The sequence below is a fragment of the Vipera ursinii genome (assembly GCF_947247035.1).
Source record: "Vipera ursinii genome assembly, chromosome: 13".
NCBI lineage: Eukaryota > Metazoa > Chordata > Lepidosauria > Squamata > Viperidae > Vipera > Vipera ursinii.
In genome coordinates, this window is record NC_139526.1 from 13703398 (window position 1) to 13826787 (window position 123390).

The 123390-nt window shown below is 44.7% G+C and overlaps 3 protein-coding genes across 3 annotated transcripts in view; 1 reads left to right on the forward strand and 2 right to left on the reverse strand.

Moving 5' to 3' along the window:
• LOC310646179 (multidrug resistance-associated protein 1-like) overlaps window positions 1-20883 on the reverse strand; it is a gene marked incomplete at both ends in the record, with an annotated part of 111134 nt that extends 90251 nt beyond the window's left edge. The window contains 1 exon segment of the mRNA XM_083372439.1: window positions 20564-20883. Coding sequence (XP_083228565.1) covers window positions 20564-20883 — 320 coding nt within the window.
• A 44858-nt stretch (window positions 20884-65741) lies between these two features.
• Window positions 65742-102955, reverse strand: LOC310646351 (BOS complex subunit NOMO3-like). The gene is made up of 31 exons (XM_083372743.1): window positions 102733-102955; window positions 100263-100352; window positions 99835-99880; window positions 97860-97960; window positions 97467-97573; window positions 96544-96616; window positions 95343-95495; window positions 94321-94458; window positions 92499-92588; window positions 91889-91994; window positions 90753-90903; window positions 87496-87673; window positions 86089-86230; window positions 84926-85057; window positions 83808-83944; window positions 82285-82372; window positions 81405-81468; window positions 80700-80795; window positions 79832-80041; window positions 78971-79053; window positions 76858-77017; window positions 75606-75732; window positions 74265-74378; window positions 73348-73475; window positions 71897-72038; window positions 71491-71574; window positions 70295-70405; window positions 68913-69014; window positions 67953-68072; window positions 67311-67403; window positions 65742-66166 (listed from the first exon to the last, which is right to left on the reverse strand). Exons 1-31 carry the CDS (start codon window positions 102880-102882, stop codon window positions 66035-66037), a joined length of 3648 nt encoding a protein of 1215 aa, XP_083228869.1. The 5' UTR covers window positions 102883-102955; the 3' UTR covers window positions 65742-66034.
• Window positions 102956-106157: 3202 nt separating this feature from the next.
• LOC310646377 (ATP-binding cassette sub-family C member 6-like) lies at window positions 106158-121445 on the forward strand (the record flags this gene model as incomplete). Its single annotated transcript, XM_083372794.1, has 15 exons — window positions 106158-106214; window positions 107239-107415; window positions 108014-108139; window positions 109560-109697; window positions 110451-110576; window positions 110916-110977; window positions 113020-113151; window positions 114390-114593; window positions 115710-115887; window positions 116736-116897; window positions 117343-117435; window positions 118231-118434; window positions 118517-118663; window positions 120107-120194; window positions 121372-121445. The coding sequence occupies 15 exons, from the start codon at window positions 106158-106160 to the stop codon at window positions 121443-121445; spliced, it is 1968 nt and encodes a 655-aa protein (XP_083228920.1).
• Window positions 121446-123390: the final 1945 nt, after the last annotated feature.

Sequence of the window (123390 nt, forward strand, 5' to 3'; positions counted from 1 at the left end):
GGTACCACTTTGCTGGGAAAGTAACAGTGCTCCATGATGTCACGCTGGCCACACGATTGCGGAAATGTCTTCGGACAATGCTGGCTCAATGGCCGTGAAACAGACCTGAGCAACGACCCCTAGAGTCAGCAATGACTAGCGGAATAAAATCTGCAGGGACCCCCTTCCCTTTTTTGCCTCGGTTGATTAGATTCTTGTGAACCGGCGTGGTCAATAAAGCATTTTAACTGCAACTCAGTTTGTGTGTGGTCCTGATTCCTCGAGCCCAACACCACTATGGTTCAGCATCAAAAGCAAAGAGAGAGAGAGAGAGAGAGAGCAGAGACCAAACAGATTCATTCCACTTTTGTTGGACATTTGCGCTTATTTGGGGAACGAGAGGAGCGATTCAAATTTTTCCGAGAGCAGATAAACGTGGATTAAGCACCTGATGATCAAACGGGATAAGGTTCGATTAGATTTGATTGGAGCTCTCTGAGCTCTGTTGACCTCAGCTGTAAAAACGTCCTGTTTTCTCATTTCTAAATCTAGAAATCAAACTAAATGAATAGTTACGTTGCAGTGATGCTCCTAGCTCGGCGGATTGTTCTAAATGATTGCCAGTTTTGCAAAAGGCAAGGAAAAGTGTCATAAATAATCCTGAGTGCCCAGAAGAGATTTATTTAAAAGCAAGAAGGAGTTACCAGACATTATGGAAAGTACTTGAGGAGGAGGGAAAAGCTCTTTATTGCTTTAGCAGATTTATGATTTGCTCTCTGTAGGTGGGGTAGCTCTGTGTGTAAGGAGGGTAAAGATCTGTGATTTTGATCTTTTTTAAACCATTTCGTTGCTCCCTCTCAAATTTACAACCAACCTTATTTCAAAATGTTAGACTAGGATGATCATAATCATAATAGTAAAGTTGGAAGGGACCTTGGAGGTCATCTAGCCCAACCCCCTGCTCAGGCAGGAAACCCTACACCATTTCAGACAAATGGCTGTCCAGTCTCTTCTTAAAAACTTCCAGTGTTGGAGCATTCACAGCTTCTGGAGGCAGGTTGTTCCACTGGTTAATTGTTCTCACTGTCAGGAAGTTTCTCCTTAGTTCTAGGTTGCTTCTCTCCTCGATAAGTTTCCATCCATTGCTTCTTCTCCTGCCTTCAGGGGCTTTGGAGAATAACTTGACTCCCTCTTCTTTGGGGCAGCCCCTGAGATATTGGAAGACTGCTATCATGTCACCCCTAGTCCTTCCCTTCATTAAACTAGACATACCCAATTCCAGCAGCCGTTCCTTATATGTTTTAGCCTCCAGTCCCCTAATCACCTTTGCTGCTCTTCTCTGCACTCTTTCCAGAGTCTCAACATCTTTTTTACATCGTGGTGACCAAAACTGGATGCAGTATTCCAAGTGTGGCCTTACCAAGGCATTGTAAAGTAGTATTTACACTTCACGGGATCTTGATTCTATCCCTCTGTTAATGCAGCCTAGCACTGTGTTGGCTTCTTTGGCAGCTGCAGCACACTGCTGGCTCATATTGAAGTGATTGTCCACTAGGACTCCGAGATCCCTCTCACAGTTGCTACTATTGAGCAAGGTACCCTCTATACTATACCTGTACATTTGCTTTTTCTTGCCTAAATGTAGAACCTTACTTTTTTCACCGTTGAATTTCATTTTGTTAGATAGCACCCAGTGTTCAAGTCTGTCCAGATCCTCCTGTATCTTAAGCCTGTAACTTCTGGAGTGTTGCCTATTCCTGCCAGCTTGGTGTCATCTGCAAATTTGATGAGTTCCCCATCTATCCTTTTGTGCAGGATGTTTCTGGAGAGAAGCGAAAGGACTATGTTTGTGTGACAACAAAGGCTTCGCTAATGATGATTTTGTTAATTAATCCAGTAGCCTGAGTTTGCACAATGCACCAAATCAGCAAACAACCACAGATCTAGGCCTGTGTAATCCTTTAGAACCGCAAACCAAACAGTCACAGTTCAGCCTCTTGAATAAACCCAGCCTTCATTCTCAATCAATCAGAAGAGAGCTGGAAGGGACCTTGGAGGTCATCAAGTCCAACCCCCTGCTCAAGCCGGAGAACCTCCACAATTTCAGACAAGTGGCTGTCCAGTCTCTTCTTAAAATCCTTCAATCCAGCCTATCCAATCATGTTATTGGGAAGGTAAAGTTAGATGACTATGCCACCGCGTACTTCTGGAAAAAGAAAGATGGCATCAAAGATCAGGCAGAGCCTGAGGGCGGAGTCAAATGAGTAATCAGCCTGGAATCGTTGTTCCCACAAGCTATCTAAATCCAACTCCACCCTCTTGAATTCTGCTGACTTGTATTTCACGCCAATTTAGAGCTGACCGTTAGTTGACTAGATTTTTGTGTATAGGCTGGAGCAGTAAATCAGCTTAACTGGAATTTGTGGGCCGATTCTTCACGCCCGATAGATGGGTGCAATTTTAACAAGTGTATTATTCTGTCATCAAATCCAGATGCTTTCAGAGAGGAAGAGAAAATCTTCATATACAAAAAAAAACAGATGAAAAACCCTTTTCTAGACTGATTCTGCTTTTGCTCTGTTGCTCTGCATTTAAAAAAATAAACAAAAGAGCTGCCAATCACAAACTGCCTTGTGTCTTTTGGATTTAGGCTGGGGGGGCCAAAGTAAGAACCGGTTTCCCCCCACCGCCCGATCCATAAACTTAAATTGACTGCATGCAGGAGAGCAATGGCTGCTGGGGAATTTTAAATGTCTCCCCCACATACAGCGATGGCTTAAAGAAGGATTAGATAAATGGAATAAGTGCCCTTGATCAAATATCATCTCTTTAAGCTTAGAGCTTTTGCTGCTACATAAATAAAAGCAGGGTAAATTAATGGAAGCAGAGATGCAGATGAGACTGCATCAGTAGGAGGACCCATTTCCTCCACTTAGTCTTTCAGGAAGATTTTTCTCCCCCTTCGTTTAAAGGAAGCAATAAAAATTTGGAGGAGGCAATCAGGATGAAATCACGAGTACCTGCAATTTTCACCCTTGGTGTTGCTGAAGGAGCTGCACTTTATACTCCTAAAATAAGTTTAACAAGGCACCATTAAATCCAGCAGAGGAACACCGATAGATCTGCTGTTAACCATCCTGAGAAACTGACATTTACCGTCTTAACTACTGAAAAATAATCCTTTGGGGGCAACCTCCAAACTTTGCCTTGAGTTACTCCCAATGATGGACCAGTAATTAAGTTAATCAACTGACTGGCTTAATAGGCTAGGTCCGTGTTCCTCAACCTTGGCAACTTTAAGAGGTAGGGACTTCAACTCCCAGAAGTCTAGGAGCTGATGTCCACACATCTCTTAAAGCTGTCAAGGTTGAGAAGCACCAGATTAAATAAGGTGAGAAAGAGGATTAGGTTGAAGATCAAAGTCCTACCCTTATGTCACCTTACCTGATCTTCCAATGAACTCTGAGATGGGGTGGGGGTGGGGGTCTTCAAACATGGCAACTTGAAGACTTGTGGACTTCATTTCCCAGAATTCCTCCGCCAACCATGCTGGCTGGAGAATTCTGGGAGTTGAAGTCCACAAGTCTTCAAGTTGCGAAGTTTGGAGGCCCTTGGCCATTTAGGCTAGTTTGATACTTAGGCTGAATCCGTCAAAGTGCGTCTTGACGTAGATAAAATTGGCAAAGCTCATCCGCTTAACTAAATTTTAAAAAAAAATCCCTCAAGATATTACAAGTTCTTCATTCCAACCATGCATTTCCTCACACAAGTCTCTCACCCATGAGAAAGTGAAATTTTGAAAGAGGTGCACGAGTGTCACTTCATTACTGAAAATGACAGAACCCGAGCAGAACATAAAACAGATCAGCATCTTGTGGAAGGACTATCTAGAACAGGGGTCTTCAAACTTGGCCCTTTCATGACTTGTAGACTTCAACTCCCAGAATTCCTCAGCCAGGCACGCTGGCTGAGGAATTCTGGGAGTTGAAGTCCACAAGTCATAAAAGGGCCAAGTTTGAAGACCCCTGATCTAGAAGGTACTTTCCAAAACAAAATCTTCAGAGAACAAGAATCAACTGGTTTTCGGTGGTGGGAAATATGTCATAAATGAAAATAGATCCTAACTAACAAAGGACTTCCTCTCTTGAGTTGATTATTTATTTGTTTTTAGAGCTGAAGACCAAACCATAAAAAAAACAACCCCAATTGATATATTTTGCTTATATTCTCACCTGCCAAAATAGGTAATAACATAAAAAAGTAGTATTTAAGAAGAGCCTGGTTAATTACATCCTTGAACCCATCTCTTCAAGGCATAATTCTTCTTTGTTTCTTAACTGCCTACCAGGATTGAGTTGAACAATTTGGCAAGTCTTCCCTGCAACTTGGATGCAGAAGCACAAAACACTTGGTTTCTATGGCGATTAAGCTGGGCTCTTTCATCTTCCAAAGACAACATGGCAGTTGTGCAATTTATTCCTTATCTCAAAATCTGCATGCCTTGGCCAAAAGACCCTCATTTTTAAGGTCATTTATTCATCTGAAATGACTCAGAAGTTAATTTTAAAAATGTCTGACATTATAAACAGACCATGTTCGGAAAATGAGATGGGAAAAGAACAAACTTTTACAGATTAGACTGAGTCTATTTTTGAAAAGAGAATTAAGAAATGACTAGCCCTGAGAATGTAGGAAATGCTACAATGGATGAAACAAGTTGATGTTGTAGTAAAACAAAAGAGTGACCTGGATAACTTTCTTGTACCCTGTTATAAGTTATCCTGTGGTAAGATGGGCAGCCAATAAATTTTACAAATAAATAAATATACTGGATTTACCTATTTACCTATTACCTATTACTATTTATCTTTTAAAGTTGTGAAAAAATTTTATGAGAAGGGCCAAAGAAAAAAATGAAAAGAATTCGATTTCCAGGATTTTACTTGAAAGGACCAAAAGAATTGAGATTAAAAGTGAAGGAAGGAATATAAAATTGGTTTATTTGATCATGACTAAAATAGATATGTTGTTGTCTCTGGTAACCCTTAATGAATGTTTGCTGACTGGAACTGAAGGATGAGGCATTAAATATCCATTTATATTTAAGAGATGAAATATATATAAAATTTATAGGCTGCCCATCTTACCACAAGATAACTCTGGCAGAGGAATTCTGGGAGTTGAAGTCCACAAGTTTTAAAGCTGCTAGGTTTGGAGACACCCCCCCTTCTCTAACAGTACTGTTAGGCATATGGTGATAGCCTACATAGTTGGGTTGAAAATATATAAACTATGATGTTGTGACTTTAAGATGTTAATTGGCCAATGGGTGTGTAAGTGTTCTCATGGCCATAAGAGAGAGCTAGGAACGTAGCTTCTTTCTCTCTCTGAATTCACTGCTCTCTCTACTATTACTGTTTTGCTGTACTGTTGGTTTACTACTGTGATAAACCTGAACAACTGTGTATTGACCTCTGGACCGGTAAGAAGACTTCGCATTTGGAATACTCCTTGGACTGTTGCTATTGTGTATGACTTGGACTGTTTATTTTTGACCATGCATTTTTGTTTTTACACCACCTCAAAAGTAAAATACTTTTTGTTTTCACAACTCAGTGTACTCTTGTGGTTACTGTGTGACTCTTACTGCTCTCAGTACCCTTCCTTGTCTGTGCAACTCCTTGCTAGCACAAGGAGACCTCTGCACAACAATTCCTAACAGGTACGATTAAAACTGAGTAAAAAATTTGCAATTTCTCAAATGTTGTCTTCCCCTGAGGGAAAGGCTCACATCCATATATATGGTATATATATATATATATTCTATACCTCCTCAAGGAGTTTGAAAATTCCTTTCTAATTTCTCTTTTACTGGAAGTGGCAAGGGAACGAAGGCTACGGCGGAGGGAGGGGGACGGCAAGACTGCTTTGCCACACAACCCTCTCCTGATCCTTCAACTCCATTATTAAAATCTCACTCAGAGGGTTTTTCTTTTAATGCCCAGCCTGTCTTGCTCTCTTCGACAGCCTTAATTTTTCACCTGTGACATTTACACAGTCTCCTCTGACAGCTTCCTTCAGCAGTGGGAGAAACCACACGGTGGCATTTTGTGTGTGTGTGTGTGTGTGTGTGTGTGGAGGAATCGTCGGCATTTTGTTTCCTTTGTATTCCTGGAAATAAAATTGCAGTGAGATTGTGTGTGTGTGTGTGTGTTGTGCATGTGTGTGTGTATGGCAAGATAAATGCACCCACCACGCCTGCTTTATACTTCCCAGGCAGGTGTGCTATTCTCAAACTGCAGAAAGCCTGTCTCTCCATTTGCTCACCAACTCTGATCAGTTCTTTCCAAATGACATTTGAGTATTCATATCCGCCTCCAAACAGATTAGGCGTAGGCTGTAAATCAGAGGAGATTAACTTGGCAAAACATTGTGCCATATGCAGCTGTTCCCATTTCCCGAGCGAGGGAGATTATTAAATTATAGTTCAAGGTATGGCGGCGGCAGTGTGAACGCAGGGACCCACCTGGGGCTAAAGAGGATAGCCATGGGAGGCGGGTTTTATGCTCGGGATCAAAACGGGCAAAAGAATTCCTAACATCCGTCCAATCTCATTGCCACACCTTTAAGGTATAATCATAATCATAATAGTAAAGTTGGAAGGAACCTTGGAGGTCATCTAGACCAGCCCCCTGCTCAGGCAGGAAACCCGATACCCTTTCGGACAAATGGCTGTCCTGTTTCTTCTTAAAAACTTCCGGTGTTGGAGCATTCACCGCTTCTGGAGGCAGGTTGTTCCACTGGTTAGTTGTTCTAACTGTCAGGAAGTTTCTCCTTAGTTCCAGGTTGCTTCTCTCCTTGGTTAGTTTCCATCCGTTGCTTCTTCTCCTGCCTTCAGGCGCTTTGGAGAATAGCTTGACTGCCTCTGATCTGCTGAAGGGCAGTCATCAGGAGCAAAGAATCAGGACCGTCTGTTAAGTTGCAGCGTGGAAGATTTATTCACACCTGTACAGGTAACTCCACAACGTACAACCACCGCTGAGGCCAAAATTTCTACGGCTAAGTGAGACATTTGTTCAGTGAACTTTGCCCCCTTTGACAAACTTCCTGGCGACCGTCGTTAAGTGAATCACGGCAGCTGTTAAATGGGTAACACGGTTGTTAAGTGAATCCAGCTTTCCCTGTTGGCTTTGCTGGTCAGAAGGTGGCAAAAGGTGTGTGTGTGTGTGACGTGACCCTGGGACACTGCGACTGTCATAAATAGGAGTCAGTTGCCAAGCGTCTGACTTTGGATTGCGTGAAAAATGCCACGAAGCTCGTGTAAAAAATCCGTCGTAAGTCACCTTTTTCAGTGCCGTTGGAAACTCCGGTCACTAAATGAAGTGTTGTAAGTCGAGGACTCGCCTATAAAGGGTCGTAAGTTGAGGACAACTCTGTTTTCCCTTCTATTTTTCATTCATTAGTTCTGGGTGGTCTTCTGGACTGGAGCATCCAGCAAAGGGGCCTTTCCTATCATCTGCAGGACATTTGAAGTTTCCTCCCCAAAAACCATCCCATTATTTCTCTCCTCTCCGGGGGGAATACAAAACCAAAACCAGCTCCTTCTGGGGTTCCCCCCCCCCAGCATATGGTTCTTCACATGCTTCCCACCTTCCTCCATACTTTCTATATTTAGCAACTCCGGATGGGGAAATAACAAAGACGGTGAAGAAACCGGAATTCTCGGGCAGAAGCTGCGGGCCTGTTCCAAGTATTCTTTTCCTTGACGGTTTCCATGACGACAGTCCAAAGGAGTCTATCTTCTTAAGTGGCAAGTGGCTGCTTTGGGGAGTTAAGATGAGGAAGGAATTTATACCTTGCCGTAACGCTAACGAGAAACAATCCCAAGTTACCCCCTGTTGATAGGGCCCGCAACTTGGGTGTCCTCCTGGATTCACGGCTCAGTTTGGAAGATCATATAGGAGCCGTGGCCAGGGGGGCTTTTGCCCAGGTTCGCCTGGTGCGCCAGTTACGGTCCTATCTGGACCGAGATGCGCTACGCACAGTCACCCATGCGCTCGTGACCTCCCGGCTAGACTACTGCAATGCTCTCTACATGGGGCTGCCCTCGAGGACCACTCGGAGGCCTCAGCTGGTGCAGAATGCAGCCGCGCGAGTTGTGATGGGAGTCTCCCGATACTCCCATGTAACTCCTCTTCTCCGCGAGCTGCATTGGCTTCCGGTTGCCCTCCGGGTGAGATTCAAGGTGCTGGTGATGACCTATAAAGCCCTAAATGGCATGGGCCCGGATTATCTGAGGGAGCACCTGCTGCCGGCATCAACTTCCCATCGTCCTGTGCGCTCCCACAGGGAGGGCCTCCTCAGGGTACCGACGGTCAAGGATTGCCGACGGGCGATCCACAGGGGGAGGGCGTTCTCTGTGGGCGCGCCTGCCCTATGGAACCAACTGCCAACGGAACTCCGGACTGCCCCCGACCTTCGTTCATTTCGCCGGGACCTAAAAACCTGGCTCTTTGAGCTATCTGGTCTGGACTGAGGGGTTTAATGTTTTTAAATTGTGATTTAATTTTTGCAGCTAGACTTAATTTAATTTAATTTTAATTTTATATTGGATTGTTTTTAAATTTTGCCTTGTAAACCGCCCTGAGTCCTTTGGGAATAGGGCGGTATATAAACCGAATAAATAAATAAATAAATAAATAAATAAATAAATAAATAAATAAATAAATAAATTCTCGTTACAGGCAGTCCTCAACTTATAACCACTCGTTTAGCGACCGAAGTTACAACGGCAATGAAACCAGTGACTTAGGACCGTTTTTCACACCGACCACCATCGCGGCATCCCCGTGGTCACACGATCAGAATTCAAACGCTTGGCAACGGACGCATATTTAGGACGGTCGCTGCCTCCCGAAATCATGTGATCCCCTTTTGCAGCCTTCTGACGAGCAAAGTCAGATTCGCTTCACAACCGTAACAACTGAGCCACTGCAGTGATCCGCTGCACGACTGGTGGCAAGAAAGGCCATAAAAGGAGGCAAATGGTCTCGCTTACCGACAGAAATGTGCGGCTCATTGGTGGTCGTACGTCAAGGACTATCTGTGTTAGTGTTGACCAGTGTGTCTCAACCATGGATGCTTGAAGACTTCAACTCCCAGAATTCCTTGAGTACCAACTGGAAAGCTACTAAAATGTACGCCCCATTTATGGATGTTTCAAAAGAACCAGGGAACTACCCAGAGCCCCTTCGAATATTGTGGCACTGAGGAGAGCTACTTGACACATAAACTATTTTCAGCTATTTTCAGCGATAACATAGGCTGGTAAGTCATTTTAACGAATCCATCGCTGTACAGATGGCCTACGCAAATAAATGTCCCCAGCACCAAACCCTGAAGACTGATGAATAGCATGTAGGGGCTTTTATAACTTATATTTAGGAGAGATAATTTAACTTCCACCACCCCATGCCCTCTTAATTAAAGGAAGTTGGTGGGTAGTTTAGTTGCTTGACAGCGTCCTTTTCAATTAAAACCAAACAATAAACTTCGGAAATGAAGATATTCTTTGCCTAAGCGAGTGGCTGAAATATTATCTTGAGCATTGTCCACACAGATGGGATCAAGACATGGGTTGGGTTTTTTTAAGGAGGAGGCCAACCAGGGCCTCCTTAAAAGGTCCCAGAAATATCCCCCTCCTGAAGTGAAGAATTTTGATCACTTCCTTGAAACCAGCCAATTGTCATGATACTGGAGGCTTTTCACTAACCAGGAGGGACAGGGATCTGATTAAGTAGTCTCCAAGCTTGTCAACTTTAAGACTTGTGGACTTCAATTCTGGAATTGAGGAATTCTGGAGAGTTGAAGTCCACAAGACTCAAAGTTGACGAGTTTGGAGAGCCCTGATTTAATTGATAGGTAGTTGCGCTGAGAACCCACTGAGGTATTCGCCACTATTGGAAACTGAGAATCTTGTCCACTTCGTCAGGTCCAACAGGACTGAACGGTTTCTATATAACTGGATAAGACCTTTTTCCCCGGGCACCTCACATGGACCTGCGTAACGCATGGGTGCCAACTGGGAATAAATCTGGGTGATTTTGTCATCAAGAGTTCCACACAATCCTTTCCACGGCCTTGGAGATGGTCACTCAAGCCTTCCTGTACCAGATCAAACCAGGTGATCCCAAACAAGACCATTGCCGACACACTGGGACACAGTAAGGGCAGGAATTCCTCAAGAGCAGGGGTCTTCAAACTTGGCCCTTTGATGACTTGTGGACTTCAACTCCCAGATCTTTTATGACTTATGGACTTCAGCTCCCAGAATTCCTCAGCCAGCATGCCTGGCTGAGGAATTCTGGGAGTTGAAGTCCACAAGTCATAAAAGAGCCAAGTTTGAAGACCTCAACAGGAATGTTAAATTGTTGTTATAGTTGAGCAAAGAACTTCTGAGATTCATTGATGGCTTTGGTCGGCTGCATATATTTATGGGTGTCCATTTGCAGATAAGCCAACCCCCTTTCGCCCCTCCCAATATATTCTGAAGGCCTTCATTTGTTTTCCTATTTGGTATCAATAAATGTTATTTTCCAGAGCAGATTCCATTTTACAGTAGGTTTTCACAGTTCTCTATCCACGGGTGGCCCATTTTTCACAGTGATTTGGTTCAGCTTATCCGCAAGCACATATGGATACTTTTAAAAGATATTACCATATATAGATTCTGGTATAAGCCAAACCCAATTTGGGGGAAGGGGTGGTGGTGTATTTTAAAGCCTAACATTCTCGGCTTACTCTCTAGTTGAGTTTCACAATCCTGCTAAGCTTTATTAGAGCTAATCCGGTTAGTTATTGTGACTGTGAGCATAGGGCAAAAACTAGTCTGTTGAGCAATTTACGGCCGAAGCGATTTTGCGAAGCAAAAAAAAAAAAAGGTTGTATCAGGCTTAAAATGTGATGTGTAAACCTGGCTTTTCTCAATTAAATTGTCAGCCAAGGTCTGTTGTGAAACAAGTCTGGAGTGGAAGTGGGTTAGTCCTAAAAAAAAAACAATTCTCTCCAACCGCTTAGTAAGAACGACTAAGGAAATACTTAAAGAAGCAACGCCACGATCCCATCCAGGACCTGATTTTCAAATGTGAAACCTTTACTGTATGTAGGTAAATTAGTATAAACAAGATCTGGCCCCTCTTTTTTTTTTTACACCCTTCCGACATCAAGGGGAAAACTCGCACGATGCTCCTTTGAGTTTCCACGATAGGATGTTTGCTTGATATACCAATAGACCGCTCAAGAGTATTTATCTGGGCATGTCACAACGCTCTTGTGAAGAATGATGGCCTGATATTTGAAATTAAAATTTGCGACTTCTCGCTGCTTGCCGGCTGAGGCAGATGGGAATCCAATCCTACCACAAACAGGTGGTTATTTTTGGGGTGTGTGTGTGTGTGTGTGTGTGTGTGCGCAGTGTGTGATCCTGCTTTCTGTAAAGCACAATGAAGCAGTGTATAAGTACAATTGCTAGTGTGATCTCATCAGTTCACGCACACAGGATCTGACTTCTTAGGCTAGTACTGATTGGAGGTGGGTTTGAAGGGCAAGTATACTTGTGAGACGGTTAGATATGAAAGAAGTCTACGCCTGGCTTAACTTTAGAAGGCAACTGGTAGGTTTTTTGGGGGGGTTCCTCTTTCTCTCTCTCTCTCTCCTCTCTTTTCCTTTTAAATTAAACCCTTGCGACAGCTTGTATCAGCACAACATTTCTCTTGAGGCTTCGGGCTGGCTGTACTTTCCGACATACTCTGGGGAGCGATAGAATGTAATATAGCAAGAGTGTCTGGAACTCTACTGCGTTACAAGTGGCGGCGAGCCTTTTTTTTCTTTTCTTCCAAAAACACCTTGAAGGAAGGAAGGAAAGGAGGGGGGTGGAATTCAACCAGCTCATAAAATTAAGAAAGGAGCATGAGCAACTGAAATTGCAACAGCTTCCCGCCTTCCTCTCTTGCAAAGACTTGACTTTGTGCAATGTTTTTTTAAAAAAAATAGTGTAGTTTTGGTCAGGTTTAGTGCGAGGCCTGTGAACTTGTATGCTGAGGCTGAAAATTGGGGGCTATAAAACAAGACGTTGCTGTTTTTGCCAAGTGTCAGGGCAGGCAATTGGTTCTTTTGGATCAAGAGATCCCAAAGATCTCTATATAATGCAAACACACATAGCAAGGACTTCTTTCAGTCTTTCCAACGGCTTTTCACACACTAGCTTGGTTCTCATGCTGTGCTCAGCCACAATTTAACCAAAGTTTATTGAATAAGTCACAATGCCTTGTTTTACCCATGCAGGAAAAGAAAAAGAAAGAAAGAATGAAAGAAAGAGAGAGAGAGAGAGAGAGAGAGAGAGAGAAAGAGAGAAAGAGAGAAAGAAAGAAAGAAAGAGAAAGAAAGAAAGAAAGAAAGAAAGAAAGAAAGAAGGAAGGAATCAGAAGATACTCCTCTGTATCTTTTTTCTTTCTTTGCTATTTTTTCTTTTTCTTTCTTCTTTTTTTGCCCTTACAGATTTCTGTTCAATTTATTTTTCTTTCCATTTTCTCACTTTATATTAGTTTATATCTTTTCAAAAAATCTTTAATAAAATTGTATTTAAAAAAAACCAGAACTCTGTGAACTAGAGAACTTCGCTCTCTTGATAAATATCGTATAATTTGCTCAGCCTAATCTTAGACATCAAGCACTCAGCAGGTAAAATTTGATTTGTCGGGCCATCGTGTCCAATGTGATGAAGCACATCTGGTAATGGAACACAATACAGAAGGTCTTGATGGAATGGTTGCAATCACAGTTTTATGCCAGCAAGTAAGTGATAGGAAGGTGTGGACTTATATCAAGATGTAAACAGAACTCAGAAGGGACTCTGAGAAGGGACTCCAGAGGCCTTCTAGTCCAACCCCCTGTTTAAGGCAGGAGAACTTACACCATCCCGGTCAAATGGTTGTCCAGTCTATTTTTTAAAAGCTCCAATGATGGAGCACCCATAACTCAGGAAAGTAACCTATTCCATTTATTAATTGTTCTCTCTGTCATAAAAATTCTCTTTAATTCCACTGGGAACTCTCTTTAATAAGCTTCCACTCATTGCTTCTTGTCCTACTCTGAGGTGCTATGCAAAATGAGTCAAAACCCTCTTCTCTGTGTGATCAGGTATAAAGAACGTTTGCTGGAATTGGCTATGTCTAGTTTAATGAAGAGAAGGACTAGGGGTGACCTGATAGCAGTCTTCCAATATCTCGGGGGGCACCACAAAGAAGAGGGAGTCAACTTATTCTCCAAAGCACCCGAAGGCAGGACAAGAAGCAACGGATGGAAACTAATCAAGGAGAGAAGCAATGTAGAATTAACGAGAAATTTCCTGAGAGTTAGAACAATTAACCCAGAGGAACAATGTGCCTCTAGAAGTTGTGAATGCTCCAACACTGTAAGTTTTTAAGAAGAGACTGGACAGCCATTTGTCTGAAATGGTATAGGGTTTCCTGCCTGAGCAGGGGACTGGACTAGATGACCTCCAAAGTCCCTTTCAACTCTGTTATTCTGTTCTGTTCTGTTCTGTTCTGTTCTATTCTGTTCTGTTCTACTCTAGTCTAGTCTAGTCTAGTCTACTCTACTCTACTATATTCATTCCATTCCATTCCATTCCATTCCATTCCATATTCTATTCTATTCTATTCTATTCTATTCTATTCTATTCTATTCTATTCTTCCATCCCATTCCCTATATTCTATTCTATTCTATTCTATTCTGTATTTCTATTCTATTCTATTCTATTCTATTCTATTCTATTCTATTCTATTCTATTCTATTCTATTTTTCTATTCTATTCTATTCTATTCTATTCTATTCTATTCTATTCTATTCTATTCTATTCTATTCTATTCTATTCTATTCTATTCTATTCTATTCTATTCTATTCTATTCTATTCTATGACTGCCTCTCAAGTACTGGAAGACAATTATTCTAATCTCCCGGGATGCTTCTCTTTGAGAGGCTAGATATATCTAGTTCTCTCAACTCTTCCTCATATAATTTAGCCTCCAGACTCCTTATTATCTTTGTTGCTCTTCTCTGTATACTTTCTAGAATCTCCGCATCTTTTTTGTATGACAGTGACCAGAACGGGACCCGGCATTCCAACTGTGGCCTCACTCGGGCAGTATAAAGACGTAAACTCAAGATGAAAATCCGTAACTAGTGAACATTTTTATGGGAAAGAGTGTAGGGGACACCTCCTGTCACCGAAATCAAATGTTATTCTTGTCGTCTAACTCCATCAGAGTTTTTGACGTTAAGTCCTTCCAAAAATTGGTCTTCATATTTTAAAATTATGAGAGGGCAAAAAGAGTAAAGGGTTCCTCTTTAGGTGTTCAAAAAAAAAAAGTATTTAGGAGCACAGGGACCAATTTAGAAGATTTACTGCTCAAACCTATACAAAAGAATATATAATCAACTAAGGTTAAGTCCTAAATTCATGCCAGATAAGGGTCAAGGGAATTCAGGAGGAGCTGGATTTAAGACCATTTGTGGCAATGTAACGATTCCAAACTGATGACATGTTTAACTTCACCCCCCAGTTGTGCCTTCTCTTTTCCTACAATGCCTGGGAAATTGCAACCAAAGCTTTCCCAGCCCACAGAAGGAAAAGAGAGATGCTAACTCTCTATGCTGCCTGTGGGCTAGACAATGAGACCACTGTGTAACTGCAGTTTATTTTACTCTGACACGAATTTACAAAAAGGGAGAGAAAAGCAGAGCCGAAAATGAGTGATCCCTGCAACTCATTTAACAAACAGACGATTCAACCTTGAAGAAGGCACGTAATGCAAAAGGGGGGGGGGAGAGAAAAAAAAAGATTGCAGCAATTCGCTGGGCAAAAATTGCTAAAACAGAATGAAAACCTGCCTGCCTGTTTGGCTTTTTAATTCCAAAACATTCATGTTGATTTTTCAAGCCCCGGGTATTGGACACACGAATCTGCCAGGGGAGTTGGAAGAGACAGGACAAAAATAAATGCATTATTTTGGCATGACTAAAATTACGCTTCGGAATTGACACAGAAGCCATTGCTTTCCTTAGGACAATTTGTGTTGGCTTGATGCTTAGACAAGCTTCTGAATTCTGCTGAATTCATCACAGGACCAGCCTCAAAGCTTGGTTGGATTTACTCGTGAAAGACGTTTTATACCCCACATTCATCGCTGCTTTCCCAAGTCTCTTTCCCAAGTAAATCCAACACAGGAAACAAAGATTTAAAATCTCAAACAAAGTTGAGAGTGCTCTTTGAGAAGACCCAATGGCACTAAGGATTTGCTCATCCTTGGCAACAGTTGTCAAAGAGAGGCTGGACCGCATTGACCTTCTCTTCTTTAAACAAGATCCCTATTGAAACGAAATCAAATCAGACAATCACGGTGAATTAAATACTCTGGGAAAGTAGAGTTCTTCAACAACTAGGTCATTTCCAAGGGGAAACAAAAAACAATAAGCAGCTCTTGAGATAGAAAAAAAGGCTCTTGAGATAGAAAAACAAAAATGAGGCTTAGAAAGGCACATTCATCTTCATTTGTTGAAATGCCCATTTTGTAAACATAAAACATAGAATAACAGTGTTGGAAGGGACCTTGGAGGTCTTCTAGTCCAACCCCCTGCTCAGACAGGAAGCTCTGGCCTGTACCATTTCAGACAAATGGCTGTCCAGTCTCTTCTTAAAAACTTCCAGTGTTGGAGCATTCAAAACTTTGGGTTAATTGTTCTGTCAGGAAATTTCTCCTTAGTTCTAGATTGCTTCTCTCCTTGGTTAGTTTCCATCCGTTGCTTCTTGTCCTGCCTTCAGGGGCTTTGGAGAATAGATTGACTCCCTCTTCTTTGGGGCAGCCCCTGAGATATTGGAACACCGTTATCATGTCCCCCCTTGTCCTTCTCTTCATTAAACTAAGGTAAAGGTAACGTTTCCCCCGCACATGCGTGCTAGTTGTTTCCAACTCTAGGGGCCACTGCTCATCTCCGTTTCAAAGCCGAAGAGCCAGCGCTTGTCCGAGGACGTCTCCGTGATCATGTGGCCGGCATGACTAGACGCCAAAGGCGCACGGAACGCTGTTACCTTCCCACCGTAGTGGTCCCTATTGTTCTACTTGAGTTTTTACGTGCTTTCGAACTGCTAGGTTGGCAGAAGCTGGGACGAGTAACAGGCGCTCACTCATTAAACTAGACATACCCAATTTCAGCAGCCGTTCCTTATATGTTTTAGCCTCCAGTCCCCTAATCATCTTGGTTGCTCTTCTCTGCAAATCAAGTCTTGTTGCCAGGCAAGGTGGCTTATTCTCCTGGAGGAAGATTGCAACGTTTCCTTAAATCTTCTCCTTCCTTTCTCCCGGAGGGGTTTCCAGAGAGACCAAAGCAAACAGAACAGACAGAGCTGTCAGTCGAAAAGGTGAGATCTAATGTACTGAAGCAAGTTCTCCCAAGCCCTCGGCTTCCTTTGATTGACAGCTAGTGGGGGAAAAAAGCAAACCACCAGCAGATATGCCTCTAAATCAAAATTGTCCGCTTGAGCAGAAATGATGTTGGTTTTGATCACGAGGCGAATCTGTCAGTGTCTGTTTTCTGCTCTTGCTATTTTCCATGGTGGAGTTCAACTCTGTCTTCCTGACATCCCATTACTGGAAAAGCCTGCTCCAGCTGTACAATAACCCTGCGGGATGCAGACGGGCATTTTATAGGGTGCGTGCTGGGCTGGAAAGCTTCAGCTAGAGCTGAATGTTCATTAAGAGAGGGCTAGATCTCAGCTGCTTTGCTTTGCCTTGGGGGTGTAACATGCAGAGCAATCCCCTGCACCTGAAACGTAAAAACACTCTCTAAATGTAAAAAATAGGGACACGGTGGCTCAGTAGGTTAGGACACTGAGCTTGTCAATCAGAAGATCGGCAGTTTGGTGGGTCGAATCCCGAGTGCCGCGTAGCAGAGTGAGCGCCTGTTACTCGTCCCAGCTTCTGCCAACCTAGCAGTTCGAAAGCACGTCAAAATGCAAGTAGAAAAATAGGGACCACTACCATGGGAAGATAACAGTGTTCCGTGCGCCTTTGGTGTCTAGTCATGCCGGCCACATGACCACGGAGACGTCCTCGGACAAGCGCTGGCTCTTCGGCTTTGAAACGGAGATGAGCATCGTTTCCCTAGAGTTGGAAACGACTAGCACGCATGTGCAGGGGAACCTTTACCTTTACCTTTTTAAATGTAAAAAAAGAAAAAAGAAAAAAGAAGGGAGCAGGGTGATCTTCCTCCCTTACAAGAGGGATTTTTAAGCTTGGTTGCTCCTCTGTAAATAAAGGAATTCAATTTCCATATTAGATCCCACATTCTGTCTGAAGCGGTACGGTGCTCAATGCTGCCGGAACACCTGGCTGACCTTATCAAGCTGCGGAAGCTCATTAGAATCAGACAGACTGTCAGGTGCGAAGGATGGGGACCGTATGTTAGGTTGCAGCACAGAAGATTTTGTACACAAAATTCTAGTCAACTGATGGTCAGCACTAAATTGGCACTAGATAAAAGGTCAACAGAATTCGAGGGGAGCTGATGAGGCATTTGTGACAATGTCAGGACTCTAAGCTGATGACACATTTAACTCCGCCGCCCCTCCCAGCTCTGCCTGCTCTTCTCCTTCATAGACGTAGGAAGCCCCTCAAAGGTCATTAGCCACCTTCCATTTTTTGCTGGGAAAACTAAATTTAGTTAGTTTATTTATTTAAAATGTTTATATAGCTGACCGTCTTCCAACCAACTCTGGGCAGGCAGCTCCCAATCAGATTGTCCTATAAAATCATACCAAAGCTATAAAAACTAAGCCCATTAAAACGCTAAAGACAAAACAAAACAAAAATCTGGCGTCCAATCAAACCTCTGATGTGTGACTATCTAGTCTCCTCTGAAAGCTTGGAGAAAACGCCAGGTCTTCAAAGCTTTATTGGAAGGCTAGGAGGGTTGAGGCCTGCCATGCTTCAGAGAGAAGAGTGCACCAGGCTAGAGATTGGGAGTTATTTATTTATTTATTTATTTAATTAATTAATTAAATTTCTATACCGCCCTATTCCCGAAGGACTCAGAGCGGTTTACAGGGTAGCATAAAATACAATATAAAAATAATATAGAATTAAAATACATTAAATTAATTAACCCAATTAAAACAACATTTAAAAAGCTAAAACCCCTTCAGTCCAGGCCTGATAGATCGAAAAACCAGGTTTTCAGGTCCCGGCGAAACGAACGCAGATCGGGGGCAGTCCTAAGTTCCATGGGTAAATCCTTCCAGAGGGCAGGCGCGCCCACAGAGAACGCTCTTCCCCACCTGAGAAATGAAGCTAACTGGATGACTTTGGCCCAGTCCCTGTCCCTCAGCCTGGAGAAGAAAGTGGCAAGAGCCAACCATTTCCCACATCTTGCCAAGAAAAATGCCAGGAATAAACCAAAAAGCCACAGTAGAGGACCAGTTTTGATAGAGGTTAAGGCACCAAGAGACAAGAACGTTGGTGATCCTGGGTACCTAGTTAGGGAGGAATTGGGGGATCTAGATAGGGCGACTGTGAGTTCTAGTCCCACCGTAGACATGAAGCAAGCAGGGGGAACCTGGGGCCAGTCACTCTCTGCCAGTCCTCAGAAGCAGACAATGGCAAATCGCTTTTGAAAAACCTTGTCAAGAAAAGTGCAGAGCTTAGTCCAAGCATTTGCCCCAAGTTGAGTTGACTCAAAGGCACGCAAACACACACACACACACACCCAAAAATGAGGAAGACCACAATTACATTGTCCGTTGCATTCTTCAACTGAAGCCGTGTACAATTTCCAATGAGTTTCCCTCATCACCTTTGGCAGAGCTGACGGATGACGCGCACAGAGACATTCAGTAAGACGACACGGCACCCACACAAAGCACGAAGGGTAATTTTTGCCGAAATGCGAGGAGCCGAAAATGACTTATACACATCTTCGCTTCACAGTTTGTGGAGCACAATTTCACTTAAAGCCTAAAATTATCCATCATTGTGGAGGGGTAGCTTTTTGTTTTTTGATCAGAAGGCATCCGATATCCAGCCATAAAGCTGATGAAGACTGTTGAGTCAAAGGGAGACATGCAAGTAAACAGAACAAAAACAAAACTCACAATTGCAGAGACACTCAAGATATGGGGGGAGAAAAAGGAAAATTGAGCTCCCCACTCCTGCCATATAAGGAGCATAAAAATACTTCAGCAGAACAACAACAACAACAAAAAAACATCCATAGGAGAAGCGTTTTACTCATTGCAAAACTAATATGCTGGTTAGCCTGTCAAAACTCATATTCATTTCATGGTTGGGTGATTACGAAAAAATCAAACAAACAGAATCATATTTAACTTGAGATGCAAAGCAAAGAATGATTTTTTTTCTTCCCCTTCAAATGCAATGCCTCAGTGGGAACAAATGTTGATTGTTGTTGTGCTTAAAACTCCAGTAGAACTTATAAAAATCATCTCTTGTGCTCTTTTTCACCCACGAGGCAGAAAGGAGAGAAAAAAGGGAATTACTTATGGCTTGGTTTGAAATTATTCCAGCAACGCAGCCCTACTATGCCTGTAGTTAAACCCTAACACATCTAAGACAACAGCAAGAGATAGTTAAACTTAATTTACAATATCTGACTCCAAGGATGATGCATAATATAGAGAGAACACTTCACAAGGTCATAATGTCCCAGATCTAGCAGCTGGATTCACAGAGATGGGAACATAGTTTAATCTGAATAACCACAGCTTATAAGATGCCAAAATTGCTTTCAGAAACGGCTCTTTTTGAGGAATATAATGCAGTCCGCTTCCTTTTCCTTCTACAGCTGTTTGGTTATGTGCTATTACTCTAGTCTCCACTTTCCCCACCTAAAAAAACGGTATTCGTGGCAAGTAACAAAAGCACCTGTACCTTTGATTTGTAATGTAACACTTCCACCTGAGAAGTTCACACAGATCAAACATCTTCCTGAATCAGACCAGGATAAGTGGTTTGGGGCAATGCAGGCTGAAATGGACAGTCTAAAAAAGCTCCAAGTGTTTACACCTGCAAGCCCTCCAGCAAACAAGAACGTTATTGGTACTCGATGGGTCTACAGGATCAAAAAGAAGCCGAATGGTGAGTCGTTGTACAAGGCCAGGCTCGTAGCCCAGGGTTTCGCTCAACGTTATCCTGAGGACTATACAAATACATACTCACCCACAGTGCGGACTGAAAGTGTGGAAATTGCTTTAGCCACTGCAACTATCCTAGGAACTGCATATTGATGCTAGTCAGGATGGTTCAAAATGGCGGACGTGCGGGCGGATCTGTTTGAGTGAGCTCTGCAAGTCTCGGAAAAATAGGTGTCCTAGGAGCCCCCCAGGGGTGTTTACACCCTCTGGGTTGGGGGGATAGTGAGCGCAATAGTTTAGGCAGCTGAAGGATGAGGTTTTGGACTCCGTTAGCTGCCAGCCCTGCCGTTTTTTTCAGCTGGATGTTGGGGGCGTTTACCTGCTCCCTCGGGCGTTTTTCGGGCCGTTTTCGCGAGCCTGGTGGTTGCGGCGGCCAGCGGCTTCGGCGGCTTCGGCGGCGGCGACGTCCTCGGCGATGGCGGACCCGGCGTTCACGGGAGGTCCCTGGCTGCTGGCGGCCTTGGTGGCCTTGGCGGAGGCGTTTCGGGCCGTTCCGGGCCGTTTTTGTGGCCGGATTGGTCTTCTGCGGCTCTCCCTCGGCGGTGGCGGCGGCGGCGTTGCTGGTTCGTTCCGGGGACGACGGGGACGGCGTCGGCGGCGGCGGCGTTCTCCGGGGCCGTTCTGGGCCCGCCTTTCCATCGGCCGTTTGCTGGGTGTCCTCGGCGGTTGCGGAGCCGGCCTTCGGATGGTCCCTCGCTTCTGGCGGTTTCGGTGGAGGCGTTTTAGGCCGTTCGGGCCGCTTCTGTGGTCGGCCTGGTCTCCCTCGGCTGTGGCGGCGGCGGCGTTCCTGGCTCGCTCGGATGGCGACGGGGATGGCGGCGGCGGCGGCGTTGTGCCGGGGCTGCTTTAGGCCTCCCTTTCCATCAAATGTTTATCACTCTCGGCTCCATCAGCGTCCTGGCGGCGGCAGCAATGGCGGTGGCGTCTGCAGCAATACTTCGGTGGTGGCGGTCGCCCTGGTGGCTCAGTGGCGACTCTGTAATCAACTTATTGTTTCCTCTGCTTGCTTTGTTCTTTCTGGATGGCCTGGTACTCTTACTGCTGTTGGCGGCCTCGAGGGTTCCTGGGCTAGCCGGTTAACGCCGGTGGATCCCAGTGGAGCCCAGTGGTCCCTTGAAAGATCTATGTTTCCTGTGACACCAGTTGTGACTCTGGTTGGTGCCATCGGATTTGTGGACCTAAAAGAATTAGATAACTTGGAAGACCCCAATGACTGCAGGATTGGCCATGATAAACTTTTTCGAAGGACAGAGCAGCGGAGGATTTGGCCACCTAGTAGTGCAGACTTTGAAGATGTATTATATTATCTTATCCCTGCCTTCGGACTGTTCTTTATTGCCATTCACATATCGGCCCCAAAGGATTCAGAGTTCCCTGGGTATTGGCCACAGTGAGAGGGTGGCCTGAACTTACATCTGCTGCCCCTAGAGGTGAGAGCTCTAGGGGTCATGCTGTACCCAGGATGGATGTTTCGGACTATTCCCCCCTGGTATAGGCTTTCCAACTGTCGTGAGAGGGCGGTGGTTGGCCTGTCTTGGGGTGACACCCAGCTGAGTGGCAGTGGCTGGGTGGAGGCTCGGGACATCTACTTGCTCTCTGTTTGGTCCCTCCTTAAATCAATTGATTATGGACTGCCTATATCTGGACTGCTTTATGCCTTGTTTGAGGTACTCCTCTACGGACTTGCTCGCCCTCAGGGGTGCTCCCCCCTCCTGGAGGCGGCCCGCCTTTCCAGCCGAGTATAATCTCGAGGAAGGTCCCATCTATTGGGATCCTGAGAGATGGCCGGGCACGGTTACGGACCTCCGACGCAGACCTAATAGGAGGTCTTTGATTTGTTTTCTGTCAAAATTTTTTTGGGGGTTAGGGAGGAGGGAGGGTTCTTTTCTTGGTTGTTTGGACGAGGGGGGCAGTCCATCTACCGATGTTCAGGCTAGTGCTGAGGCTGATCGCGATGGGGAGGAGCGGGGGTCGGCTGCTTCTGGGGCTCCAGGGCCAGTCGTGGGATTGCCTATTCCCACGACGACAGGGAATGGCAGCAGGTGTAGGAACAGAGGGCCGTATCGGTCTCAGGGAAGGCCTCTCCGCTGCTTACAAGCGGTGAGGCACTCCGACCCTCTGGTTCCGCCCCGAGGTCCCGGGAGTGAGGATGTGCAGCCTCCTGAGCTCCGGCTGGTGTATTTGAATGCCAGGTCGGTCGTTAATAAGGCTCCTCTCGTTCGAGACTTGGTCGAGGGTGAGCAGGCTGACCTGGCTTGCATCTCGGAGACCTGGTTGGGCCCAGAGGGCGGTGTTCCTCTGGTTGATCTTTGCCCACCAGGTTTCCGGGTGCTGCACCGGCCTCGGGCTCAGGGTAGGGGTGGGGGAGTGGCTGTTGTTGTGAGGGAGACCTTGTGTCCGCGGGAGGCCACCGTTCCCCAGACAGTCGGGTGTGAGTCTCTCTTTTTGAGATGCGGCCCTGGTGCGCAGTTGGGCTTGCTGCTGGTGTACCTTTCGCCTAGTCACGCAGCAGCAGCCCTGCCTGAGCTGCTTGATGTCCTCTCGGGGCTGGTGGTTGAGTTCCCGAAACTTATAGTTTTGGGGGACTTTAACCTACCATCGCTGGGAGGATCATCTGAGTTAGCTCGGGAATTCATGGCCTCCATGACGGCCATGGACCTGACGCAAGTAATTACGGGACCGACTCATGAAGGAGGCCACACCCTTGACCTTGTTTTCTTGTCTGGACGGTGGTTAGATGATCTTGGTGGGGGCTCTCCAATTATTATGCCCCTGTCATGGACCGATCATCATCTCCTGCGGCTGGTCTTCCGTTTTGCCACCCCCCGCCGTGGGTGTTTGGAACCACTCAAATGGTACCGCCCCAGACGCTTAATGGATCCCCAAAGGTTCCAGGCGGCGCTGGGGTCCCCACCTGCCTCCCTCACTCACAGCTCGGCCGAGGCCCTAGTGGAGGCCTGGGAAAGGACGGCCACTGAGGCCCTTGACCGAGTTGTACCCTTGCGGCCCCTGACCCGGCGCAGATCCCGTCGGGCTCCATGGTTCTCTGCGGAGCTCCGGGAGATGAAGCGTCGGAGACGGGGCCTAGAGAGCGGTTGGAGGTCCAGCCGATCCGAACCCGACCGATTGCGACTAAGAGCCTATATTAGGTCTTATCTCGCTGCAATTAGGGAGGCGAGGTCTAACCACTTCGCCACCCTTATTGCATCCGCAGATAATCGCCCGGCCGCCCTGTTTAGGGTGACTCGCTCCCTCCTAAATCAGGAGGTGAGGGAGGATCCCTTGCAGGGACGTGCCGAGGAGTTTAACCAACATCTGTCGGACAAAATCGCTCGGATTCGGACCGGTTTGGACTCTGACTGGGCAGAGTCTGACGATCAGGACACGGGTGGTCTTGTCGATATCATCTGGGAGGAGTTTGATTCTGTAACTCCGGAGGAAGTGGACAGGATCATGGGGAGGCTGAGCACCACCACATGTTTACTGGACCCGTGCCCTTCCTGGCTGGTTTATGCAGCCCGGGAGAGGACACGCAGCTGGTTCCAGGCAGTTATATCGGCCTCTTTGAGTGAGGGTATCTTCCCCGCCGTCTTGAAGGAGGCGGTGGTGAGGCCTCTCCTCAAGAAGCCTGCCCTGGACCCGGCTGTATTGAACAACTTTCGTCCTGTCTCCAACCTTCGCTTTCTTGCGAAGGTTGTTGAGAGTGTGGTGGCGCATCAGCTCCCTTTGGTCCTGGATGAAGCGGATTATCTAGACCCGTACCAATCGGGTTTCAGGCCCGGGTACAGCACGGAGACGGCATTGGTCGCGCTGGTGAATGATCTCTGGAGGGCTCGGGACAGGGGGCATTCCTCTGTCCTAGTCCTATTAGACCTCTCGGCGGCTTTCGATACCATCGACCATGGTATCTTGCTGCGGCGTCTCAGGGGATTGGGAGTGGGAGGCACAGTTTTACAGTGGTTCTCCTCCTATCTCTTGGGACGTTCGCAGTCGGTGTTGGCAGGGGGGCAGAGGTCGACCGCGAGGTCTCTCATTTGTGGAGTTCCTCAGGGGTCGGTCCTCTCGCCTCTCCTGTTCAACATCTACATGAAGCCGCTGGGTGAGATCATTCGTGGCTTTGGAGTTGGGTACCATCAGTATGCTGATGATACCCAACTTTTCTTTTCGACCCCAAACCACCCCAGTGATGCCCTCAACGTGATGTCCCGTTGCCTGGAGGCGGTTCGGGTCTGGATGGGGAGGAACAGACTCCAGCTCAACCCCGACAAGACTGAGTGGCTTTGCATACCTTCGTCCCGGGTTTATTCGGACATTCCACCTCTAGTTATGGGGGGTGAACTATTACCCCCCGTAGATAGGGCTCGCAACTTGGGGGTCCTCCTAGATTCACGGCTCACTTTGGAAGACCATATAGGAGCCGTGACTAGGGGGGCCTTCGCACAGGTTCGCCTGGTGCGTCAGTTGCGGCCCTATCTTAGCCGGGACGATTTATGCACGGTCACTCATGCGCTCGTGTCCTCTCGTCTGGACTACTGCAACGCTCTCTACATGGGGCTGCCCTTGAGGACTACTCGGAAGCTCCAACTGGTACAGAATGCAGCCGCGAGAGTGGTGTTGGGAGTCTCCCGATACTCCCACGTTACGCCTCTGCTCCGTGAGCTGCATTGGTTGCCAGTTGTCTTCCGGGTGAGATTCAAGGTACTGGTAACGGTATTTAAAGCACTCCATGGCATGGGGCCGGAGTACCTCAGGGAACATCTGCTGCCGGCATCAAGCTCCCTGCGCCCTGTGCGTTCCCACAGAGAGGGCCTCCTCAGGGTGCCACCGATCAGAGAATGTCGATTGGTGGCCCCCAGGGGGAGATCCTTCTCTGTGGGCGCTCCGGAGCTGTGGAATCAGCTACCGGTTGAGCTCCGGATGGCGCCCGATCTTCGCTCCTTTCGTCGCGATCTTAAGACATTTCTGTTTGTACAAGCCGGCCTAGCCTGAGGGGGAGTGTTGGGGTTATTTTATTTTTGTTTTTTAACTTTTCTGGGGGTTTAGTGTTGTATTTATACTGTTTTAATTAGGGCAATTTGTTTAATCTTTTTTAATGTTTGTATTCACTATTTTATTCTGCCCTGTGAACCGCCCTGAGTCCTCAGGGAGAAGGGCGGTATATAAATGTTATTAAATTAAAATTAAAATTAAATTTTGTGGTTTAGTGCAAGGGTCTCCAAACCTGGCAACTTTAAGACTTGTGGACCAACTCGTAGAATTCCTGAGTCCGCCATCTAGTCAACTAACAGCGTTAAACTGGCTGGTTGAGGAATTCTGGGAGTTGAAGTCCACAAGTCTTAAAGTTGCCAAGTTTGGAGTGCCCTGTTTTTAGTGTGTTGTGTAATCACAATACAAAAAGCACTGGGGGGAAAAATCACAGCACAATATAAACAAGCCTGTGTCAATGTTGCAATCCTTATTTAACAGTGCCATTATAATGTATCACTGTTGAACTTTACACAATGGCCATTGAACAACGTCAAGAACATTCTTCCTTAGCACACAAAGAGGATTCATTCATCCCATTTCTAACACCACCCATCTCCTCCTCCAGGGGATTCTGGGTTGTTTATCATCAAAAGGACATCATAATACCAAAGCGTGAATACGAAGAAAGTTGAAAACAGAATTTAAAAGGTTAGGGTTCAAAATTAGACGTTAGAAAGGTGGAGAGTGCATCTTCAGGATGGCAGCCATCGCCCAGGTTTCATATCACTCTTTCACACACACTCTTTCACACACACATACACAAACACCTGCGCCAATTGGCAGAGCCAAGTCCAAACACTCTTTTTGAAGGCCAGAAGATGGGGCCCACCCTACCTCTAGGGGCAAGGTGTTCCAAAGGGTGGGGTGATGGCAGAGTTGGTTCTCTTCCTGGATCTTCCCATCAAAATTCTTTAATTGAGGGGATCTGCAATGTGCCCTCCCTGCCTGACAAGGTGGGATGGGACGATGTCTGGTTGAGTTCCCGTCTCTCATAGGGTAGCAACCCTCCATATTCATTCCTTTTAAGGTTCAGATAGGACAAGGCTGAACACGGGTGGAACTGATGCTCCTCTAGGTACCTGGGAGCTGGGCCAAGTAGATAAACACCTATTCTTTGAATTGAATCCAGAAACGGCTAAATGCTAAGGGCAAACAAGGCCCTCTATTTTGAACTGTTTGAAGCTCCTAAGCAGTAAAGGTAAAGGTAAAGGTTCCCCCGCACATGAGTGCTAGTCGTTTCCAACTCTAGGCGCTGATGCTCATCTGCATTTCAAAGCCGAAGAGCCAGCGCTTGTCCAAGGACGTCTCCGTGGTCATGTGGCCGGCATGACTAGATGCCAAAGGCGCACGGAACGCTGTTACCTTCCCACCGTAGTGGTCCCTATTTTTCTACTTGTATTTTTACGTGCTTTCGAACTGCTAGGTTGGCAGAAGCTGGGACGAGTAACAAGCGCTCACTCTGTTACGCGGCACTCGGGATTCGACCCGCCAAACTGCCAACCTTCCGATTGACCAGCTCAGCGTCCTAACCCACTGAGCCACCGCGTCCCTTTCCTAAGCAGTGGTGGGATTTAAATAGGTGAACAGCTGGTTCTCTGTGTGGATGCCGCTTCCGGAAGTCCATTCTGGGCCTGGGCAACAAAAAATTATCTACCGGTTCTGCAGAAGTGGTGTGAACCGGCTGAATTCCATCACTGCTCCTAAGTCATCTTCAAAAGCAACCCTGCAGAGAAGTCATTGCTGTCGTCTAACCACAATGAGACAAAGCCCAGTTTGAGAACCCACACAATTTGTGTTTCCTTCTGTGAACCATAAGCAAACAACACCCATTCTCCCAAGTGGGGGCTTTGTAGAGGCTTTAACAGCAGCTGAATTTATCTAGCTTCAAGAAGCAAGCAAATACATCAGGATTAAGTTGTAAAACCCAACCAAACATCATAAATGCAGACAGGAAGACTCACCAGGAGTTCCAAGCAAACTTGTCAACTTTGGGTTAAACAACAAAGTCTTCACACAAGAGGGTGATTTCAGCAACCATAATCAAGCCGTGCTTGGTCTCTATCTCAAGTGGCCTCTTGGCCCCATCGAAATACAGCTGGTCCTCATCAGGTGACACTGAAATATAATAAATGGGATGTTCATTAGTTAATCATACCTGAATTGGCTTCCCTGGAGATTTTGCTATCCCATTAAACAATGATTTGTAAGGTAGGACACAACAGTAAGCCACTCTCATTCTCAGGCAAGGGCAAACAGTGGTCAGCGAACAGCAGATGGGTTATGTGAAAGTTGTTTAGTTGTAGAACCAGTGGTGGGATTCAGCCGGTTCGCACCAGTTCCGCAGAACCAGTACCTAATTTTTTTCTTGCCCAGGCCCAGAATGGACTTCCGGAAGCAACAACCACGCAGAGAACTGGTTCTTCACATATTTGAATCCCACCACTGTGTAGAACTAATATCGTAGTAATGTCTTAATCAGTATTCAACTACAGGTAGTCCTTGACTTAGCCCCACAACTGAGCCCCAACATTTCTCTTGCTAAGGAAAATATTTGTGAAGTGAGTTTTGCTCATTTTACAACTTTTCTGTTCTGTCCCAGCCCCCATGAGTCCTTGTTAGACTCACAAGGAGAAACCCCTCTTCCAATCAAGCAGGCAGGAACCGCAAGAAAAACCCAAACCCCTTGTATTATTCACGGACCTGAGTCAATGTCCAAGGCAAACAAACACAGTCCACAGAAACTCCATCCTCAACATGAACGGCTGCCTTCAGCAACCAGCACCTCCCACACTGTCCCTTTTATTATTCAGCCCAGGCGTGGCTTCCTAGTGCCTTCTCCTTTGCCTTTGGAGCCGCCCCATTGCGTTCCTCTGTCCTACTCGCTTCTCTTGCCGGCGCTTTTGTGCATCCTGAATATTTCCCAGCTGTGCTTCATCACTGTCCAACTCAGACTCCCAGCACAGCTGTGTCTCAGCGTGAGCGCGAGTAGAGGGGCCAGGCTCCTCATCAGACTGTAAGTCTTGGAGCTTCTCAGAGCCTCCCTCTGACTCTGATGTCACTTCAGGCCCCTCCTCCTCCTCTGAGTCCTCAGACGTAGCTGCCAGATGCACAGGCTGGCGAGGAATCCCAACACTTTCTTGCCAAAGTTGTTAAGTGAATCACTGCCGTTGTTACGTTAGTAACACGGTTGTTAAGTGAGTCTGGCTTCCCCTCATTGACTTCGCTTGTGAAAAGGTCGCCAAAGGGGATCACAAGACCCCGGAACACTGCAACCATCATAAATACATGCCAGTTGCTAAGCATCTGATCACGTGACCAGAGGGATGCTACAATGGATGTAAGTGCAAAAACTCGTCATAAGTCACTTTTTTCAGTGCCACTTTAACTTCAGTCACTAAACAAATGATTGTAAGTCAGGGGTATCAAACTGCCGGCCCACGGGCCAGGTGCATCATACCAAAACCGCACCCACCCCAACTCTGGCAATGGGGGAAAATTCGTGATACGTCGCAGCACATCACATGACGTTGTGAGTTTGACACCCCTGTTGTGAGTCAAGAACTACCTGTATTATATTGGCCATACTTTTTAAAAAAAAAATCTGGAAAGAGATTTTAAGCTCTCCGTTTTAGTCCTGGTTCCACGTTCGTTCTCCTGCATGCCTCCTTCTGCTCTGCAGTCATAATAATAAACTTATTAATAAACTTGATCCAGGCCAATTAATTTGGAAACTCTTCTCCCTGCAGGGTGACTTTTGCCCTGGGGCAACACAACTGGCTTCAGAAGTGGGGACTGTCACACGCCAAAAAAAGAGCTGTCCATCATTGCAGAAAAGTCAGCTTCTAAGAGGCGGATGTAAAACTCAAAAGCCGGTTCCTCAAATCACTGGAACGGGGAACGACATACATTGGAGCTGTTTCCAAGGCCGAGCTCTGAATTATTCAGTTCTCCTCCTTGCTACCCCCGCCTCTCCACCCACCCACCCCCACCCCCATTTTAATTCACCTGCCTTTCAGTTCCTCATCAAAACCAACAGCAGTTTGCACAAATTTTTAAATTGTCTTGATAACCCTCCGGGAAATGTACCAGCCGCGTGGCAGCAGAATACAAATGGGAAATGGGTTTGCATGAAGCAGCTTCCATAGATCATCCTGACACCTGTTTTGGAGCTTTGGGAAGGATGAGTTGTGGGGCAAGGGAGGTGGGTCAAGGGCTAGGAAAACAAAGTGGCCACCCCATCCAATGGTCAAAGGGGACATGTGCTCCTCTTGATCGTCAAGACTCCTTTGGGCTCTCCATGAATACAGAAGAAGAGATGGATTCTGTCCAAGGAGTCTTCTCCAGATTCGAGACATTCTTGGTTGGCATCATATGAATGGCTTGCCAATCTCAGGATTATGTGCTCGGCGGGCCAACAGAGAAGCTTGCCCACCCTTTGAGTAAAAAGATGGGGTGGGGGGCTGCTTATACAGGGGCCAGAAGAGATGGGAAGTCTTTACTCAAGGAGGATGAAAGATTGCACAGCTCTTCCTCCTAACACTATGGACAAGGTTACCAGGGTCTTCTTTCACAATGCTCTTTGGGCTTCCCAGCCTGACCTAGTTTAGCCTCTGCTAAAATGTTCCCCCTGCTGCAAGTTCAGGAAAGGTCTCTTTCAGAACCATGTTTTGGACTGCATTTGAATCGGAGACGCTTTTGTTCCCACGGTCCTTTTCTGACAGTCATATAGGAAAGGACACTGGTGTAAATTTCCCCCTTAGAGAAGGCCCTACTAAGGACCATTTAGTTTTGCAGGGAAAGGTTGAGGACCACAAGCTGGAGGCACAAAATCATTCAGAGACGGCGTGGGCGGAAACATGGCAAGAAGTGCGCTGATGATGGTGTTACTTAGTTGAGTTATGAAACATCCGCAAGAAAACCACCAAGCTCAGAGAGCCACCAAGGACCCCACAGTTCAACCCTGAGCTACAAATGTTCTCTTCTATCCATGGAGAGAAAATTTAGCTGAGCGCCATTCCTCCTCAGAAACCTCCACTCTACCATGCTATGTCCATCTTCTTCTCTATGGTAACGTTGTCTTCTTCAAGTTGACCTGTTTCTCCTGCTGAGTGTGTCTTCTTCACAGCAGTATGGACAGGGTTGACCGCAGTCTCCTTCCACAATGTTGTTTGGACTTTCCAGCCTGACCTGTGGGCCTGGGGTTCCCAAACAAGTCTCCCATCCGCGTACTAGCCAAACTTGACCCTGCTTAGCTTCTCAGCCTAAACAAAGTCAGTGAAGTACTCCCATCTGCTGGGACATCAGTCAGCAAAGACGATGGCTGATTCCATCTGATAAAAAGCAGGCAGACTTAGTAGCAAGGTCAAACACACCTGAAATTCCGATGAGGAGAAGCAAAGTGTGAGCTGCAGGGCCCGGAGAGACTTTTAAAATGTCAAGGTGTAAGGAAGATAAATGAAAGCTCTCAAAATTGAAGGCAAAACACATCAGCAGTTGTCTACAAGTCAATACTTGCTCATGAATAATATATTCATTTTTGTTAGGGTAGGCCTTTTGCAATCACTGCCGTTTTCAATCAACATGTGCATAAAGAATGGATCTAACCAGCAGCTTTTGCAGGCAGAACATGGTGCTGATGAGAGAGAGAGGGGGAGAGAGAGAGAGAGAGAGAGAGAGAGAGAGAGAGAGAGAGAGAGAGAATGCAAGGATCTCTGCATATCCAAGATTGCAGATTTATCCTTTATGCATGTGCACAAAAATGTGGTAGAGCTTGGTTCACAACACTACCCTTAACGTCTTGCAGATTTGGACACAACCGAAAGTCACCAATAGCCAAACAGCTATTTTTTTTTGCCCCACATTGTGATTGAATTTACCCTTATTCAGGACTCACGCAACCAAGTGGACAAATTTAGAAGGCTGAGCTTGTGCTAAACCACAAACCAATGAATCATGTTAAGACTGAGCAATGAGAGGCATTTCATCTTTAAACTGACCCGGTGAAGTGTTTTGTGCAGTGGTGGGATTCAGCCGGTTTGCACCATGTCGGCAGAACCCGTAGCTAATTTTTTTGTTGCCCGGGCCCAGAATGGACTTCCGGAAGCGGCATCCACACAGAGAACGGGTGGTTCACGTACTGGAATCCCACCACTGGTTTTGTGTGAAGGTGAACAATGACCTGGTCCGCGTACGGTACACTAAACCTATGGTGCCACATTCACTGAAGCTCCTACAGTGGTAAATATCACACATCATACAGCGGCAGGCCAGAATTACAATCCAAAATTATAGGGTTAGTGCAATAGTGCGGTATATATCGTATTCATTTTCTAACAAGAAAAGAAGCTGAATGGTAGAACGAAGGGTGCAAGGAGGTGGTGACTTTGCCTACATGAGCCTTGGTGGAGCAGTGGGCTAATGCCTCCTTAAGTAACACCAGCTGCCTGCAATTAGTGCAGGTTCGAGTCCCACCAGGCTCAAGGTTGACTCAGCCTTCCATCCTTCCGAGGTAGGTATAATGAGGACCCAGATTGTTGGGGGCAATAAGCTGACTTTGTAATAATGCCGCTTGGGGGGTGTGTGAAAGCCCTAATAAGCAGGCATATACATAGAATGAAGGCTACTGCTAAGCTTGTAAGCCGCCCTGAGTCTTCGGAGAAGGGCGGGATATAAATGGAATTAAACTAAACTAAACTAATGAATTTCTCTGAGCGAAGTCTAGACAGCCATCTGCTAAGGATGTTTTCATTTGGAGGCTTCATCTGGGCAGGAGACAGAAATCTATCCAATGTTAGGAGTCTAGTTCTATACAGAACTATAAGTATTTTTAAAATATGAGATTCATTTCAACAGCTGAATTGAGGGCCACCTCTGTGGTGCCAGCTGTTAAAGCATGTCAACTCTCCACAAGAACGGGCGCTCAAGTTGGTTTAAATAAACCTTCTTTGGACATGGGGATGTATTAGCCTCAAATGAAGACATAGTCAAGGTGGCTATGGAATGGTTCAGATCTAACGGTCAGAAGCATGTGGGAGAAAACTTCTGGTGCCTCTCTGCAATTCTTAGGGGAAGTAGCTGCTATAATGAGCTGCAAATAGGGGTTATGGTTGAGGTCCTACATGCCCTGAAAGAGCTTTTCAGAATTATTTTTTTAAGTGCTGCATGGTTGTAATACAAACATGGATTTCTAAAAAATACATTTTTATTAAAAAGGGGGGGGGGTTTCCTGCCTGAGCAGGAGGTTGGACTAAATAAATAAATAAACCTTTATTGTCAAAGTACAACATGTGTACATTGAGATTAACTGAGCCTCCCCCCGTGCTCTCTCCCCCCAACACACAGTGACAACAAACCCTCCATCCTACCACACCATGTGAACCAGCTACACCACACACCGGTCTCCCAAGTCAATTCTGCATAAGATTATGTCCCATTTAAAAGCCTAACAGCCCACGGATAAAAGCTATTTTTCAGCCTGTTGGTACGGCTGGCTATATTCCTGTATCTCCTACCGGATGACCTCCAAGGTCCCTTCCAACTTTATTATTATTATATAATTTTTATTCATTAAACATGAAACTCAGTCAGCTGAGAACACTCAAATTGACTGGCACTAATGGTTGACACGGGTTGCTGCCAGCATCCTAGGTATCAACCAGGTATCTCCTTAAAATGTTTTTTTAATTTTTATATTATTATTATTATTATTATTATTATTATTATTATTATTATTATTATTATTATTATTATTATTATTATTATTATTATTATTATTTCCCCAGGGGTAGGCAACCTTGGCTCTTTTATGACTTGTGGACTTCAACTCCACAAGTCATAAAAGAGCCAAGGTTGCCTACCCCTGTTCTACCCACTCACTTGCACCCATTTACTGTCTGGGGAATTCTGGGAGTTAAAGTCCATAAGTCTTAAAAGTTGCCACGTTTGGAGACCCCTGGTCTAGAATCCTTATAGTCAGGGATCCCAAACTCCATCAACTTAATAGAGTCTGATCCAGATTTTCAAGATGTTTCCACAAATCTGGGAAAAGTTGATTTTAGTTGATTTTAGAGTTGATCAAAGGAAAGTCAACTGAATTTATCCAACCGGTCCATGGGAGGATCAGGTAGCCAGCTCCATCTGAATGAACAAACCAATCATAAAACTTTCCAGCACATACCCAACTTTCCACGTAGGGAATATAAATTACTTCCTTTAATTGCTTTATGCGGATGTATCACTGAACTGTTTTGACTTGCCCAGAACTAATCATCTGTCAAAAAGATATTTTGCAGCCAAGCAGATAGCTTAATTGGATATTTAATTTAACTGTGAAGCTTTGTTCTTTCCTATTTCACATTTTGTTCCTTAATTTCTTAGGTTTTTTTTATTTTTCCCCTCTTTCCTGAACCCATCATTTCTCTCTTTGCTTTTCTGCAAATGATTCACGGCTTGGATGAACGATAGCTTGCGTTTCTAACGTCCGCTCTATTCATTTCGGAGCCCATAATTTTCTCCTGCCTTTCTCCAGTATACAAGACACAAATGAGAAATATCCAATTAATTAGCTTTGTTTTCATTAATCAGACTCTCAAATGAACCCTTAGGTGATATGATGGGCCTGTTAAAATAATGTTGGAAGGGCGAGTCTCTTGAGGCCAATCGCTCAGCTGAACGTGCAAGGTGACTAACAATATTTTAGCAAACACCTTGTAAAACGAAAGATATAAACAAGACACTTAAAAAACATGCTAATAATAAAATTATTAACATTTAAAAGCCCAGCTAAATCTCATAGCTGTTCTTGTAAAAAAACAAAACAATAACGTATAGTCAATAAAAAGGCTATAGTGATGAAAAAGAGCCAACAGGATCCACAGTCAGAAAAAGCTGTAATAAAAAAAATCTGTGCAGAAAATACCCTGGATGGGGTATCATAGTTTAATATCTTGATTTGGCTTCCCTAGACTGGATCCGTTGGGTTTCTAGGTTTAGTGACTATGGTTTAATGGCAACAGATTTCCTTACATTTCATGGGCAACTGTGGTTGATTATCTTCAGAGGTAAGATCACAGACTGCAGACAATTGAGCAAGGATTGACCGGCTATCTGCTTTTGTAGCCATGGTCAATAAGCCCTGAAGCCCAACAGTAGTATAGATCAGTCAGCCTTCCCTAATCTAGTCTGAGTCTAGTCTTCCAATCTCTAAGGGGCTGCCCCAAAGAAGAGGGAGTCAAGCTATTCTCCAAAGCGCCCAAAGGCAGGACAAGAAGCAACGGATGGAGACTAACCAAGGAGAGAAACAACCTAGAACTAAGGAGAAACTTCCTGACAGTTAGAACAATTAACCAGTGAAATGGCTTGCCTTCAGGAGTTGTGGATGTTCCCACACTGGAGGTTTTTAAGAAAAGATTGGACAAGCATTTGTCTGAAATGGTATAGGGTTTTCCTGCTAGAGCAGGGGGTTGGACTAGAAGATCTCCAAGGTCCCTTCCAACTCCGATATTCTGTTATTCTATTATTCTGGGTCAACCTATTTTCCAAAGCACCCGAAGGCAGGACAAGAAGCAATGGATGGAAACTAATCAAAGAGAGAAGCAGCCTAGAACTAAGGAGAAACTTCCTGACAGTCAGAACAATTAACCAGTGGAACGACTTGCCTTCAGACGCTCTGGGTACTCCATCACTTGAGGTTTTTAAGAAGAGATTGGACAAGCTTTTGTCTGAAATGGTATATAAGTTTTCCTGCTTCAGCAGGGGGTTGGACTAGAAGACCTCCAAGGTCCCTTCCAACTTGGTTATCATATTATTCTGTTGTAGGTTGAAGCTGCCATACTTAAAGATGAAGCAGGTGTGTAAACAGGGTGGACAAAACTTGCTTGAAAGATCCCTTTGGGGAAGCCATTAAGAAGGAACCACGTTGTTAAGGAAACCAAGGAAAAAATGTCACTTGAAGAAGGCAAAAGAAGTCGGGTCTGAGCGCATGGGAAACCCCTCCCCAAATCCTACCGCCACAAGAAACTAAACCAACAAGGCAAAAGTTGCAGGGCCAGTTTTGCCAATCAACAAATCAAGGACTTTGAAGGATAATAGGAGTCCTGAAACTTAATCCATTCTTTGAAGCATCTTTGGATCCAGATTTGGCAGCCCTCTGACTACTGCCTGCCAGCAGTAGGACATGAGTAAGCGCCAAAGAATTGAGGCCTTTGAACTACGGTGCTGGAGAAGACTCCTGTGAGTCCCTTGGACTGCAAGGCGATCAAACCGGTCAGTCCTAGAGGAGATCAACCCTGACTGCTCTTTAGAAGGCCAGATCCTGAAGTGGAAACTCAAATACTTTGGCCACCTAATGAGAAGGAAGGACTCACTGGAGAAGAGCCTAATGCTGGGAAAGGTTGAGGGCAAGAGAAGAAGGAGACGACAGAGAAGGAGGTGGCTGGATGGACTCAAACCGGTCAGTCCTAGAGGAGATCAACCCTGACTGCTCTTTAGAAGGCCAGATCCTGAAGTTGAAACTCCAATACTTTGGCCACCTAATGAGAAGGAAGGACTCACTGGAGAAGAGCCTAATGCTGGGAAAGGTTGAGGGCAAGAGAAGAAGGGGACGACAGAGAAGGAGGTGGCTGGATGGAATCACTGGAGGCGTGAGCTTAGATGGACTCCAGAAGATGGTAGAGGACAGGAAGGCCTGGAGGAATGTTGTCCATAGGGTCGCGATGGGTCGGACACGACTTCGCAGTTAACAACAACAAAGTGTAGGTGTGTGTGTGTGTGTGTGCGTGTGCAGAAATGAGAAAGAGCAAATGTAGATTGTCACCGCTAAGCAGTTGCTATTATTTTAAATGTGAGGGAGTGACCATCAGCCGCACCCGAGACCACGTGTAATATTAGGAGAATTAGACAGACCGTTGTCTTGAGATGCTGCTTTGATGGTTCCTGCTTTCGGTATGGGGTGGAGCAGAAGTCTTTCAAGGCCCCTCCCGATCCAATGATTTTAAAATGGCCGCTAATGGGGAATTGTATTTCCATGCTGGTGTTCCAGGCACGGGGTTGTTCTCGGAAAGCAAAATTCTCTCATCTCAGCAATGTTGGGCTTCAAACTTACACGTTCAGAGACGCACAGCCATTTGTGAGACAGACACTGTGATGAGTGCGGCAAAGAGGCAAAGTGTTTAAGAGTATATCAGTCGTGGGCGGGGATACAATTTTCTGCTTGTTGGCTTCCAGGGAGTTTGAAGTTGTTATTTATGTTCTTTTAAACTGTTCGGCCTGTTTGGGGGCAAACACATTCTGTGTGTGTGTGTGTGTGTGTGTGTGTGTGTGTGTGTGTGTGCTGACTCAAACACGATGGGAAACCGCAAAACTGATTTCCAAGCCAGGAGAATTGAGAAGAAATACTGGAGCCACTAAAAAAAAAAAAAGAGCTTCAAGGTTGACTAGCTTCGTTATAAATATCCCCATCAACGTTGGAACTTGATTTTTAATTTATTTTATAGCATGTATGTGAGCTCAGCACATTGTCAACTAAGGAAAACACACGGAATGTACACAGGACATTTATATCCCATGGCATATGGCAAATGGGATAAAGAGCCTATGAAATTGAATAAATTACATCAAATGGGATGCTTGTGGTTTTATTGTCAACCTTCTCATCAAGCAGCTGCTCCTCTTTGAAGTCACATGACCGCCCACAACATCCCCATTTGCCATCTGATCTGCACGCAAGCCTGGGCTTTCCATTGTGTAGCCGATAGAAACACTTGCCTACTCGTATTCTCTGACATTGTGTTCTTTGAGCTTGGTTGTTTTCTTGCAGAGGTTTTATCACCCCAACTACTGTAGGTAACTTCATCAGTGCTAGAAGGGAGAGGAGGAGGAGGAGGAGAGGAAGAAGAAGAAGAAGAAGAAGAAGAAGAAGAAGAAGAAGAAGAAGAAGAAGAAGAAGAAGAAGAAGAAGAGGAGGAGGAGGAGGAGGAGGAGGGGGGGAGGAGGAGGAGGAGGAGGAGGAGGAGGAGGAGGAGAAGAGGAGGAGAAGGAGTCCAGTCCCCTGATCATCAGCCTTGGTGGAGCAGTGGGCTAATGCCTCCTTAAGTAACACCAGCTGCCTGCAATTAGTGCAGGTTCGAGTCCCACCAGGCTCAAGGTTGACTCAGCCTTCCATCCTTCCGAGGTAGGTAAAAATGAGGACCCAGATTGTTGGGGGCAATAAGCTGACTTTGTAATAATGCCGCTTGGGGTGTGCGTGTGAAAGCCCTAATAAGCAGGCATATACATAGAATGAAGGCTACTGCTAAGCTTGTAAGCCGCCCTGAGTCTTCAGAGAAGGGCGGGATATAAATGGAATTAAAATAAAAATAAAATAAATCTTTGTTGCTCCTCTCTGCACTCTTGCCAGAGTCTCAACATCTTTTTCGTATCAGGGTGACCAAAACTGGATGCAATATTCCAAGTGTGATCTTACCAAGGCATTAGAAAGAGTCACTAGCAAGTGGAACTATGTTCCATATTAAGCAGATATCAAGCATCACATTTGGCTGGGTGGAGAAACTCACCAACCCCTCAGTTGTAAAAAAAAAAAAAAAAGGAAAACCAAGCAGTGCCGTTCTGTTAGATTCTTTGCATTCAGTGGCACTTTATTTATTTTTTTTAAAAAAAAAATAGCTCAAGGACTTCATTTCAAGCAGTTTCTGGATTATTAAAAGGCAGTTGAGGAAAAGGATTTGTTTATTTTCACCCTTTCACCAAGGTGCCGCAGCCCTCTGACCCACCGCTACAATTCTATATTTATAGCAATCGTCTCTCTTTATTAATATTCATGGCTGTCCATTTTCTTGAAGCCTTTCACAATTCAGCACACCACCAGCACGTGTCGCTTTGCATCTCATCTATATTTTAGCATGAACAAATAGCATCACATCTGAATTTTAAGCCTCGATCCAAACATTAAAAAAAAAGAAAAAGAAGTGGTGGTTTTGGATGGATGCTCAAACGTTGTTCCGGTTTGTTGGCATGGACTTTATGGATTTCAAAGTTGGTGATAAAGCCAACCTTTTTGTTGTTGTTGTTGTTGGGTGTCTGTTTGTTTCGTTTAAGCCTTGAGAGATGGAGACCTGCTTTTAGCAGATGGCAGTTTGAAAATGTATGTTTATCCAAAGAAGGAATCCAGAAGAGATTTTGCCCAGGGAAACCATACGTGGGGATAGATAATTCAGTTCACAATGCATCCAAGCCAATTTGAGAAGAAATAAAAGGAACAAAGAAAAGATGATGATGACGATGACGACGACGACGATAAACTAGAATGTTCCAATTTCATCAGCATTGTGAGACTCAATTTCTAATGTCAGCCATTTTGTGAGAATACCCACATTCCAAATAGAAGCGAGCGTAATAAAGCTGCTTTTCCCCATTAGCCAGAGGACGAAAAAAAATTATTTTCATGTGGACTTCCTGCTTTAAAAAAATATAGTATTTATAATGCCTTGTATATTGGAGGAGACTCTTGAGAGTCCCTTGGAGTGGAAGGAGATCCAATCAGTCCGTCCTAAAGAAGAATAGAATAGAATAGAATAGAATAGAATAGAATAGAATAGAATAGAATAGAATAGAATAGAATAGAATAGAATAGAATAGAATAGAATTAGAGCAGAGTGGAGTGGAGTGGAAGGGAAGGGAAGGGTTGGAAGAGACTTGGAGGTCATCTAGTCCAACCCCCTGCTCAGGCAGGAAACCCTATACCATTTCAGACAAATGGCTGTCCAGTCTCTTCTTAAAAACTTCCAGTGATGGAGCAGTCTGGAGGCAAGTTGTTCCACTGCTTAATAGTTCCAACAATCAGGAAATTCCTCCTTGGTTCTAGGTTGCTTCTCTCTTTTGATTAGTTTCCATCTGTTGTTTCTTGTCCTGCCCTCAGGCGCTTTGGAAAAGAGGTTGACCCCCCACCACCCCCTTAGATATTGCAACACTGCTATCATTTCTCCCTCCCTCCAATTTCCCAGGAATCCCCAAATGTCAATACTAATTGATTCCCTAAATGATGTCAGAATTAAGATGCCATTTTAAGCATGGCCAATTTACAGCTGAATGCAAAAATTAAATCACAGTGGTGAGATGGCAATTACGCTTTATCAGAAGCGCGAAGAAAGAAGGTAAAAGATGGGAAGAGCTGATGAAACTCAAAGTGGATAAAATCATTTAACGTGCCCCGGCTTTCTTCATTTCGTACCCATCAATTGATATTGTCATCGATTTCAACTCCCAGGGTCGGGAGCTGCAAAAAAATAAATAAATCTACATTATTCAATCTTGGCACGGATTCAAGTCCCTCCGACGATTACTTAAGAATAAGTCTCACCCCAAATAAAAGCAATCTCAGAAACAGGGTGTATTTGCCTTTTGTGTGTCTTTTTTGTTGTTGTTTTGTTTCAGACTTGCAAATGTTCCAAACCCGCAGTTTCTTGCACCGCTAAAGACATTAATTTGTTTACAAATAGGATAAATCATAACAAGAAAAGCAGAGGAATCAGAGTCTGTTCTGCTGGAAGATAATTAACAGGGATTTCATTCAGACAAGCTTTAGAGAAACAATAAAATCTGGACTAAATGCAATCACGAGGCAAATTGGTTTTGCTGGTGATCTAGCTAATTAATCCACACCCTTAACTCAGATTGGTTGACTTTTTAATTACCAGATAATCTCACCCATAAGGCAAGTGTTCCTTATTCATTCTGGTCTTTGATAGGCATGTCCATTTAGAGAATAATAAGAGGCCTGATGCCCTCCAGATGTTTAGACTAGAGCTCCCACCAGCCTTTGATCATTGGCTTTGATGTGAACTGCAGCCCAAAATATCTAGCAGGCTGTTTAGGTTTTGTGCAAGGGGTCTGTTGTAATTCTGTGTCATGGCTAAGGCACTGGAAAAATGTTGTGCAGGCAACACCAGCTGCCTGCAATTAAGTGCAGGTTCGAGTCCCACCAGGCTCAAGGTTGACTCAGCCTTCCATCCTTCCGAGGTAGGTAAAATGAGGACCCAGATTGTTGGGGGCAATTAAGCTGACTTTGTAATAATGCCGCTTGGGGGGGGCGAAAGCCCTAATAAGCAGGCATATACATAGAATGAAGGCTATTGCTAAGCACATTGATATGTATATATATATCCCAGAGAAACTCCGTGCTACTTAGAACCATGGAGTCAAAGCATTCCCAAAGACCTTGGAGGTCTTCTAATCTACCTGTGTTTGTTCAGCAATCTTCAGACCATCCCACTCAAATGTTACCCAACCTTTGCTCGAAAGTCTCCAATGATGGAGCGCTCATAATTCTAGGAGGTAAGCTGTTCCATCGCTTCATTCCTCCCCTGGCCAGAAAATTCCGAGTTTGGATCGGTGTCTGTAAACCTTCCACCCAATGGTTCTTATCCTACCCTTGGGAGCTTCAAAAAAAATGACAAGGTTTCATGATTTAAGAGCTAAAACGGCTTATGTAAAGAGGTAATGTAATGAGGGTGATGCAATAATAGGAATGACTCAGTAGGTGTGTGTATCCCTTTAAGAGTCTGAGTATAAAAGGGAAGTTTTTTGCTGGACTTTCTCATCTGTTTGACAAATCAAGAAGCTGAAGAGCAGGCCAACATTCACCATCAAACTGCCGGTCCACGGGCTGGATGCGTCACGTGGAAGCTGCACCCACCCCAGCTCCAGCAAGGGGAAAAAAAGTCATGATATGTCGTGACATGTCACATGACACGGCGAGTTTGACACCCCTGCTCTAGTGTAAGCAAGACTGGAAGTCAAATGCAACTTTGGATACAAAAGGTGAGGCAACCAGCCAAGTGACCTTCCAAGAACAATCCAGAGATCAAGAGGATAGAGTGGATCAGCACTGAAGAGCTCCAGAAGTTCCATTCAAGATCAATGTTAGGATTCAGCTGCTTCTTAAGAACTGTTAATAACAGCACACACTGAATTGTAAATCACTAACTATTATCTCTGGATTCCTGCAGTACTCTAATATATCATGAGAAATCAGCTACTGCTTTTTTTAATTATCATCTTCAGCTGATCCTGGGTTACAGTTTCCATTACTTCTCAACAGTACAACACCTAAAGATGGCATGTAACCAATTCCTCATTTCTTCTCCTTCCAAGATGCAGTCCTGTAAGGTTCAATATTTAACACGTACACCTTAAATTACGAATCTCTCAACACTGATCCCCTTCCAGAGAGCAGAGTTGTGTCATCATCTCCATGACCAGCAGAGATCATAAATCAACGTAATGTTTTTTCCTCCTCCAGCAGACAGCTGAGATCCTAAGCCAATACGCACATTGAACGGAGCGATTTTTGCAACACAACAACGGCATAAATTGATCTGATTCAGCCAAATCCCCAGAAGCGTCAAAGCCAAGCCAGGATTAATAGCCAAAGATTTGGGGACAGCAACCAACTTAGCTGGAGGAATTTGTCTCTGTTGAAGTTCTTCCATTTATAAGACAAATGCTCTGCTTTCAAAATTGGATGGCCTCACTTCTCGACAGCCAACTTAAAGCTTTTAATATTTCCCCAGTGTGATGTTTTGTTGAATTGCCAGTACAGTTGGCTGGCAGCATCTACCCGTTTCCATAGCCAATAAAAAAAGATATACAGCAGGGTTAATAATTCATTGCTCTGTTCCCTGAAAATAATAATAATAATAATAATAATAATAATAATAATAATAATAATAATAATAATAGTAATAATAATGATGATGATGATGATAACAAAATCATCATCATCATCATCATCTCACTTTGCCAAGATACAATCTGGAATGGAGTGGTACCCGGTGCAAGCCGGAGATGGAAGAAGCTCACCAAAGGGAAAACAGACTCTTTATGGATCAGGATTCCTTGTGCTCAAGTCGTTCAGTCCCTGGTCATCACACAGTTGGACTGCTGTAATGCGTTCCACATGGGGCTACCCTTGAAGAGCATCTGGAAACAATAGCTGGTGCAGCGTGTGGCAGCGCAGGCAATTTTTTTTGGGGGGGGGGTCAAGAACGGCCCCTGTAATACCACTGCTTTGCCAACTGGTCTGCTTCCAGGTGGAATTCAAGGTCTTGGCCATCGCCTTTAAAGCCCTTCATGGCAGGGGTCCACCATCTTACCCCAGTGGGATTGCCCAGAGCGAAGCATGCTGCAGGTCCAATTATTCTGGCTGGTGGGATCCCACCTCCCGCTACTCCACCCCCACCCTCCCCACGTCCTTAGTATTTGTTATATATATATATATATATATATATATATATATATATATATATATATATATATATATATATATATATATAAATATTCATTTTTTGTGACTGCAAGCAGCCCAGAGTTAGCCTGTAGTAAGATGGGCAGACAATAAATCCTTAGATAGATGGATGGTTGGATAGATGGATGGATAGACAGACAGAGAGACGGAGAGATGGGGAGAGAGAAAGAAGATAGAAGAGAGAGAGATGGAGATATATATATATATATATATATATATATATATATATATATATATATATATATATATATATATATATGTTTAAGTATTTGTCAAGGCTTTTTGAATGGACCTTGCTAATTAACTCTTTCATTCCTGTTCGGGTTCGAATCTCAGATAAAGGGTATGACTAACTGATGAGAACATAAAGAGTTCGAAATGATCATCTTAGCCTCCCAAATTCTTTATTAGCAATTTGAATAATTTGCATATATATATATATATATAAGAGAGAGAGAGAGAGATATGGAGAGAGAAGATAGAAAAGATAGAAAAGATAGATAGATATAGATAGATAGATAGATAGATAGATAGATAGATAGATAGATAGATATAGACAGAGAGAGAGAGAGAGATGGGGAGATGGGGAGAGAGAAAGAAGATAGAAAAGAGAGAGAGATGGAGATATAGATAGAGAGACAGAGATGGAGAGAGAAAGAAGATAGATAGAAAAGAGAGAGAGATGGAGAGATAGATAGATATAGAGAGAGTCAGAGAGAGAGAGAGATGGAGAGAGAGAAGATAGAAGAGTGATGGAGAGGTGGAGATATAAAAAAAAGAAAGAAAGAAAGGAAGGAAGGAAGGAAGGAAGGAAGGAAGGAAGGACCTCCTTATTCCCTGCCTTTTTAGCAAGCCCTCTAATTCAGGTGTAGCTGTTATTTCAGCTTTCAGCCTTATGGCTGCCACCAACCCGCCTCTCCACACTGACTGATGGGGTCGCCCATATATGTTTATTTTAGACTTTGGATGAATCATTTATTAACGCTCTGCCCAACCAACTTGCATTTTTAGAATCACCCAGAGAGTCCCTGTAACTAAATGAAGAAATGATAGAATCCGAAATGGCAAGCTTAACTAAAATTAGCACCCTAATTGTATTTTGTCTAGGCATACATCCAATCCAAGTCAATAGCAAGTGGCACATTTACGGTTTGGACATTAATGCGAGATACTAATCTCTCCCTTTTGCAACTAATAACTTTTATTTATTTCTTACCTCCAGGAGGTATTAATGAGGGGGCCATGAGACCCCCATTCTGAACAGTTTTGCTCTTTTGCTTCTCATGCACGAGGGAACAAGTTCTATAAGCGACTGGTAGACCAGCCAAAGACAAGATGGAGATTGGGTTCCTCCTGGCACCCAGACTGTACAACATCACACATTCAATTGTCAAATGTACTATTGGGGGGAGGAATCTCTAGGGGGTCCAAAAAACATGGCCTGTGTAAAAAAGGGGGGGCTAGGATGGTGCACCTATAGCAGGGGTCTTCAAACTTGGCCCTTTTTATGACTTGTGGACTTCAACTCCCAGAATTCCTCAGCCAGCATCTCATCCTTCCAAATGAGATCATGGCTGACTCAGGAATTCTGGGAGTTGAAGTCCACAAGTCATAAAAGAGCCAAGGTTGCCTACCCCTGGTATAGTCCATTTCCAACCCTAATATTCTATGTTCCCTGTTCTAATTAGGAACACTGTATTTTCTATTGGAGCCAAAGCTTTGAATGGCTATTATTATTATTATTATTATTATTATTATTATTATTATTATTATTATTATTATTATTATTATTATTATTAATTTACCACCACCGATACAGTGATTTGCAAGCTGGACAGGAACCAGAACACTTCATTAGCAAGCAGAACTGACAGACTCGTGAAGATCCATTTATCATGGCTAATCACGTTTTGGACCTTTTAACAGTTGCACCGCTCTGAGGACCATCACCAACGGCGATCGTTAAAAATCGGTCCAGAGAGACAGAATCAGTGACCGGATCCCTCTCCAGATCTGAAATAAGAAGCAGGAAGAGCCGAGAGACTGCACGTCATCGGCTGCCCTCCACTTTTTAAACGTCCTTTCTGCAATCCTCTGGTGAGCCAGCCATCCCCGTCAAACCACTGTGCTTTAATTTGTATTCAGTTGTCCATTGGCCGTCTGCACAACGGCAAGTTAATTCTGACATAATTGGATGAGTCAATTAGTACTTGACATCTGGGAATCTCGGTTTGGGGGAAGAGGGGAAATTGTTTTGACAGGGAAAACAAACTCGAGTCGTCCCCGACTTACGACAGTCTGTTTAGTGGCCGTTCAAGGTTACAAACGGCACCGGGGGGGGGGAAGGGACTTGTGACCATTTTTCCACACTTAACGACCATTGCAGCATGCCCACGGTCACGTGATCGAAACTCAGGTGCTTGTCAACTGACTCGTACTTATGACAGTTGCCGTGCCCCCGGGGTCACGTGCATTCCCCTTTTGCGACCTTCTGACAAGGAAAGTCAAGGGGGAAGCCAGATCCGCTTCACAACCTACTGATTTAACAACTGCAGTGATTCGAACGTCACTTAGCAACAGAAATTCCGTAAGCTCGTAAGTCAAGGGCTACCTGTTATTTATGTCTTTGGGGTTTACCAGTTCTTCAGGGTTTTATTTTTCATCGTTCCGTTTTTATTGTAAGTTGCTCAGAGTCGCATTATGGAGGTAGGCGGCTATATAAATATGATAAATAAGCAAATCAAGCTGGCAAGCTTGCTGCCGTGCTGAGGAAGGAAACAGCAATAGCTCTGGCCTAGACTGTAAAATAGGCTTAGCTTCATTTTTGGGGGGTGGGGGGGGAGAACAAGTCCATAGCAGAGATCAAGAATGACTTTTGATCCCCAGAGGTTTTACAAGAGCATCAAAAAATAGGATTTCTTTCCCTTCCCTTCATTAAGCTAGTGCAATCCCTGGACTGAAGCAGTCAGTTATAAATTTGTCCATTCGCAGACTGGTTATCCTGGTGTTCGGAGCGGAGACGTGCGAGAGATCATCTGCTTACACTCACACGCACACATGTACACCCACCTACAAATCGAACCCAATCTTTTTTACAGTCCTAGACCAGCATGGGATGTCATGATCTCAGGAGGAACCTCATTCCAGAGGGCGAGTGCTGCAACAGAGAAGGAACGTTCCCTAGATCCCAAAAGATGGCACTCTTTGATCAAGGGCTGTAGGAGAGAGACTGGCTAAGCCAGGGGGAGGAGTCAAGCAAGGAATCGGTTTAGAGTCTCTACGTAGTCACAAACAGGAGTGGAGTGGAGTGGAGTGGAATGGAGTGGAGTAGCATAGAATAGAATAGAATAGAATAGAATAGAATAGAATAGAATAGAATAGAATAGAATAGAATAGAATAGAATAGAATAGAATAGAATATAGGAATGAAGAATAGAATAGAGTAGAGTAGAGTAGAAATAGAATAGAATAGAATAGAATAGAATAGAATAGAATAGAATAGAATAGAATAGAATAGAATAGAATAGAATAGAATAGAATAGAATAGAATAAAGAGGTAATGGAATGGATGGGATGGGATGTGATGGGATGGATTGGATTAGAAATAGAAATAGAAATAGAAATAGAAATAATGGAATGGAATGGAATGGAATGGAATGGAATAGAATAGAATAGAATAGAATAGAATAGAATAGAATAGAATAGAATAGAATAGAATAGAATAGAATAGAATAGAATAGAATAGAATAGAATAGAATACTTTCTTGACCAAATGTGTTTGATACATAAGGAATTTGCCCCCATGCATAAACTCTCAGTGTACATGCAAAAAACAAAGTAATACTAATCATAATTACAAAGGATAATAATCATAATAATGATACCAAGAGGGTGAAGTACAACCTCCACTGAATTCCCTTGAACCTTATCTAGGCTCACCCACGTACAAACCATCAGTCTGAGAAGATTACTGTATACAGGCTTAAGAAATAAAGCAGTTAATGGAAATATTCAAGCGTGGGGCTAGTTATCTGCGCCTGACAAGGGTGGGGGGGAACCTGGCATTGGTCCACTCTGTTGACTCTTACTGCATGGAGAGAAGCAGCAGGAGGTAGGAGGCCCTTCAGATAACAAGGACTCTGTTGGAGATGACTAGGCTGAGCCTGAAGGAGGAGTCAAATGGGTCATGAGTTTTGAGTCCCTTTGCACCCACAAGAGATCTAAGTCCAGCCCCCCTTGGCTCTTATCTACCACGAATTTGCTTTGACCGTTAGTAGTTCAGATTCTTGTGGAGAGCTTAAGCTTCCAATAAATCCTTACATTCATCTGAACGGCTTGGATTTCCTGATTTCCATGCTTGACAGTCTCAGGCTGCAGTTTTACCCTATGTATGATCTATTAGAAAAATATTTTGAGTAGGAAAGTGCATTTTGGCTCTTTTTTTTTTTTTGACCATAAGAGCGTTTTATCTTGGTTTGGAAACAATTCAAAACCTCTCCCAAATCATCATCGTCCAAAGATGGACCTTTGTAAATATTCTGGGTAGCCTTGAAGAACACAAGGGTCAAAGAAGGAAGTAACTGTTCACCGATAGACCTAATTTTTTTTCCTTTTCTGATCCGGACATTAATTTGGCGGTAATGGATGACGAGAAGAAGGATGGAGATGCCTCTGCTTTGTGCTATTGCCTTCATAAAGCAAGCCACGTCCCCCCCCCTTTTTTTATCGCTGAAAGTTTGCTAAAGAGATAGGGTGCCTGTGCCTCATCCTTAACATAAATTTCACTCCACATTACTTATGAATTACAGGCAGCTTAATGTCAATTCATCATGGCCTTTAGCGGTAGTAAATTCACCTTGTCTCTGTAATTGGGAAAGCTGTAAATAATAATAATAATAATCACAAGAAAAAGAATGAACTCTGGGAGAGTAAAAAGTGCAGGCTTAAGGAGGAAGGCGCCAACCACACATCAGGTTATTTGTGCTGTTGTCTACTAGAAGGTGCTGTCTCCCCGAGTGTGTGCTGGGAGTCACAGTGAAGTATTAATACCACTTTACAAGGCCACTGGGCACTATCTAACAAAATGAAATTCAATGGCGAAAAAAGTAAGGTTCTACATTTAGGCAGGAAAAATCAAATGCACAGGTATAGTATAGGTGGTACCTTGCTCAATAGTAGTAACTGTGAGAGGGATCTTGGAGTCCTAGTAGACAATCACTTCAATATGAGCCAGCAGTGTGCTGCAGCTGCCAAAAAAGCCAACACAGTGCTAGGCTGCATTAACAGAGGGATAGAATCAAGATCAAGTGAAGTACTAATACCACTTTACAATGCTTTGTTAAGGCCACACCTGGAATACTGCATCCAGTTTTGGTCACCACGATGTAAAAAAGATGTCGAGACTCTAGAAAGGGTACAGAGAAGAGCAACAACGATGATTAGGGGGCTGGAGGCTAAAACATATAGGGAACGGTTGCTGGAATTGGGAATGTCTAGTTTAATGAAGAGAAAGACCAGGGGGGACATGATAGCAGTCTTCCAATATCTCAGGGGCTGCCACAAAGAAGAGGGGGATCCACCTATTCTCCAAAGCGCCCGAAGGCAGGACAAAAGCAACCCAGAACTAATAAGAAGCTTCCTAACAGTGAGAACAATTAACCAGTGGAACAACCTGCCTCCAGAAGCAGTGAATGCTCCAACACTGGATGTTTTTAAGAAGAGACTGGACAGCCATTTGTCCGAAATGGTACAGGATTTCCTGCCTGATCAGGGGGTTGGACTAAATGACCTCCAAGGTCCCTTCCAACATTATTATTATTATTATTATTATTATTATTATTATTATTATTATTATTATTATTGTTGTTGTTGTTGTTGTTGTTGTTGTTGTTGTTGTTGTTGTTGTTGTTGTTGTTGTTTTAATAGCTTTCTTTTGTAGCAATTCATTAAAAAAACACTATTACGGAATAACAGAGTTGGACGGGACCTTGGAGGTCATCTATTCCAACCCCCTGCTCAGGCAGGAAACCCTCTACCATTTCAAACCAACGGCTGTCCAATCTCTAACACTCCTTATCCACTTGTGAAAGAGGCTTCTGCTGTTGTTGTTTTTTTCTTACAGGCAGTCCTCAACATACGGCCGCAACTGAGCCCCAAATGTCTCTTGCTAAGTCAGAGAGTTGTTAAGTGAGTTTTGCCCCATTGTACGACCTTTCTCGCCACAGTTGTTAAGGGGATCCCTGCTCACAGGACTATGGGGACGCTGTGACATTTTTAAGTGTGAGAACCAATCCTAAGCTGCTTTTTTTTTTCAATAACAGCCGCCAAATAAATGCTTGTAAGTCAAGGACTATCTGTACCCACAGGAGAACCAGTCTTCCCACCAGGCCCCTGAAACACAAGAACTTCTATTAATCTGGACCCCGATTTCATTCACCAGCTTAAAATACACAAACAACACACTTGGCAGCATTAAAGTTTGGAAGGGTGGGCCGGACTGGCTAGTTTAAATTTAAATACAGCCCCCATCTCAGAGAATACGAGCCGAAGTGGACAAGCCACCCAGCCTTGCAAAACGGTTTTGCAAGAACCGCTTTCCAAATTTATTTCGGGGCTGGCATTTCATGCGTAGCCCACTCTGCTCCTTTATTAACTCACTATAAATAAAACATTTTAAAAAGAAAAAAAAAGCACTCCTCTTGCTTTGACAATGCGTGGCTGGTCTGGCCATCGATCAAAATTTGCTTGCGGAGTTATTAAAATCCACCGCGGAACCCAATATACATAGAAACCACCTGTTGGTCCACCAACACGCCCACCTCACAAGAACATCTTCTATAATTAGTGGGTCTTAAGCGGCTTTTCCCCCCCCCCCCCGATCTCTCTTCCTACCTTCGTGGGTTTTATTTTCGGGCACCGTTAAAACTTTCCTTGGGTTAACCACTCCATGGTAATTCCAGAAAAAGATGGGATGGGATCCAGTGGTGGGATCCAGCTGGTTCGCACCAGTAATTTTTATTGCCCGGGCCCAGAACGGACTTCCAGAAGCGGCAATCCACGCACAGAACCGGTTGTTGATCTATTTGAATCCCACCACTGGATGGGATGGGATGTTCTGCGCGCCTGGGCATATGGTCATGCTGGCCCATTGATAACAGAAGTATCTTCGGACAACGCAGGCTCCCTCAGCTAAGAAACAGAGATGAGGACCACCACCACCCCCTCCTCCAGAATTGGACCCAACCAGGCAGGGAATATCTTTACCTTTACAACATTTCTTAGTGGTGATTTTCCGTGGATTCTAAGAGAGGATTTTTCAGTTTCACTTGGAGGATACTTCAGGTTGGACTCAAGATCATCTGTGTTCAAGGCATGGGCTTTGCCGCCAGCTGACGTTACAGATGTTTTTTGAGAACATGGGAAATTGTTATTGGATCCAGCTCTTTATCCATTGGTGACGAAATGTCTGCAAAAAAAACAAACCACACACCAAACTCATAGACTCCAAGGATCCATAGTCCTCCTCCCATTCCCTTCTAAGACTGATGATGTTACCTATTTAGGTCATCTAACATCCGCAAGAAAGCTACCAAGCTCAGAGAGCATCAAGGACGCCATAGTTTCACCCTGAACTGCAAGTATTCTCTTCTATCGGGACCACTTATGGGTGTCGTGTGCTTCATAAAGCATGCAAATGGGAGAAATCTGCATGTAGGCAAAGCTTTTAGCAGCGTTGATGCTGTTACCTAGAGACATCTGCAAGAAAGGTACCAAGCTCAGAGAGCATCAAGGACCCCATAGTTTAACCCTGAACTGCAGGTATTCTCTTCTATCGGGACCACCTATGGGTGTCGTGTGCTTCATAAAGCATGCAAATGGGAGAAATCTGCATGTAGGCAAAGCTCCTTTTAGCAGCGCTGATGCTGTTACCTAGTTGGCTCATGAGACATCTGCAAGAAAGGTACCAAGCTCAGAGAGCATCAAGGATGCCATAGTTTAACCCTGAACTGCAAGTATTCTCTTCTATCGGGACCACTTATGGGTGTCGTGTGCTTCATAAAGCATGCAAATGGGAGAAATCTGCATGTAGGCAAAGCTTTTAGCAGCGTTGATGCTGTTACCTAGAGACATCTGCAAGAAAGGTACCAAGCTCAGAGAGCATCAAGGACGCCATAGTTTAACCCTGAACTGCAAGTATTCTCTTCTATCGGGACCACCTATGGGTGTCGTGTGCTTCATAAAGCATGCAAATGGGAGAAATCTGCATGTAGGCAAAGCTCCTTTTAGCAGCGCTGATGCTGTTACCTAGTTGGCCTCTAGAATTATTATTATTATTAATTTTATTTATATACCGCCCTTCTCCCGAAGGACTCAGGGCGGTTAACAGGGCCTTTGGTATACCTTTAAAAAAACAACAGCATTGTCCAAAATCATGAATTACCACCCAATCCTCTGAAGCTTCATTTGATTGATATTCCTCTCCCCCTGCTTATCTGGATTTTAGCTATTGGTCCCATCCGAAATAGGGCACAAAAAGAGAAATCTTTGATGCGGAGGCCCCACGGCCCTTCACCAAAGCAGCTGAGAGAGACCGGCACAAAACCTATTTGTGTACGGTCCACAGTTAATGCCTTCAACCAAGCTCTTCCCGCCCCCCCCCGCCCCCCCAATTCAACTTTCTCTCTGCTTTGGCTCCAACCTTGAAAGGGGAGTGGGAAGGAGAGAGAGAAAAAAAAGAAAAAGTTGCTTTCCAGACATCCACCAATGCTGCTGCAAGAAACATCTACTAACCATCAGAAGGTATTGATCCAGCATCAATAAGTCCTCAGAGCCATTGGCGAGCCATCAAATTAGGGAGGAAGGAGCTTTGACACAATGCTAAATCTATTTACCATAGGATCAAGACGTGCCTGAAGGGGCAGGGGGGGAAAACAAATTATTGTTAACGGTTGCGGAAAATGTCCAACCACATTTTTGACTTAAGCAAAAAAAACGGGCTCCCCGAGTAAAGAAGTGTTGATGATTTATTGCTCTCCGAAGGTCGTTAGGCTAATTTTGTTTAAATGACAACCCCCTGTCAAACCCCAATCAAGTGGTTTATGGATATTTCTATTAGTTTAGTTTAGTTTAGTTTATTAGACAATAAATGGAATTAAAATAAATAAATAAAAATAAAATATATACTGCCCTTCTCCCGTAGGACTCAGGGCAGTTCACAAGGTTGCGTTTCCTTTTCACCCCACAGTCAGAGTGGCAGAAGTAACATATGGGATTCCTACCTGTAGCTGGGAGTTTGTTATTTTTTATTATTATTATTATTTTAGTTTTAGGGATTGCTAGGGCTTTACAGTTGTTGGAGGACTGTGGCCTCTTTAATAACATTAGATTGACACTAAGAACATAAAGAAAGGCTGAGCGCCAAAGAATTGAGGCCTCTGAACTACGGTGCTGGAGAAGACTCCTGCGAGTCCCTTGGACTTCAAGGCGATCAAACCGGTCAGTCCTAGAGGAGATCAACCCTGACTGCTCTTTAGAAGGCCAGATCCTGAAGCTGAAACTCAAATCCTTTGGCCACCTAATGAGAAGGAAGGACTCACTGGAGAAGAGCCTAATGCTGGGAAAGATTGAGGGCAAGAGAAGAAGGGGACGACAGAGAATGAGGTGGCTGGATGGAGTCACTGAAGCAGGAGGCGTGAGCTTAAATGGACTCCAGAAGATGGTAGAGGACAGGAAGGCCTGGAGGAACGTTGTCCATAGGGTCGCGATGGGTCGGACACAACTTTGCAACTAACAACAACAACAAAGAACATAAAATGGATAACGTTAATAACATTCAGCAATGCAAATGGTTTTTTTCTTTAAAGAAAATTAGGTGGTTGACTTAGGAGAGCTCTGTCCAAAAACAAATAAATCTATAAAAGCCACAAAAGCATACAAGCTGTCCTCAACTTATGACGGTCATTGACGCCTTTGACAGTCATAAAGCAGATCAACACACAACCTTAATGACCTTTTTTTTAATGGCAACGGTCGTTTAGCTACTGCAGTAGTCATTAAGCTAATCCATTGTTCACTAAGTTGTGCAAAGGCCTGGAGACCAAAACATACGAAGAAGGGCTGCGGGACTTGGGTTTGGCTAGTCTAAAGAAAAGAAGAAATAGGGGAGACATGATAGCAGTGCTCCAGTATCTGCCACAAAGAAGAGGGGGAGTCATGTTATTCTCCAAAGCACCAGAGGGAAGGATGAGAAACAATGGTTGGAAACTGAACAAAGAGAGAAGCAACCTGGAACTAAGAAGAAACTTCCTGACAGTGAGGACAATCAACCAGTGGAACAGCTTGCCACCAGAAATTGTGGGTGTTCCACCGCTGGAAGTTTTCAAGAAGAGACTGGACAATCACCTGTCTGAGATGGTATAGGTTCTCCTGCTTGAGCAGGGGGTGGACTAGAAGACCTCCAAGGTCTATTCTATTCTATTCTATTCTATTCTATTCTATTCTATTCTATTCTATTCTATTCTATTCTATTCTATTCTATTCTATTCTATTCTATTCTATTCTACTTCTATTCTATTCCATTCCATTCCATTCTATTCTATTTCCATTCCATCTATTCTATTCTATTCTATTCTATTCTATTCTATTCTATTCTATTCTATTCTATTCTATTCTATTCTATTCTATTCCATTCCATTCCATTCCATTCCATTCCATTCCATTCCATTCCATTCCATTCCATTTTCTATTCCATATTCTATTCCATATTCTATTCCAGGGGTGTCAAACTCAATTTCATTGAGGGCCGCATCAGCATTGCAGTTGCCCTCAAGGGGCTGGGTGGGTGTGGCCTGGGTGGGTGTGGCCTAATGGGTGGGTGTGGCTGGAGTGGGTATGGCCTACTGGGTGGGCGTGGCCAGCTCTACATCATTCGCATTAAGGGTGCCTATGGGGGCCTGGGCAGGAGTGGGACAGATCTGAGGGTCTCTGGCAGGAGGAGGGTCTCTGGGCCAGGGCCAAGGCAGTGGGGGCCGTTCCCTCACTGTTTCCAGGATGGCTTCGCGGGCCACATGAAACCACTTCGAGGGCCGGATCCAGCCCCCGGGCCTTGTGTTTGACATGTCTGTTCTATTCTATTCTATTCTATTCTATTCTATTCTATTCTATTCTATTCTATTCTATTCTATTCAGCATTTTTGCTAGAAACTGGAAGTAAATATTAGTTTTGGTAAAAAAAAGTCATAAATTGGGGTCTTATGACTTTGGGATGTTAGAAATGACTGCGAATGCAGGCAAATTGCCATGCACCCAAAATGCGGTCACATGACCCATGGGGAGAAGATGGCTGTCAGAACTTCGGAACTGGGTCATAAGTACTTTTCGGAGGATCCATCAGAACTTCCGTCACTAAGCAACTGGTCGTAAGTCAAGGACTGCCAATACATTTAGCCGCCTAAAGAAGACCCAGGGCGAGATGGGCAGCAAATAAACTTAACAAAAAAATCAATACACCATTGCACAAAAGCCTAACTTCTCTGTCTCTTGATCAAGTAAACGGAATTTAGCACCCACACCGGGGGGGGGGGCTTACAGGTCCGTGGGCCGATAGCATCCAGCCTTTGTGCATGAAATTGTAATGCCCGGCTGAATTTAGCTGCTATTTTAATTGCCTGCTGCATCCCAGAAGCAGCATAACACCATTATCGACGGAAATCAAAACAAGCACCGATCTCTTGGTCTCCTCTGATCCCCCGGTCAGGAACGGAAGAAGTTGGTTTTTTTTTTGTTTTTTAATGCAGCAGCGCCGGTGCCCAACGGAAGGAGGAATAAAAACCGTGCCAACTTTTAAGTACACGGTTCCCCATCTATGCCTCTTTATCAGATAACTTGCGCTTCCGAATGTTGCTTTTTTTTTTTTTTTAGCTCTCTGGCAGTTTCCACTGTTCGCTCAGCAGTTCCCAGGCTTTGCACGTCTGTCAAAAGCCGCCAATGCCGGCTGCTGCCTTCGAAAATCAGAGCCGGCCTTATTATGATTTTTATCTGCAGCTCAACTCAATATTCTGTAGCTCCTGGAGCGCTCAATATCATCTACACCGAATTCCTTCCTCGGGTGTACATAAGATGTATTTACATCCTCCGGTGTTCTAAGAGGCCATTGCATTGTAAGAAAGAAAGGAAAAAAGAGAGAGAGAGAGAGAGAGACTGTACATCCAACTTTGTAGACTGAAGCAGCATTTGGTGTTCTTTCTGTGTCCTGAAGACTGTTAAGGAGTTGATGGCTCTAGAGTCTAGACCAGGGGTGTCAAACTCAATTTCATGGAGGGCCGCATCAGCATTGCGGTTGCCCTCAAGGGGCTGGGTGGGTGTGGCCTGGGTGGGCGTGGCCTACTGCGTGGGTGTGGCTAGAGTGCGTATGGCCTACTGGGTGGGCGTGGCCAGCTCTACATCGTTCGCATCAAGGGTGTCTATGGGGGCCTGGGCAGGAGTGGGACAGATCTGAGGGTCTCTGGAAGGAGGAGGGTCTCTGGGCCAAGGCCAAGGCAGTGGGGGCCATTCCCTCACTGTTTCCAGGATGGCTTCGCGGGCCGGATCCGGCCCCTGGGCCTTGTGTTTGACATGTCTGGTCTAGACCAGTGGTGGGCACCAAAGACGCCTTTTGAACCCCACTGTAACCCCCTCAGCGTTCTTGGGGTAGAAGAAGCTAAAGAAGCTGGATCCAATTTTTCTTTTAGCTTTGGGGCAATTTAGCAGTGAAGCTTAGGTCTAGGAGGTTTTGGAAAGTAGATCTACGAGGCCTGCATAATCAAAATGACCACTAAAGGACAGCAGAGAGGTAGAGATTTCTGCATTATTTTGCTGCCATCTGGTGGCCATAGAGAGGTTTGCAAGCCAGATTTGGTAACTCAGAAGAAGGGAAGATATCTTAAGCAACCATTTGCCCATTCAAAAAAATCCACAAAATAAGAAAGATTCCAGATGATTGACTTTGCCCGCTCAGATAATTTAAACACATTCCCCACCTCATGGGGATGAAACAGGACATGAATTCTCCAAGCCTCCTTTTGCATCAACTGCCAACACAGAAGATGGCACTATTTGAAAACAGATAAGATGGCGTCAATTGCAAACAGAGAAGAGGGTGTCAACTGCAATCAGAGAAGAGGGTGTCAATTGCAGAGACAAGGATGTCAATTGCAAACAGAGAAGAGGGTGTCAATTGCAAACTCAGAAGATGGCGTTAACTGCAAACACAGAAGATGGTGCCAATTGAACCAGAGTTTGTGGTGTGGACCACAAACTCTGACGAGTAAAACTGAGCTCCGTGGGCGCCCCGGAGCTATGGAATCGTTTGCCAGTTGAGCTCCGGATGGCGCCCGACCTTCGCTCCTTCCGTCGCGATCTGAAGACACATTTATTTGAACAAGCCGGCTTGGCCTGATGGGGGATGGGTTGGGTTTTTATTGTCATTTTTAATATATGTATTTACTGTTTTTAGCTTGGGCATATGTTTAATTCTTTTTAACTTTTGTATTTTTGTATTTTTATATGTCTGCCCTGTTCACCGCCCTGAGTCCTTCGGGAGAAGGGCGGTATATAAATAAAATTATAAATAAAATAAAATAAATAAATTATACTCTGGCATCCTCAAAACAGAAGGGATTAATCTTGGTGCGTTTTGTTTCCATTACCAAGTAATTCAGGCACATCGTTATAAGTGCAGCCCGGCACTATGCGCGCAGGGCCCGAGCAGTGCATTTCAGCTGAGATATGCTAATGATCCACTTGAGAAACCAAATGCTGCTTTTCCACCCTTATCATTTTTTTCCCCAGCTCTCATAACTTGAATGACTCTGTGTACAAAATATTTGCAAACAGGAGGGCGAGAACTGGGAAATCATCGTGCTGGCATTCAATGCATTGTTTTCTCCTAGTTGCTGTAGTTTTTGCTTGCTTGCTTGCCTGATAAAAGGTTGAATCGGGGCTGCTAAATTAGCCATTTTGCAAATAACTGATAAAGGCAAGATAGGGATTAGCGTCTCCCTGCTAATTCTGCATTTCAAAGATAAACAAGACAATGCAAATATTACCAATTAGACAGTGTTCAAAAGTAAACACTCCCAAGTATTGAGGAATATGGAAATGAGCTCAAAGCTGGAAGGAGGTTGGGGGGTGGGGGGAAGAGTCTTTAATCCTTTGGGATTAAAACAAAGTGTATCATGCAATATTTGACATACTTAGAAAACTCAGAAAGATTTAGACTGGGGATAACTGAGACAGGAAAATATTCCATATGTGCTAGGAACGATCAATCTTGAGCAATAGTTCAGATATTGGTGGGATCCTTCCAAAAACCCAAGAGTAAAGTTCACTAAATCTTTTTTTTGTAAACCACCCAGAGTCACTGAAAGTGAGTGGATGGCCATATAAATTCTCCAAATCAAATCAAATCAAAAATAGTGATTGTCAAAAATTTAGCAGAGTGAGATCGCCTTAATCCCTACTTAAAGGAGTTCCTGGAGGCATCTAGTCAGCCTTTACATGACACAGAATGCTGAAATTGTTGAAGTATAGGTAGTCCTCGACTTACAAGCATTTGTTTAGTGACTATTCGTAGTTAGAAAGGTAGTGGGAAAAAATGGCTTCTGACCAGTTTCCACATAACTGATGCAGCATCTCTATAATCATGTGGTCAAAATTCAGATGCTTGGCAACTGACATGCATTTATGGCAGTTGCAATGCCTAATAAATGAAGACTGTGAGTGCCCTCCTAACCATACCCAAGCACTCCGAGTTTGTTGGCGATGTCCATTTTGCTCTACGAGTTCATGGTGACCTAACCCTAACCCTAAGTGGAATTTTCCTCCAATGGGATTTTCCCATGTATGTTACCAGGAAACATAGATAGGGCAGCCTAGAAAAGTAAGTGTCCTCCTAACCATACCCAAGCACTCCGAGTTTGTTGGCGATGTCCATTTGGGTTCTCTATGGGTTCATGGTGACCTAACCCTAAGTGGAATTTTCCTCCAATGGAAAGCACTCTGAATTTGCTTGTGATGTTGTCGGAATGCTGCTTTAGCTTGCCGAGCAGATTCCACAGCTGCCAAGAACGTTCTCTTTTCTATTTCCTATGAATTTAAAACACAATTGCTCCTCGCTCAGAAATTCATTTCACCTCCATCCTGCCGCTGGAGTGGCTTAAGCCTGCACGCGATTTGAATGCAAGCATCGGGACATGATAAAGGAGCTAGAGTGTCTTGTGATAATATTCCTGGCACCCGTACACACCCACAAACCCCCCACACACACCCACACACAGACACACACACACAGAAAGAGGACCGTCACTTTATCTCTCCTCTGATTTGTATATTGCATGTTTCCTCCTACAAGGTCATCATGTCATTATCAAAACTCCATTCCAAGATAAAACAATTGGCAAGGGACTTCATTCATCCGTCTCCCGGCTTTGCAAAGGGAGCCGGTGTCATTTGAAAACATAATTTAATACCAAGAAGGGCATTATCTTCGGGCGCCACTTTTGGCTATGAATCACTGTCTTTAGCAGAGACTACCTCATGTTCACACAAAGGCCATCAATGAAATCACTTTCTAATACAATGAAGCTGGCTAGGATTATTCGGAGCAGAAAAAACACTGCAGTCCACGGATACCCAAAATTAACAATTAACCAGCCGAGCAACCTGCCTCCAGAAGTGGTGAATGCTCCAACACTGGAAATTTTGAAGAAGAGACTGGATGGCCATTTGTCTGAAAGGGTATAGGGTTTCCTGCCTGAGCAGGGGGGCTGGACTAGAAGACCTCCAAGGTCCCTTTCAGCTCTATTCTGATTCTGATTCTAAGCTGGTTAAGACGTAGGTGACCGTGAAGCTGTTCCCACTGCATTCTCCACGTGGTGAAGCACAATCTCTACCTTGTTCATAGTTGTCTCAGCTGGATGGGAACATTAGATTCCACTGCATTGTAGCTGCTTTGCCTTCCTAGGTGCATACCCAACATCATAGTCCAGCTACAGAGGTGTTCCATTCTTTGCAAAACTCCCAGATTTAAATGTTCCGGCTCAGAGTTACACACATTTTGAAGCTTTGCATAATACACAGCAGCTGCTTCATCAGGCTAGCTGATCAGGACATCTTAAGATGGGTTTGGCGCTTTTACAAGGTTTGTGTGCCTCTATATGGCACATATAGATGGTAGAGGACAGGAAAGCCTGGAGGAACGTTGTCCATAGGGTCGCGATGGGTCGGACACGACTTCGCAACTAACAACAACAAATATGGCTTAGGACAGGGGTCTTCAAACTTGGCCCTTTTACGAGTCGTGGATTTCAACTCCCAGAATTCCTCAGCCAGGCCCTTGCAAAGTCATGTCTGACCCCTCGCGACCCCATGGACAGCGTTCTTCCAGGCCTTCCTGTCCTCTACCATCTTCTGGAGTCCATTTAAGCTCATGCCTACTGCTTCAGTGACTCCATCCAGCCACCTCCTTCTCTGTCGTCCCCTTCTTCTCTTGCCCTCAACCTTTCCCAGCATTAGGCTCTTCTCCAGTGAGTCCTTCCTTCTCATTAGGTGGCCAAAGTATCTTGAGTTTTAGCTTCAGGATCTGGCCTTCTAAAGAGCAGTCAGGGTTGATCTCCTCTAAGACTGACCGGTTTGATCGCCTTGCAGTCCAAGGGACTTGCAGGAGTCTTCTCCAGCACCATAGTTCAAAGGCCTCAACTCTTTGGCACGCAGCCTTTCTTATGGTCCAACTTTCGCAGCCATACATTGCAACTGGGAAAAACCATAGCACTGACTATACGCACTTTTGTTGGCAATTAATAGCCACAGTAAAAAAAAAAAAGTTGTAAAATGAGGTGCAACTCAACATCACATCATTTAGCAACGGAAGTTCCAGTCCCCACTGTGGTCGTAAATCAAAGACTATGTGTACACAAATAAACTAACCAAGTTGAACGTTTTATGCTACGGCTCAACTCCTAGCAGTGCAATCTTGGGGGTCCGGGGTGCTGGGACCTCCACTTTATCTGTCTTCGCCGTTCCTCCTCCCAGATGCTCTCGAGAAATTAAATCAGCAATTATCGCCGTTGTAGTTATCAAACCTCGGTGCAAGTACAAACCATGGAGAGCTCCTTCTCCAAATCCATCTTCTCTCTTACTTCTAATCCTTTTATCCCTAATATTTTGCATATTGCTGCCTTCCCAGGAGCAACCCTGATTTGTTTGTTTGGAACGAGCCCTCGCACAGAGAGGTGATACGATTACCGCTGCCTAAATCCACATGAGGCTGTGAACTAAAATGGATCTGTGAATTCATTTGTTTTCATTAAGCCCAGACAGCAGGAAAATTATGTCAGAGGAGAAAGATTAATTTGCAAACTGAATAAATGGGGAAATGGGGAGTGGGGGGGAGGGAGAGGGAGAGAAGAGCTGGAGAGATGAGTGTTCTGATTTGGCAAAGTAGCTTTGAAAGAAGAGTTAACTCGCTCAGATGTAGGACCAAGAAGATGCCTTCTCAAGCTGCTCTGCTCAGACAGGACCGCTGAAATACGAGGGCAATTCGGAAATAAACCATTGGCTTATCAGTGATAGACACTTGCAGATACAGAATTTTTATTATACACATTAGAAAACTACAACCTGACAGGACTTTTCGACATAATCGCCGTTCAAATTGAGGCACTTGTCACAACGTCTTACAAGGTTTGAAACTCCTTAGTAGTAGTCACTTGGCACCAAATCTGGGCTATTGGGGGAGGGGGGTTGTGATCAAAAACATCCTAATGGAACTGCTTCAAAAGTTCTTGTGTGTAGTGGTGTACGGGTGAGCATTGTCGTGAACCAACGCCACACTGAAAGTCAGCATGGCCCTGACGCTCGTTACGGATGCCTCGTCTGAGTTTTCGTAACGTTTCGCAAGCAGACGTCTGAACTGACGGTCGAACCAAGCTCCATGAACTTCACGAGCAGTTACGTCCTTCGGCATCTTCACATTTGGTGGGTTTTCTAGGGCACCACTTCCAGTGTGGTGTTTGTTGTTAGTTGCGAAGTCGTGTCCGACCCATCGCGACCCTATGGACAATGTTCCTCCAGGCCTTCCTGTCCTCTACCATCTTCTGGAGTCCATTTAAGCTCACGCCTACTGCTTCAGTGACTCCATCCAGCCACATTCTCTGTCGTCCCCTTCTTCTCTTGCCCTCAACCTTTCCCAGCATTAGGCTCTTCTCCAGTGAGTCCTTCCTTCTCATTAGGTGGCCAAAGTATTTGAGTTTTAGCTTCAGGATCTGGCCTTCTAAAGAGCAGTCAGGGTTGATCTCCTCTAGGACTGACCGGTTTGATCGCCTTGCAGTCCAAGGAACTCGCAGGAGTCTTCTGTGGTGTTGGTTCACGATAATGCTCGCCCGCACAACCGTTAGGCGCACCCAAGAACTTTTGAAGCAGTTCCATTGGGATGTTTTTGATCACCCACACCCAGACATTCTTTTCAGCTGTTCCAAGAAGACTCCAGACCCATTTGCACTACTCAGGTGACCCTGAGGACACGGACAAACCTCCAAGTGGCCTCAACGACTCTCCAAAAGGATGCAAATGACCAGCTGTCTGCAAGGAGTATAAATCCTTCCAGTCCCCGCCATCCAGTCAGAGCCGAAGAATCTTCTTGCATGAGAAGCGAAACTTCTTCAAAGGAAAACAAGAAAGCCCAGTTGCCTCTTGAAAAAAAGGATCTTTGGGATAAACTGCTACATGTACATGTATGGGTGTGGGTGCATATATAGGCATGTATACAGCATGTGTACATATGTGTCACGTATGTGTATGGATAGATATATACTTCCCTTTGAGAGCAGGCAACAGTATTTCATTTTTAACGGGTGCTAGAAAAAAAAATGACAGCAAAGGTTATCTTATCTTGTCCTGTCTTTGGCAGCACTTTTGAGCTCATTGTGTCCCGTCATTCCTGCCCACCCCCCTAAAAAAAAATCGCTCCAGCCAACCTGAACTGTCCTGAAGATTAAAACTCGTAATGGATTTTTTTTTTTAAAAAAAAAAAGGCTGTGTTTTGAACCTGCAAGCGAGCTGTCACATTTCGGTTCGTCTGAACGTTGCAAATCGGTGTCAAGCCGGTAAAGGATCACTCTGCCCGTTATAGTTGCGACAAAAGAGCGACATGCCTCCTTCCAGTTTGCCGAGTCCGTTGTTTGAACAATCTCCACTCGTCGTCCAGGTTTTCCAACCGCACACAGGACGAGGGAATCATGCATTTTTTTAAAAAATAAAAATAAAATAAAAATAGGCTTCTTCTCTGGATTGGCGTTTTTGTTTTGACAGGCCCAAGGCCGACATCACCCCCAAGAGATGGCAAAATAATTGGCACCATTCTCAAAAGCAATTTAATAAAACACTTTCCAACCTGTTCCATTACGGATGTTAAAAAAAAAACCTCCCCCCCAGCTCTGCCTACCCTCGACTGGAGTATGAATTCTGGCCATTTTTTTTTTTATTTTCTCTTTTTAACCCCGCAAACGGCATCTTAAGAGGAACATGACGGATGCATTTTCACTGGAAATATGCAGTAACGAGACTTGGGAGTCTCTCTGCTGACGGTGTTTTGAGGACAGAATATTTGACCTTTTTCCTTGCTTCTTAGATGAAGTTATTTCCAGAAGGAGAATTCAAGAGGAAGGGTCAAAGTATTTTGTGTAGATCAGGAAATGGAAAGACACAGAGTGCAGGTGCTTTGCATATAACCTCGTTTTTTTTGTTGTTGTTGTTAATTGGAATGTGTCGGCAAAAGATATTTTATCATCTTGCCTTTATTGTTTTTAGAAATAGCTCAAGGTGGCAAACATATGTAATACTACGTCTTTCCTCCTATTTTCTCCGCAACAACCCTTTGAGGTGGGTTGGACTGAGAGACAGGGACTGGCCCCAAATCACCCAGCCGGCTTTCATGCCTAAAGCAGGATTAGAACTCACCATTGGTCTTAATTTTTGTATTAATGTTTTAAAAATTATACCCTGTAAACCGCCCTGAGTCCTTCGGGAAAGGGCGGTATATAAATTCAATAAATTAAATTAAATTAAATTAATCTCCTGGTGATTGGCCCAAAGTCTCCCAGCCACCTTTCATACCTAAAATGGGACTAGAATTCACCATCTCCCGGTGATTGGCCCAAAGTCTCCAACTACCTTTCATGCTTAAAGCAGAACTAGAACTCACTATCTCCCAGTGATTGGCCCACAGTCATCCAGTCAGCTTTCATGCCTAAGGTGGGACTAGAACTCACCCTCTCCTGGTGATTGGCCTAAAGTCACCCAGCTGCCTTTCATGGCTAATGCAGGACTAGAACTCACCATCTCCTGGTTTGCAAGCCTGGTGCCTTAGCCATTAGATCAAACTGGGTTCATTACTTTTCTTCATTAAATATTGAGGTCTCTTGACATGCAGAAATGTCTTGACAAAAGGGAACGATGGGAAATTAGCAAATTTCTACTTGTTGCTAGGTGCCAACCCTTAGCAGAGTAAAAGAAAGATGAATGTGTCCATGTTCAGTATGGCCCGTTTGTGCACCAGGTCTAAATCTGAATCCAAACCAGAAAAATTGGCTTTGCATGGCGCATCTTTTCTGACCTAGCACTGACTCGATGGATTTGACTACAGTTCCCAGAATTCCTAGCTATTGTCAATGACAGATGATTCTCTGCACGATGGGCTAGGCTGCTCTGCCCTTTAGCATCGGTGTCCTGGAGGTATGCTTGGCCAACTCTTCACAGACCTTTGAGATAAAGAACTACACTCAAATCCCAAGGCTGATTCTTACCAAAATAAGCCACACGTCACTAATGCAAATTTAAGCAAACGTAAAAAAAAAAAAAGGAACTAGCAGAAATAGGCATTTGGAAATAAAATCATAATAGGTCTTTTGCTTTTTGTGTCAATTATTTTCCTCCCCCTCCCTATTGAGATGCAAAATACAGCTTTCCTCCACTTCTCTGGGTCTGCTCAACCCTGAAGTGATTTGGCTAAGGAGATGTCAATTAACCTTTCCATTTAATGGTAGAAGATGACTCACACAGGTTGTCTCTTCCCCGTTCCATTCACATGAGCCCACTTTTCTACCAAATAAGAAACATCTCCGCAATTGGCCTATTCCTGCTAGGGCACTCGCTTAAAGAGGGGATATGAACTAAAATGACTACATAAAAACTAGGAGTGAAGACATGCTGATCTATCAAGCTCCCTTCGTCCAGTGCGCTCCCACAGGGTCTTCTCAGGGTGCCGCCGGTTAAAGATTGCCGGCGGCTGACACCCAGGGGTAGGGCCTTCTCTGTAGGGGCACCTGCCCTTTGGAACCAGCTGCCCACGGAGCTTAGGACTGCCCCCGACCTCCGTTCATTCTGCCGGGACCTGAAGACCTGGCTCTTCGAGCTCTCTGGCCCAGGCTGAGAATTTTTTTAAATTTTTAATTTTAACTGGGTTTTTATTTTTTTCTCAGGGTTTCATTTAATCTTTTTTAAATTTGTTTTAACTTTTGTATTAATTTTCTTTTAAATATCCTGTAAACCGCCCTGAGTCCTTCGGGAAAGGGCGGTATATAAATCTAAATAAATAAATAAATAAATAAATAAATAAATAAATAAATAAATAAATAAATAAATAAATAAATAAATAAATAAATAAATAAATTCTTCTCCATCAGGACTCATTTTCTACCCAAGCCTCACCTTGTGCTTGATACATGGAACTCTTTTTTGGAATCCTGCCAATTCTGGTGGTTCAAAATTCTCCCGGTCCACCCCAAATTCTCTTAAAACCAGACTGGTTAAAAAATGGTGCTCTCGTGTGAATCCCGAGAAGGTTGTTCAGCTGAGCACAAATGCCATGCTTTATTCGAGCTCTCTCTCCACTAAGAAATTCTCCACTTCGTCCACTCTATTCATTGAGACAACCAGGTCTAATGCCGCCTAGTGGCTACATTCTAATATTGCATTATCCACCAAGTTGAAACTTGTACGGGTAGCTCTCACATCCCAACCATTCATTTAGTGACGGCTCGAAGTTCTTCAGTTCAGTTCTTGGATGAGAAGCGTCTTCCAAGGGAAAATAAAGGAAGTCCAGCTGCTTCTTGAAAAAGCACCTTCGGGATAACCACGACTGGATGACTAAGAATCTCCATAGATATTAACTCCATGTTTCTATGGGTTCCTTCATTCTTATCCCAAAAGCAAGGTCTAGGCCAGAGGTCCCCAACCTTCTGGACACCAGGGACCGGTCACGTGGAAAGAGGTTTTTCCACGGGCCGGAGGGGGCATGGTTGCGTTTGCTTCCTGCATCCTGTGGATGGGGCTTTCCTTGTTTGTGCGGACTGGTTGCGGGCATGCCACGGCCCGGTACAAGTCCACGGAGCAGGGATTGGGAATCCCTGGTCTAGGCTATCTTTTGGTATCATCCAAACCATCTACATCTCAAGAACCTGCTACTGGCCAAGACATAGAGCAGCCTTTGTGTGTTCTAAATCTAGATTTGTTAGACCAGGGCTAGGCAACCTTGGCTCTTTGATGACTCGTGGACTTCAACTCCCAGAATTCCTGAGCCAGCCATGCTGAGGGGAAAGGGGGAGGTTTCCAAGCTGAGCCATGCCGGCTCAGGAATTCTGGGAGTTGAAGTCCACGAGTCATAAAAGAGCCAAGGTTGCCTACCCCTGTGTTAGACAAACAATATCAAGGGAGTCATTGGACATTACTGTTAGTTGAACCAATGGGAGGTGAAGCCAGCCCCCATGAACTTCATTAAGCTGTAGAAAAAGGTGGGTTAGAGCACCTAGAAGTGAATCTACGTGGTGTGCGGGATTCCAACTTTCAGAATCTTCAGTAAAAACCATACTAGCTGGAGAATTATGGGAGAGAGAATCCACACATCTGGATGGTGGCCAGCTTGAAGAAGGTTGGAATGAAATGGTCACAGGGGGCTAAAATTCTGAGCATAGAATTTCGACCAGAGGATTGCCAAGTTCCCTTCCTCTTAATATTTTCCAGGATGCTACTTGAAAGAGATCAGAGCTTGGAGAGGAAAAAGATAAAATAGGAAATGAAACGAATCAGAAACAAGAAGCAACAAGGATGTCTGAAAAGTCAAGACTCAAATCGGATGGAGTTGGGAGGTGAAAACGAATTTAATTGGGTCAGCGTTCTTCCAAACCTGACCATAATTTACGACCCCAACACTGCCTTTTAGGACAGAGGCTTTCTGTTAAAAGGACTTCTGTGATACTCAAGATACTCCGTGTAAAAAAAAAAATCATACCCGTGACAAACCAACTCTGGGTCAAGGTGTCCAGTGCAAGGAATCTCTTTGCTGTAGCCCAGAGAGTCTCACTTTAGCAGCCAGGCGAAAAGAGGAGGAAGAGGAGACAGTAAAACCAACGCATCTGAATGGGACACCCATTCTCACGTCCGTCTCGTCTTCTGTTTCTTGGCTTGCCTCTTGACGTCCTCAAGGCCTCCTGTATCGGCCCCCGCCTGACCAAGAGCATAGACCCCTTGGAGGCGACTGGTTAACTGAAGCAGCAAGGGAATCAACTGGAAGAACAAAAAACAGGCTACCGTTTTGGCCCCGGGAAAGGGAAATTCTACCCAAGAGATCAGCGTGACGCTATTTACACAAGTCATCAAACCACATTACAAAGCAGTGAGAAGCTTCTCCTGGTCCATCGAGCGTGCATTAGAACGTGCGTCCGTGGTGCTCTCTGAGCTTGGTTGTTTTCTCACAGACGTTTCTTGACCCAGCTAGGTAACATCCTCAGTGCGAGAAGAGGTAAGAAACAGAGAGCAAACTCCATTCCCTTCTAGCACTGAGGATGTCCCCTAGCTGGGTCAAGAAACGTCTGTGAGAAAAACCACCAAGCTCGGAGAGCACCAAGGAGCCCACAGTTCAACCCCAAGCTACAAATATTCTCTTCTATAGGTGCACTAACATGTAGTTGATGATTCAATCCATCTGGCCCCCTAGCTCAATAATCCCACTACACTTAAATAGACAAATCGTATATTCCTGGGGAGGCCACCCCAGCCAACCAGCAGGCCCACCATTAGGAAGGTCTCCACAAGGTCACCAATCTTCTCCATCCCAACTCTTGGGTGCGTGGTAAGCCACGAATGAAATCAAGGTTATTTTCCTACCATTGGCGCCCTCTATTAGGCGTTGGGTCCAGCCAGCCCCCACCACACTTTTTTTTTCCTCACCCCCTTATAAAGCTACCCAAGCTAGAGGCCATGATGGTTTAGTCCAGTGTTTCTTAGCCTCAGCAACGTCAAGAAGTGTGGACTTCAGCTCCACCCTTGCTGGCTGAGGAATTCTAGGACTTGGAAGTCCACACATTTTGGCGTTGCTGAGGTCGAGAAACACAAGACTTCGGCAACTTTCAAACAGCCCGTCTTCTGGATGGAAGTTTGGCAAAATAAATACATGCATTTAGAAGCACCGGGAAAGAAGTAGTATCGCACTCTTGAGAATTAGCTGGTGCCTCTGATTGGTCAAAGCAATGAAAGACAGTGATCCCAACCACAGTCCATCTATCCAAACCTCATTCCCAGCATCAACGCCTTTGTAGCTTGCTACAAAACGAAGGGAGGCCATTCATTGGGTCAACAAAAAATGGAAACAACTCAACCCAAAGCATAACCACAACTACACTGGCATCATTATAAAGAAATTCTCAATTACCTTATCGTGATTGTAGCCAGCTAACAAAAGTAGCAGTGTCAACGGGAGGGCGATGTAGGATCCTTGGGCAATATCCTGCTCTGGCAGTTTTCTCTGAAAAAGAAGATGCCTGTAGTTTTAGAATACTTTTGGTCATTAAGGGGCCCAGAGAAATCCACACCTTGCCAAGGGCAGTGGTGTTACGTTGTCCCGTAGAAATCAACGAAGACATTGTATTTGTCAGGTGCAAAGAATCAGGACCATCCGTTAAGGTACAGTTCAGAAGATGTATTGCTCAAGCCTACATACAAGAATCTACTCAACTGAAGTTCAATACTACATTAGCACCAGATAAGGGTCAACAGAATTCAAAAGAGGGTTAGTCTTTGTGGGAACGTAATGACTCTAGGCTGATGACAACCTTAATTCCACTCCCCCAGCTCTGCCTATCCTTCTCCTACAATACTGTTATCGACTTTCTTTGTCTGGATTCGCCATGGTTTGCTGTGAATAAATCTCCATTGGCTAGGTTCCTCTACCCCGGCGGCAAGGCACAGATCGTGGCTGCCAGCCCACCAGTGTATGCGACAAAGCGAGCCCACCCTGGTTTTATGCTGGGGGTGATTTCCACTTTGCTTTTTCTCTCTCTTTGCAGAACCTTACCATAGGATTAAATACCAAGGTGATGTGCTTGTGGTATCCGATGGTGGTGAATGAAACTTGAGGTAGGGTGTAGTCATACTGGGACTTGGACAGCGTGGAATCTAAAAGCACCATGTAATTCTAGCAGGAAAAGAACGAGAGATGGGATGGAGAAAGGAAAAAACAACAACAAAATAAAATCCTCTTTAACGGAAAAAAAGGACAACGAATGCTGAACCTTATTCTCCTTCTTTTTGCTTGGGTTCTTTTAAATCCTGAAAGCAGGCAGGCATCACTGCTGCAGCAGATTTTTAACATCATATCTACAGGTCACTAACATTTCCTCTATTTCTTTCCAAAATCCAGGATTACGATGGACAGCAATGGAAAAACTCTTTTAACTTTTCTGCAGCCGAAGGGGAAAAATACGTCCCGTATTGAGAAACCCTCATCCCAGGACTCCTAAGGACTCATCTCCCTTCAAGATGTTTTAAAAGACGGACCAAGTGAAAACAGAAGGAAACAATTCCTGTTCAGCAAGGTAAAGGTAAAGGTTCCCCCGCACATGCGTGCTAGTCTTTTCCGACTCTAGGGGCCGGTGCTCATCTCCGTTTCAAAGCCGAAGAGCCAGCGCTTGTCCGAGGACGTCTCCGTGGTCATGTGGCCGGCATGACTAGACGCCAAAAGCGCACGGAACGCTGTTACCTTCCCACCGTAGTGGTCCCTATTTTTCTACTTGCATTTTTTACGTGCTTTCGAACTGCTAGGTTGGCAGAAGCTGGGACGCGTAACAGGCGCTCACTCTGTTACGCGGCACTCGGGATTCGACCCGCCAAACTGCCGACCTTCTGATGACAAGCTCAGCGTCCTAACCCACTGAGCCACCGCGTCCCTGTTCAGCAAAGACAGCCCTATTTACCCAGTAACATTTCTTATAGATTTGTCTTTTTCTTTTAAAAAAAAATATACAAAAGAGATTACCTCTCCATCCCGCAGCAGAGGGGGGAAATGAAAGAATAAGGATTGGCCTAGTGAGACCGTGTGAACTGGATTGTCCAAGTTTTCACTCTTGTAAAGTTTCACCTGGGGGGGAGAAAAGAAAACACACAGGCACACAAATGATGGTTGTCGGTACACTTGAGAGGTGGGGGGGGTAGTCAAAAGCTAACCCTCACCTCAGCTGAACTGAGCATCAATATTAATTATTTCTGGTTGCAGATGGGCAAACTACGGGTAGTTCTCGACTTATGACTATAATGGAGCCCAACATTTCCGCTGCTAAGTAAGAGCTTTGCCCCATTCTACAACTTTTCACGCCACAATGATTTAAGTAGAATCACCGCAGTCGTCAAGCGAGCAACACGGTGGTGAAGTAAATCTGACTTCCCCATTGCCTTCGCTTCTCGAAAGGCTACAATGTGACCCCGGGACATTGCAGCCGTCGTAAATTCGTGCCAGTTGCCCAGCCTCTGAATTTTGATCACGAGACCGTGGGGATGCTGCAATGGTCATAAATGTGAAAAACAGTCGTAGGTCACTTTTTTTCATTGATATTGTCACTTTGAACAGTCACTAAATGAATGTTCTGTCCCAGCCCATGTGGGTCCTTGTTATGCTCACAAGGAGAAACCCCTCTTCCAATCAAGCAGGCAGGAACCACAGGAAAAACCCAAACCCCTTGTATTATTCACAAACCTGAGTCAATGTGCCAAGGCAAACAAACACAGTTCACAGAAACTTGATCCTCAACACGAACGGTTGCCTTCGGCAACCAACACCTCCCACACCCACCCTTTTATAATTCAGCCAAGGCATGGCTTCCTAATGCCTTCTCCTTTGCCTTTGAAGCCGCCCCATTGCATTCCTCTGTCCTACTCGCTTCTCTTGCCGGCGCTTTTGTGCATCCTGGATTTGTCCCAGCTGTGCTTCATCACTGTCCAACTCAGGCTCCCAGCACAGCTGTGTCTCAGCCTGAGCACAAGTAGAGGGGCCAGGCTCCTTGTCAGACTGTTAGTCTTAGAGCTCCTCAGAGCCTTCCTCTTTACACTGATGAGACTCCAGGCCCCTCCTCCTCCTCCTCTGATTCCCCAGACTCAGCTGCTGGGTCCACTGGCTGGCGAGGAACCACAACAATGAACTGTATTTGGATCTGGCATGGCTGTGCCAGCTGTAGCTATCAGCAGCTCCTTAAGAAACTTTTTTTTCCCCTCCAAGGCCCAGTAGCAATGAGCAGGTTTCGTGATCGGTCTCATGCTGCATCAGAAGCAGCAAATAGATAGATAATTTCTTTTATTCCCAGTTTAGTTCACTTTTTTCCTTCTGCACCCTGAGAAAACAAGACAAACCCACCCCTACTTACTCACCCACAAGGTAGGGAGGTACTCGGAAGGGGCGATCACGTTTCCGCTCAGATCGAATTGGTTAATTTGGCGAAAAGCAATGATGTTCACGTTGTCAATGTCATCGCTGCCGACCTACAATTTGGGAGGAGAAGCATGATGGGCGGAGAAGGGAAGACTCACGAGAAAAGGAATGCCATTCAGGTCAACCGCCGCATCAAATTTGCAGCTAAAAAAAAGGGATACTTAAAGCTCCTTGGTGTGCCGTGGGGGAAGAAGGTGAAGCGTGCAATTCTCTCAAGGAAGGAGCTTCAGAGCTCAAGGAGTCCCAAAGGGTTAAACGTCAAAACTGAAACATGGGAGTGCACACTCGGCTAAAGATAATCACCTCATTTAAAACGAAACTGGGTTAACGTCTCAATAAGTTCTCTCTCCTACCTCCCCGGGGAGAATTCTTATTTTGGAACTGGGTCATTTTACCAAACTAGGAAGGATGGAAGGCTGAGTCAACCTTGAGCTGGTCAGGATCAAACTCTTGGCAGTGGGCAGAGTTAGCCTGCAATACTGCATTCTAACCACTAGGCCACCATGGCTCTTGCAATAAAGCCATATACCTCTATTGGGAGGGGAGGATTGACAGCTGAGAAAAACCAGTGTGTTTTGGAATCTGGTCCGTGCTGGCATCTTCAAGGCCATTTTCCCTGAGAGTGGAATTCCACCAGCCCAAACACCTCAGCATTTCCCAAAACACCTTGGCGGTGCCGGATTGGCTGCACACACAATCAGGACAATGGGGAGGGAGAGGAAGGGCTGAGAGGACCAAGGGGGTTAGTTCTGGATTGATGTGCGGGAAACGTCAGATTCCGCCTGACTCTACTGCAATCGGCATCTCTTAGTAAAAGTGCCTTTTCACTTCAACCAAACGGAGTGGAGAGTTTGACTTTCTGAGGAGATCAGACCGGGGCAGGTCTGACAAACCCATCGTTCACTGTGAGGCGTTTTTGCCCCCCCCCCAAAATGGAAGTAAATGTAAATCTGTTTTTGGAGGGGTCTGTGGTAATTTGAGTGGTTGCTAAGAGACCGGTTGTAAGTTGAGGATGACCTGTAATTGTTCTGTGCCGTGCTTCTGGAACATTCGTTTGAACAATGATCATGATTTCATTCATTCATTCATTCATTCATTCATTCATTCATTCATTCTATAAAAAGGACAGAATTACCTGGATAGCAGAATACTGGGGCAGAGCTCTTTCGATGTGATCGTTGCCTTCGGCTTTCAGTTGGATGTGATACAGACAGGATGGCTTTTTATGCATAAAATTAAGAAAAACAAGGCAACTTAACATCCCAAGTGTGGTTAGGACACACGCAACTGCTTTCGCATCAACCCTGAGTTAACTGAATCACAAGGTGTGGAAGAAGACGTTAAGTAGCTGAATTCACCTGACACTAATCCATAAATCCACATTTTCTAATTAAAAGAGCTGAGTTTGCCCAACATATTATGGCTTATTATGCCATGAGTAAATTTAGGCTTTTGAGTTACAGCCCCGCTCAAAACCGCCAGTGGTTTAACTCAAACCCAACAGGAGATTGCACCAATTCTGCCATTTTTAAGAGACTCACCAGCAGACCTCGTAGCCGGAATCTCCCCTCTTCATCTGTGACCGTGTCTTCTCCATAGGTGTCACACTCCCCCTGCCCTACTGCTTCCACCGCAATCCCTTGCTCAGGTTCCCCGTTCAGAGAAGAAACGGTTCCGTAGCAACTGGAGAAAAAGGAGGAAGGTAAGGTTCAAGTAACACCCTTGAATTAAGACTTGGTGCGGTGGTGCAAGTGCTGGCCTAGAACTGGGAGACGGTGAGTTCCAGTCCAGCCTTAGGCATGAAAAACCAGCAGGGCAACCTTGAGCCAATCACCAGGACATGGCGAGTTCTAGTCCCGCCTTAGGCACGAAAGCCAGCTGACTTTGAACCAATCACCAGGACATGGCAAGTTCTAGTCCCGCCTTAGATGCAAAGCCAGGTGGGTGAGCTTGGGCCAAAGACCAGGAGACAGTGAGTTCTACTCCCGCCTTAGAAGCAAAGCCAGGTGGGTGTCCTTGGGCCAATCATCAGGAGATGGTGAGTTCTAGTCCTGTCTTAAGCATGAAAAACCGGCAGCGTGACCTTGGGCCAATCACCAGGAGACGGTGAGTTCTAGTCCCGCCTTACATGCAAAGCCAACTGGGTGACCTTGGGCCAATCACCAGGAGACGGTGAGTTCTAGTCCCACCTTAGGCATGAAAGCCAGGTGACTTTGAACCAATAACCAGAAGACGGTGAGTTCTACTCCCGCCTTAGATGCAAAGCCAACTGGGTGACCTTGGGCCAATCACCAGGAGATGGTGAGTTCTAGTCCCACCCTAGGCATGAAAGCCAGGTGACTTTGAACCAATAACCAGAAGACGGTGAGTTCTACTCCCGCCTTAGATGCAAAGCCAACTGGGTGACCTTGGGCCAATCACCAGGAGATGGTGAGTTCTAGTCCTGTCTTAAGCATTGACAGCCAAGTGGGAGACCTTGGCCAGTCACTCTCTCTGAACCCAACCCACCATACACAGTTGCTGTTGTGGGAAAAGAGTAGGAGGAAGAGTAGTAGGTATGTCTGCTGCTTTGAGTTACTTGAGCTTTATTGAAGTAATTAAGGATAAAAACTATAGTAACTAAAAACTGTCTAATGGAGACAGAAGTCTTCAAGGAGGGAATGGTGTCAAGCTCCCAGATATAAAGACAAACCAGGCCATTTGTGTCCCTTTATTTTGGAGGAAAAGCAGATGGGGAAGAAAGTCGAGTTTCAAAGAAAAAGTAAGGATGGTATTCAGAATTTACATTCAGGCGGATCTCAGCAACTTCGCCTCTCTTTTGACACTGCCTCTCGGAAGAGAAGACCTGGACCTCTTATCTCTACCATCCTCATATCCCTTGAAGAAAACCTCTTTACATTCTCAACTTCCTTGCTGTCTGGATCAGGGAATTCCACCAGACCCGACCCTGATTTTCCAGCCCTCACTAGCCCTGAAGCTCACATTTACTGACCTGTAAGCTGTACGGTGCCCAACAATGGCGATTTTAAGATTCTGGCCTTCCTGCACTTCGATCATCTGAGACGAGGGCTCAAAGCGAAATTCTTTCATCATGGGTTTGAAGTAGTACTGCCCAGGGCTCTGTGAAAGGAGACCCACTTGTTTACTATTATTCCCCCCACCCACCCCCTAACCTATTTACACCCAGAAAGGTGCTACAATTCAGTGAAAACCCCGATCCCAATGGTGCTTGTAAATCAAGGACCACCTTGATTGTAACCTCAAGAGTCACTAATGCTCTACTCCAGCCCACCTCAACTTGGGGCCGCCCAAACTGGACCACAGTTTCTCGCCATCCCCTGCCCCCCAAAATGTCTGACCGGCTGGAGGTGAGGACAGCGATGGGGCAATTTTTCTGCAGGAGAGGCAACTGGGTGCTTTTCCCCTTGGATGTTGTTGTTGTTGTTAGCTGCGAAGTCGTGTCCGACCCATCGCGACCCCATGGACAACGTTCCTCCAGGCCTTCCTGTCCTCTACCATCTTCTGGAGTCCATTTAAGCTCACGCCTACTGCTTCAGGGACTCCATCCAGCCACCTCATTCTTTGTCGTCCCCTTCTTCTCTTGCCCTCAATCTTTCCCAGCATTAGGCTCTTCTCCAGTGAGTCCTTCCTTCTCATTAAGTGGCCAAAGTATTTGAGCTTCAGCTTCAGGATCTGGCCTTCTAAAGAGCAGTCATGTTTGATCTCCTCTAGGACTGACCGGTTTGATCGCCTTGCAGTCCAAGGGACTGGCAGGTTCTCCAGCACCATAGTTCAAAGGCCTCCATTCTTTGGCGCTCGGCCTTTCTTATGATCCAACTTTCACTGCCATACATTGCAACTGGGAATTGGGTGACCTGGCCCCAAAGCTGTAAATTATAAAAGCCGTACCAGATTGGCGAACGTCAGCATGCCGTTGTCCTGAGTCAGGAGGTTAGAGCGAAATGTACCACCACTGAGCGAAAGGAGAACTCCTGCAAGGGGATGACCATCTTCAGATCTAATCTGTCCAAACGAAAAATGCAAGCAACATGCTATCAAGCTGGCTCAGTGCAACCTCAAGGGTCCAGATGAAAGGACTGATTTGACTTCTTGCAGGGGAGAGGGAAGAGAAGAAATGTAAGCGACCACATGTCTTCAAGCTGAACAATGGTCCACCCAACAGATCTCCTTCCACTCTAGGCGGTCCTAAAGTGACTCTAACAAGTCCTTGGAATGGTGAGCTCTTGTCTGGAGATCTTCAAATAGGACCCAACTTCTTTTCTGGCAAGGAAAAGCCAAGCTGAGACATGGCCTTCAGAATATTTGTAGGCCAGGGTTGAACTGCGGTGTCTTTGGTGCTCTCTGAGCTTGGTTGCTTTCTTGCGGATGTTTCGTGACCCAACGAGGTAGCATCATCGGTGCTAGCAACGGAGTGAGGCTTGTTCTCAAACTCCACTCCCTTCTCGGGTAGCACTAATGGTATTACTTAGTTTGGCAATGAAATGTCTGCAAGAAAACCACCAAGCTCAAGAGAGCACCAAAGACCCCTCAAAAAATGGCCTTCAATCGGGGCGCTCAATCTTCCCCAGGTCAACCAAAATCCAAACTAGGCAGGTTGAGGAAGAAAGCTAAACGTAAAATTGCTGTAGATTTAGATTTAAGAGAAAACTGTACTTCCTAGGTCAGGGGTGGGGGAACCTTGGCTCTTTCAAGACTTGTGGACTTCAACTCCCAGAATTCCTGAGCCAGCATCTCATCCTTCCAGATGAGATCATGGCTGGCTCAGGAATTCTGGGAGTTGAAGTCCACAAGTCATAAAAAGAGCCAAGGTGTCCCCCACCCCATGAGCCATGCTGGCTCAGGAATTCTGGGAGTTGAAGTCCTCAAGTCATAAAAGAGCCAAGGTGTCCCCCACCCCTGACCTAGATGAAGAAGTTTGCAAAGGAACCTGTCTGGCCCCAGACATCTGCTTGACACTAAAATTGTGGTCTGATCCCAATTGTGGTCGTAAATCAAGGACTACCTCTCAGACAGCATAGAATTCTTTACTGGTCAAGTGTGGTTGAACACACAAGGAATCTGTCTCTGGTGCATAGGCTCTCACTGTACATAAAAGCAGCAAGTGATAAATCATCACTTGTCCATTATTCCACCCCACCCCCCCTGCCCTGAAGACAGAACCCAAATTGTCAAGAAGCGGGGAGGGGGAGGGAGAAGAAAGGTTTTCCAGAACACCTGAAAAAGGTTTACCTCAAAAGTGACCCCAGCAAGAGCAAAAGCTTTGAAATTTCCAAGGGTCTCGTCCACCGCACTCAAAATGAAACCTTCTTTCTGAGCAGTTACGGTGTATTCCAGATCACTGTGAAGCGGTCCCACACTTTATTTGGGGAGGAGGGTTGGGGAGGAAGAAAGACGAAGCGGAGAATCTCAATTGACAAGTGAGGAACTGGCTATCCAACAACCCATCATAAGACAAGACAATTTCCCCCAAAGAAATGATGATGATAATAACAACAGCAACAATAATAATAATAATAAAGTTATGTATAGGCACGTTACTGTACCCTCAAATACCCACAACTCCTGTAAAGTTCAGTAAAATCTCAAATCAAGAACATGGAATAACAGAATTGGAAGGGACCTTGGAGGTCATCTAATCCAACCCCTTGCTCAGGCAGGAAACCCTACACCATTTCAGACAAATGGCTGTCCAGTCTCTTCTTAAAGACTTCCAGGGTTGGAGCGTTCACCGCTTCTGGAGGCAGGTTGTTCCACTGGTTAATTGTTCTCACTGTCAGGAAGTTTCTCCTTAGTTCCAGGTTGCTTCTCTCCTTGACTAGTTTCCATCCGTTGCTTCTAGTCCTGCCTTCAGGCGCTTTGGAGAATAGCTTGACTCCCTCTTCTTTGGGGCAGCTCCTGAGAGATCTGAGTCTTCCAGATGAGATCAGGCCTCATGATCTATACAAGCCAACTCATCTAAAGCAGCCTCCCCCAACCTTTTTGGGCACCAGGGACCGGTTCAGCGGAGAGAGGTTTTTCCTTGGCCCGGAGGAGGTGTGGTTGTGTGTGCTGCCTACATCCCACAGATGGGGCTCCACTGGTTTCCGAAAAACTGGTTTCTGGCATGCCATGGACCGCTGCCGGTCCATGGACCAGGGATTGGGGACTCCTGATCTAAAGGACACAGCTGGTAACGGTTGAAGGGAAGGAAGACCAACTAGTACCATCTATGAACATAGAATAATTGGCTTGGAAAGGACCTTAGAGGTCTTCTAGTCCAGAGGCCCCCAACCTTTTGGGCACCAGGGACTGGTTACATAGAGAGAGGGGTTTTTTTTGTGGACCGGAGGGTGCGTGGTTTTGTGTGTTGCCTGCATCTCGCAGATGGGGCTTTGCTAGTTTGTGTGGACCGGTTACTGGCATGCTGCGGCCCAGTACTGGTCCACGGACTGGGGGTTGGGGACCCCTGTTCTAGTCACAACTCCCTGGACTAGAATTTTACCTGTAGGAACCTTTGTCATCTGTGAAAACTGTAATCAGTGGGGAAGGCGCCCCTTTTTCAGAAATTATGATTTCAACCCCCTCCAATTCGGGATGAATTTGTCCTTCCAGGAAGAGACCCGCTTTGCCGTATATCTCTATCAGCTTCCCGGGACAGCTTTCTGGAACGAAGGAAAGGAGAAAAATGGTGAAGAAGTTGCCAAGATTTCGGCACTAACGGGAACGGGAAGGTAGGAATTACCAGCAACCCTGCAAGCTTCACCGCTATCAAAACACATTGGGAATTAATTGGGGAGGAGAAGGATGTTAGTTACCAATGAATGACCATTCAATTGCACCGTGTATCATCTAAGGCAGACATGTCAAACACAAGGCCCGGGGAGGGGGGCAGATCCGGCCCGCGAAGTGGTTTCATGCGGCCCGCAAAGCCATCCTGGAAACAGTGAGGGAACGGCCCCCACTGCCTTGGCCCTGGCCCAGAGACCCTCCTCCTGCCAGAGACCCTCAGATCTGTCGCACTCCTGCCCAGGCCCCCATAGGCACCCTTGATGCGAACGATGTAGAGCTGGCCACGCCCACCCAGAAAGCCATACGCACTCTAGCCACGCCCACCCAGTAGGCCACGCCCACCCTGGCCATACCCACCCGGCCCCCTGAGGGCAACCGCTATGCTGATGCGGCCCTCCATGAAATTGAGTTTGACACCCCTGATCTAAGGAGATACAACCATTTAACAGGTGAGACATTTTGATCCATGCACAGCACGTTGCATCAAAGATGGACAATTTAGTCCTCCACAAGTTGTTCTCACTCCACCTTCCAGGGTGTTTTTATTTTGTCTGAAAGGCTACAGAAGGTGAAAGATGTCACTTCCGAGTAGGTTAAGGTGGTCAATGGACAGTACGTGCGTTATCCGACGAGGGGAAAGCAACAGACATTGCTTGAGACAATGTGGCTGGATGGCGATGTTCTCTCCCATTTTAGAGAGATGTATCTGAGGGAACAAGTGGAGGAACAAGCTAGTTTGCAGGACGTCGTCCCCACTGTAGGAAAACCACCTCTCCAGTTATTGGTGCCCGGCATAAAGACTCAGGACCGCTCACTAAGTTCCACTTGCTGACTTATTGTTCACGCCTAGACACAAGAATCTAGTCAGGGTGCCACCGGTCAGAGAATGCCGGCTGGTGGCCCCCAGGGTGAGGGCCTTCTCTGTGGGCGCCCCGGCTTTATGGAATCAGCTGCCGGTTGAGCTCCGGATGGCACCCGATCTCCGCTCCTTCCGACGCGGTCTGAAGACCTATCTATTTGAACAAGCCGGCCTGGCCTGATGGGGGAGGTGTTGGGGTTTTTATTGTAGATTTTTATATTACTATCTATTGTTTTAGTTCGGGCTCCTATTTAATTCTTTTTTAATTTTTGTACTCTGTATTTTTATATGTGCCCTGTTCACCGCCCTGAGTCCTTCGGGAGAAGGGCGGTATACAAATATAATAAAATAAATAAATAAATAAATAAATAAAACTAATGATCAGCACTAAATTGGCACCAGGTAAGAGTCAGTGGAGGGGTTGGACTTAAGACTGTTTGTGGAAACGTAATGATTCTCAGCTTATTACTCGCTTGACTCCACCCCTAGGCTCTGCCTGCTCTTCTCTCCTACAATTGTTGAACTACAGTTCCGGCTGGCTTATGGAGAGCTTGGCCAAAGTAGCGGGATGCTGGGAGCTGTATAGTTGCAGGTGTAGGTAGAATATAGCCTGGATTCCCAGGAGGAAAGAGCTGCAAAGCAGAGGAACAAGAGACCGTGAAATTTAGATAAGTCTGGTTGGGAGGAAGAGAGTTAAGACGGCTCCTCCTTAGAAGTTCTCACGTATCTTTTAATGATTCAAGTAGTTTGCTTTAGTTTGGCAAGAATCTGTCTATCCGTGGAAAAACAATTGCATGAAGGAAGCTTCTTAGAAGTAATTTTGTCTTTCTTGGGTTTGGGGGACTGACACCGTTCATGTTAACTTCTGATCATTTTCTCAGCTTTCTAGATTATGTTTTTTCTGGATTCCCTCCTGTCCCACTTGGAGATGCCTGGAAAACACCGCAGAACGACTGCCAAGACTTACCGCCACTGACCACACTTTCGATGGAAGGAGGGTAGAAAAGAAGTTCTTTAGATGATGGTGTCACCGTGATTTTCTCCCCGGATCTAGAAATCACACAATAAAAGCGTTGGACCTTAAGACTATTTGGTCCGAAATTTACGGCGACTTGTTATACTGGTTTAGTCTAAACTGTCTTTCCAAGGCAAGTGGAAGGAACCACCTTCCAGCTGTTGCAGGGAAGTTCCTTCACAATCAACAGAGACTCTGAATGTAAGAGACCAGGAGTTCTAGTCCCACCTTTGCCATGAAAGCCAGCTGGGTGACTTTGGGCCAATCACCAGGAGACGGTGAGTTCTAGTCCCACTTTAGCCATGAAAGCCAGCTGGGTGACTTTGGGACAATCACCAGGAGACTGTGAGTTCCAGTCCTACCTTAGCCATGAAAGCCAGCTGAGTGACTTTGGGCCAATCACCTGGAGATGGTGAGTTCTAGTCCCACCTTAACCATGAAAGCCAGCTGAGTGACTTTGGGCCAATCACCAGGAGACTGTGAGTTCTAGTCCCACCTTAGCCATGAAAGCCAGCTGAGTGACTTTGGGCCAATCACCAGGAGACTGAGTTCTAGTCCCACTTTAGCCATGAAAGCCAGCTAGGTGACTTTGGGCCAATCACCAGGAGACTGTGAGTTTTAGTCCCACCTTAGCCATGAAAGCAGGTTGGGGGGCCTTGGGCTAGACATTCTCTCTCAGCCCAACTCATCTCACAGGGCTGTTGTAGTGAGGAAAACAGGAGGAGGAAGTTCTTTTGGAGGTCTTCCAATAGGTTACTTGTAAAAATAATAAAACACACAAAAGGGTTTTCTTCCAACCCAAGGTCAACGCACCTTGCCCAATAGGAAAAGTCATAGTAGAATGGCCCCAACAGCTCCTCCACCACTTCCTGCACTGGTGGCTTAGATCCTTCTTCATCTTGTCCCTTCTTCTCTCTCTCCTGCCGGCGAGCTTCTATTTCAGCCCGTTGCTGCTCCTGACGTAGCTCTTGTTGGGATTTCAATGGCCCAAGCACCAAATCAGGTTCACTGTCGATTGAAGACCTAGGAGAGGGGAATGCGGCCTTGTGAAAACCACTGCAGGTTCTTGTAATCCTAGAATTCAGCTATGTCGTTGAAAGACTAAATGGAACAATCATCCTAACCTAGCACACAAAGGATGTGCTTCCATCCCCATGTGAACCAGGAGGAACATACAACACATTCAATGTTCCGGTCACGTGCTACTTGAACTGTTTACCTAAAGATGTCAAGAACCCATCGTTTCTTCATTCAGAGCAAAGGAATCAATGCTGAGTTACTGTTGCTTCCCAATGAAGGAGCTCCTACTCCAACTTGGAGTATGGTCACCAGATTGAATATGGGGCACTCTGGACTACGGGGATCTTGTAACAAGCATACTACATGCTCTGGCAGAAGGACTTTGTAGACTTTCAAATATTGCTGCAACCCAGTTCCCAGAACCCATCATTATGCTGGTCAAATGTTCTTGGTGCCAATTCAGCAACCTCTGGAGAACTTCTGACATTCCTAGGTTCTATTAACTTCTATTAAATGAGAAAATAAGATTTGAAATCTAAGAGAGATAAAGATACCAGAATATAATACCAATTCCTCCATCCTGGTCTACGGGAGAACCAATACTTGGCCAAAGTTGAAAGACATTTCAAGGACAGCCTTCTGAAGGCCATCCGATTCTTACCGAATGGTAACCATCACATCCATTAGTTTGTCAGTGGTAATCGTTCCAAGCACGTGGTGACGAATTGCAGTCAGGGTCAGGATACTTGGAGCAGACCTGGATGAATAATCCAACCCAAAAAGTGGAATTTCAAGGTGAAAACTTACTCAACATTGGCTCACATCAGATTTTGGATACAAGAAATCATGACCTTATTGGCAGGAAGCTTTCTGAAACCCTTGCAGCTTAAGTGTGTCACAACAACAAATTTAGAAAAGAAAATACATTTCACTACAGTTGGGTTTCAAATCTAAGACTTACGGAAAGAGACTAGTAGTTTATCAAATTATTTCACAGTAAAGAAAACTCTTCCTGAAGTTGAGTCACATCACCTATCGTAAAGGAACCTTTGGAAATGGATGAGGTTTGGGGAACTCTCATAAAATGGCTACTACAGGGAGGCTCCGGCTTATCTACAAAATGGCAGCCTGGGTGGAGCTACGTGATTCACAAAATGGCTGCCAAGGTGAGCATGGCAACTCACAAAGGACCCATCTCCCACAAGGCAAGATGGCCTTCCCCCGTCTTCTGAAGATGAAACGTTTTAGGCCCCACAAAAAAAGCCCCACATCTTCCCACACATCAAATCAGCCCTCAAAACTGCTTCCCTTTGGAAGATTCCTGATGGACACCATCCAAAAATATTTCCCCGCCAACTATGCTTACGTGTCATAGGTGTAATATTCATGTTCGAATCGGTGGCAGGAGCGAGGCGTTACTTCATAGACACCTGGAGAGGATGAACAAACACTGCAATGGAACGCCTCGTATTTCAAAATAGTTCCAAGCCTGCAAGAAGCTGGCAAAGGAGTTTGACTCGTCCCAAAAATGGAGCACAGGTCAAGGCTGTAGGAAGGAAATTCTCCAGAGACTCTGCCTTAATTGGCCTGCTGTTAAGTCTGCCTGGGAACTTTTTTTTTCCAGCTTTCAAGGTTTATATTTTTACCTTAGCCTTTTCTTGAAATCCACACCGGTTCTTGAGTTTTGTCGACTACACAAAGACAGTCCAAACCACCATTTCCAAACTCTTTCAACCCACAGCTTCTTCTGCTGTTCTCCGATTATTAACTATGCCTTGTCCATCCAGAGACTGCATCAAACTATAGTTAATCTAATCCAGGTTTGCCCGGAAACCTGTACCAAGTTCCTATTTCTTTGAGGTTAAGAAAAACAGAGGTGTGCTCTGCCTTTGCTTCTTCTGGACCTCCACTCTTTTCTGCTCAGCTGTCATCTTAAATAAAAGTCATCAAGTCAACTTGCTTTTTCTCCGATCTGGTTCAGATATCACGTAAACCAGGGCTAGCTGCTGAATTAATCAGAAGTGGCCAGTTCTCACAACACACACACACACACACACACACACAAAGTCAAAATGTCACAAACCAAGCTGTGCTTTAGGAGCGTAATGCGTGCCTCTCATTTTTCTGACCATCGCTTGAAATATTTTATCTGCAAAAATATCTTCTCCTGTTCATCTATCTTTATTTCCAAAATAGGCTGCAAACAAGCATCTTTCATTTTCAACTTGTCCCCTAAGGATTCCTACCTGGCTTGGAGAGGCAGAACCTGTTCACACCTTTGGACAGGTTGTAAACACCAACATTTTCCGGTCCATTTCCATCTTGATAGAACTCCTAAAGAGCATTAAAATCCCAGTCAAAAGGTGGGAGAAATAAATAAGTTGAAGGCAAAAGCTTTCTAAGAAAACTAAAACACTCGTGTGCAAAGGGTCCTCGACTTACAGCTGAGCCCCAAATTTTTCTTGCTAAACAAAACATTTGTTAAGTGAATTTTGCCTTTTACGAGCTTCCTTGCCACGGCGTCATGTGAATCGTTGAATCTGTTAAGTTAGTTACATGGTTCTTAAGTGAATCGGGCTTCCCCAATTGGCTTTGCTTGGGGGGAGGTCGCAAAAGGGGCATCACATGATCCCGGGTCACGACACCTGTCATAAATGTGAGCCAGTTGCTAAGCATCTGAATTTTGATCATGTGACCAGAAGGATGCTGCGACAGGCGTTAATAAGTATGAAAAATGGTCATCAGTCACGGTTTTTTTCCAGGCTGTTGTAGCTTTGAGCCCTCACTAAATGAAATGTTGTAAGTCGAGAATTAGCTGTAATTCAGAATAACACCAACTTCATCCCATTGCATCAGCCCATCCCATCAGGTCAGGCAGAGTAGGCATGTTTGTGGACCCTGTCAGCTAACGAACACCGACTGGAGGGGTCTAGGAAGAACGCTCCCATCCTATAGAACACTGCTCACACACACCTCCGGAAGGTTAGGTAGGGCCCCCACGCTCCTGGCCTTCCGGAAAAGGTGTGAAAACATGGCTCTGCGGCCTTTTTTGGGGAGCATGGAAAAAGCTCACAGCCATGGGGCAGATTATCTGAAAGCTCCTCCTTAGTTAGAACAATTAGTCAGTGGGATGACTTGACTCCGAGAAGCTGTGGGTGCTCCAACACTGGAAGTTTTTAAGAAGAGGTTGGACAACCATTTGTCTGAAATGGTATAGGGCAGGGGTCTTCAAACTTGGCCTTTTTATGACTTGTGGACTTCAACTCCCAGAATTCCTCAGCCAGGCACGCTGGCTGAGGAATTCTGGGAGTTGAAGTCCACAAGTCATAAAAGGGCCAAGTTTGAAGACCCCTGGTATAGGGTTTCCTGCCTTAGCAGGGGGTTGGACTAGATGACCTCCAATGTCTATTCTATTCCATTCCATTCCATCCTACTTTATTCTATTCTATTCTATTCTATTGTTATTCTATTTTGTTATTCTATTCTACTATTCTATTTTACTCTACTATTCTATTCTACTATTTGATTCTTCTATTCTACTTTGTTATTCTATTATTCTATTCTATTCTATTCCTTATTCTATTCTATTCTATTCCATTCCATTCCTATTAACTTTTAATCCCTCCTTGCCATTTTAAATTGTAAGTTTTATATGCTCTTTTTATGTTTTAATATTTTTTACTTGCACGCCGCCAGAGTCCCTTTGTAAGGGGGATAAATGGTTACAAAAATGTAATATTTAATACAAAAATTTGATTGGATTACCTACCAAAGTGATGGCATGGGAAAGAGAACATCGTAGCATGTACCCCGTTTGACGAAATTCGATGCCCGATACGTCCTCTTCCACAACTTCCATCTCCAAGGATTTATTCTTCCAACACCAGTCGTCTTGGATAATGCTCACTTTAAATTATTATTTTTTTAAAAAAAAAAGGGGGGGGAGAGAAATCATGGAGAGGTTGCAAAGAGAAGCCTCACTAATCCATTTGGCTTCTAAGTAACCAACATTGCCTAAGCACGCACACTCGAAGACAAGCCATTTTAAAGAGAGGAATGCGAAGCTGGCAATAGCAAGAACACTTAGACTTATATACTGCTTCACAATGCCTTACAGCCCTCTCTAAGCGGTTTACAAAGTCAGCATATTGCACCCCCAACAATCTGGGTCCTCATTTTACTGACCTTGGAAAGACAGAAGGCTGAGTCAGCCTTAAGCCGGCCAGAATTGAACTCCTGGCAGCAGACAGAGTTAACCTGCAATACTGCATTCTAACCACCGCGCCGCCTCCAGCCGTATAAGCCCAATAACCCTGTTATTTTATTAAAACTGACACATTAATAAGAGCCTTGGTGGAGCAGTGGGCTAATGCCTCCTTAAGTAACACCAGCTGCCTGCAATTATTGCAGGTTCGAGTCCCACCAGGCTCAAGGTTGACTCAGCCTTCCCAGGTAGGTAAAATGAGGACCCAGATTGTTGGAGGCAATAAGCTGACTTTGTAATAATGCCGCTTGGGGGGGGAAGCCCTAATAAGCAGGCATATACATAGAATGAAGGCTATTGCTAAGCACATATGATTTGTGCTTAGATTGTAAGCCGCCCTGAGTCTTCGGAGAAGGGCGGGATATAAATGGGATTAAAATAAAAATAAAAAATAAATAAAACTGCTTTGGATTCAATCACGCACGTAATTTTTTTTGTCACACGCAAACAGCAACCTGCCAAATGAAGCAGCTGCTTTCATGAGCAGCCGAGAGAAGCTGCACTGCCGAACTCCCTTCAGATGCTATGCCAAACTGCTCGTCAGCCAAAGACAGAAATAAGCAGAAAGGGAATCCTGATATAAACAGTGTGCTGAAAAGAGGAAGGACGTGCCAGATACTTACTTTTGTATTTGCCCGGCAGGACATTTTCAAAGGTAAAAGCCAAAGAGGTTGACTTGGCTGCAAGTTGGAGGCTGCGTTTTTCTCCTGGCCGAAGGATGGACTGAAGGATCACCATCAATTCCCCGCAAGCATCTGCGGAAAGAGAATGTAGGAATGAGAACAGATGAGCCACAAAAATCTGGCAAGGTCAGGGGTAGGCAACCTTGGCTCTTTTATGACTCGTGGAGTTCCGCTCCCAGAATTCCTGAGCCAGCCATGCTGAGGGGAGAGAGGTTTCCAAGCTGAGCCACGCTGGCTCAGGAATTCTGGGAGTCCCAAGTCCACAAGTCATAAAAGAGCCGAGGTTGCCTACCCCTGGCCTAGGTTGCTTTATGACTCGTGGAGTTCCGCTCCCAGAATTCCTGAGCCAGCCATGCTAAGGGGAAAGAGAGAGGTTTCCAAGCTGAGCCACGCTGGCTCAGGAATTCTGGGAGTCCAAGTCCACAAGTCATAAAAGAGCCGAGGTTGCCTACCCCTGGCCTAGGTCGCTTTATGACTCGTGGACTTCGACTCCCAGAATTCCTGAGCCAGCCACACTGAGGGAAAAGGGAGATGTTTTCAAACTGAGCCACGCTGGCTCAGGAATTCTGGGAGTTGAAGTCCACGAATCATAAAAGAGCCAAGGTTGCCTACCCCTGGCCTAGGCCGCTTTATGACTTGTAGACTTCGACTCCCAGAATTCCTGAGCCAGCCACACTGAGGGAAAAGGGAGATGTTTTCAAACTGAGCCATGCTGGCTCAGGAATTCTGGGAGTTGAAGTCCACAAGTCATAAAAGAGCCGAGGTTGCCTACCCCTGGCCTAGGTCGCTTTATGACTCGTGGACTTCGACTCCCAGAATTCCTGAGCCAGCCACATTGAGGGAAAAGGGAGATGTTTTCAAACTGAGCCATGCTGGCTCAGGAATTCTGGGAGTTGAAGTCCACGAATCATAAAAGAGCCAAGGTTGCCCTACCCCTAGGCTAGGTGAATTCAGTCACTTCCTCTGGAGTTCCGGCTAACTTGGGACTTCAACTTCTTGGATCACCGGAAGGCGACTGCCGAGACTGTGAACAGAAGCCTGTGATAGGGCAGGACGCGTCAAGCTCCGTGTTTTTCACGGACCAAGAGGGAAAAACAGCTTACCCAAACAAGTGATCTTCCCAGAAACAGACGCCAAGAACTGAGAGAAGGTCACATCCAGTACTGGCTCGGAAGCCACTGTAACAGGAAATACTTTGGGTTTTAAAGCAAGTCCCGCTCTCATTTCTGCATCGGGAACAATGACCTGCAAGAAAGCAATGCTGGAGTCCAGGACAGATTTTGGAGAAAGCAAACACCCAATTAAAACAAAAATAAAAACTTCTAGGCGTTTCCTGTCAACCAATGGCTCCTTTTGATGATGTCTGCCGCAACCGTTGCAATCTACTCTGCTTTTTTTTTTTTTACCTATTGTCTTAGGACCACCGAAGATTTCCCCCCTGTTATTGCAATCACGTGCAAGTAGCAGGTATCAGATTCCCGTGCATGGCAACGTAGCAGATCCTCACATATGATGAACCAGGAATCCTGGCTTAATAAATTGCATGCAGCCCACTGGTTTCTATACTCAGAAAAAGCAGGTAAACAAATCATGAAGGATGCAGAGTAAATTCTCTGGTATTATTTATTTATTTTATTTGATTTGTATACTGCCCTTCTCCCTAAGGACTCAGGGCGGTGAACAGTGACATAAATATCAAAAGAACAAATACAGATATTGAAAACAAATTAAACCCTAATGCCCAAATGCAGAAGATAAGTTACCTTAAAACAATAATTACAACAGAACCTGTCAGACCAGACCGGATTGCTCAAACAGATAGGTTTTTAGGTCGCGTCGGAAGGAGCGAAGGTCGGGAGCCATCCGGAGCTCAACCGGTAAACGGTTCCATAGGTCAGGCGCGCCCACAGAGAAGGCCCTCCCCCTGGGGGTCGCCAGCCGACACTCTCTGACCGATGGCACCCTGAGGAGGCCCTCTCCTTAGGTACCTAAGTACCCTCCTTAGCCTCATACTCTACTAAGAGATTGAGGGAAATGTAGTCCAAGCGATGCAAGATTGCCTGTTTGCCCCCTTTCCTCTCTGCAGCAACCCCAAACTGAATCAGAAGACATTTTTACTCCCGAGAATGAAACAAAAATGGAACAACAATAATAAAATCTAGATGAAATGAAGAAAGGGGCATGGTCCAAAAGATTAAAAGCCCCAGTTTCCCTGTTTTTTGTAAAAAAAATTTTTAAAAAAGGGTGTCGTCTTTAGAGTAATAAAATTACAACAGAGAAAGTGACAATATCAGTCGAGAAAACAAAACACAGGAAAAATGCCCATCTGCAAAGAGGAAAGAAGCAGTTCCTAATCTGTTAAAAAAAAACTTTCCTGTTCCTAGTAGAAAAACCCCAAGGAAACAAGATTGAATGCATTTGTAACAGGGTGGGGGGTGGGGGTGGGGAGAGAGAACAGAAGAACAACAGTAAACAAACAAACCCAAAATAAGTGCAGAAATTGTTAATACCTGCAGAACATACAACCCCGGTCTTGCCTTGAAACAAAACCCGCCGCGAGCATCTGTTTCGGTAGACTTCAGCACAGCCTTATCCTTATCCTGCGGCCACATGTTCACTTTGTATTTGTTGATCTGCTTGACTGAATCGGGGAATCGGGTGACTGAGATCTGCCCGCAGACGCTGAATCTGGGTTTGTTTGTTTTTTTTTTAAAAAAAGAAGAAGAAGAAACAAATGCAAAGTTCGCACCGAGGCCTGAATATGGCCAACTCAGTTTTAAGGCAGTTGCGCGTAGAAGACTTAGCAAAGAAAGCTTAAAAGTTGCCCCTAGACCTGAAACAGTCAATTCACACTAGGTCGTCCTCGACCACGATTTGAGCCCAAAACCTTCTGTTGCTAAGCGAGAGCCTTGGTGGTGAAGGCTATTGCTAAGCACATTGATTTCTGCTTTAAAAATTGTAAGCCGCCCTGAGTCTTCGGAGAAGGGCGGGATATAAGTGGGATGAAGAAGAAGGAGAAGGAGGAGGAGGAGGAGGAGGAGAAGGAGAAGAAGAAGAAGAAGAAGAAGAAGAAGAAGAAGAAGAAGAAGAAGAAGAAGAAGAAGAAGAAGAAGAAGAAGAAGAAGAAGAAGAAGAAGAAGAAGAAGAAGAGGAGCCTTGGTGGAGCAGTGGGCTAATGCCTCCTTAAGTAACACCAGCCGCCTGCCATTAGTGCAGGTCCGAGTCCCACCAGGCTCAAGGTTGACTCAGCCTTCCATCCTTCCCAGGTAGGTAAAATGAGGACCCAGATTGTTGGGGGCAATTAAGCTGACTTTGTAATAATGCCGCTTGGGGGTGTGTGAAAGCCCTAATAAACAGGCATATACACAGAATGAAGGCTACTGCTAAGCTTGTAAGCCGCCCTGAGTCTTCGGAGAAGGGCGGGATATAAGTGGGAAGAAGAAGAAGAAGAAGAAGAAGAAGAAGAAGAAGAAGAAGAAGAAGAAGAAGAAGAAGAAGAAGAAGAAGAAGAAGAAGAAGAAGAGGAGCCTTGGTGGAGCAGTGGGCTAATGCCTCCTTAAGTAACACCAGCTGCCTGCAATTAGTGCAGGTTCGAGTCCCACCAGGCTCAAGGTTGACTCAGCCTTCCATCCTTCCCAGGTAGGTAAAATGAGGACCCAGATTGTTGGGGGCAATTAAGCTGACTTGGTAATAATGCCGCTTGGGGTGTGTGTGAAAGCCCTAATAAGCAGGCATATACATAGAATGAAGGCTACTGCTAAGCTTGTAAGCCGCCCTGAGTCTTCGGAGAAGGGCGGGATATAAGTGGGAAGAAGAAGAAGAAGAAGAAGAAGAAGAAGAAGAAGAAGAAGAAGAAGAAGAAGAAGAAGAAGAAGAAGAAGAAGAAGAAGAAGAGGAGCCTTGGTGGAGCAGTGGGCTAATGCCTCCTTAAGTAACACCAGCTGCCTGCAATTAGTGCAGGTTCGAGTCCCACCAGGCTCAAGGTTGACTCAGCCTTCCATCCTTCCCAGGTAGGTAAAATGAGGACCCAGATTGTTGGGGGCAATTAAGCTGACTTGGTAATAATGCCGCTTGGGGTGTGTGTGAAAGCCCTAATAAGCAGGCATATACATAGAATGAAGGCTACTGCTAAGCTTGTAAGCCGCCCTGAGTCTTTGGAGAAGGGCGGGATATAAATGGGATTAAAATAAAATAAATAAAAATGTTTTGCGAAGTGAATTCTGCCCCGTTTTGTGACCTTTCTTGCCGGCTGTTAAGTAAACCGTGCAGCTGTTGCAAGTTAGTAACACGCTTGCGGAGTGGATCTGGCTTCCCCCGTTGACTTTGCTGGGTCAGGTGGTCGCAAAAGGGGATCGTGTAACCCCCGGGGAGGCTACGACCGTCACAAATGCGAGTCAGTTGCCAGGCATCTGAATTTTGATCAGCTGACCAATGGGAATGCTGCAAAGAACTTCCCTTTCTTCTTCCTGCCCTCCTTCGCTCTTTTCCTCCCTCCCTCCCTCCCTCCATTCCTTTGCTTATTTTCTTGTCTCCTCTCTCTCTCTTCCTTCTACCCACCTTCCCTCTTTCCCTTCCTTCGTTTTCTCTCCCTCTTAACTCCATTCTCCCTTCCTTCCTTCCCCTCTTCTCCTTCCTCTTTTCTCTCCCTCTTCTCCTCCTCTTTGCCTCTCCTCCTTCCTTCCTTCCTTCTCTTTTCCTTCCTTCCTTCCTTCTCTTTTCCTTCCTTCCTTCCTTCCTTCTTCCTCTTTTCTCTCCCTCCTCTCCTCCTCTTTGCCTCTCCTCCTTCCTTCCTTCCTTCCTTCTCTTTTCCTTCCTTCCTTCTTTCTCTTTTCCTTCCTTCCTTCCTTCCTTCCTTCCTTCCTTCCTTCCTTCCTTCCCCCTTTCCACCCTCCGTTCCTTTCCTTCCTTCTCCCCTCCTTCCCTTCTCCTTTCCTACAACCAGATAGAAAAGAAACATGGTATCGATGCGATTAATTATTGGTAGAAATTTTGGGGGGGGGGGGGGCAAAAAGAAATCTTTATATTTAATGGTTACCTATCGAACTAAGAAGAATTGTATTAATTCGAGGCAGGCAAAGAGAATATTCCCGGAAGGGGAGAAAAATCGAGCAAAGCTACGATGTGGACTTTGGAATATAGAAAACGTGGATTTCTTACCGATGGCTTTGTCAATATGAGCCCAGACAACACGCTGTTTACCAAATATTAAAGGTGTTTGTGTTTAAAAAAAAATCAAATATTTTTTTTAAAAAAACAAACAAACAAACACAGGGGTGCACCAACACAGGGAAAATACTTGGTTTCATTTATTTATTTATTTATTTTTATTTTAATCCCATTTATATCCCGCCCTTCTCCGAAGACTCAGGGCGGCTTACAATCTAAGAAGCACAAATCAAATGTGCTTAGCAATAGCCTTCATTCTATGTATAGGCCTGCTTATTAGGGCTTCCGCCCCCCCCAAGCGGCATTAATACAAAGTCAGCTTAATTGCCCCCAACAATCTGGCTCCTCATTTTACCTACCTGGGAAGGATGGAAGGCTGAGTCAACCTTGAGCCTGGTGGGACTCGAACCTGCACTAATTGCAGGCAGCTGGTGTTACTTAAGGAGGCATTAGCCCACTGCTCCACCAAGGCTCTTCATGCCTGGGACGCTTCAAAATAACAGTTCGAAAGCTTGCACATCCCGATTCCACACCCTTTAAACACAAAAGGCTCTCTTTCCTTGCCCCCAACCCCCCCCCCCCCCCCACCAAGGACACTCACTCTGTTACTATGATATCAGCCAGCTGGGGGGTGTTGGGAGCAATCTTCACTGTCAGGGTATCAAAGAAGAGGTGGTCTTTGTGAGCCTGGATGGTGTATGTGCCGGTCGTGATGTTTTCAAGGCGGAAAGAGCCATCCGATCTGGTAGTAACTGGTAAGGTAAGGTAACGTAAGGTAAGGTAAGACAAGATGATATGATAAGATGATAAAACCTTTATTGTCGTTTTTTTTTTTTACTGTGGGCACAACGACACACATCCAAAATGAAATGTAGTTGCCCGCTCTCAAAAGTGAACACATACATGACACACACCTAAACGTACTAGATACGACATACGGCCTGGCCTGATGGGGGATGGGTTGGGATTTTATTGTTGTTATTAATATATCTATTTATTGTTTTAGTTTGGGCATTGTGTTCAATTCTTTTTTAACTTTTGTACCTTTGTATTTTTATATGTTTGCCCTGTTCACCGCCCTGAGTCCCTCGGGAGAAGGGCGGTATATAAATAAAATTATTATATTATATTATTATATTACATGCGTACTATGTGCAACAGACGTACAGACGAGGGGTAGGCAACCTTGGCTCTTTTTTATGACTCGTGGACTTCAACTCCCAGAATTCCTGGCCGGCTCAGGAATTCTGGGAGTTGAAGTCCACAAGTCATAAAAAGAGCCAAGGTTGCCTACCCCTGGTCTAGACCTACACCCATACACCCGGAATCGGGGGGAAAAGAACAAGCAGGCAAAACATGAGAAAAATAAAGGTAATCTATCAATCTGCAAAAAAAAAAAACACCCAGGACTTGAATATCCAGATTTCCCACTGGCTTTCCTGGCTACAGATCAGGAATTCTAAAAGACAAGTTACCTTAACACCTCTTCCAAGCCTTTAAACCCCCCAATTTCTTCGAAGGCTTGGCAACAACGCTGCGTTGCCTTTTATACAACTGTTGCTTCTATACAAAAACCTTTCAGGGTGTCCAACCTTGGCAACTTTTAAGAGTTGTGGACTTCAATTCCCAGAATTCCCCAGCCAGCATGCGCTGGCTGGGGAATTCTGGGAACTGAAGTCCACAAGTCTTCAAGGCTTAACACCCCTGACCTAGGTCAATCTCCAAATTGATACCCACCTTTAATCTGGCTGTTCAGGATCACGGTGGCATCGGGCACCCCTTCGCCCTCGGGGCCGTTCAAAATCCTGCCGGTAACCGAGAAGCCCATGACGTGGAAGACTGGCTGAAAAGGATGAGTAGAATTTGAACCCTGTTGGGTTTTTATCATCCCTCCCCTTTCTGACACCTTTCCAACGGAATTTATTAAAGGGCGCCGATACAGATGGTCCTCGACTTGCGACGGCCCGCTTAGTGACCGTTTAAAGTTACGACGCCACTAGGGGGGGGGGAAAGTGATTTATGACCGTTTTTCGACACTTATGACCACTGCAGCATCCCCACGGTCAGACGCTTGACAACTGACTCACATTTGTGACGGATGCAACATCCCAGGGTCACGTGATTCCCCCCCTTTGGTGACCTTCTGACAAGCAAAGTCCACGGGGGAGAGCGGATTCGCTGAGCAGCTTGTGTTACTAATTTAAGAACCGCAGCGATCCGCTTAACAAAGGTGGTGAGAAAAGTCGTCAAACGCACTTAGCAAATTTCTCACTCAGCCAGGTAAATTTTGGGCTCAGTTAGGGTCATCAGTCAAGGACTACCTGTGCAGTTTTCCAGCACAACCCACCTCAATTTTGAGACTATCGTGCTCCACGACAAAATCCAATTTGGAAGGGGCGACGTCAAACGTAATTCTCTCCCCCCTGTAAAAGGGTATCTAGAAGGAGACAGCAAGCAAGAGCTTAAAATGACTTTTAATGTTCAAATCCAGTCCAGATCCTTCCCATCCTATTGGATATAATAATAATAATAATAATAATAATAATAATAATAATAATAATAACAACAACAACAACAACAACAACAACAACAACAACAACAACAACATCATCGGCACTGACAAATGCTCCATCAGTCAATTGCAAAAGGCGGCCTTATTAGGAACTGCTTCCATCCTGTGACGAGATCTGTAATACCATCCAACATCCACATCTGCCTATCCCAGGTCCTTGGTAAGGACTCGATAGGTAGACAAAAATGCCAAATCCAGTCTGAACGTCTGGCTGACTGTGCGATCATCAATAATAATAAAAAAGTTGGAAGGGACCTTGGAGGTCATCTAGTCCAACCCCCTGCTCAGGCAGGAAACCCTATACCATTTCAGACAAATGGTTGTCCAAGTCTCTTCTTAAAACTTCCAGTGTTGGAGCATTCACTGCTTCTGGAGGCAGGTTGTTCCACTGGTTAGTTATATCTGTATATAGGGCCAAGCCAGAATCCTTTCCTATCCGTGGTTAGTACCTGGCGTAGAAAATCTTGGTTTTAGGGTTGGTTTTTTTTGTTGTTGTTGATGACTATCTGTAATAAAAGGGACACGGTGGCTCAGTGGGTTAGGATGCTGAGCTTGTCGATCAGAAAGTTGACGGGTCGAATCCCGAGTGCCGCGTAACAGAGCGAGCGCCTGTTACTCGTCCCAGCTTCTGCCAACCTAGCAGTTCGAAAGCACGTAAAAATGTAAGTAGAAAAATAGGGACCGCTACGGTGGGAAGGTAACAGCGCTCCGTGCGCCTTTGGCGTCTAGTCATGCCGGCCACATGACCACGGAGACGTCCTCGGACAAGCGCCGGCTCTTCGGCTTTGAAACGGAGATGAGCACCGGCCCCTAGAGTCGGAAACGACTAGCACGCACGTGCGGGGGAACCTTTACCTTATCTGTAATAAAATTAGTTTACTGTGCTATTAATACTCCAGCATTTTGAGTTAATCAGTCTGAAGAGAACTGATTGTTTGCACACTGAGTAAAAGCTACTATCTCAGGGGAAAAAAGCTCTGTATCCTCTCTCATTAACGTATTATAATCAGATTCACAAACTGATGGGAACTAAATAATTGACATCCAGACCATCCTAACCAAGACCTAAGAACGATTAAGGTAGAATCTGAAAATATAAGCAGAAATGCAGTTCAAGATTTTTATTTTATTTTTTGATATAACCACTGGGACCAATCGTCAGTTTATTATTCAAAATTTATTACGTTTCCCACCTCCAACAGATTCTGGATGGCGTCCAAAAGGCAGCTGAAAACATGAAATCAGATTTAATAACTATAAACATTGCTAACAGACGTCTTGCTGAGCTTAATGAGAAGACATTTAACGCAGAAATTCCAAAGTGGAAATAATGTGCCTGATGCCTGACACGCCGGGCAGATTATTCCGTTTGTTTTCATCAAAGCTTGATGTTATTATTGATGTGGCAGGTCAGAGGAATCCTGCTTAGGGCAGGTGGGGGTGAAACCCTCTCCAAAAGTAAGTTTCTAAATCCTCCGAAAGAGAATCCCTCGATGCTTTGGCGGCATGAGGCAGGATTTAGAGCAGACTGCGTGTCTGAAGCACACGGTCGGAAACCACCCTCCTTTGGAGAAAAAACTTCCGGCAGCTTACTCACCACGGCGTACTTGCCGCTCGGCAGAGACTGGAAAGTAAAGGTACCGTCCTCTTTGGAAATCACACTGCAAAGGTAGGCGAGAGAATCTTCTCTTGCGGGAAAGCCATCCACTGGAGAAGAACTGCAACCCATGATGTCCTGTATAGAGAGACAATATTAATCCCTACAGATGGTCCTTGAGTTACGGCATTAATCCCTTCAGGTAGACCACGAGTTACAACATTAATCACTACAGGTAGACCTCGAGTTACAACATTAATCGCTACAGGTAGACCTCGAGTTACGACATTAATCGCTACAGGTAGACCTCGAGTTACGGCATTAATCGCTACAGGTAGACCTCGAGTTACGACATTAATCGCTACAGGTAGACCTCGAGTTACGGCATTAATCCCTTCAGGTAGACCTCGAGTTATGACATTAATCCCTTCAGGTAGACCTCGAGTGACGACATTAATCCCTTCAGGTAGACCTCGAGTTATGACATTAATCCCTTCAGGTAGGCCTCGAGTGACGACATTAATCGCTACAGGTAGACCTCGAGTTACGACATTAATCCCTTCAGGTAGACCTCGAGTTACAACATTAATCGCTACAGGTAGACCTCGAGTTATGACATTAATCCCTTCAGGTAGATCTCGAGTTACGACATTAATCCCTTCAGGTAGATCTCGAGTTATGGCATTAATCCCTACAGGTAGACCTCGAGTTACGACATTAATCCCTTCAGGTAGACCTTGAGTTACGACATTAATCCCTACAGGTAGACCTTGAGTTATGATTTTAATCCCTACAGTAGTCCTTGAGTTACGACATTAATCCCTACAGGCAGAATGGTACAATCCATTCTGCCACCCACAACAGGAGTCAATAATTAATTGGTTCCTGAACAGACTCAGCCTAATGAGTCTTCTTTCGTGAAGCTGCGTTCCTCAAGTGCTACAGGAACCAAAGGCAGAAGGGGCTGATTAATTAAGTGGCTAATTAACAAGGATAGCTCTAACTCGTAACGTTTGGCTGACCTCCTTTGCCACTGAAGAGGAGAAAAGGAGAAACATGACCCCTTTCATGGGCTCGCCATCACTTCGGACAGATCCAGACACGTTGTACCCGGCTACGATGAGTGGACTGGAAGCGAACGCGTTGGAGCTGGTGACTCGCACGGTAGTAGTGGCCTGAAATACCAAGAGCAACAGGTGAGGGCCCAAAACGACACAAGATAGATCGCTGTATCAAGCCGGGGGGGTGGGGGGAGGCGCAGTGGTTAGAATGCAGTATTGCAGCCAAACTCTGCCTACAGCCTGGAGTTCGATCCCGACGGGGCTGGAGGTTGACTCAGCCTTCCATCATCTCGAGGTCAGTAAAATGGGGACCCAGATTGTTGGGGGGGAGATATGCTGGCTCTGTAAACCGCTTAGAGAGGCCTGTAAAGCGGTATATAAGTCTACGTGCTATTGCTCTTCACCCACTCAAAAGAAAACAGGAAAGGCAGAAAAGGTCTACTCTATGACTTTTGAAGAAATCAACTCAAGATATGGATAAAAAAGGTAAAAGTTCCCCTGCACATGCGTGCTAGTCGTTTCCAACTCTAGGGGCCGGTGCTCATCTCCGTTTCAAAGCCGAAGAGCCAGCGCTTGTCCGAGGACGTCTCCGTGGTCATGTGGCCGGCATGACTAGACGCCAAAGGCGCACGGAACGCTGTTACCTTCCCACCGGAGTGGTCCCTATTTTTCTACTTGCATTTTTACATGCTTTCGAACTGCTAGGTGGGCAGAAGCTGGGACGAGTAACAGGCGCTCACTCTGTTACGCGGCACTCGGGATTCGACCCGCCAAACTGCCGACCTTCTGATCAACAAGCTCAGCGTCCTAACCCACTGAGCCACCGCGTCCCAAGATATGGATAGCATTTCCGTAAGCCATCCACTTAAGGAGATGGCTCCAGATCAATAAAGATCCAGGAGACCGTCATGCAAACAACCAGCTAAAAACTTCCCTGTTACTACTAGTTCACAGGAAGGCCGTTAGGAACAAAACTGGAAAAAAAATCTCCACCTTGATATTCACTGGGATAAACTGTAAAGGACTTTCAGCTCCTGGAATTTTTACGATCCAGTTGCTTTCATTTCAACAAATCTTGCTAAAGACAACTTGGGAGAACTGAGCTGGGAAAGAATCCCTCTCCGTTTGGGAATCGGCTAAGGAAGCCGACAGTCAGGATTACCTCTTTCAGAGTCCAGGTGGGATGAGAAGCAAAGACTTCGTATTCTCCAGGTAGCACTTTTAAAAAGGCATACCTGGGGGGAAAAAGACAAGATACCAAAATAGTCCACGTGGAACATTCCTGTCCGTTTGAAATAAAACCCAATGGATGAATTCACTTCCTCCTCTAGTTTTTGGGCACCAACAGCACAATAAAATCCGTGTTCCCAGTGGAATTTTTCTCCAGAAGAATTCAAAATACCAGCCAGGCATTCCTACCAGAATGGTTATTCCGATGCCTTTCTCCACCTAAAGGCAAAGGTAAAGGTTCCCCCGCACATCCGTGCTAGTCGTTTCCGACTCTAGGGGCCGGTGCTCATCTCTGTTTCAAAGCCGAAGAGCCAGCGCTTGTCCGAGGACGTCTCCGTGGTCATGTGGCCGGCATGACTAGACACCAAAGGCGCACGGAACGCTGTTACTTTCCCACCGCAGTGGTCCCTATTTTTCTACTTGCATTTTTACGTGCTTTCGAACTGCTAGGTTGGCAGAAGCTGGGACGAGTAACAGGCGCTCACTCTGTTACGCGGCACTCGGGATTCGACCCGCCAAACTGCCGACCTTCTGATCGACAAGCTCAGCGTCCTAACCCACTGAGCCACCGCGTCCCTGGATTTCTCCCACCTAGACAAGTGGTTTTTCAACCTGGGCAACTTTTTAAGAAGCACGGAGTTCTGGCTGGGGAATTCTGGGAGTTGAAATCCACACCTCTTAAAAGTTGCCCAGGTTGAAAAATACTGATCCCATCCACTAACAGTTAGCTATTTCCACATCCTGATTCAGGAAGAGGGGTGGGTGAATACAACAGGTTGCTGATTATTGTTCCCATTCTTCAGAAACGAGGTTTGCTGCCAATTCTTATGAGATCTCAACAAAATTCACACTCACTTTCCTCCAGGCTGTGTTATTGTGCTCTGTAAGGTCGTTCCTGTGCTGGGACTTTTGAGCGAAACAAGGACGCCGGCAGGACCCAGAGACTGGCCTTTGCTAAGAACCTGCAAGAAATGAGCAGGAAGCACTTTCCCAGTTGCAAGGAAAAGGCATGACGTTCAGCCACGTTTAAATTTTTAAAAACAAAATACCTATCGCCCGAGAGGAAGACCCCCCCACCCACACACACACACAGACACGGAGCCTTATAATGATAAAAAGTCTTCAGCGCCGGTTATGAACCAGTCTTAAGAAACAAGCAGGTCTACGCAGGCAAAGTAACACAGGTAACTTGTCCAAAACAAAACAAAAAAAATTAAAAAAAATTTAAAAAGAGGAAAGCCTTCTTACCTTCCCGTTTACAGAGAAGCCAGTGAAAACAAAATTGATATCGCCTCCTTTAGTGCAAATGTCGTTGACGCCGTCAACATGGATGTCCACGCTAGTTGGCTCTGGAAAGGAAGGCGAAAACCCACCAACGTGATCCTTTCCTGTTAAAACTAGCTTCTTTTTTTCCAACTAACTGAAATCGTAGCAGTCTTCCAATATCTCAGGGGCTGCGACAAAGAAGTGGGGGGGGGGGGTGTCAAGCTATTCTCCAAAGCGCCTGAAGGCAGGAGAAGAAGCAACGGATGGAAACTAACCAAGGAGAGAAGCAACCTAGAACTAAAGAGAAATTTCCTGACACTGAGGACAATTAACCAGTGGAACAACCTGCCTCCAGAAGTTGTGAGTGCTCCAACACTGGAAGTTTTCAAGAAGAGACTGGACAGCCGTTTGTCTGAAATGGTATAAGGTTTCCTGCCTGAGCAGGGGGTTGGACTAGATGACTTCCAAGGTCCCTTCCAACTCTGTTATTCTGTTCAGTGTTCTAAGGGGCTGCCCCAAAGAAGAGGCAGTCAAGCTATTCTCCAAAGCGCCTGAAGGCAGAAGAAGCAACGGATGGAAACTAACCAAGGAGAGAAGCAACCTAGAACTAAGGAGAGATTTTTCTGACAGTTAGAACAGTTAACCAGTGGAACAACCTGCCTCCAGAAGTTGTGAATGCTCCAACAATGGAAGCTTTTTTAAGAAAAGACTGGACAGCCGTTTGTCTGAAATGGTACAGGGTTTCCTGCCTGAGCAGAGGGGTTGGAGTAGATGGCCTCCAAGGTCCCTTCCAACATCATCATCATCATCATCATCATCATCATCATCATCATTATTATTATTATTATTATTATTATTATTATTATTATTATTATTATTTATTATGGAAGCAGTTCCTAGCAAGGCCGCCTTTTGCAATTGACTAATGGCGAACTTGTCAATGCCAATGGTGTTCAAGTGGTGCTCCAGTTGTTTTGGGATTGCACCCAAGGCGCCTCTTACTATTGGTACTCCCCTTGCTTGCCTTTGCCACAGTCTTTCTATTTCTATTTGTAGGTGGTGGTTGTTATTACTATTACTATATTATATTGTTATTACTATTACTATTTTTATTCATAAAACATGAAACTCAAGTCAAGTGAACACTCAAATTGACTGGCACTAATGGTTGACACAGGTTGCTGCCAGCATCCTAGGTATCAACCAGGTTTTTTAATTTAGATGATGATGATGATGATGATGTTGTATTATTGTTCAGGTCTTGAACTGTGTTTTTGCTAAACCCAATTCTTACAGGTCACCTAGAGCACAATCCAATCCATCTCTATTCAAAGCAATTCTCACTAGATTCACCATAGCTTATCAACTGGTAAGAAGGCACCAGACTTTGGCCATGGAAGCAAATAAGCCTAGAAAGCAGATTTAGGAACTGTTTTGAGCATAAACACTTCTAATTAGTTCAGGCCTTGGTGCTCTCTCACCTTGGCTGTCTACTTGCAGATGTTTCATTACCCAACTAGGTAACGTCATCAGCGCAAGAGAGGATGGGGTTTTCTCCCTGTTTATACACCTGAAACATCTGCAAGCAAAGGTCTATAAATGAAAGGACTATAAATACCTATTCATCTATAAATAAAACATCTGCCAGCAAAGACCAAGAATTCCAGAATTCAACCCTGAGCTGCAGATTCAGAAATGGTAATATGGAAATAACACACACACACACAAATGTATCTATTTCAATGAAGGGTGAATACACAATCACAGCCCTTGAAAAAATTAAAAGATTCTAAATGCTTTAGACTTCAGCTATCGGACAGATGAGAAAGACATCTTGGGATGAGCTTCAATAAACAACTACAATCAACAACTATGTCTATTATAAACATAGCTTATAAACAAATACACAGCTAGGATAGGCTTCAAATCAAGTGGAAAATTTTCTATAGCAACTTACCAAAACTCCACCCTAGGGGAGGCTCAATTTTAAGGACAAAATCCCCCTAAAAAAAGAAAAAGAAAGAAAAACAGAAAAAATGCTACAGTTATACCGTACTGCAGTTCAACCCTTTATTGTAAATACTGACAGGCAATATTGGGATTTAAGATTTTGGACATCCTGGAGCAATCCCTGCTCAGTCACTGACCTACCTCTAAATTTCAACACATTTTGAAAACTTTATTATTTAACCTTTCAGAAACTTTTTCTTAAAAACAAAAATAAACAACTAGCTTTCATGAATTTCACGGCGGATTTTCACCCCCCAACCACCCACCCCCCACATCCGTCACCAAATGGAAGGAACCAATTTCGGCAGGGTTCATCTTTAAACCCAGTCCTGAAACGTAATGCCACCTAATGTAAATTATTAGATAGCCTCTCACCTTATCATACAGAGGAATCATAAAGTAACCATTATTTGGAGCACAGTCAGTTTGGTACTTCAGGGTGCCGTGCTTGGTGTACAATTTAACCTGCATAAGAAACGTTGGAAGTGGGGGGGGAGAGAAATAAGAATTATTCTGGCAGAGCAGTTGATTTATGATCCTTCGGCCCTGCTGCAATCGAACACAACTCCTGACAAGGCTGAAGCAATTTTCTACAGTGTGAAACCCATCCCAAAATGTCTTAAAAACTATTCCTCTCCAATTAACCGGAGACTCTCCATCTCAAAAGGGGCGACTGTTTCTTTTGCCCTAAAAAATGGAAGTCTGCAGCCTTGTGTTGTGCAAGCCCTATTGCAATTGTATTCTTGTTCAAACCAGCCCCTGTGGTTTGAAAACACCAGGGTTTATCCTCGTGCGTTCGCAGACACAGTGATCAAACTTACAACCTTTCTTTCAACAAAACAGTTCAAAGTTACAGCAGCACTGGAAAAAAAAGTGATTTGTGATCCTCTGTCACACTCACAGACCGTGGCAAGCATCCCTTCTCTAGTCACATGATCGAAATTCAGACACTTGGCAACTGGCTAACATTTATGATGATTGCAAGTGTACTGGGGCCTGGGATCCCCTTTTGCAACCTTCTCTAACAAGCAAAGTCAGTGGGGAAGCCACATGAAATGTACAACTGTGTTACTAACTTAGCAACTGCAGTGATTCACTTAGCCACTGTGGCAAGAAAGGTGGTAAAATTGGGACAAAATTCACTTAACAACTTAGCAACTCAACTGGGGTGAGAAGTGAAGGACTAGCTGTACATTATGAAGCTAGGCAACTACAATTCAATACATACAACCGGAAATTGACCAGAGGTCAAAGACTATATCTACTGTATGACTGAGGTCAATAAATTATTATTGTTGTTATTGTTACCATTATTATTACCACTAGTATTACCATCATTATTATTACCATTATTATTATTATGGCCTACCTTAAGACAATTGCTAACAGGCATATGCAAACTGTATATTATGTATTTATTTGTATCTCTCCTTTATCATTTTTACAAATAACTCAACAACCCTGTGAGGTGGGCTGGGCTGAAAGAAAAAGCGACTGGCTCAAAGGTCCCCAAGCCGGCTTTCATGGCTTAAGAGAAGACCTGAATGGTCTTCCCACTTTCTAGCCTGGTATATTATTTATTTAGATTGCATTATATTTTTTATATCACTGCATTATAGCAATTACTTAAATTACAGCATTTCTTATATTACTTATTCTATAGTATCTATGTAATACCATAAATGCAATCTTGAACAGTGCTTACGTAGATTATTTATACTATAGTATAGCCTACATTTACATTATAAAAAGTTGTTTCTAATTTAACTTCTAATTGTTGGGGGCAATAAGCTGACTTTGTAATAATGCCGCTTGGGGTGTGTGTGAAAGCCCTAATAAGCAGGCATATACATAGAATGAAGGCTACTGCTAAGGTTGTAAGCCGCCCTGAGTCTTCGGAGAAGGGCGGGATATAAATGGAATTAAAATAAATAAATAAATAAATTTAAATACTATAATGTATAAAATTATATATATACATATATAATTTATATATTTTATGTATATATGTTACATATTTTATAAATATATTATATATTTTGTGTATATATAAAATAAAAATAAATCAATATTTACATTTACATTATAAAAAGTTGTTTCTAATTTAACTTTTAATATTTAATCTAATAATAAAATTTATAAATTATATATATATGTGTGTGTGTGTGTGTGTGTGTAGGTAGGTAGGTAGGTCTTGGCGTATTAGGGTCTTTTCCCGTGTAGGATTGAGGGTGTCTTGGCGACGTTTCGACGAGGTCCCACTCATCATCTTCAGGCTGGTGTCTTCGGCTTTGTGCTTGTGCGAGCAAAGCGTGATCACGCTTTGCTCGCACAAGCACGAAGCTGAAGACAACAGCCTGAAGATTTTATATATATATATATATATATATATATATATATATATATATATATATATATATATATACATATACATATATACATATACATACACACGCGTGTGTGTGTATGTGTGTGTGTAAATTATTCAAAATGCTAATAAAGAATTTATTAGTTCGGAATGATCATATCAGCTTCCCTAATTTCTTTATTAGGAATTTGAATAATTTACACAAATAATGAGTTGTCATAAGTTGTGACTATAGCCTGTGGATAGCCTTGAGTTAGGTCAAACAGGAAAGATTTAATTAGCAAGGCACATTCAAAAGACTAGACAAATATTTAACATTATATATACACACACACACACACACACATATATATATATATCGTCTAGATAAAATAAAAATACATTTTAATATTTAATAAAACCCTAACATTTTTTTAAAAGAATACCACCATCCATGTCCCCTCCTCCGCTAGCCTACCTAGCAGGGAGGGCGCTCACCTCGATCAGGGAGTAGTTGATCTCGACGTCGGACCTGACGAAGCCCCCGCAGCCCACCACGATGTCCTCGGAGCCCCAGGCCCCGGCCCAGAGGGCTCCGCACAGCGCCCACCACCAGCATCCCCACGCCGGCGACCCCCGCCGCAGCATCGCGGAGTCGCCCGTCGTAACACGCGGAGCAGCCGCGGAAGACCAGCGCTGACTCAGGAAGAGCCAAGGCGCATGCGCCCGCCGCGCTCGATGGTTCCTCCGTAGGGGCAGAGCGGCAGGGCGGAAGGGAGCGCGGGACCGGGAAAGCAGAGGTTACTTCGGTCCGTGCTAGCCGGGGAGGCGTTTTCGTCTCGGTTGCCTCGGAGGCTTTCAGAGACGGGACATTAAGTTCATTGACAGAGGGGAATGCCTTGGGTTTTTGCATTTTTTAAAAAAAAATAAATTTTGATTTATTTGTTTATTTATGTCTATGGAGATTCTCAGTCATCCAGTTCATAGTTTATCTGTTTATTTATCTGTTTGTTTATTGATTATATTTCTACACCACTCATCCCATCTAAGTGACTAGGCGTTTTATAATTTTTAAAAAAACCGCAGCAGAATAAAAAGCACAAATTAAAACAGAGTTAAGAACAAACTTAAAATTGAGGTATGAAAAAATTAAACCAGCGAAAGGCGCACCCGCACTTTTGCTGGTTTGCAGCTTTGCTCACGTCATACCGGAGTTTGCACATTCAAATTTATTGAGTAGGGTGCAATTGCTTCCCTTCACCCAATGTCAAGCCATTGTTTGCTTAATCATGGTTTACTGTTGAAATCACTGCTGATGAATGAATTGCAGAGCATTCAGCTAACTAGACTGTCATTGCAGCTCTTTCGGAAGAGAATTGATGGGCAGGGCAGATCAATAGCTGGATCTGCAGGAGCAGATAATGACAGAGATTGTGGGGAAATAACCATCCAATGAAGAAGGATTTCTGAGCGTGGGGTTGCTAAAAGACTGCAGGTGTGCAGGTGGGCTGTGTTTATACAAGCAGCCCATTTTGTGAATTTGCACGGTGTGATGAACAGTCATCAAGTGGGTTGTGTTCACAACAGGGATGTTGTAATCAAATGGGTTGTGTGTTATTACAACAAACTGGTCCCTAGGATGATGTGAAGCTTCATGATCTCATGCCACAAAGGTTGCAGCTTAGTTTTGGAGTCCCTACAACTATTGCAAATACGTCTTAGAACTCATATTTGTCATGTCGTCTACATGGTTATGTCACTTGACCATCGCCAGCCCTTTATTGGGTGAAAATTCCCAACACAATGAACCACAAAAAAACTTATGCACCTTTATTATTTTTTATAAATAAACTCAAGGCAGCGAGCATCCTCCTCAGTTCAACACAAAGAAAGATGGGGAGCCAGCAGTGTGCTGCAGCTGCCAAAAAAGCCAACACAGTGCTAGGCTGCATTAACAGAGGGATAGAATCAAGATCAAGTGAAGTACTAATACCACTTTACAATGCTTTGGTAAGGCCACACCTGGAATACTGCATCCAGTTTTGGTCACCATGATGTAAAAAAGATGTCGAGACTCTAGAAAGAGTACAGAGAAAAGCAACAAAGATGATTAGGGGGCTGGAGGCTAAAACATATAGGGAATGGTTGCTGGAATTGGGTATGTGTAGTTTAATGAAGAGAAGGGTAAGGGGTGACATGATAGCAGTGTTCCAATATCTCAGGGGCTGCCACAAAGAAGAGGGAGCCAGGCTGTTCTCCAGAGCACCTGAAAGCAGGACAAGAAGCAACGGATGGAAACTAGTCAAGGAGAGAAGCAACCTAGAACTAAGGAGAAACTTCCTGACAGTTAGAACAATTAACCAGTGGAACAACCTGCCTCCAGAGGTGGTGAATGCTCCAACACTGGAAGTTTTTAAGAAGAGACTGGACAGCCATTTGTCTGAAATGGTATAGGGTTTCCTGCCTGAGCAGGGGGTTGGACTAGATGACCTCCAAGGTCTCTTCCAACTTTATTATTATTATTATTATTATTATTATTATTATTATTATTATTATTATTATTGTTGTTGTTGTTGTTGTTGTTGTTGTCCTTTTGAGACTTTCCAATGTCTCAGCCAGATGCTGACTCTAGCAGTCTTTACATTCTCAGCACACATGATTGATTTATCAACTAAAGCAGGTCTCTAAGTCATTGCATCAATCCTAGACTGCTTTTCAATGTAAGAGAATCATTTACCAGCCTGGTTTATTGATTAGTTTACATCAAGCCAGGCATCTAACCTTCAGTGGACTTTACTACTACATACCCAAAGCAATGTTGGTTTAAAACAGCCCATCCCCATGAACGCCCTTCAGAGTGGTTGATTTAATTTGTGTTTCTGGTTTTCAGTAGCCCTCTCTCACTGTATATTGCAAACCAAGATTTAGAACTGAACCAGCCATGAGAAACCCAGCCACTGTGGTTGATTTATCAAAACATGATTAGAGAAATCAGGGCTTCATACAGTGAGGGAATCCACCTAAGGTGAGCTGGGTTTTTCAAGTTCTAGTCGACATTCTCGTCCTAGGCTTAAGAAAACCGCGTTGATAGAATTCGCTACCCGTAGTAAATTTAGCACGGACTTCTGTTTCGTAGGCCAGCTGCAGCGCCATTCTCTCCTCCATATTTGATCTATGGATTTGCTTTTACCTGCAGTGGGTGAAGGAGCTCTGTATGGTGAGACTCCAGAAAGGGTGCAAAGAAGAGCAACAAAGATGATAAAGGTTCTGGAGGCTAAGCCATACGATGAACGGTTGTGGGAACTGGGTATGCTTAATTGAAGGAAGAAAAGGATGAGCGGTGATATGATAGCAGTCTTCCAATACTGGAGCGGCTGGCGCAGAAAAGACAGGATTGACTTGTTCTCCAAAGCAGCTGAGGGCAGGACAAGAAGCAACGGATGGAAGTTTATCAAAGAAAAACCCAGCCTGGAACTAAGGAGAAATTTCCTGACAGAACAATTATCAAATGGAATGGCTTCCCTCCAGAAGTTGTAAGGTGCTCCATCACCGGAGATTTTTTAATAAGAGATTGGACAACCATTTGTCCTGAATGGAATGGGTTCTTCCGCTCAAGCAGAGGGTTGGACTAGAAGACCTCTAAGGCCCTTTCTAACCCGGGGATTCTATGCTCTAAATCCCCACCCTCCCTGCAAGGGGCAGAACTCGGCACGGAACCAAAGAAGATAAATATTGCAAAATGACAGCAGGCAACACTCAGATCCGCACAGGACAGAAGCCTCATCCGCTGATAGGATCACCTGGGCGCCTGGGTTAGGTAGTTCTCAGCCGAATCCAGCACCCGAGGCAAAGAAGAGAAGCACTGGAGAAAGAAGGCAGGCAGCGGCTGGATCTGAAAAGGCGCAAAGCAGAAGGCTGAGAAGATGAGCTGGGCACAGGGGTTATGTAGTTCTCAGCAGGATCCAACAGCTGGACTGGGGGTGAGCAGAAAACGGCTCTCTTTTCTGGCTATTGATTGATACGGGTTTCAAGGTGGGTATGTTAAACATGCGTAGAAACTGGATCAACCTGTTCCCAATGAAGGGCAAGGAGCATTCTGCCCCGATCGTTTTCCACGTACATATTTACACATGCCCACTCACCGGTAAGGGACTCTGACCATCTGTTCTCTTTCTTGTAAAGTTCGTTGTTGTTGTTGTTGTTGTTTTCCTCCTTTCAATTCGTATTTCCTACTAGTTCCTTCCTCAAGTCAGATTTGGAGGTTAGTAACAGAACGGAAAGCTGATCTGGGGAACTGTGAAACTTTATTTATTTATTTATTTTATTTTATTACATTTATATACCGCCCTTTCCCCGAAGGACTCAGGGCGGTTTACAGGGTAATTAAAAACCAGAATACAAAAGTTAAAAACAAGTTTTTTAAAAAAAATTAAATTTGTCCCTGTATAAGTAAAACCCCAATTAAAATAAGACTTGCCTTGTAGACTGGACGTAAGAGAGGAGGGGGGGGAAATAATAGAAGTCAAGAAACTTTGGACTTCTGGACGTTCCTCAAAATGCTTTCTGGCTAAGAGCTGGAGGACCATGTGCAATATCAAGAGAGACGGAAGTCATGATGATAGCAGCTCCAGCTGTGATCAAACCAGGAAACAGATGGAAATTGCAAGCTTTTTAGCAAAAAAAAAAGGCAGTTAAGAGTTCCTTAGCCTAGAAAAGCAGGAGAAAAGAGTCTGGACATTTGACCATTTCAACTGACCGCTTCAATCTACTCTGTAGGACTTATCTGAAGGGACGAGTAATTTCCCTTTGAACTTTCTGTTAATAAATACCATTAATGGCTGACTTGGGGGGGGTTTAAAACAGCGTGTGTTTGACATTGGTTGAACCAGTTTTAACAGTTTTCATAGGCTTGCTGGATGGAAATTGGACAACGACGGAGTGAGACGTTTTAATCTCAACAGTTGTGATTTTGCCCTTTTTTTGTGTGAACTTGTGTTTTTGTAGAACCGGAACCAGACATGGTGGATGGATCTCCCAGGCTTTGCAGCCTGTTTTCAAGACACTATTGCAGTTTGGGTCCCTTGTTTGTATCTGTGGGCTTCTTTCCCCTTCTATTATCTTTACCTTCGGAAAAACGGCAGGGGTTACATCAGGATGTCGGCTGTCTTCAAAGCAAAAATGGTAAGGTTCAAACCCCGGGAGAAGGATTCCAGACCTAGATAAATAAACAATGTCTGTTTGTTTGTTTGTTCGATTGTTCAATTTCAGTGGTTGCCCGTTTCAATCCATGAGTCTGGAGGGCTCGCTAAATGAATGGTTGTAAGTCGAGAACCCCCTGTAATGACAACTCTGTAATAACAGTTGGGACGCGGTGGCTCAATGGGTTAGGACGCTGAGCTTGTCGATCGGAAGGCCGGCAGTTTGGCGGGTCGAATCCCGAGTGCCACGTAGCAGAGTGAGCGCCTGTTACTCGTCCCAGCTTCTGCCAACCTAGCAGTTCGAAAGCACGTAAAAATGCAAGTAGAAAAATAGGGACCACTACGGTGGGAAGGTAACAGCGTTCCGTGCACCTTTGGCATCTAGTCATGCCGGCCACATGACCACGGAGACGTCCTCGGACAAGCGCCGGCTCTTCGGCTTTGAAACGGATATGAGCACCGGCCTCTAGAGTTGGAAACGACTAGCACGCATGTGCGGGGGAACCTTTACCTTTACCTTTAATAACAGTTGGAAAGTGATGGAGCAAATTTTTCTGACTGCTTTTTTTCTGTCTCTTTAGATTTTGGGCTTTTCCTTGTCAGTCCTGTGCTTCTCCACCGTCTCTTACCTCCTTTGGGAAGCTAGCCAAGGGGTTTCCCCAGCACCCGGGCTCATCATTAGCCCTACAATTCAACTAGTCACCATGGTGAGAACAATTCACACTCCAATTGTCTCAGAACTTCATAACTTCTGATCACCTGAAGGAGAAACTTGGCATTATTAGCCATAATGCATGCAAGATCCGTTAGCCCAGGGGTCCCCAGCCCCCGGTCCGTGGACCAGCAGCGGGCCGTGGCATGCCGGCAACCGGGCCACACAAACAAGCAAAGCCCCATCCGCGAGATGCAGGCAGCACACAAAACCACGTACCCTCCTCCGGTCCACGAAAAACCCTCTCTCTATGTAACCGGTTCCTGGTGCCCAAAAGGTTGGGGACCTATGCATTAGCCCTTTGTGCCTTGCTTAATAAGAATCCAAGCCAGAAAGATGGTTGAATATCTATTTATTTGTAAACAAGGAGAAGCTACCCCCACGAATAATAAGTGATAAGCCCTCCCCCCTTCAAAAAGGTAGTGAATCACTTTAGATACAGTTCAAACACACTCGGGGGTCGGGGCCACAACACACTAGGCTTGCAACAAGTTTGTTCATTAGCTTGCATCGTTGGACTCATTACTGACGTTACCCATTTAACATGCAACATTTAGTAGCATCCCATAACATTCATAGTTCCATCTTGCTAATGCCCATCCTCACACTCAGGAGGTGTGTTTTTTACAATATAATGAGGCATAAGGAGTTGGCAAGTTACTAGACTTCTTTGTACAGTCCTTGAATTTAGCACGGCTGAACTGGTTCGTGTCAGAATCCTCCTTCCTCGTGGAGAGTTTGCTTCATTACTTCAAGGGAACAGAGACATTAATCTAAGGCACTCCTAGTTACTGAAAACAGTACCCAACAAGGTTCTTCTCTCTTGCTCTCATCAATACGCTAAGCCTGGCTGATGTTACCTAGAAGTAGACCCGTCCTTGCTTTCCATTGCCCTAGAACAGGGGGTAAGCCACCTTGGCTCTTTTATGACTCATGGACTTCAACTCCCAGAATTCCTGAGCCAACATGGGGGAACTATGGCCCCTTCATGACTTGTGGACTTCAACTCCCAGAATTCCTGAGCCAGTATGGCTCAGCTTGGAAACCTCTCCCTTTTCCCTCAGCATGGCTGGCTCAGGATTTCTGGGAGTTGAAGTCCACGAGTCATCAAAGAGCCAAGGTGGCCTACCCCTGCCCTAGAAGACATTAGACTTCCATCTAATGGGCAAAAATGGCAGGAGGGCGGAGTTCCTCTGAAATTTCAGAGAAACCGCTTGACTCAAGAGTTTAACCAGGAGACAAACATAATAGAAAGTTGAGGTTTATGTAAAAACCCCTTCGCTGGGAAATGTTCTGGATCCCTGCATTCTCCACGGTTGAGCTGGTTCCTCAAAAGCCGATTGCAACCCACCCATGCCCCACACGTCCTTTACATTTAGCATTTCTCCTCCCTTTTTCTCCCCTCCCCCCGTTAGATCCTCGTGATTTTTCTCACCCAGATGGAAAGGATGAAAGGGGTCCAATCCTCGGGCATTTTGATGATCTTTTGGCTGCTGTCTCTCCTCTCCTCTAGTCTCTCCTTCAGCTTCAAAGTGCACCATGCAACACAAGGGGTAAGTCTGCCTCGCTTCAGCCTGGTGAGATGGTTCAGACAAGGAGCACAACCAGATTATCTATCTATTAAGCTCTATTATCTTAATTGTAAGCTATCTTAACAGATAGAGGGACGCGGTGGCTCAGTGGGTTAGGACGCTGAGCCTGTCGATCAGAAGGTCGGCAGCTTGGCGGGTCAAATCCCGAGTGCCGCGTAACAGAGCGAATGCCTGTTACTCGTCCCAGCTTCTGCCAACCTAGCAGTTCAAAAGCACGTAAAAATGCAAATAGAAAAATAGGGACCACTACGGTGGGAAGGTAACAGCGTTCCGTGCGCCTTTGGCATCTAGTCATGCCGGCCACATGACCATGGAGATGTCCTCGGACAAGCGCTGGCTCTTCGGCTTTGAAACGGAGATGAGCACCGGCCCCTAGAGTCAGAAACGACTAGCACGCATGTGCGGGGGAACCTTTACCTTTACTATCTTAACAGAAGCTCTACAGGTTTGAAAGCCTGTCTCTATCTCTCCCCCACCCTTGCTTTTACAGTCCCAGAAAGGGGTTCTCTTCTGAGACATCTAGAACGTAGAATGATGGAGCTGGAGAGGACCTCAGAGGTTCTTCTAGTCCAGACACTCACAACGTCACGTGACGTCGTGCAAAGTATCAGGACAGTTTTGCCATTGCCGGCAATGGGGTGGGCTAGTCATTATGAAAATAAGAACGTTGGCAGGCTGATTGATTGATTGATTGATTGATTGATTGATTGACAGGGATTCCAAGAACAGCCATTCCACCATCTTTCTTTGTACATTTACTTTCTCCTGGTTTTCTTGGAGCTGGTGCTGTGCTGTTTTACAGATCCACCGCCTTTTTTTTCCAACGTTGGCAGTGACTCGGTAAGTAGCCGATCTTTTCTGGTTTGTTTCTTTCTAGAGCTTGGAAAATTGATTTTAGGGTCCTGGTGCTTTTTTCAAGGCTCTAGACACGTTGGCATTTATAAGCAGATCGACGGGTTCTTTCTCCGCAGTCTTTCTCCCAAAGAGTAGATTTTTAAAAAAACCTTTGCACTTGTTGATAATTTTCACTATTTCCTAAACTCATCGTATTTAACGTCCATTCCTTGTACAACAGAAATGTGTAAATTTGATAGTGGGGTAACTGCCTAACTCAGGCTAATGTCCTCAGCGTTGACGTATGCAAATTTGAGAACTGTCCTTTCCTTTCAACATTCACAGAATCCCTGTCCTGAATCTGGAGCCTCTTTTGTTTCCAAAGTCACATACTGGTGGCTTGCTCGGTAAGAATTCAAACGCAGTTGCCCTCCCTCCCCCCCAGCTTTTAAGTGACAGGCAATGGCTGTCTGATCCATCTGCTTGACTGGGCAAGATATTTTTTGCCAAGCATTTTCCCGCTCCGAGTTAAGTCAGGCTGCTTTCTGCTGTTAATCAAAACTGCTCTTGGAAGAAAAAGGTCATTATGGGGAGTTGACAGTAATATTACGCCTCTGCAGAGAGGCAGTTTGCAGAGCAATCTGGGGAATTCAGGCCTTAAATTAAGGAGCTGCAGCAAAAAAGTGTTTTTTCTTCTTTTTATGGCCAAAAGACCCCAAAACCCCCCACAGTGCAGATATAATTTCAACATTTGACAGAAGGTAAACAAGTGAAGTGCTCTGTGCTACCCCAAAGCACCTTGAGCCTTTGGAAACCAAAGCATTGCAGTCTTGTATGAGCAACCTGAGAGATGTCACAACTTGGAAGGCTTGCAGATAACCAGTGCTGTGCAAAGCCTTGGTTTGAAGGCTGTTGAGCTAACAAATTTCTTTTAAATCAAATTCTGGAATGGGATGGGATGGAATACAATGCAGAACAGAATTGAATAGAGTAGAATAAAGTGGAATGGAATGAAATGGAGCGGAACAGAATAGAATAGAATAGAATAGAATAGAATAGAATAGAATAGAATAGAATAGAATAGAATAGAATAGAATAGAATAGAATAGAATAGAATAGAATAGAATAGAATAGAATATTGAAGAATAGAATATTGAAGACTAGATAGAATAGAATATTGAAGACTAGACTAGATAATAGAAAAGAATAGAATAGAATAGAATATTGAAGACTAGACTTTAGAATAGAATAGAATAGAATAGAATAGAATAGAATAGAATAGAATAGAATAGAATAGAATAGAATATTGAAGAATAGAATAGAATAGAATAGAATAGAATATTGAAGAATAGAATATTGAAGACTAGATAGAATAGAATATTGAAGACTAGACTAGATAGAATAGGATAGGATAGGATAGGATAGGATAGGATAGGATAGGATAGGATAGGATAGAATATTGAAGAATAGAATATTGAAGACTAGATAGAATAGAATATTGAAGACTAGACTAGATAGAATAGAATAGAATAGAATATTGAAGACTAGACTTTAGAATAGAATAGAATAGAATAGAATAGAATAGAATAGAATAGAATAGAATAGAATAGAATAGAATAGAATAGAATAGAATAGAATAGAATAGAGTAGGATAGGATAGGATAGGATAGGATAGGATAGGATAGGATAGGATAGGATAGAATAGAATATTGAAGAATAGAATATTGAAGAATAGAATATTGAAGACTAGATAGAACAGAATATTGAAGACTAGACTTTAGAATAGAATAGAATAGAATAGAATAGAATAGAATAGAATAGAATAGAATAGAATAGAATAGAATAGAATAGAATAGAATACTTTATTTGGCCAACTGTGATTAAACAGACAAGGAATTTGTCTCTGGTACAGAAGCATTCAGTGTACTGCAAAGCAACAGGATAATGATAATCATAATAATAACACCAATAAGAGGGGGGAGTAAAGAAAATAGTAAGAAGGATAAATAATAAAACTAGAACCATACTACATGGGTAAATGCATATAGACATTAGCCAGCACTGTGAAAATTAAATGTTCAGCAGAGTGATGGCACGGGGGCGGGGGGAATTCCCTGTGACTCTAGTTTTTTTGGCATGCAACACCCTATAAGCACCACCCCAAGGAGAGGAATTGGAACAGTTTATCAAGTCCCTTCCGGTCAGTTTATTTCCCGGAGTTCTGCTCATCGATGTGAACCCCTGTCCTTGAAGCCATCATCCAGGTTGACCCAACTCATGCAGTCCATGATTCATAACAAATCTGGGAAGATTCATGGGCATCTAGTAAGAACTGCATATCAACCTACCTTTATTTACAGCCCAAGACCAAACACAACAACAGATTAATCTGCTGCATATCCTTTTTTTTTTCCCCGCTTGTGATTTTTCTTTTTTTGGTTTCATACAGGCTTATCTGGAAAGGCTACTGGACACCCTTACAGCCAGAAGACCTGTGGTCACTAGCGAGAGAGAACTCTTCAGAAGAAATCGTTGTCAAGGTGAAGGCCGCTTGGGATAAATACTCTGCAAGAACCCAACAGTAGGTTGTGTTGTGTTTGTGTCTGTTTTTTCTTGCTGTCCTGTTGATTTAGGAAATCTACAGGTACCTCTCAGTTTACAGCCATTTGTTTAGCAACCGTATAACATTACGACACTAGAAAGAATGACTGGTGACAGTCCTCGCGCTTACAAGCACGGCAGCATCTCTGCAAATTTGGGTGCTTGGCAACCAGCGTCCAAAGTTAATGAGGGAAGCCAAATCCTCTTCACAACAGCCTGATTGACAAGACAGCTGCATTGATTGGCTTAACAACAGTGGCCAAAAGGGCCGCAAAAATCAGACACGGTTCACTGTTCCTTGCTTAGTATGGAAACCCTGCTCCCAAATGTGGTCCTAAGTCAAGGACTATTGGCACACACTATCCTTTTGTCATTGCCTGGCACTCAGGGGAACAAAAAGCAAAACGTTAATTTTAAACCGAATGAAAAATGTAATGGAACATAAGACAGCCCACCTGACAAAAGAACAGTAGTGAATCCAGTGGTTCTTCACGCTGCATTCATAGTTGTTTTTTTTCCTGATTTTTAAATTTTATTTATTTGTTGGTTTGTTTATTAAATTTTTATGCTGCCCATCTCTCCTATTTTTCTCGTCATATATGTGTATACATCCAAACTAGACTGGGTTGTTTCTCTGGGCCACATATGTATGTGTATGTGGGTATATGCATAATTTATTTTATTTATTTATTATTTGGGGTTTGTTGTCACAGTGAGTTGTGGTGGTGGGGGCACGAAGGGAGGCTCAGACAATCTCACTGTATACATGTTGTACTTTGATAATAAAGGTTCATTCATAATTGTCATGTTTATGCAGTATATATTGGAGGTGGTTATCCTTTGAGCGTAGTATGCAATGAAAACTCATTTTAATTTGGGCCGATTAGTGTAGATTTAAAGTGACAATAAAATTATTATTCTATTCTATTCTATTCTATTCTATTCTATTCTATTCTATTCTATTCTATTCTATTCTATTCTATTCTATTCTATTCTATTGGATATTGGATATTGGATATTGGATATTGGATATCCTATCCTATCCTATCCTATCCTATCCTATCCTATCCTATCCTAAAGGTGACGCTGGATGGCTTTTTAGCTCTTGGTTTCTCCCTATTCCTCTTTTAATCAGATTTCTCTTTTGTGGAGAGACTTAGCAATTGGCAAAATACTGGAAACCACACAGAGATGCACACTGATATGTGTTTCCTGCAGAATAACCAAATGTGTAAGATTGAAAAGAAAGCAAACCCAGAGGGAAAATGCCGACGAGATGGCCATCTTGCTCCAACCGGAAGCTAGCAAGAGCAAAGAGCTTCTAAAAAGTTTCTGGACTGTTTTTGGAAGTTATTTTCTTCTGGCGACGCTCTGTTTGCTCACCTGTGATGTCTTCTTGTTTTTGGTTCCAAAGATACTGAGGTATGTGGACATGAAGCTTTGTTTCCAAAGAGGGATTGCCAAGATTCTTTGAGGGTCATCTAGTCTTTTATCACTCGTGGACTTCAACTCCCAGAATTCCTGTCCCAGCGTGGCTCAGCTTGGAAACCTCTCCCTTTCCCCTTAGTGTGGCTGGCTCAGGAATTCTGGGAGTTGAAGTCCATGAGTCATAAAGCGGTCTAGGCCTAGGCCAGGGGTAGGCACCCTTGGCTCCTTCATGACTCGTGGACTTCAACTCCCAGAATTCCTGAGCTGGCATGGCTCAGCTTGGAAACTCTCCCTTTCCCCTCAGCGTGGCTGGCTCAGGAATTCTGAGAGTTGAAGTCCACGAGTCATAAAAAAGCCAAGGTTGCCTACCCCTGATTCTAGTCCCAACTTCTGTTTGCTCTGGAGTTTGACCCAGGAAAGTAGCTGCCATCAGAGTAATGAGATGAGACAATAGTCACGCACCAGACATATCTTGGCCAACAGCATCCTGACATCTTTCAGTTGAAAGGACCAGGTAATGGGGGATGGAAAAGATATGCATCCATTTGGGATGTTAATGTCAGGCATGAAGAATCAGAACCATAGGTTATGTTGTAGTTAAAGAAGGTGTATGGCTCAAGCCTGTACACAAGAACCTAGTCATCTAATAGTCATGCCTAAATTGGTGCTAGATAAGACTCAACAGAATTTGAGATGGGCTGGACTTCGACTCTGTGGAAACGTAATGACTCCAGGCTAATGACTCGCTTAACTCCGCCCCCAGCTCTATCTGTTCTTCTCCTACATATAGAGAGCCCTGTCCTGTCTGCTGAGCTAAAAATAAACTGGATTCATCTAACACAATGAACTTAATGGCTCATTTAACCCATTTCCTTGGGTTTGACCACATACAAATCTCAAAGCTAGCCAAGATTAAGACGAGCCATGTTTTCTAACTTTATATAGATGCCACTGTTAGGTCATATTTCTCTATTCGAATCAAGAGAAATACAGCGATAGTCAAACTTGGAGGAAGATAACTTTTTAAGGTGGCCACCGTTGTCCTAAAGGTTTATGGGCTGTTGTGGTTCTCATTCAAGGACAGAAGGTTTACTTGTATTCTTCTTGTAGTCTTTTCCTAGATTTTATCAATGACCAAGACGCTCCTCTTTGGATGGGTTATTTCTACGCTGCCGCAATGTTCTTTTTGGTTTGTCTGCAGACATTGTTTGAGCAGCGGTACATGTATATATGTTTCATGCTGGGCATGAGGTTAAAGACAGCCATCACCGGCCTTGTTTATCGGAAGGTAAATCCTGCCCTCTGTTGATCTTTTTTAAAAAAAAACTCTGTGGTGCTCTTGGGAAGTACATTTAGGCCTTTCCGAAGGGGGTCAGTTTTGAAGGGATTGAAGGATGGAGGAGAACTGGAGTACTGAAGTTGCAAATGACACTGGCGATATACAGGGAGTCCTCGACTTACAACAGTTCGTTTAGCCACTGTTCAAAGTTACAATAGCACTGGGGGGAAAAGTGACTTATGACCGTTTTTTACATGACCGTTGCAGCATCCCCATGGTCCCGTGATCAAAATTCAGAAGCTTGGCAACTGGCTCGTATTTATGATGGTTGCACAGTGTCCCGGGGTCACGTGATCCCCTTTGGTGACCTTCTGATGAGCAAAGTCAATGGGGGAAAGCCAGATCCACTTTACAACCGTGTGACTAATTTAACAACGGCAATGATTCACCTGGCAAGAAAGGTCGTCAAACGGGGCCAAATTCACTTAACAAAGGTCTCACTTAGCAATATAAATTTGGGGCTCAATTACGGTCTTAAGTGGAGGACTACCCGTGCAGACCGCATAGAAGATGACCTTGGCAGAGATACTTTAGGTGAGATGGGTTACCAAAGCTATTAGGAGAACAACCCCTCTTAAGCCCAAAATATGCAGAGGGAATGTGAAAGCAGTTCTTAGACACCTCCTTAATTCACATGAGTATAAGAGGGGGAAGAGATGAAGTCCAGATTGATATCAGACTTACTAGGTAGACCCAACCAAAACATCAGCTCTAAAACACGACTACTTGTATTAATAAGTGTCTGTAATAACAGAAGGGATCCCTACTAAAAAGGGGGTCTGGTTTTTGTCCTGTAGATCTTGGTCCTGTCCAATGCAGCCAAAAATGCGTCATCTGTGGGTGAGATTGTCAACCTGGTATCTGTCGATGTGCAGAAGCTGATGGACCTGATTATTTATTTTAATGGGACTTGGCTTGCTCCCATCCGGATTGTCATCTGCTTTGTCTTCCTTTGGCAGGTAAAAAAAAAAAAAAACAAGAACACAACTCTGATTGTCCATGGAGATTCTCAGTCATCCAGATCATGGTTGTCTCCGATTACATCAGCTCTGATTATATGTTCATGCCTTCTTAATCCATAATGATGCAGTTCACACACTGTGTGATGCCGAGTCATCATTTCATAAGCCATACCTTGATATCCTCTGGGAAGTTTTTCCTCCTTGAGATGCCAAAATAATTGAATCCAACCCGGGTTCACCTGGCCACTAGATGTCTCCATTAGCTCATTAAAAATGTTGAAATGTTGAAAAGCTCTACCAAGGAAACAGACTTGAGTTGTTAATCATCTTTCTCATGAATATTTCAACTTTGATGCTATTTCCTTCTTGTTCAATAGAAAGAGATGCACAAAAAGTATCCTGGGTTCTCTTCATTTACATTCTGGTTTTCTGCATCCATTAGCTCCTCGGACCATCTGCTTTGTCTGCTGTCGTCATATTTTTAGTTCTCGTACCTCTGAATTTTGTGATCAGCAAGAAGAGAAGCCAGCTCCAGGTATAGGGCCTAAAATATGTTAGTTTTCTGGAAAATAAGTAAATTTATTTCCCCTCCTTAGCCTGAAGTTGTGTCACCCTTATTTGACTTCCAAAGATGTTGGTCAAGAACTCCTACCAACGGCACCTAAAAGCCACGCTGGTCAGGCATCTTCAGAGTTGTAGTCTTACACATCTGAAGGACTTCCAGGTGGAGAACCTTGACCAGGAACACAATTCTTACATAAGAACATAGTTTCATTGTTATCAGTGGGCAAAGATGAAACAGAAGCCGCCGAATGAAGTCATTGCTGGTCGCACATCTTTAATTTCATATCGTTTGCTGAAATTCGGGGGGGGGGGGGAATATGAAATTTTGTTTTGGGTTCTAATAAAAAGTCGGCGCCTGAGGTTGACCAACTTTGGGTGTGCCCCAATGGATAATTTATATGCAAGATTTCAGGTAGACCCCTTCTGTCCATCTATGACTCTTTGCCAGTGCTTTGTGGGGGGGTTTTATATAACAATGTTGTAAATCACTTAAGTCCTGCCAGCTGGGACAACGTAAAACAAAGCCAAAAGATCTGTAAGAAATAATGTAACTTAATAAAATAACTACGAATGTTCTAAGTTGGACCTTCTAACCATCCAAGGAGATTTGATCTTCAGAGCTTGTGAAATGCAAGAAGGGTCAGGGCTGAGCAGAACTCCATTTGTGTTTGTCTCTGAGTGTCGTGTTGTAAAGGTTAGGATTATTACTAAGTATTACAATTCCAATTGTCTTACTGGCGCTACAAACTTGAATTCCACCTTTCAGAAAGCTCAGATAAAGTATAAGGACAGCCGTGCAAAGCTTACCAGCACCATCCTCAGTGACATGAAGGTCCTCAAACTGCATGGCTGGGAGAAGAACTTCATAAGCAAAGTGCTGGGCATCCGAACTCGAGAACTTCAAGCTCTCAAGATGTCTCAGTTGCTCTTCTCGGCTTCTGTGGCATCTTTCCAGTCATCCACTTTTCTGGTGAGCCCTGTGGGTTGACCTCCCCCAAATGCCGAATGGTTTTGATAGGGTTTCACCCCTTCTCCTGCTTGCTTCCCTACAGATTTCATTCATCGTCTTTGCGGTCTACACGTTGTCGGATAAGACAAATGTCTTGGATGCTAAGAAAGCTTTTGTTTCTCTGAGCTTGGTCCACATTCTCAATACTGCTCATTCCTTTCTTCCATTTTCCATTAATGCTATTGTGCAGGTGAGTTGCTTTGACTACGTTGCATCAGTTTCACTGCTGGGTCATCATTCCAGGCACACCAGTTCTGCATTTCTTCAAGTGGTCCTTCTGCTAGGCCAGGGGTAGGTAACCTCGGCTCTTTTATGACTCATGGACTTCAACTCCCAGAATTCCTGAGTCAGGAGTTGAAGTCCATGAGTCATAAAAGAGCCGAGGTTGCCTACCCCTGTGCTAGGCAGTTGCTTCAAACATTTTGACACCTCCAAAGAAACCATATTGCTCTTTTTCCTTGTTCATCTTCCTGATGAGATCCCACAGCAAGGGAAGGAGGACCATTCTAGAACCATCATCCAAAAATGATTTAAAAGCTTGAGGGCATCCTGGTTTTCTTCTAGTCCAGGAGTCTCCAAATTCTTCAGCTCACTGACCTCTTCAGGAAGTGTCAAAAGTGTTCCTTGACCCCCAAGCATTTATTTTGAAAATAATTTAATAAAGTCTCCCTTAACTGATGTAAAGGTAAAGGTAAAGGTTCCCCCGCACATGCGTGCTAGTTGTTTCCGACTCTAGGGGCTGGTGCTCATCTCCGTTTCAAAGCCAAAGAGCCAGCGCTTCTCCGAGGACGTCTCCGTGGTCATGTGGCCGGCATGACTAGACGCCAAAGGTGCACGGAACGCTGTTACCTTCCCACCATAGTGGTCCCTATTTTTCTACTTGCATTTTTACGTGCTTTCGAACTGCTAGGTTGGCAGAAGCTGGGACGAGTAACAGGCGCTCACTCTGTTATGCGGCATTCGGGATTTGACCCACCAAACTGCCGGCCTTCTGATCGACTTTACATTACAAATAACAACAACATAATAATAACAATAAATAAACAAGGCCAGTGATATCCCATGGCTAATAGAGACAACTAAAGGCCACTCTTGTTAGCAGCTGACCATCCAACCTTGAGTAATACTGTCTCATCTCACCTTCAGGTCCACAAACTGGGGTGAAGATCTACCTCAGGGGTCTTCAAACCTGGCCCTTTGATGACTTGTGGACTTCAATTCCCAGAATTCCTCAGCCAGTGTGCCTGGCTGAGGAATTCTGGGAGTTGAAGTCCACAAGTCATCAAAGGGCCAGGTTTGAAGACCCCTTCTCTACATGAAACTCCAAAAACCTAATTTGATCCCAGTTGACTTTTTATCCTTCACTACTGACCTCCCAGACATTTAATGGCTCCCTTTTGACTCCCAACCATTTATTGACCACTTGGATGGTCTCATTGACTGTTGGTCTCTGATTGTTCAGAATTGGTTTCAATATACTCAGCTACGGGCCAGGTGGAAAGAAGATCAGAAAAATGGTTTTACAATGACTGATGAAAATCTGACTGTTGGTCTCATTGAATATTGATTGCTTTGGAGAACCATATCCAAACCTTTCGTTAATTGCATGGTGTTGACATGTATTTTGTTCTAGGCAAAAGTTTCCATCCGTCGCTTAGCTACCTTTCTCTCTCTTGAAGAATTAGATCCAACACAGGTGGACGTTAATTCTTCAGACCACGGTAAATATTGGCTTTGGGTTTCCACCAAATGGGTGGTTCCTAGAATTTCCAATCGGCATAAACATGACTGATTATCCTGAGAATTAAAGCCTGAAAATCATCTTGAGAACTTGAAGTTCTTGAATTCGAATGCACAGAACTTTGCTTATGAGGTTTTTCTTTCCAGCCCTGCAGTTTGAAGACCTTCATGTCACTGAGGATGGTTGGGTGGGACCAGATTAGCCACTGCAATCCCACATGTGACTAATCCAGGGGGTCTTCAAACTTGGGCCCTTTTATGACTTGTGGACTTCAACTCACACTGGCTGAGGAATACTGGGAGTTGAAGTCCACAAGTCATAAAAGGGCCAAGTTTGAAGACCCCCGGACTATCCTTATCGCCACAATTGCAACCAGACCTATGGCTAAGTGATCATTCACTGACTCACACCTGATTTTACATCCTTTTTTTGCTATGGTTGTTAAGTGAATCACGGTGATTGTTAAGTGAATCACATGGTCATTAAGCAAATCCCTCTTTTTTTAATCCCATTTATATCCCGCCCTTCTCCGAAGACTCAGCGCGGCTTACAATTTAAAGCACAAATCAATGTGCTTAGCAATAGCCTTCATTCTATGTATATGCCTGCTTATTAGGGCTTTCAGCCCCATCTCAAGCAGCATTATTACAAAGTCAGCTTATTGCCCCCAACAATCTGGGTCCTCATTTTACCTACCTCGGAAGGATGGAAGGCTGAGTCAACCTTGAGCCTGGTGGGACTCGAACCTGCACTAATTGCAGGCAGCTGGTGTTATACTTAAGGAGGCATTAGCCCACTGCTCCACCAAGGCTCTTTTCCCCTTGACCCCTTGACAGTCCTAAGTGCGAGGGCTGATTCGAGTCACTTTTCTCCGTGTCGTCCTAACTTTGGACTCTCCTTAAACCAATGCTCGTCAGTCAAGAATCGTCATATTATTATTCAGCGTACGCTGAGAACATGACAAAAGAGCACATCAACAGAAACATATAATTCGCGTAATTTTGTACGAAAACCTCTGCTGGAGAGTGTGTGTGTGTGTGGGGGGGGGGGAAAGCAGCCTAGTAACTGGCTGTGCCATAACGTAACTTTTTCGAAATGATATCGAAAGCAGACCATCCTCCCCGAATATGTGCTGATTTCATGCATTTCTCTGTTAGATCCCAACTGCATTGTTGTCACGAATGGAACTTTCTGCTGGTGCAGAGAAGGCAGCCTGTGCCTGAATAGGTAAAATGTTGGTGGTTCAGTTGGAAATACAATTCTCTCCCCCTCCTTTATGGCAAAAGAGAGTGGGTGGGGAGGGTCCCATCTGAGCCTTTTTTTAAAAAAATTCCATTTATATCCCGCCCTTCTCCGAAGACTCAGGGCGGCTTTACAAACTTAGCATTAGCCTTCATTCTATGTATATACCTGCTTATTAGGGCTTTCACACACACCCCAAGCGGCATTATTACAAAGTCAGCTTAATTGCCCCCAACAATCTGGGTCCTCATTTTACCGACCTCGGAAGGATGGAAGGCTGAGTCAACCTTGAGCCTGGTGGGACTCGAACCTGCACTAATTGCAGGCAGCTGGTGTTACTTAAGGAGGCATTAGCCCACTGCTCCACCAAGGCTATTTTGCTTTGCCTATTATCCAGTTGTGGGCTATGTCAGGGGTCCCCAACCCCTGCTCCGTGGTCTGGTACCGGGCCGTGGCCTGCCAGCAACCGGTCTACACAAACCAGCAAACCCCCGTCCACGGGATGCGGGCAGCACACAAAACCACGTACTCTCTGGTCTGTGGAAAAACCTCTGTCCACGGAACCGGTCCCTGGTGTGGCCCCAAAGGTTGGGGACCTCTGCTTTACAAGCATGGCTATTGTAACTATTGGCTGCATTTGCCCTTAACACTAAGCTAGCAATTGAAGGATGGTTTAACACCCTGGCATTGCCTAGTTCAGGGGTCCCCAACCCCCGGGCTGTGGAACAGTACCAGGCCTCAGCCTGCCAGCAACCGGTCCGCACGAACCAGCAAAGCCCCATCCGCGGGATGCCGGCAGCACACAAAACCACGCACTCTCCAGTCCGTGGAAAAACCTCTCTCCATGGAACTGGTCCCTGGTGTGGCCAAAAGGTTGGCGGCCGCTGGGTTATGGAGTCTCTTCTCTGACCCTTCCTTGGGCAGCTGGTATTGACCCAATCTCTCCAGGTCTTTCCCGAATGCCAACACAGGTTTTGTGAAGGCAGCTGGTTTGCCCGGGACTCCCATCCCTGTGCCCAACAATATAGTTAGTCCTCGACTTACAAGCACAACTGAAACCAACATTCCCATCGCTAAGCAAGGCAGTTGTTAAGTGAGTTCTGCCCCGTTTTACGACCTTTTTTGGCCATAGTTGTTAAGCAAATCTTTGCAGCTGTTTAAGTCAATCACGCAAATGTTAAGTGATCTTGACTTCCCCCCCCTCCATTGACTTTGCTTGCCGGAAGCCAGCTGGGACGGTTACAAGTGGCGATCAGAGGACCCCGGGATGGAGCAACCATGCTAAGTACATGTCAGTTGCCGAGCGCCTAAATTTTGATCACGTGACCAGGGGCATGCTGCAAGGGTCGTAAAGTGTGAAAACTGGTCAGAAGTCACTTTTTTCAGTGCCTTGGTAACTTTGGTCGCTACACCTTGGTTGTAAGTCAAGGACTGCCTGTGCTTTCAATCTGCCTCTTCACAACATCCACATTGTGGTGGCACAGTGATTAGAATGCAGCATTGCAGGCTGACTCTGCCCACTGCCAGGAGTTCGATCCCGACTGGCTCCAGGTTGACTCCGCCTTCCATCCTTCCGAGATCGGTAAAATGGGGACCCAGATTGTTGGTGGGGTGGGGCATATGCTGACTCTGTAAACCGCTTAGGGCGGGTTGTAAAGCACCGTGAAGCAGCATATAAGTCTAAGTGCTATTGCTATTGCTACTAACTCTGTCTTCCATCCTTCCGAGGTGGGTAAAATGGGGACCCAGGTTGTTGGGGGGCAAGAGGCTGACTCTGTAAACTGCTTAGAGTGAGCTGTAAAGCACCATGAAGCGGTATATAAGTGTAAATGCTAATGCTATTGCTGTTATTTCCTGTCCGTTTCTATACCTCCAGATCTCCACCTTGAATTTAGTCTGGCTGGTGCCAGGATCTTCCCACCCACAATACAGCT

Coding starts and splice junctions, on each gene's coding strand:
- LOC310646351 (XM_083372743.1), bottom strand. CDS start 102,882: ATGCTGCGGCGGGGGTCGCCGGCGTGGGGATGCTGGTGGTGGGCGCTG. Junction 79,054..79,831: donor GACTTTTCCTATTGGGCAAG/GTGCGTTGACCT, acceptor TGTGATTTCTAG/ATCCGGGGAGAAAATCACGG. Junction 69,015..70,294: donor AGTACCTCCCTACCTTGTGG/GTGAGTAAGTAG, acceptor TCTCCCCCCCAG/GTGAAACTTTACAAGAGTGA.